This window comes from Nipponia nippon, unplaced genomic scaffold (assembly GCF_047370975.1).
Source record: "Nipponia nippon isolate SJK-2023a ecotype South Korea unplaced genomic scaffold, ASM4737097v1 scaffold_1, whole genome shotgun sequence".
Lineage (NCBI taxonomy): Eukaryota > Metazoa > Chordata > Aves > Pelecaniformes > Threskiornithidae > Nipponia > Nipponia nippon.
Window position 1 is genome coordinate 123928579 of NW_028262290.1, and position 144179 is coordinate 124072757.

The 144179-nt window shown below is 37.7% G+C and overlaps 1 protein-coding gene across 2 annotated transcripts; it reads left to right on the forward strand.

Annotated features, from left to right (window-relative positions):
- The first annotated feature begins 398 nt into the window (after positions 1 to 398).
- Positions 399 to 107013, forward strand: NEK10 (NIMA related kinase 10). Of its 2 annotated transcripts, XM_087745030.1 has the most exons (37): positions 399 to 483; positions 597 to 711; positions 2788 to 2899; positions 3226 to 3286; positions 4290 to 4420; positions 5020 to 5118; positions 7924 to 8008; positions 8780 to 8821; positions 10978 to 11056; positions 11408 to 11475; positions 12563 to 12642; positions 13520 to 13606; positions 15014 to 15238; positions 15993 to 16132; positions 17800 to 17861; positions 20121 to 20198; positions 23070 to 23134; positions 24536 to 24638; positions 24751 to 24879; positions 25431 to 25568; positions 26256 to 26301; positions 26932 to 27053; positions 27252 to 27354; positions 41720 to 41795; positions 61734 to 61863; positions 62482 to 62552; positions 68073 to 68286; positions 78446 to 78629; positions 78718 to 78804; positions 90638 to 90686; positions 93910 to 93947; positions 96764 to 96766; positions 99316 to 99446; positions 102523 to 102633; positions 105323 to 105431; positions 106817 to 106869; positions 106954 to 107013. In XM_087745030.1, exons 3-37 carry the CDS (start codon positions 2826 to 2828, stop codon positions 107011 to 107013), a joined length of 3333 nt encoding a protein of 1110 aa, XP_087601156.1. In that variant the 5' UTR covers positions 399 to 483; positions 597 to 711; positions 2788 to 2825. The 2 variants fall into 2 exon arrangements, 1 of the variants encoding a protein (XP_087601156.1); XR_015701485.1 differs by lacking the exons at positions 93910 to 93947; positions 96764 to 96766; positions 105323 to 105431; positions 106817 to 106869; positions 106954 to 107013 and having other exon boundaries at positions 99346 to 99446; positions 102523 to 102627.
- The last annotated feature ends 37166 nt before the right edge of the window (positions 107014 to 144179 follow it).

The window sequence follows — 144179 nt, forward strand, 5'->3', positions numbered from 1 at the left end:
CTAGCTATACAAAGGGAGGCATGTTGTTTTCTGCTTGATTAGCTCACTAAACTGGCTCAGGTTTGGGTCAGATCAGCTGAAGAAGTGGAAAGGAGTGGCTGAGGTTGGAAGGGAAAGGAAAGGGGAAAGGATCTGCCACTTTTACCAGCAGCTGGCTGTTAATTAATTGGTTTATCTCTGTAGTAAAGCTGAAGGGCACAACACTTTAAGCTGCATGAATAAATGCTCCTTTCTGCATATTGTACCTGTCCTTGTACAGCAGAAGTACTTGGGGACAAGCTATAAGGTAATCAGGGTTAAAGTAGGAGAGATTATTTGTAATCTGAATCAGGTTTCCCATTCCAGTGATCTGTGCACCTATGGTGATGCTGTGCTGGCAGACCAAAGAGGTTGTGCAGGGTCAATCTGTGGCCAGGGCTGGCCTCTTTTTGTTGAAGTGCTTACTGACTCATGCTGGCTTAGTGGCCTCTAGGAAATAGAGAGGTAAGTAACCTCAGGATGAGTCCTCAGAGCTGGGTAGGGGCTGCATCCTTGGGTAAGCTGCATCCCTTCATTCTTAGACAGCAGTGAGGGGAATTTGGCTTGATGTTTGCCAGGTTCAATTTTGTGCAGGGACATTTGGATCTGTAATGGCAATGAGCTGTTACTCTTTCGTCTTCACGAAGGTACCGCAAACAGCAAAAGCATTGGGACTGGCAGCCCTAAAGCAAGGTTGGTCTACAGTTGTAAGATTTTGTAAATAATCACAAAGACCTGACAATTTTGGATGAAATCCTAGCCATACTGGGAATCCTGCTGTTTATGGCTTAGAGGTTTAACCCAAGCATTACTTTTTCAAATGGGATGCTGAAAATTTTAAGATTTAACTGTATTTGCTCATGGACAGGTTGTTTTGTGTGTAGTTTTGTTTGGTGATTCTTTAATTGGTTGAAATCTGTTCTTTGCACACACGTATTCATGAGCAAGTTGCTAATTTGTGAGTTTCACGGTATTTCTTAGTGTGCAAATGTGAGGTGATGGTTGCATCGTGTCATGCCTCAGTAATATGCTAAATGGACTGGGTATTGGGGAGAGGACATAAAATGCAAATATCACTAAAACAATACATGGAAATTCTTACTCATGAGGATTCTTAAACATGCTTAGCAATGTACTTGGCTTCTCTTAACTCTTACTGCTTTTGAAGCAAAGGAAATAAATGAATTGAGATAACTTCATTTGGTTTAATCTGAATTCAGGAATTTTGTCTGCTGACTGGTAGAACAGATCCTTTTTATATTCATTCCCTGGTGATAACTGGTACAACAGAAGTGCTCTGAGGTGTTTTTTAATAATCCTGTTGAGCGGACGCATGGAGGAGAGAGGAGGAATTTCTTGGGGATCCAGATCAATCATTCTCTGTGGGGGGGACTGGTGGTAGAATAAAGACTTGTTCAACAGAACAGAAATGGATGAGCTGGGCTTATAGGCCACTTACTAGGGTGAGTTAATACAGTGCACGAGTTCATACTGTCAACAGTTGCATTTTGGGTAGTTCTGTGTCTGATGCAAGCATATATAATTGGGAAAATAACTCTGATTTTCAGTTGGGAAGCAGCAGCTTCTGGTAGTTTATGATACTTTTATTTCCTGCCAGGTTTTCTTCTTTGCTTTTAGAGGAAGAGGAATAAAAATCATTAGCAGAGGAGTTCTGCACTGCACAAAGTGAAAAGGAGGCTACCATATTTCATATGGAAAATCCTATTAAAGAGACACCAAAGGGACTACCCAAACGGTCCAGGTTTAGTGAACAGTAAAATGGGTAGAAAGGATCAAACAGTGGTATTATATCCTCATTTTTCTAAGTCGGAGGCGCTCTACCAATATACTGCAGCTGTATGCAGTTCTCTGGGATAATCCTTCGGCCCCAGCCTGCCCCATCCTTTTTTCACTCAGGGCAGGATCTGCATCAATATAATTGCTTTTGTGGCAGCAAGAGATTTCTGTTGACTATCCTCTTTCTATGTCTTTCTGTCTCTTTCTAGGGCTTTATAAGATTTTCAGTGAACAAATGTTGCATACTATGCAAGCAACAAACTATGAGCTTTTGTGGGAAGTCAGACCCACAGACTGAACGTTTGTCTGCAGTGGATCTAATATGTGCTAATGGCCCTGATGAGGCCAGGCCATACAGCTCTGCTCATCTATGGAAATAAGCTCTGTGTCCCACTGCAAGAAAAGCTGGGTACTATTGGTACAAGGCATTCAGCTGAAATTCAGAAGACGCAAATTCCAAACTACTGAAAATTTCTGTGGTTCTTTGGTAGACTGCGTGATGTATGCATCTCATTTATTTGTCAGATACTTCCTTTTTCTACCCTTCATCTGTCTTGTCTATTTAGATGATAAAACCATTATGTTCTCTGTTGTCTGGACAACAGCTTGTATGATACAACCTTGATGTCAGCCTGTAAGCACTGCTGTAACATAAATAGATAATCCATGGTGAGAAATGATGGTAATAATATGCAAGAAGAGGAAAAATCCCAATAAGAATGAAGTGTAATAGCAAGACAGCCAATATTATCTACCCATAAGTTGGGAAAATAAGGTTTCTGTATGTGAGGTTAATTACTTTCTTGTTAATATCTGGAATTCTAAAGGAAATCCTCATATAATGCCTAAGGGCTCATGTTGAGAAAATGGTAGAGCTGTTTTTTTTTCCTTAGAGTTTTGTCAATTGGTTCTGTAAGTAAATATTTGTTGCTTTTGCTGCAATGATATAATTCTATCAACTTTATTTTTAAGGAAATGAGTTTTTAGTCATCTGATAACAGTGATACACAATGCCTGATCAGGACAAAAAGTTGAAGAGCACAGAAAAAGCAACAGACAAAAAACCTCATGGGATCTGTATGAGGTATAGTATTTGACGTCTTACTTTGAACTTCAGCAGGACCCATGTGGAATTTGCACTAGCTGCCAAAGCAGAATGCTTTAATTTGAAATGCAGTATAAACATGACAACTGTTACTCTGGTCACAAAGTTTATTTACACCTTTGTTGATTTAAGGCATTCTGGGGAAGCTATAAATTCTTCTCTATGTAAAATGGGGACACTAGGCAACACTAGGAAACTTTATTTTCTGTCTGTAGCATTGCTGCTTGTTGACCTTCTTTACTCTTACAAAAGTACTTTTATGTAACTATTAACACACATATTTATGCTATTGTGTTTTATCCTAGAGATTATTCTGATCTTAAAAGACTTCAGTCTCTCTTAAATGTTCAGTCAAGCAACCAACAGGTATCTTTCAATAACTATTATTTTTCAATAACTGTTAAACATGCTGTAGAATTATATAATTATAAGTAATGGTGATTATGGATTGTGACAGATACTTAGGATATTGTGTTCCATTATGATTAAACATGTTAGCAAAATCTTGTGTAGTGTATATGGTGTCTTTTTTTTTTTTTTTATTTGTTGCATATAGTAAAGTAGCCTAACAGATTTTTCTTCCGTGCTGTTCCACAATGTCATGAGAAGGTAGGCTTAGAGATGTATTGCTTACAACATGATGAAGAGTGGTAAAGAATATAAAATAAAAAAATCAGCATTTTAACCATAAACAATTTGTCTCTGAAGAATAACACTTCAGCTAAAAATCTTCAGGGCATAAATATCAGTGCATGAAACTTATAGGGCACAGTAAAATCTCCTTCACCTCAAGCTACTTGGTGAAGCTTGTGTTTGCCATTTGAAGCAAAGAAAACCAACACATGATGATGGGTGTGAGCCCTTGGAATGCCAGAACAATTTCTCCCTTTCTATTCTGTAAAAAGATGTGACAAAATGACTTAGAGAATCATCCCTGTGAGATAGGAGTTATGCACTCCCTTCCTGGATAGAGCCATGGAATTACTTCTAAGCAGAAAGCTGAGGCATTTGACTTCTACAGCCTAAAAAGAATATGAAGGCTGTGCAATTGTAGAAGTGGGACAGGTAAGGAGCGTAGATAATGAATGTGTGTTGCAGATTCTATTGAGCTTTACTATTATAAATTTTAAAAGAACACTGTTCTTCACATTTTATATAACCCCATGTATTTGTTTTCCAGCCTTGCTTTACATCAGTTTTCTACCACATCCGTTCTGTTTTACATGGGGTGTGTGTATATTTTCTAATGGCAGATGATAGGTCCAAAGTTCAAGTCAGAACTTGAGAAAAGGTACTTTTGCTTGATAACATTCTTATAAAACTTAAAATGCAGCGTTTGACTCATGAGTACTGTCCCTTTACTCCTTAGCTTCCAGGTATACATTTTGAAAGTGGTCAAACCAGTGTGACAAGAGCCTGGCAAAATGTCAAAAGCAATGAACAAAAACCCCATGGTCAATGGCAAGAATCAACGGAAGCTGTTGAGCTTGAAAAATTTAGGTAAAAAAAAAAAACCAAAACAGCTAATATGATGACACTGTGGTGTATCTCTGAACATTTTTATGTATCTTAAGCTTCTTGAGGTGTTGAAGGCATTTATATTTGTATTTTTGTATTATGTATATATTGTATTATGTATTGTATTATATATTGTATTATGTATTATATATTGTATTATGTATATATTTGTATGTCTGTTACTTGTACTTTCATGTTAACCCACTATCCAAGGTATGAATTATATATTTTTAACTTTCTAAACCTAACTGTGAATGTTCCTGCCTTTGTGAGTTTCAGACACATACTCCCGCTCAGTAGAGTGTACTGTTGAGAGTTAATATAGTCAATTTAAATAAAGTAATGGTTTCTTTATTTGGAAAGCTTCTATTACACCAATATAATAGTCCCAAATTATGCATGAGACAGACTGTTCTTCCATGCTGTTAATGTCTGGAAATCTGAAGTTGTGTTATTCCATTGTAACTTGCTGTTATGACGTTTCTTAGTTTTTCTTGCTAATGTTAAGTTTTGGCAATCTAAATTTATGCTGTGGCGAGATAATTGGCAATTCAGCGTTTTTCTTTTCTTTTCCATATTAGTGTGACCTACAAGAATGAGAGAAATTTTAGCAAACATCCCAAACATAAGCTGTTTCAAGAGGTCTTTACAGCTTTAGTTAAGAACAGACTTACCTGCAGGTCAGTATATTGAACACATTGATATCCAAGGAGAGTCACTCTTTCTTGCCTTAAGTGAAGAACCAAGATGCATGGATAATGTTTCATACTGTTTCAACAATATATAGAGCATATATGTTTCAACAATAGACCTCTGGGGGAAACTGCCAGCTTCACATCTCTGCGTAATCTCAGTTTTAAACAATCACTTCTGTAGTGGCTTTGAAGACTGAATGCTTGGGTTAGTGGGACAGAAAAAGGAAGGCCTGGGTATATGACAAAATTTGGATGACCAGAATTCAAACATCTGCTATGTTTCCTTGATCATTTGTCTATCTGGTATCTGTAATCTATGGTTTGCTTTTCTAATTTCATTTTTATTTTACTGATTTTACTTGTGTTTTATGGACTGCTGCCTGTATGTAGAAAGGTCAGTGGCTTTCATAAAAATCAGATGAGTTTATGCTACTGTTCATATTTATTTTTATTCATGTGTATAACAGGATTAGAAAGGGAAAACTCTTTCTTATGCTGCTCTCTTCTGAGTGAAGAAGTGCAAGACCTTAAAAAAATTGGGGGTATAGAAAAAGATGTTTTCTGAAATAAAGTGTGGTTTTCAGGATGTCTATTACTATACACCACTGCAGTGTGTTGTATTTTTCCTTTTTAAAGCCCAAGTACATTTTCTGAAAAATCTTAAGTGGTACAGAAGCTTAAGGGAAGAATCCTAGAGCATTTAAAGATATTAATGTGCAACTGCTAGAATTTACAGAAGTACCTAAAAAAAACCCACCAAAAAAATTGCATAGTTTGCTTAGACCCTTTTTCAGGGCTAACTAGGGATCTCATCTTTGATTATCTAAATAGCAGTGAGTTTAAGACAGATCGTTTAAGTGATTTGTAAATCTGGTACCTCTTTTTTTGCAAGTGAACTTTATTACCCCAGTATGCACGAGTGGGATGTCAGTGGCTCAGCTTCATTTGCCAGAAAATCTAAGAATAACTTGCTTTGTGTCTTCCCAAGTTCTGTTTATACGTTGTGCCATGCCTAGGTCGTATTTTGGTTTTTGTTTTCTTCGGTACTTGTTGATGACATAGTAAAACCAGCCTTGTATCATAAATGGAAGCACACAGGTAAGGTTAATGAAACAAGCATGTATTAGTAGGTATGTAAAACCCATAAGGTAAGCGCAGTTATAAAGGTGATTTAGTTGCCCTTTATAAATATTTTATTATGTCTGAGATGGTGCCCTCTCTTTTGAACTACTGTCATTGCATTGTTTCAGAGCCTTAGAAACTGCCATCCTCATCTGCATTACATACTTTTGCTGGCATAACTGTGTTGGTCGGGGTGCAAGAAAGAATCACATCTACTTACTGGCATCACTGTGTCGGCAGAATTCCTGGTTGGAGGTAGTTCTGTTGACAAGAAAGCTGTGATCAGCTTAGCTTAAGTAGTTTGGATAACGAGTATAACTGAGCAGGCAGAAAAAATCCTGCTGGCATATGTATATGGATATACACTAGGGTATCTAGTAATGTCTATTGTAAAAGTAACTATAGTAGAAGAGGCTCTCAAATGTTAACCAGGCTCAGAGAATTATCTTCCTTGCTTGGAAATGTGACAGATGCGTTGCTCCGTTCAAGAAACTAACTTCTGTCGAGTCAAAGCTTTTTGAAGGAATAACTTTGTAGAACCACCATGGTAATAATCTTCAGGCCACTTTAAAATCTGACCTGCAAATTTTGCCTACAAGCACATAGTTGCTGTTTTCTTTCCATGAAAGTTTCGTGCCATTCTGAAGTGGCCAATTATGGAAGCATAATAAAAATTAGTATTATTTTGGGCAGAATATTGGCATAGAAGGGCTGAGCTTTTCTTAGTATCTATTTGCAAAACATTTATTTTTATCAAAATATTTTTAGCCATTGGCGTCGTTCCCAACTGCAAATGATAAAAAGGGAAGAGAACTGCCATGTCACATAGACTTCTTCCATTCCTTGGAAACTTGCCCAGATACTACAGATTCTGTCCTCTCAGTTAAAACAACAGCAAAAAAACCCCCACCACAAAGATGTCCAATTTTAGGTTTATTTTAAATAGGAAAATGGGGATATATACCTTCAACAGGCAGTGGAAACGGTGATTCCATTACTGGTATTTTATGCAGCATTACTGCCCCTGGCTGCTTTGTGCAAATCTGAGTTGTGTTTGCGGCCAAGTCTTGTGCTGGGGAACTGTATGAAGAAATAAAAAAGAGGAAGTTCTATTTGGAAGTATAATCCTGTATCAAGAACATTTAAACTAAATAACAAATTATTCCAAGGACTAATGGTCTTAGAGTTTTTAAAAACCAGGATAGATTATGATAATTCAAAAAATTATTTCAAATCTAGCTATTTTTACTTCTGTAGCACCCATGTGTTTTTTTAAATTTTTTTATATAAGTGTATTTTGTGCACTGAAGTTTGGTATGTGGTTTCTCAGTGATTTTTGCCCTTTTGGGCCTTGATCCAATTACTTAAAGTAAGTTTATATCAAAGCACGATCAGTTTGTGCTTAGAGATAAGCGTGTACTTTCCTACATCAGTTCAGTGATAATAAGTGAAGGCTGGCAATGTTCATACAATGAAATCAATTTATTTAAAGCTGTTACTATGTTTGAATATAAATGATATAAAAAATTCTATAGTATAGTATGTTGTGCAGCTGTTGTAGGTCACTAATCTTCTAGTCGATTGATTCCTGAATCAAAGTGTTTTATCTAAGTGTTTTAACACTTTTTAAATTGTATTTGGTTTATATTTTGAATATTACTTTTACAGGGAGTGGGTTAATCAAGCTCCGTCCATCCATTTTCTTAGAGTATTAATCTGCCTGAGATTACTAATAAGAGATCCATGCTATCAGGTCAGTATGTGAAAATACTGTTTCTTGCTTGGATAAGAGAATGCATATAAGCATCACGCATATGAGTTGTGTTGGTGCACGTGTATAAAAACGCACATTCCTATGGATGCATACTTATTGTATGTATGTACCTATATTTCTGTATGTGAAGATGCGATTTGCAAAGAGATTCCAAGAGTGAATTTGTACTGTTACTGCATAATTTGCTCAGTTTCTGATATGTAGCATCTGTTGTTGCTAACCCTAACAAAGAACCTGTAAATCTCCATAACAGATGGCTTGGTCATTGCTCTGAGCCCTAGACTCCATACTTGACTTTACCATGTAGATATGTAAAATTCCGATAATGTAGTAACTGAAGAAAACAGAAAGCTGCCTATTCCTCCTAGCAGCTCAATGCTCTGAACTGCGAACAACTAGCTTTTAATTTTATTCTGGCTATTATAGTTGTTATTCATAGGACTAAGCCTCAGACATCTGTTAAAATATTTGTTTGTGTGTATTTCTTTTCCATGCATTCCAAAGCTTATACTGTTTTTCTAGTTTTAGAACCTTTAAAATTTCACTTCTGTGTTTTTATTTATCTACTTATTATAAGTAATGCTGTACTCTGAAGGTTAAGCATCTCCAGAATCCATTGACTTCGACCACTGGAGTTAAGGTTTCTCAACATTCATAACAAACAGAGCATTTATATTGTAGTATTCTCTCATTCTAGTGTTTTCTGTATTTTGACTAATTTTTTTTTTTTAATTTTTTATTTTCTTTTAGGAAATGCTCCACAGCTTGGGTGGGATTGAAAATCTAGCTCAGGTAGAATTCCTCATAGTACCTTTGTCCATTGTGTTGCATGTCAGCCTGTTATGATTAGAATGAAATACACTGTAAAAAGCGGTGTACATATATTCTTGGTTTATGGAAAGAAGCAAGTCGGTTCCTCTGTTTGCACATAAGCAGTTGGTGTGGTTTTTTTTTTTTTCCCACTAGTGCACAGAGCAGCTGTCCTTATAATCTAGCAGCATTTAATCCAGGACTTTTAGTTAGGAGGCTTAACAAATGCCTCCTGAAGTGGGAGAAGAATTAGAAAAGTGAGCACAATTGGTTGAGTCAAAAGAAACTGTAGACTTTTGAAGGAAGAACAACACCTTGAACTGTAGCAAATGACTTTTCAAAGGTAAAAGCATGGTGATAGAATGTTGAACAGGTTTAAATTCGGGGACTACAGTACTTTTGCATTACAAAACATTACTGATAACTCACGGTTGTCATGTTATTGCTCTGTGTTAATACTGCTTTACTCCTGGGTTTTTAATACTTGTTCATCAGTGCCAATTTAGCAGTGAGGTATGAGATAACTTGAATATCTTTGAAGTTGTTGGGAGTTTTCTTTCTAGAAAAAAATCAGAATTTTTATAACAATTGTGTCTTTATAGACTGCAGTTATCATTCATTAGTATTTATGGAGCCACCTGTACTTCAAAGAACCAATAGTGTGCTACGAGCCCTTTGGTCAGACAATCACCTGTTTGAAACATCCCTAAAGTTGCAGGAATTAAAGATTATTAGTTTCTAATGGATATGGTTCCCACAGGAACTCCGTGGCGTTTTCCAGTGTCGCATGTCATTAATGCTTAGCCCATCTTTTTGAGGAGCTTGCACAGTGCAAATTGCAGTGGCTTGCTGAGACTTTGGCAACATCCACAAGTGTAGTCCTCTGCAGCAGGAGTCCAAATCGTATAATTGACAATCATTTTTACTATGCATGTGTTGCTGGGATAGAGAATTTAAAAAATCATGAGATGCAATTTTTATAATTTCTGAACTTCCGGGGAACTTAATTTTTTGTGTCCTTTGTGGCAAGATAAAGTTGTTAAATGGGTTTCCAGTACTCTGAAATGCAGTTTGAAAAAAGTTATAGTTGAGACTTTCAAAAATCCCTCAGAAATTTGGAAGGTGGCAGTAATTTCAAGGTGAATTGTGCATCCAAATCTTCTTGCCAAATCACAAGTCTGAAGTCCTCTATTAGAATATTTTAGACAGTATTAAAAACATTTTTTTTTATTATTTTTTTGGACAGTTTCAGATAAAAAACTGTTCTCATTTTAAAGTGTTCTGGGGTGTTTTAGTAGAAAACACTAATAAAATTATTATTACCAATATTAGTTTGCATAGTAGTGTCCTCTTCATGTGAGTTTTCTTTCTAAATTGTGTGCTACTACTGTAGTTCTAGCCTCTCTGTACCATCTGCTTGAAACTGCTGTAGTTTCCCTATACAGTGTTCTGGAAATTTCAAAATGCCACCATATATAAGACCAATATATAAGTGATGCCATGAATCATATATTGATTTTTTTGTACTAACAAATGTTACATCCTCGTGATAATTCTCATTTCCTGGAAAAATATATTTCACCAGGTAGTTATTAGGGTTGTTAAAAAAGATTGACCACCATTTCCCACCAGTTGGCTATGTCAAAAAAACCAAAAACAAAACCCAAAACCAAAACAAAAGCCCTGCAGCTGTGTAGGTTTTGTAGAGTCTGAGCCTGTCAGCTGTGTGGACTGAAGATCCATCTGGCTTTTCTAAATAGTGGTCAATAGTAGATGCTGAAGGAGAAGTTTGAGAGAAGAAACATCAAGTGACAATTCCCCAGAAAACTCTTATCAACCTCTAGCAGCTTGCAAAGAAGGGAGTTTTGGCCCTAGAAGTAGGGTCGTTGTATTTGGTAGTCTTCAGTGGATATTTGGCTTGTGGAATTATAGACTTGCTTTTTGAATTCTTATACATCCAAGATCTCTTCTGTACCCTGACGAGTTTTATAGCAAAAGTATGCGGGATAGTGCAGACTTACCTTTTTCGTGAAACAGATGCACCACCTACAGGCTATTTCTGTGTATAACACTCTAGGTTTATGAATTCTTGAAACTATTTTTAATGGTGTCCTTTATTTTTCCCTCCCTACTTGTAGTATATGGAAACAGTAGCAAATGGCTATCTTGATTATGGAGAAGAGCAGCATTATGTAGACAAGTTGGTCAACATGACATGTAAGTTAGAGCTGATAACATAAATTATAAGGGCACTTACAACTTTTTGTGTGAGGCCTAAAATGTTTAAAATACTTGAGATGGTCATTAAGTAAGATATTACTAGATTCATTGTAGGCATCATCACACAAGTAAAATCTGAAATTGCTGTGGAGAAGCACAGCTTGTTTTTGTACATAAGTAATATTTCCTCAAGAAATGAATACCTCTTTATGCACTGAAATAACAGAGTAAAATGAGCTAGTCATGGTTCAAAGAACTTATCCAGTGTTCTGCTTTATATTCTGATTAGTAAAATGAAAAATATTAAGTGGTAAAGCTTCAATTTATGTGACTTCCTTTGTTCCATAGACATTTTCCAAAAGCTTGCTGCTGTTAAAGATCAAAGAGAATGGGTTATAGCAAGTGGAGCACATAAAGTAAGTGCTTTATAAAATTGCGAATTTATAACCAATTAGCTACCTAACTGAATGACTTATGCTTTTCCGATTTGACCTAGGTGGGAGTAAATTCCTTACCTTGTTAAGCTTGTAAAGTAAGATAATCTCAGTTCAGTGTTTTACAGATGTGTTAGTAGTATCATAAAAATTACTTCTTGTATGTTAGTTAATGGGCCTGATGCATGGTTATTGGTTGTTTGAGATAAATAGGTCATAAATGTTTGGGCTAAACTCATTTATATAAAAATTAATACTCATGTTTACACTGTCCTGAGCAACATGTTATTATGATAGAAATTGTTTTATATAATTTTTAATATAAATATATTTTAATTTATATTTTTTTATAAATTTCTGCTATGATTTTTCACTTACAAAGTATTCTGTGTCTAAATGGAACAGTGTCAACCTAGACAGTGACAACCTAGACATTCCTTGATGTACATTATTGCCAGTGCAAGGACCTATACTTATCCATTGCTGATTTGTGGCCAAACTGAGAAACAGAAGAGATCAAGATCAGTATAACTAGGGCTTCGTGATTCTATTATGTTGCAGTAAAACATTGGCAATTGTGATCAGATAGTATTGGACAACATATTTTTAGAGAATCTAGACAAATATGAAATTTACTTTGATATAAATCATGAACAGAATATATGCAGGGCCTTAAATTACATACTGCATTGTTTAAATATAAGCTGAAAATTAACTTTTTGCTTCCGGAGGCCTTGATTTAGAGTTCTGAAGTTTTTTACACAGGAATAGATTTTTACAATGGTATATTAAGTTGGACAGATGCTTTAGCAGGCGAGAGAGATGCTAATTGCAGTTTGAGAAGAAACATCCTTTCTTGTCCTAAGACTAGGTGTATTCTAAGACTTTAAGTGTATATTTAAGTGTGCTTAAAGTGTACTTTAAATGCGCCTAAGACTTTTAGTGTATTGTGTAAAGGTTTGGTATCTTAATTTTGACTTTTCAATAAATAACTCTATATGTGTTTGAGTCGTAAAAGAAAATAATATAATTTATATTTATTTATCTTGTTTCATGTTTCATTTTTCAGACCTTAGTAAATTTGTTATCTGCCAGAGACAGCAATGTGCTTTTGGGTACCCTCCTTGCTCTGACTAGCCTAGCAGAAAGGTAGGTTCAACTTAATGTGCTGTAGTTTAACAATAAGCATTTTAATGTTATCTCCTTACACAATATTAAAACTGCTGTTTATGAGGAAGACTTTTTTTCAAAATAAAGCCTTGTTCTGTGCAGGCCTATTAAGTGTGCTTAATTTTATATTGAAGCAGTAGAAACTAAGTAGAAACTGGTCCTTGCAGCAAACTTCTTGCTCATGTGGAGAACTTTGCAAGACTGGAGTCATAGAATCTCTCTTTTCAATCCCTATGCGTGATTCTGTAATTCCAACTGACTTCCTGCATATAAAAATCTTCTGTGTGAAGAGAATAGATACAATTCCTTCAGATCAGTAGAAATTTATTTACTAAGATTTCTCTAGATTTTCTCCTTTCCCAAATTTCTTTCATTCTATTTTAGTTTAATTTTTTTAAATATCAGTATTAACTTAAATGATGTTATGCATACATTTTCAACTTCCATTTAACTTTCTTCACAGAATTAAATGTGTTACGTTTGGACTGGGCAAGAAAGTGTTTGGAGTATATCACAAATATTCATGGAAATTGTATTTGATTCTAAGAATGTACCTAATTTGCTTAATTTCTAGTATGAAACAAATGAAATACATTTGTGTCTTTACTTATATGCATTCACACTTACTTTTTTTGTACTGGGAAAACTGGAAATTGTTGTAGTGTCACTCTTGACCCAGCGTATTTTTGTGGCTTTAAGTATTTGTATGCACAATATGATATTGTCACTTAAGCCTTGAGAAAAAAAAATTGGTCAAATGTATAAGGAGGGAGGCTAAAGAGCAATGTGGTTTGTTTGGGGGTTTTTTTCCATGTAATTTAATTTGATATAAATGCCAGGAATAATCAATTTGTAGTCCAGAATGTAGGGAGAAGATAAGTGAGCTCATCATTGTTGAGAACTTGCTGGTGATATTACATGAATACGATTTGCTTTCTAAAAGGTGAGACTTTGCTTGTAGATTAATTGTGTTAAAATATATTTTGACTTTTAGGGACGTGCTTATTTAGAGGAATTAGATAATGTGCCACTTTAATATACTCAAGGTAAAGTTCTGATACCTATGTATTTTCAGTCAGATATTGATATAGCAAGATCTTTTCTAATAGTTTTACTATAAGCTGTCTCTTCTCTCTCCACTGATGGCCTACAGTGTGGTGCAAATAAATTGCAATGTTACCATAAAGTGATAGCAATCGCTTTTCTTGGTGCATCTCCTCTTTGCTTCTGGCAGACCTGAGTGGTTAGATAGAAAGCACACTGAACTCTGACAGTTCCTGGGATGCCCAATATAAACTAGTTAAAAATTGCAAGAAATGTAGCTGTTGTAGTTTATGCCTGAGGTGGGTCAGACCCCATATCCCTTCAATCAGAAAATCATAAATGTTCCTTCAGTTCTTTGAATGTCATTTCATCTCAGCTAAGCCTTCTAGTTGAGCATAGTATATCTGCATTTCAGTAAGAAACCAAAAGACTTTCAGATTTGATATGTCACTTATCCTATCACATTTAAAATTCTGAAGAGATTTTTTTAAATTTCATGCTTAATTATTTCACACATGTAAATTATTTTACATATGCCTAAAGATAAACAAATTGAATATGCCAAAAGATTTTATTTAGTTTCTGGGTTTGAAATTATTTAGATTATATGTAAACCAAAAGTTTGTTATAAAAAGTGGAATTTGAATGTAGACAGGAAGCTGATGAAGTTCAGTGCTAGTTAAGAATAATTTTAAATTCGGATATGAATCTGAATTCATATGTTTCATCAAAAACACATGCAGCTTTTTTGCTTCAAGTGGAAATGGAAATCCCTAGCCATATTTTCTATGGAAAGTACACCTTAATTGGATTGAAGTTAATGAAAATCTTCTATAAACCTTTTAAATGATATATCCAATCCCTTTTGTAAACATAATATTCAAACCATGCCATAGAAGAATCACAATTATTTGTGGAGTTATTCTAATTTCATAGATGGACTTTACAAGTTCATGCAGTCAGCGCTACTTGTAGTACTAATGTCATTAACAAGAAGGTGGTACCATGCATGACTGCAGTCCACCTGGCCACCTCCATCCTGGCTGTGTATGTTTGGCTGCCTATGCCAACAGTCAAACTCAGCGTAAATATAATTTCATCCCTTGTACTAATTTGGACCTTCTTTTTCTTTTTTAGACAGTGACTTTAACCAGTTTACAGTGACTTGAAGCAGTTTAATTTCTTTTTTTACAGGAGGTCTCTGTTCTTTCTTAAACGTTTGATGTGTTTTTTTTTTCCCTTTGCTAACCGACAATACAAAGTAATGATGGAGTTGTTATTAAAATTTCTTGCTGATTTTTTTTAGGCTCACAGCAGAGTTGCTACGCCTCCTCTGTGCAGAGTCACAAGTCAAAGAGCAAGTAAAAATGTATGAAGGAGTTCCAGTCTTGCTCAGCTTACTCCATTCTGATCATATCAAACTACTATGGAGTATAGTTTGGATTCTGGTACAGGTTTGTGAAGATCCTGAGACTAGTGCGGAAATCCGAATTTGGGGTGGAATCAAGCAGCTCCTTCATATATTACAGGGGTAGGCTTTCAGTCCTCAACATTGTGGCAATTATATGAGACTGCTTCATATTTTAAGATAGATTTGTCCAAGCCCTGTTTTATCAACTAGCATCTCTGGTTTTAAACTAAAGGAGGGTAGATTTAGACTGAACACAAGGAAAAAGTTTTTCATGATGAGGGTGGTGAAACACTGGAACGGGTTGCCCAGAGAGGTGGTAGATGCCCCATCCTTGGAAACATTCAAGGCCAGGCTGGATGGGGCTCTGAGCAACCTGATCTAGTTGAAGATGTCCCTGCCCATTGCAGGGGGCTGGAATAGATGACCTTTAAAGGTCCCTTCCATCCCAAAGCATTCTATGATTCTATGGTCTTTGTTTTGTTGAGCTGTATGTGGTGTCTGCAGAAATTAAAAGGCTATTTAGAACATAATGAATAAACAGTAATACTTTTTTTTTCAGCTATGCATATTTCACTGTTATCTTAAGGTGTTTTTCATATTTTCAGTGTATAAACTAAATAATGAATAGATTATAAATATGTCATTGCTGTCTACTTAGTTTCACTATTAATCAGACACCTATTTAGTGAGCTAGAATTGTGAACATAATTGATGAACATGGTAAAGGAATTTTTTGTTTAAAGGCTTGTTTGCTTTTTCAAAATGTGTTAGCTAATTTAGTGAAAAACAAATTTTCAGAACATCAGAAATGGTTAACAAAGGTATATTAAGCCATTTTTTACACTGCAATTTAATATTTTTTTTTTTTTCCCAGGGAAAGAAATCTTGTTTCTGATCGCTCTTCAGTTGGAACTTTATCTAGTGCGAATGCAGCAGGGAGAATCCAACATATTCATTTGTCAGATGATTTGAGTCCTGATGAGATGCAAGAAAATACTTTCTCACTTCAAGCAGGTGGGTTTATAAGGCCTAATCCTCTGTTAACTTGTTTACTTACATTTGCGCAAAGGGATTCAAAATATTACAAAATTGAAATTGTAAACTTTTATACCTGCTTTAGAGAGTGGGAGCACCAAGTCAGCCGTGTTTATTTCTAAATGTGCAATATCAGCACATATTTTCAAAAAGCACACTTTTTTTAGAAAGAAGCACAGGATAAAGTATTAAGTACATGCAAATCATATATATTTCTTCCACCTGTAAACACATCTCAAACATATTTTAAAATTTTGTTTTTAGACTGAGATTATTTTAATTTGATCATAATTTTCCCTCTATTCAAATTTACTATGGTAGATCAATCATGAATTGATTATGATGGAACTCTTTCAAAGTGGTATTTTAAAAACTACCAGTCAGGTGAGGATTCCTCAGTAGTTATGGAGAGAATCTCTTCTAGAGGAGATTTCTCAATAGCATGTCAACTATCCATTCTGAAATGCCTTCTGGAGCATCATGTCTTTTTCCAGTGACTATAGAAGCACAATGCAAAATATCCTAACTAGGATTACATGAGCCTTTGCAGTATCTTCCTGAAAGCTGTAACATAATACATAGGTGTTTTTGAATACTTTATCATGAATTTTACCTCTGAAGAGCTGATAATGTGAAATAAATTGCAGTACCAAAAGTATTGCCAGCACGGAGCATATTTCTGGGTTACTTCTGCCTTCCTTAAGGACTCCTAAGAAAGAGTAAGCACTGAACTTAGAGGTCTTTTTTTAGTTCTGACTGAGTACTTGTTTATATTTTTAGCCTTCTGTATTGGGTGTGGGTGGCAAGGTTTTGTTAGCAGGGGGCCTGCAGAGGTGGCCTCTGTGGGAAGAGGTAAGGGATTGCCCTGTGCTGGACACAGCTGGTTCCAGCTGGCTTCACAACAGACCCACTGCTTGCCAAAGCTAAGCCCATCAGTGAAGCTGGTGGTGCATTTGTGAAAACATAATTAAGAAAGGGCAAAAACGCTGGGTAAGCAGAGGAGGAGAAGAAAAAATAAAGGGGTGAGAAACAGCAGTGCAAACAAACACCAAGCTCAGAAAAGAAGGAGGGGGAGGAAGTGCTTTAGGCACCAGAGCAGAGATTCCCTTGCAGGCCATGGGAGAGACATAGGTGGAGCAGGTATTCACGCTGCAGCATGTGGAGAGGACCCATGCTGGAGCAGGGGAAAAGTAGAAAGGAGCAGCAGAGTGGAACTGTTATGTACTGACTGTAACCCTCATCCGCCACCCCCCAGCGCTGCTGGGGGAGAGGGTAGAGGAGTCGGGAGTGAAGGGGTGAAGATGAATCTGGGGGAAAAAAAGGATGGTGTGGGGGGGAAGGTAGTGTTTTAATTTTTTGTCTTTGTTTCTTTTGCTATCAAAATCTATTTTAATTGGCAATATATTAAATTATTTTTCCCCAAGTCAAGTCTGTTTTGCCTGTGATGGTAACTGGTAAGTGACCTCCCTGTCTTTATCTTGACCCGTGAGCTTTTCCATCCTCTTTTCTCCCTGTGTCCTGTTAAGGAGGGGGAGTGAATGAGCAGCTGGATGGGCATTTTACCCTTAGCTAAGGTTAACCCACCACGCTATCTGAATATCTTTATGAATCTGGCCCTAAGTGTTACATCTGAATTTTTATTCTAGCTTGTTGTGCTGCAATTACTGAACTGGCGCTCAATGAGACTAACGCTTACCAGGTAGTACAGGTAGGAAGACTTTATTCAGTTAAGTAAGGCTTTATAGTTTATAATTTGACTTAATTGTTCTTATTTGTCATCATCATTTCATTAACAGACAAAATGCATTTGAAAGGGATTGGAAAATGTGCCTTTCTGTAACTTGGTATCTCTGTTTCTTTTATACATTTACACACAGAGACATATACGTAAAGATATCGACATATGCATCTAGTTGTTTGGGAGAATAAACAGCTTTATTCAGACAGGTTTCATTTTGGTTGGCATCTCTTGCAATGCTCTTGCCATATTCAAAATAGGATAGTATATAAGAGTAATCACGGCATTAGCTGAGAAATACAAATTCTGAATTTCATTAATGTTATTAAAACAAACTCTGTGCAGCTTAATATTGGCGCATTGTTGTTTCACAAACAATTGCTCTTTTCCTCAGAGTTTGGTATTTCTGAGATAATTTCGTGGCACTCCACCCCCAGGGTTGTGTTTCTAAATTGCATTTTAAAATGTAATAATTAAATCAGTTAGAATCTATGCTTCTGGAAACCATTCTTAAAATCCATGGTATGTATTCGAGACATAGTCAAAGACACAAATATATAGGACATTAATACTAGCTAGAAGCTGTAGCCGGCTCTTATACTCCAAATGTTAAGTCAGTGATCAAAGCCTTCAAGTTAGCTTAAAACCCAACTAGAGGTATTCCTAGAGGAACTGAGAGAACAGAGCGCCTTAAATATGACTGGGAAAGAAGTTCATATATGTTTCAAAACTATTGGTTAAGAGGAAAGGTATGGAAGTAAGTCTAGGAGAAAAAATTTCTGTTTATCTTAAGCACTAAAATTGTCAATAAACCATACTGATTTAGACAACATTTTATCTGAGCAATATAGGTGCATGTTTTAGGCTGAGTCTGGTTTCATCAAAATCAAATATCACTTATTTAAATTGGATATATTTTGAAAACAGTGTAACTCCTGGGGGACTTGGGAAATAAAAGGCTGATTTTAACATAGAGTTTTTCTGCATTGCTCTAGCAGTGCATGATAACTGTGCTGTCAGTAAAGTGCTTAAATTTTTAATGGATGATGATGATGGGATGATGCGCAGGTTCAAGCTTAACTCCTTCCCCCACTCATCCTGTTAAAAGGCAATGACCTCTCCCTTTGTCAAAACGCCAGCCAATGTCCCCCTTTCAGATCGAGACATAGCTTCAAGCATGTTCATTTCAACTACAGTTCCACCCTACAACAGCCTCTTTCATTTTAAATCCTGCTTCTTTCTCTGTGCTAATATAACTTTGAGAGTTGCATGGTGAACAAGATGAAGGAACTCACTTAGATTAAAAACAGATAGAGGAAGAAGATTTGCAGCTCTTTCAGTTATGTGCTGAGAAAGTCAAGCTAAGTGACCTCTAAAGGTTTATCTCATTCAGTGGCAAAGAACTCTTGATTCAGGCAGTTGAGAACCATTTGCTTCTGCTGTAGCTGCCTTTTACTTGTCCATCCTGTATCCTTGTCTCAACTTACAGCCTCGATAGCAGTCTGCAGCAGTTCTGGTAGCAGGCCAGAATGTGTTTATGACTCAATGGCTCTACTGCACAGCCTAAAACCTTAGCTCAACTCTACCTTCATGAACAGTTTAAGAAAACATGACAGGAACTGCAGCAGAGTCTCTGGAGAGCTGACATGTATTCCCTTCAACTCTGCTCGAGAGGAGAGTAATCTCCAACAGGGAGGTTGTCAAGTAACTGGGAACAGTACTGTAACTAAATCTACCAGTGCCCATCTGTTAAACCAACACAATGGATACATTAATGGATGACACAGATATGGTTACATGAAAATGGAAGCTGAAGTACAGTATGGTTTTCACAAAATCCTACTGAAGGCACAGACATACTCCTCAGGCTCTCTCTTCTGGTGTTTCTCCAGTTTATATTTATTGTGACTAGATTTTTGGTTCCTGACAGTTCAAAATATCCACATGATGATGGGAAATCTGTTGCTGCAATTTCCTTCACCTCTAGAGACAGAAGCATTGCTTCATTATCTGTTCACAAGGTCTCTTTGTAATATCAACTTAAATGTAATGATGATTTCATTCTTATGTACATTTAAGTCATTTGAGCCTATAATTTAGGTGTGCAGTAGGATGTTGAGAACTTGTCAATTGATATTAGCTTCTGATTTATCTGAAGTAACATTTGGCTTTTATTTGTGGTTTCTGTGCAAAGGAGTGCTGTTAATATTGACCTTTTTCTGTTTCCAGGCAAATGGAATATATACAATAGCAAAGCTGATTTTACCAAACAAAGAAAGGAATACTGAAAAAGCTAATTTATTACAGGTAACTCCCTTTATTATCATTACACATTGAAAGCCCAAAAGAGTCCCTGAGAATTTTTTTATGATTTTAAAGTTTATTTTAAAGTGCAGTAAAAAAATATTACTCAAAGGAGAAAAACAAAACCAGGAATAACAAATGGCCCAGGAACTAAAAGTTAAATAGTTACTCAATTTCTGGTGTTCTCTTCTGATCAACTTTGTTTCTGACACCTCATATAGTGTAAAGGAAAGCGAGTATTTTTCTTGTAATAATCTCTCCTCCACTTTCTCAGGCTGCCCAGCATCAGATATTCTTTTTAGTGCCTTGGTCTTCATTGAAACTCACCGTAGATTTGATACTGTACTAATATCTTTTTTTTTCTTCTGGAGCATCTTATTGTGGCTGTTAAATAAAATACAGGAAAACATCACATGAAGTAGAGCAAATTTAAATGTAGGATAAATATAGAGCTGATAAGTGTAGAATGGCTCTTGTTTTTGCATGTCAATACCCCATTAATGTACTGGTTTGAGTCAACTTAAGCTAAAAGTTATCAGTAGTAACTAATTATCTGGTAGTTCTTCTCCAGCCTATGTGAAATGGTGTTGGTGTCTCTCTAAGCTGTAGGAAAGTAGTGGTCTGGGGTTCAGGGATGAACACAACTGCTGCTGCTCCAGTTGCCTTTCCGTGGGCAAGTGTGAGGAGGTCCTTGGCATAGGTGCCTCTCACCTGGTCTTTGTTCTGGCATAGCCCTGCACTAGCATGGCTACATAGCTACTCAACTGTCTCATCAGGTAGACGTGCCTGGATAGCGAGGGAAGGCATTTCCACAAAAAAAATAATTCATTACAGTGTCATCTTTCTCATCACAGCTCTTCTAGATAAGGTTGGAGTGCAGATTCAGTGCAGTAGGTACCTTTCTTCTGCAACAAGGTTTTATAATGTACTTCAGTTAAATCAGCTTAAGGGTGAGATAAATAAAAATCTTCCTAGAGGGTATATGAAACTAACATGGAGTCTAATAAACTGGAGCATATGCTTAGTACAGTTGCCTCACACAACTGTAAGAGCTTAATTTATGCCCACTGAGATTTTTGGATTCTAGCAGAATGTGTTGGAAATATCTCACAAGAGATACAAAGCAACTGTAATTGTGTTAAACGTGAAGCCATGTGAATTAATAATGGACTTGATCACGTATGAAAACCTAAATCTGTTTTAGGCAAACAATAAGAAGGATTTTTTTTATGAAACCTTGTTCAGATTCTCACACTGCTGTCTGTATTGCCTTTATCGTTGTTACTGCTATGTAATACAGCTATTGGAATACCCTTTTTGAATTTCGTAGGCATTTTTCTTAGAATTCTTGCAATACTGGTCTGGTTTCTTTACTGCTCTATTGTCTGTGTCTTCAACGATTAAATTTTCAGCTTCTTTCTACCACACTACCTTAGTCATCATACTCTGTTACTTCAAGGGTGGCAGTGATATCAGTCATTTATTCTGCATACACACCATATATAAAAATCAGCATGCCTTAACTGAAGCATATCACAAATGTTAAATATTAATCTCGCAATACTATGAGAAAGACAAGTATTATTGCCATTTAAAATATCTGTTTATCTCATTATTAATCTGTTATCACGTCCCTTCACTGATGGGCTTTCTACGGTAAGGTCTATGTATAGTCTCTAAAATGAAAAACTTTCAAGGTAGCAGCTATGGCCCAGCTGGTCTTGTTTATTTTAGACAGCTAAGTTGTGACTATGATTCTTAGGGCAATGTTAGACATCATAACACACCATCCTTCTCCTGTGGTGGGGAGTTTACTTTGGACTAAAAAGAAACATTGTCTGTAAAAGAGACAGCTTCTTAGCAGCATTAACATGTGTTCCTTTTCTGTGAAATTTCAAGTATCCTGCTTCCTTCAAAAGCAGCATTTGGCCTTTATTTTTTTCATTTAATGGATTGTCCATATATTGAAAGATTTGTTTTTAACATGGGGATTAATTCTGCATTTATCACTAAGATACAGTTACCATTGTCTAAATAGGGATTATCACACTGGACTGCAGTAGTGTTTTAGTCACTGATGCAATGAAGTAATTCTAAATTATGTTAAAGACATTTACTATTTGCATTGTTTCAGATATCAATACCTTATTTCTCTTTGGCTTACTTTATACAGTCATCTTTGGTGAGCCATATATGTGCCATATTATTGACTCTTGATAAATGGAATTAAAGATGAGTTGCGTAAAAGCATACATATTAACTACCTGCCAGTAGCTGTTTTAAGAATAAACTTTCTTCAGTAGAGATCGTATTGAAGCTAAGGTACATAAAGCTAGAAACTGAGGTACAGAAAAATCTCTATAAATATGATGAACTTAGTATTAAGAAAAAAAAAAAGTTGACCATTCTCTTTCTCACTTTTCTTTTTTGTCCCCTGTTAGAACTTATGGTGTTCTACACTGCATTCTTCAGAAAAAATGCAAAATGCTCTTTCTACTGCATCATTACAAAACCACTGATTACATTTACCTTTTTCAGCATTGGAGAAGAGAGCAGGTCTCAAGTCTTGAGCTACCTGCAAATAAAGAGAGATTATTAAGACTTAGATGTTCCTCAGCGTGTACTATAGCTATAGTCACTCACTTTTTTTTTTACTTTTTTTTTTTTTTTCTCTAAATGGCCCTGCCTACTTTTAAAATACAGGAGGAACTTAATGTATTTTTACTCTCTTCAGTATCAGGTTAATAACGTAATCTATCTAGTCATTTAAGTATGAAGTTTGCTGACGTGTAAAGTCAAGGGGAATCCTTGATGTTTATCAGCGGCTTTTTAATTTGTGTATAAATTTGTCATTAAGTATTTTTCCTACTGCAGTGTTATGCTTTCAGAGCCCTGAGATTTCTCTTCAGTACGGAAAGAAACCGACATATCTTTAAAAGGTATGTTAACAGAATGTTTTTGCTCCTTTAGGATAGCTTTCAATAGTCGTCACTCCAATCAGAAAGACATGGTTTTTAAATGTCATTTATTTTTAACATGGAGAAATAGTAATGGGCAACTTCTGTCCTGTCCGCAGCTACGGATAGCCATTCCTGCATTACATCAGCACCAGCCTACAAGATTCAGATATTCAGTGTGGGGACTTCTGTTGTATGCATGCCAAAGAACCTGGCTTTGTAGGGGCTCCTTCCTCCCCCATGAATCAATGTCTTAAATATGTTGAGGACAGATTTAACACTGTTGGAGATAAACCATACTTTTATCCTGAAGATTAGCAGATGCAAGTTACAGCCCTGGATAGTAGCAAGTAACTGGGAGCAGTAAATTTTTTTTCTCTGAGCCCTCCACTCCTTCACATGGGAATGACTGCATCAAGCTAGTTTACTTAGGAGTGTGGCTGAAAGGTTTGGATCAATAAGGAGAAAATGCCTTTCATCAATTACCCATTTTTACTAGTAAGATGACAGTTTCACCAGGTTGACTACAAAGGCCACGTAAAACCTAACAGTTTGATTTGTGGGATGAGGCTAGTAATCATACTGCCTAGGAGGTTGGCCTGTCAGTAGTGTTTCTGTATGATTTAATTCTGTATCATAAATTACTAGAATTCTAAATACAACTTTTGTGTTATTCTTACTTTTACAAAAGGGAGTTTTGTACTGAAAGGGCCCCAGTTGGTAATGAATGCTCATGGTTGATGTCAAATTTTGAAAGTGATAAATCTGGACTGATTTGCTGTCTTTCATATTTTGTCAAATGCCTTAATTTTCTGTATTTCTACTTCTGCCACCACTTTAAAAAGAAACAGACCTTCAGTTAAGCATGTCACTAATTAAATATTGCCTACTATCTGTTAGCTTTTGCTTTTCTTAGTCTTTTTCATCTTTTAGACTAGACTTCTTGGATGAGAAATTCTAAGATGAGTGTCATGATTCTTTAAATGCGGACAAATGTTAATCCTATCACTTAATGCATTACAAGAAAGAACTTGGATAAAGTGACAGCAGGCATAATATAAAGTACTATAAGAAAAAAATAGGAAAATGACTGGGAACTCAGGAAGTGCATTGACTTTAGAGAGGCTTATACTTGTTTGGAGAACTGGCATTTATATTAATACCCAACCCATGGAGGCTGAAGTCTGACTTTTGAAAGATTCTTTAACTCCTATGTATGCAATGTTAGAAGGTTAATATCTGAATAGGTTAGTAAAAAATAAATGTATTACTTTAGAACCTTCTAAATAAGTGGTAATAATAAACATTGAAAAGTCTCTGCTGTAGATTAATAGCTACTGTGTACACTGTTTCTAAAATATATCAAAATTTAAACCTTTGTAGACTTTTCCCTACTGACTTGTTTGAAATCTTCATTGATATTGGACATTATGTGCGTGATATCAGTGCTTATGAAGAGTTGGTGTCAAAGCTAAATTTATTAAAGGTAAATAAAAAACCTTCATAGCTTTAAGAAGCTGTATGCTTTGTACGTTCTTAGCACAAGAAAGGCATGAAATATTTTATATTTATTTATTTGTCATTTAATTTATAACCAGGAGGATGAATTGAAGCAAATTGCTGAAAGTATTGAGAGCATGAATCAGAGTAAAGCACCTACAAAACATATAGGCAATTATGCAATTTTAGAGCACCTTGGCAGCGGAGCTTTTGGAAGTGTATATAAGGTAAACTTCCTTTTTGGTATTAATTTACAGGTTTGAGGGGAGGCTTCACAAAGAGGATCTAATACCTGTTTTGGGCACTACCGTCCTTTTGAATTTCAGTAGGGAAATGCAGGTCCAAAAAGGCCTTTATAGATCTGGGCTTGCTGTTACTATTTACTGTGATTTTGTTTGTCCCCTCTTGTATTTATGAGATTGACCAGTGTATCTGTTAGGTTTCCTAGTTTTACTTTCTTTTAATTCCTTTCCACAAACAGCATTTCTGTCTATTCCAAAGGCTAACAAATCTGTGTAAAACTACAGAAATTCAAGCATGTTTTATCTGAAAGGCAACGCTGAGCACAGTGTTACTTCAAACACTGTGGCAATTTCAGCAGTGTACTGCTAACCTGTGGCTCCAGTTCTTTTGGCTGACCACATCATACACAGAAAAAGTTATGACTGTAGCTTTTGTGAGACAGGTTTGGACTCTGGTAACTAATCTGATAGCCATAATAATATCCATTCTATCCCCATCCTATATTAATTTTACAAGGGTTTTATCTTTTTCATAGGTTAGAAAACATAACGGACAAAATCTCCTGGCAATGAAAGAAGTCAATTTACACAATCCAGCATTTGGAAAGGACAAGAAAGACAGAGACAGCAGTGTAAAGAATATTGTCTCTGAATTAACTATCATCAAAGAGCAGGTATGCCTTGTGGACTATAGTTTCATGCATTGGCATTCTGCTCTTAGCAGTATTAACTGTGAGTTCTCATATAGCAGGGCTTCCAGTTGCTGTTACTGTTTTTGTCTGATCAGTACAATATTGGCCCCTTTTACCTGAAGGCTGTCAATATTGAAAACCTTCTTACCGTAGTGTTAGCAGCAGTGCAAATGCTTGTTACTAAAGATTCCTACTTTCTGTGTTGGCTGTATTTGAACTTTTTTCAGGGATTCTGTAAATTAAGATTGTGATAGAAAACTCATGAGTCTTTGTTCCATTTATGAATTGTTTGGTTTAAAATACAATGAGAAGATAGTCTTTTTTGTAATTGAAAATTAAAAAACCAGTCTGATCATTAGTGTTCTTAGGCTAAGAAAGCCAATACTTTGATGCAGGCGTAATTGCCTTCATTCAAACTTCATTTACTCTCTTTCAGTTATGAAGGGGAGAGTAGATAGGAATCATGCTGTATTTTCCTCCTGGTTCCTCTAGTAATACGCAACACTTCTCTGTGTTTGGGGTAGCAGTGAAAGTCTGCTGCACTGCAGTTTGTAAGCTAGTTTGTGGAATCCTTGTGGAATCCTTCCTTCCAATGCGTAGCTAAACATTATAAATACTGTGCCATCAGTTTAACTACTCTAAACATCTAAATTTCTTTCCTCATTGTAGCTTTATCATCCAAATGTTGTACGGTATTATAGAACCTTCTTGGAAAGTAAGTATAAATGCAGACAATTGTCACATTGTGTGTAATGAAGAAATAGAAATACGTAATAAAAGCACTTAAAGCTTGGAAGGAGTGTATCAAATTTGAGCAATAAATGGCAATATTTTCTTCGAGAACTGCTACAGTTCAGATAGGCTTATATTCCTTTAAAACATAAATATTATCTCTCACCATTTTAAAAAATTGTTTACCTATCAGTAAAACTAGACGCAATGTGAACATGTAGAAAGCATAATTCTCGTCCTAGATAGTTAAGGATCCAAAATTTAGAACTGGAATGCTAAGTAGGGAGAAAAGCTATAGTGACTAGTAGAATGAATGATATATATTGCTCAGCCACATTGTCTTAATTTGCTTTTTATAAAGAGTTAGCTACATAGACCTGCCCACTGAGTGATTATCAGGCAGTGAATTCCTTATAGTGGCTCTGATATAAATTCAGGAAAGAATGGAATAACAAGGAGTAGAACTATGATTAAAATGTATTTGTCTGTACAAATAAATTTTTAAAAAGTAAAAAATAACAGCTTTTAAAATACATTTTAACCTCAAATGCTCTATTTTCAAATGCCTTCTGTATAAATGTAATGTTCTATTAATTCATTTTCTTTTATGTAGATGACAGATTGTACATAGTCATGGAGCTCATAGAGGGAGTGCCATTGGGAGAACACTTTCACTCTTTGAAGCAAAAGCAACAACAGTTTACAGAAGAAAGAATATGGCATATATTTATCCAAGTAAGGGCCTCCATTTTTTTTGTTACCAGGACTTTCCTGCATGTAATTAGTAGCACCGTTTATGTTTGTTAGGCTAGTAAATGACAAAGTAATGGTTATTGTATCAGGCACTAATATCAGATATGAATTTAATTTTATGTGCTTCTATTTAGGTTGTAGTTAAGAATCTTTGTAAGGCTCTTTCTGTTTGTTTTTAAGCTTTGTCTAGCTCTTCGTTATTTGCACAAGCAGAAAAGGATTGTTCATCGAGATCTCACTCCGAACAACGTCATGCTGGGGGATAAAGACAAAGTTACAATTAGTAAGTAGAACTACTTTACTTGAAGAGAATTTCTTATGATGTACGTGAGTAGAATTTCTTTACTGAAACTCTCAGATGGTTTCAGATTCCCAGGCGTTGGTCACCATACTTGGAAGCTAGTAAATTATTACATTATTATACTGTTGTGCAAAATAATTGCTAATGCAGATTTTGTGATCATTGCCACCAGGTGTCATCAGCCATGACTATATTTTTTGCAGCTATGTATGTCAAATATGATGGAGGAGATGATTTAGCCCTAAAAAAATTAAACTGTAGTTGTGCTTCAAGGCCTGTTTTTACTTATATCGGCAAGAATATTGAGATAACCAGATTAGGTAACAAGTGATAATGAACATACAAAGTAGAACAGCTGTCTGTTCTATTCCAGTTCTCCCATGCAATTGTTTAGTACCTGCCAGTTGTTCCCAGTGATCAGCTGCAGTGAGGTGCTATTTGTCTAAGCCTGTAGTAGTGAATATTTTTGATCTATGCTTCTATAATCTCCACAGTGTGGAGGAAGGAGCCTAGGCAGGTTTCAGGACAGGCTTTCAAAGCAGTATGTGTGTGAACAGTACTCAAAGTATGACAAAGTTTTTTACTCTTTGAGTGAATTAATACAACCTGATACACACAGCAAGCCTTAGAGGCAATTCAGAAACTGTAGCTTTTAAAGCTCTCAAAGAACTACTGCACTGCCAGTTCCTCTGCTTCCGTCGCTGTGACCACCCCCATAGGGCATTTGCCACCATCCATGAGTCAGTATGGAAACAGGGCGCTGGCCGCTTTTCTTTGTCAACAATGTCTGAAGCTAGCTGGATGGCCTTCACTGCTGCAAATTGGCTCGATTCACCTTCTCCTTCAGCAGTTTCTGCGACTTATCGTATAGGACTCCATACAGCAGCTTTCCACCTCCAACGTTTTCCTACAATACGACAGGATCCATCAGTGAACAGGGTATATTTTTTCTCATTTTCTGGTAGTTTGTTATACAGTGGGGCCTCTTCAGCCTGTGTCACCTCCTCCTCTGGTGATATTCTGAAATCTTTGCCTTCTGGCCTGTCTATGATCACTTCCAAGATTCCTGGGCAACTGGGGTTTCCTATTTGAGCCTGTTGTGCGATCAGTGTGACCCACTTACTCCACATAGCACCAGTTGCACGTTGTGTAGAGGGGATCCTCTGAACATCCAGCCCAGCACTGGCAGTTGGGTTGCCAGGAGGAGCTGCGCTTCGGTACCAACCACTTCCAAAGCAGCTCAAACCCCTTCATATGCTGCCCATATCTCTTTTCTTCAGTTGGAGTACAGTGGGCCTTCGGTCCTCTGTATCCTCTGTATCCCTGACTCCAAAACCCTAAGGGTCGACCTCGAGTCTCCCCTGGTGCTTTCTGCCAGAGGCTCCAGGTAGGGCCATTCTCCCCAACTGCGGTGTACAGCACATTTTTTACATCTTGTCCTGCCTGTTCTGGCCCAGGGGCTGCTGCATGAACTATCTCCTGTTTAATTTGTTCAAAGGCTTGTTGTTGCTCAGGGTCCCATTTGAAACTGTTCTTCTTCTGGGTCATTTGATATAGAGGGCTTACAATCAGACTGTAAATGGGAATATGAGTTCTCCAAAAACCCACAATGCCTAAGAAAGCTTGTGCTTCCTTTTTGCTAGTTGGTGGGGACATAGCTGTTATTTTGTTGATCGCATCCATTGGGATCCGATGACATCCACCTTGCCATTTTATTCCTAAAAACTGGATCTCCTATGCAGGTCCCTTGACCTTACTTTGTTGTATGGCAAAACCGGCCTCCAGAAGGATTTGGACTATTTTCTTCCCTTTCTCAAAAACCTCTTCTGCTGTGTTGCCCCACACGATGATGTCATCAATGTATTGCAGATGTTCCGGAGCTTCACCCTGTTCCAGTGCAGCCTGGATCAGTCCATGGCAAATGGTGGGGCTGTGTTTCCACCCCTGGGGCAGTCATTTCCAAGTATACTGGACATCTCTCCAAGTGAAAGCAAATTGTGGCCTGCACGCTGCCGCCAAAGGGATTGAGAAGAACACATTAGTGATATCAGTTGCGGCATACCACTTGGCTGCCTTTGACTCCAGTTGATGTTGAAGTCCTAGCATGTGCGGCACGGCAGCATTCAGCGGCGCCATGACTTCATTCAGGCCGCGATAGTCTGCTCTTAATCTCCACTCTCCATTAGACTTTTGCACTGGCCATATGGGACTGTTAAAGGGCGAGTGAGTCTTGCTGATCACTCCTTGGCTCTCCAGTCAACAAATCGGCTTATGGATGGGAATCAGGGAGTCTCGGTTGGTGTGATATTGCCGCTGGCGCACCATTGTGGTAGCGATCGGCACCCCTTGTTCTTCGACCCTCAGCAACCCCACAACAGAAGGGTCCTCTGAGAGACCAGGCAGGGTAGAGGGCTGTTTAATTTCCTCCGTCTCCAAGGCAGCTATACCAAAAGCCCACCGGTACCTTTTTGGGTCCTTGAAATACCCTCTTCCTGAGGTAGTCTATGCCAAGGATGCATGGGGCCTCTGGGCCAGTCACAATGGGGTGCTTTTGCCCGTCATTCCCAATTAGCATCACTTTGGCCTCCAATACAGTTAGCTGTTGGGGTCTGCCTGTCACTCCAGAAATACAGATGGGTTCTGCCCCTTTGTAGCTTGATGGCATTCGGGTACACTGTGCACTGGTGTCCACTAGAGCCTTATACTCCTGTGGGTCTGATGTGCCAGGCCATTGAATCCACACAGTCCAGTAAACCTGGTTATCCCTTTCCTCCACTTAGCTGTAGGCAGGGCCCCTCTAGTCCTGGTCATAGTACTTGTTACTCACTTCTTGTAAATACAAATCAGAAGTCCCTTTATTAAGATCGGAAGTAGGGTCAGCCCTTCTGCTCCATCTGGGGGACTGCCCACTGAAAACTGGAGCAGCAGTCTTCCTGGAAGAACACCCTTTTGTGATTGTTTTTCCTTGCAACTCACGTACCCGTGCCTCTAGGGTCAAGGTGGATTTTCCATCCCACTTCCTCATGTCATCTCCGTGGTCACACAGGTAAAACCATAGGGTGCCCATGGTGTGTACCCTGTATATCCTCCCTCTTGAGCAGAGGGATACTTACTTCTAATAGTTGAGATACTGGTCTGTATAGATGGGGAGTAGGACCTATCCTCTTTCAGTTGCTGGACCTCCCAGGATGGTTTCTCCAGAGCCGAGATGAGAGAGGAAGAGAGATTTTCTTTATATTCCTGGAGCTGGCTAGCCAATTCATCCAACGTTGGTCCCTCTCCGTCTTTCCAGGTCAGTGCTGCCAATGAGTTTGCATGCGACAATGGTACGCTCCATATGAACTTTTGCCACATGGGTCGTGTGCACTGGACTTCATCTGGATCTTTGGATAACTGCTTGTTGTCCAGGTCACCATAAATCACCCCCGGCACAGCTAACTCCCTCAGGTACTGGTTACCTGTCTCCCTGGTGGTCCATTTGCCTGGGCGATATATAACATCTTCCTTGAAGGGATATCTTTCTTTCCTTCATACTTGACAGGATTTGCCTCTAGAGGCTGAGGGTTTGTGTCCCTTTTCCAATCGCGTTATCACTGCTCCCTTCCCTAGAAAGGGATGCCAGCTGCTTGGCTTCCCTGTCCTCTAATTCCAGGCTACTGGCCCTGTTATCGCAGCATTGGAGCAGCCAGGTGACAAGGTGCTCTCCTGGACAATGGCTGAAACCTTTTTGCATATTTTGCAGCTCACTTGGGGATAGGGATTGGGTGGTTTCCATGTCGTTTATGAGTTCTTCCTCTTCCTTCTCCTCTCCTTGTGATGGCCCTGCTTTTTCAGCTTTTTCAGCATCCCTTACTAAATGAGCTGTTTAGTATTTAGCAACTGTTTTTTTTATAATAAATATTTATACATGATGATGTACATACTTAAATTCATTCATTATTAAATTGTATGTGCTAAAAAACTCTGATTCTTAGTAATGATATAGTTATGAAAGAAGGTGATTTAATGGAGCATTTGTCCCTGAGTGGTGAAAATAAATATTCAGAATATTATTTTAAATTATCATATAATTGTATTTTATATCAACATACTGCCACTGAGGGGCACTCTTGTCTTGATTTAACACCTTTGCCTTACCTCTGGTAAGAAGGTAAATGGTAAATGTAAATGTAAGGTAAATGTACTTTCAAATGGTAAATGTAAATGGAAGGTAAATGTAAATGTAAGGTAAATGTACTTTCAAATGTAAGCTCAAAACTGCCCTTGAAAAACATCTCTATTTCTGTTAAAGATTTACAGGAGTTGAAGAAAATTGGAAGAACTGAAACTTATTTTGACCATTTCTACAGTGATTGGTTCAAAACTATTGTAATATTTAAAGAAATACTTTATTTAGTACTTTAATTAGTACCAGTGTATATTGAATTTTCAGAGGGTGCTGAAGACATTTTATCTGTTACTTCCGAATTTTACTGAGCCTCGTTGTTTTACAACCTTAATGAAATTAAGAATAATTTACTTTCTTTCTAAGTATGTACTGTATTGGTACATGCTGTGGTATTATGCCAAACTCATACAGTCCATGTATGCCAAATCACAGAATGTTTGGGGTTGGAAGGGACCTCTGGAGATCATGTAGTCCAACCCTGCTGCTAAAGCAGGTTCACCTGGAGCAGGTGGCACAGGAACATGTCCAGGTGGGTTTTGAATATCTCCAGAGAAGGAGACTACAACCTCTCTGGGCAGCCTGTCCCAGTGTTCTGTCACCCTCAAAGTAAAGAAGTTTTCCCTCATATTCAGATGGAACTTCTTGTGTTTCAGTTTGTGCCCGTTGCCCCTTATCCTGTCACTGGGCACCACTAGAAAGAGTCTGGCCCCATCCTCCGGATGCCCTTAAGGTATTTGTAAGCGTTGGTAAGATAAGATCTCCTCTCAGTCTCCTCATCTCCAGGCTAAACAGACCCAGGTCTCTCAGCCTTTCCTCATGAGAGATGCCCCAGTCCTCCTAGTCACTGGAGTCCACCAGGACTCCTAGGTCCTTCTCTGCAGAGCTGTTTTCCAGCAGGTCAACCCTTAACCTGTAGTCCTGCATGGGGTTATTCCTCCTTAGGTGCAGGACCCTACACTTGCCTTTGTTGAACTTCATTAGGTTCCTCTCTGCCCAACTCTCTAGCCTGTCCAGGTCTCGCTGCATGGCAGCAGAGCCTTCTGGTGTATCAGCCACTCCTCCCAGTCTTGTATCATCATCAGCAAACTTGCTGAGGGTACACTCTGTCCCTTCATCCAGGTCATTGATGAATAAGTTGAACAAGACTGGACCAAGTACTGACCCCTGGGGAACACCGTTAGCTACAGGCCTCCAACTAGACTCTGCGTCGCTGATCACAATCCTCTGAGCTCTGCCATTCAGCCAGTTCTCAACCCATCTCACTGTCCACTCCTCTAACTCACATTTCCTGAGCTTACCTATGAGGATGTCACGGGGGACAGTGTCAAAAGCCTTGCTGAAGTCAAGGTAGGCAACATCCACGGCGCTCCCCTCATCTACCCAGCCAGTCATGCCATCATAGAAGGTTATCAGATTGGTCAAGCATGATTTCCTCTTGGTGAATCCATGTTGACCACTCCTGATAACCTTCTTTTCCTCCACATGCTTAGAGATGACATCCAGAATGAGCCATTCCATCACCTTTCCACGGATGGAGGTGAGGCTGGCTGGCCTCCTTCTTGCCCTTTTTGAAGATTGGAGTGACATTGGCTTTCCTCCAGTCCTCAGGCACCTCTCCTGTTCTCCATGACCTTTCAAAGATGATGGAGAGTGGCTTAGCAATAACATCTGCCAGCTCCCTCAGCACTTGTGGGCGCATCCCATCGGGGCCCGTGGATTTGTGGGCATCTGGTTTGCCTAAGTGATCTCTAACCTGATCCTCCTCAAGCAAGGGAAAGTCTTCCTTTTTCCAGACTTTCCTCCCTCCAGGGTCTGGGATTCCTGAGTGCCAGCTTTAGCAGTAAAGACTGAAGCAAAGAAGGCATTCAGTAACTCCACCTTTTCTGTATCCTCCATCACCAGGTAACCCATTTCATTTAGCAGTGGGCTCACATTTTCCCTTGTCTTCATTTTGCTACTGATGTACTTGAAGAAGCCCTTCTTGCTGTCCTTGATATTCCTTGCCAGTTTTAATTCCAAGTGGACCTTAGCCTCCCTCACCGCATCCCTGCATACTCTGACAATGTTCCTGTATTCCTCTCAAGTGGCCTGTCCCTTTTTCCACATTCCGTAAGCTTCCTTCTTCCATTTGAGTTTTGCCAGAAGCTCCTTGCTCATCCATGCAGGTCTCTCTCCCTCTTTGCTTGATTTCTTACTCATAGGGATGCCTCGATCTTGAGCTTGGAGGAAGTGATGCTTGAATACTAACCAAAGACTGGAGCATTTGCAATCTTGATGATTATATCTCACAGTATTTGTGGATAAATGTACTATCCATTTGAGAATTTCAAGTGGTTCTAGATGAATGTTAATACAAAATGTCGGATGAAGGTGGTATGCTCAAATATTGAGAAATCTTAAATCTGCCTCTGCAGTGAATTTAACCTGTCAGCTTTTATAAAAGGAGAGAGTCTGCTCTAAGATCTACTCAGAACTGTAGTTCCATGTTTACAAGCTGCACAGTCCTCCTAAAGAGAGAGAGTTCAATTTTCTGGGGTCTTTCAAATCTCAAAACTGTCCAAAGCTTGTCTCGATCTAGAGTAATACTCCCATGGGCTGTCTGTGTGAAGCAGTGTTGTGTGACTACACCATTAAGATATGGCCTCTGATGGTCCAAATTATTTTGCTTCGTAAAAGAAGTTTGTATATCTTATAGTGCTGTTCTTTTTTTCTTTTCCTCAATCAGTCCTTCTGGAAATAGCAACTCTGTTAATCTTTTGCTATGAGAATCTGCAGGCTGACAATGTAACAAAAGCAGCTTATTCCTCTGGAGCTAAAAAAAAAAAAAAAAGAAAAGATTTTGATTAAAAAAAAAAAGAACAGAATGAGCAATACACTGGAGCAAAGTGTTTCTATAGGCTAAGATTTTAATTCTGTACTGTGCATAGCTATGCAGCAGCCCCAGCAATGAACTACTTTAAGAAAGTTCTGGGACACACAGGTAGGCGTTTCTCACCATGTATGTGAGAACTGAGCCACTCACGTTCCAAATCCCATGAAGACCTCATACAGTTTCTGAGTTTACATTGGTTGAAAAGGAAAGGAGTGCATAGTGTGGGAGACATTCCCACCTTCTGTCAGCACAGAAAAAAATAAACCTGCTAAAGAATTATGCTTGCTTGTCCTGAAGTCATGGAGAAGTTGCTACCTACAGGTAGCCCTTGTAGAAGAATTCCAGTAGAACTTGGTAGTCAGGAACCTATGGTGAAAGGTGGCTGAAAACTAGAATTCATGCAGGCAGAGAACTCTGCAACTGGCCTGGCACAATGTAAGATTAAACTATGAGGGGCCTTTTCTAGAAATGGTCTCTGAATATCATCTCTATAGGTTTTACTGAAAAAAGAATACCTGAGGTAATAGCATGAAGAATTTTTTTAATCTGTATGTTCACATTGTATTTTCTTTTTCTTAAATATTGAGTGTGATCAGACACTATCCTTATCCAGATCTTTGTTTATTGTTTTGTTTATAAACTTATGTAAGATACAAATGAAAGTCCTAAGTGCAGGAGGTGCTTCATTCTAATGTGAAGATTATATAACTTCCTTTGCATTTCCTATGACATCTTTTACACATGTCAATTAAATCTGAATTATCCCAATCTTTTTCCGGCTCTTTTAAGTCGTGTGTTGTTGCAAATGGAAACAGACATTTACAATCTGATCCTAGCCAGGGTGGTGGTGATATAAGATCTCTGTTTCTGACTGTAGAGAACTTTAAGCATGCTGTTGTTATGTAGTCTCTGGAACTGCCCACCCTACTTATTTGTTCTGTTTCATCTCTGACATAAATTTGATAGGAAGGGGACCATAACTACCATCTCTTATATGTTGGTACAACATTTAATCATAATGGGTTGAGCTACAAATGCTACAAAAATATAAATATTAAATCATGCTAACCTGCAATTTCATAAAACATCTCATTCTAAATTGGTAGAAAGGTGTTACTGAAATTGGACATCTCTGGTCAGGTTGAATGTCTGATTTATAATTTCTAACACAAAAAAAAGTAGAATTTTCAGCACGGCCTGAATGTAAGTTGTTTTGTATAGGGTTTTAGAGATTCATTGAACCAATATTATCTGTGGCTCTCAGTTTAACCTGCCCAGCCTTTTTATATAAGACAGTGAAAAGTTACAGTTCGCTGAATTTAAAATGTGTATCTGCTCTTATTGCAGTTATCTTTTAGTGCAGCTGTATTTTGTTTCTAGGACAGCATATTTCTTTCTAGAGCTCCATAGCTGCATCTGTTTTGTAGAACAAAACAGAAGACTGTATATCATCACTTTTCCTAAATGTCATCTAGTTGCAGGAAGGTTTAGATCCTGATCGTCAAAGAGGGCTGTGTGGAATCACTGACACCTTTCAGGTCTAATATCGAGGAGAATTGTGAAGGGTTCCATACGCATTTTTGGGTGGCACGCTCTGTTTAATGTTTAGTACACATGATACAATAGCAGCAGAAAGGATCTATATGGAACTGAAACCTAGGATTATATAGCAGCAGAATACGAGTTTTGAGACAACTCACCTGTCTGATACACTTCTAATCATAACAGGCAGCCATGAACTGTCAGAATGGTGAAGCAAATGAGACTAGAAAAGTTCAAATAGTTGCTGGATGCTGGAAGAAAGCTACCTGTTAATTTTGTAATTCAGCATACTTGCTTGTTGAGTGCACTTTTTAAAAGACCTGTTGCCCTCTGATTCTGTGCCATGCTCAGAGAAGCAGTGGCCATGAGGTAAAGTGGTTATAGCTAGCATCTGTTGTGTATTAGTCACTACTTTTTGGAGTCATTTGGATCAGTGCTAGTTTTTTTGCACATTATATGGCTCATTTAACCAGTCTTCATTATCAGAATTGCTACCCTTAATACCAAGATTCAAGGAAATGCTTGTAGTACTTCATTTTCAAAGCTTCCATAATAGGCTGAGTGGAATTTTCCACTTGTTTATGTTCACACTGTAAATCAAATATTCTGGACGCTATTGGTGGATTAATAGCACAATTGCAACTCTCTCCACAAATCTCAGTTCTAGATGTGGATCAATGCTAAAGTTCTTAGTGCAGAAGTTACAAGCTTGACAAAACTGGCAGGTAGTAGGCTGAGTTTACGAAGCATTGATATTAGCACACAGAAAGGAGAATGATAGAATAGCTAGAAAGGTGTATTTGGGAATGATGAAAAATTAATTCTATTCCCATTCTATTGATGGAAAAGAGTAGAATAAGTATGTACTACTGTTGATTAAATTGCAGATTATCTTGATTTTAGGCTATGCTTTTATGGAAAATAAAATTGAAGTTCTATTTTTATCTTCCAGATCACTGTAACTCAGTAAGTTGCTGATAAACTTTCTTCATTACAGTTGCAAACTTGCTGAAGAGAAGCAAAGTGATTTTGTATCATCCTGAGACTTTCAGGGTAGAAGTAGAAACCGTTCAATGGGGACACAGTGAAAATCTGACCTGAGTAGGTCTGAAGTTCACATATATGGTGAATTTGATACTCCATTCATCCTCCTTTTTTGCTTTGCTTTTAGTCTTTGTGTGCATATTCCACTTTAGGAAAAATTAATGGCATTTTCAAATAGGATTCAAATATAAATTAAGGCAACAATGTGCAAATATGAGATCAGTGTTGTTATGATGTAGTATCTGGAAAATTTTCCTCTTTGTTTTTACTGTAGAAGATCAGTCTACTAGGTGAAATTTTTGGGAAATAAAATGGCAAATGAGAAACCAGATTCTGTCAATAAAAAGAGAAAAAAAACATTGCTTGTACCTAAAATGCTCATTTAAAGAGACTGCTAAGATTTAGAAAGTTTTTGTAATTCAGCTATTATGAAACTTGAAGAAATGATTCTGTAGGAGGTTAAAATACTAGTCAAATCCGCCTACTCATTTTTTTCGTAGTTCTCTCTTCCCTTCATGCCCTGTTCCCCAGCATGTTAATGTTTTCTGAAACAACCTTATTTCATTATCACTTACTCTGCTACCCTAAACACAACACAAACAAGTGAAAACAAGTGAAGAAGGGTGTTTCAAAATCTACAGGATTATGACTGCATCATTTTGTGTTAATTTCTCTTCCTATTTGACGACTGTTTTGCATAGTTGTTTGCCTATTTTTTAATGAATTAAAAAAAAAAGTTTCATTTTCTAGATTCCTGATATATAGAGGAAAAAACCCACAAAGCTTAATGTTTACAATCACAGTACAAAATTTAGTCAAATGTAATAATACCATGGAGATATATGACTATTGGTAATGAATTAAATTGCATGTCTAGTCATATTTTATAAAGATACATCTAATGGTGAAAGTTTGTTAGTTTTTTATTGTCTTTGAACAGACTTAAAAATAATCTTCATCTTCAATGAAGGATGCCAAGCTTCCAACCACTGGAGAAATAAGCTGTAAGGAAATGATGTCGGTTGAGGTTGCACAGTAGACAAAACACCAAAAACTATCACCATGGAAATTTTATTTTATAAAACTTGTTTGCTAGATTGGTGTACCTACCATTCCCCTCAGTTTGCAAACTGTCATGTATTAGGATGGTACAATAAGTTGTAGTGGTGATATGCATGTAATTCACATGAACCTGAAAATTTAAAGTAGTGTTTAAACCTGGAAGAAGTGTCGTATTTCAAAATGACACGTGCAGGTGAAAACAACCATTATTTTGTAGCAACAGACAGCTCTCTTTTTGGGCAGGTACACGGATCTTTCCACTGGTGCCATTAAAGCTCCAAGACTGCTTCCTCATGGAAATATGTCATCTACTAACATTTTGGTTTTTCTTCAGCTGTACTACAAAATAACCATTGTTTGTTTTATTTTTGGTCCCAAAGGGGTAATTTTTACTTTTCAAGAAGGAGGGACAATCTAACAGTCAAAATGAGGGAGTTTGCCATTTTTTGAGGATGAGGGAGTTGCCTCTCTAATGCCAATTTTATTCCTGCATTGCAAGACGACAGAGGGCAACAAGAATCCTCCGAAGTGGTAGACAATTCAATGATTTTAGGACTGCAATATCAGGTCTGGGGCTAGATTAAAGCAAAATGAAACTAGCCTAGAAAAAGGGTGAGCTAAACTCATCAAGACACAAGTGCCAAATGAGCTGATTTTCCAGAAACACTGCAAAAGAGGGGCAGGACTGGTCTTTTTTATGGCAGAAGGTTACTAGCTCATCTTTCTTGTAGAATCTTGCTCTGGATCACTAAGATGGGTTTATAATTTTCCCTTTGGATAGACGGATGCAGCATGCATTTCTGCTTCCTGATGGTGGCGGTGGCTGAATGGCCTGCCTGCCCTCCCCCTTCCTCCCCTTTTGTGCTATCTCTTTGCCTTTGCTCTTACCAGCCTTTGTTTTGGTTAATCTAATTTACTGGTTTACAAAGCTTTCACTGGCCTTCTCAGTACGATTCTTTAAGGGCTTTTCTTTTACATTTTTCTCTGGCACCTTTATTCTACTGATATTTATCATGATATTGTCAGCATTGATATAGTTCCTTCCAGCAAGTACTCACAATGCTTCTGTTAATTGGTAGGTTGCTTTTTTGTGTGAGTGAGTGAGAACGGAACCTGTAGGAAAACATTTGGAAGCTGTAAGTTTTGTATTTCATTTGAAATTGGTGAAATTTATGATCAGATGCATCTGCATTCACACAGATATGTGTAAATGGGTTAGGTCTAGCTTCTGAGGAAGGGCCTATTCCTGTACTTAAGAGCGATGTCTTAATGCTTGGTGTACCGTTGGATGAATTAACTGTAGTAAATCGAGTTGGTTCAGGAAGAATACTTTCTTTAATAAGTAGGATTTTGAATTTCAGGAGTGACCAATAAGACCATAACATAAGAATCATTAGATCAGGTCAAAGATTTATGTAGGTCTCTCTCTGTGCTAAAAGCTGACACTTGGGTAAGGTTCATAAGAAGTTGAGCAAGTATTGAGTTATCTTGCTCTCACAATTCTGTTCCAGCTTCTAAAAGATATATTGCTATAGTGTGAAGCTGTTTCAGGGAATTGCCAGATATGAATTGTCGCAATGGGTCCTCATTAATCAAGCCTCAGTTCACAGCTGAAACAATGAATACCTGTTAACAGTGGTCAGCTTTATATTTGGTCATATCTTCATTTAATGGTATGGGAGGCAGGCCTCTCGCAGTTCACAGAAATTGTTTCATTTGTTTGCTAGTTACTGTAGCAACTTTTGGCATCAAATACTAAATAAAGAATCCTGGAGTATTAAAAACTGTAGACCAATTTATAAGCTGCAGACAATGCCTAAATAAATTAAAAGAAGCAATTTCACTAGTTTGATGCAGTTCAACATTTGCCAGTTCCTTTTCATTCATATTATGGGCTTGAAAAAGCTAAGAAAAAGCATTTATGTTTAATATAAAACTGATTGTCCTGTGCTTTACATTCCTTAGCTCTGGCAGCACCAGTTGTATTTAGGAGCTTCTTGCTGGTGTCAAGACAGTTTAGCAGAATTTGAAAAAGTTATTGCCTGTGAAATGTTTTTTTTCCCCTCTGTTTCTGAGGACCTGAGCCTAAAAGGAAGAGAATATATTTACTCCATCTGGCTGATTTTTTCCGTGCTTTCTTTTTTCCAAATAATGACTAATGTTTTATTAAAATAGACTACTTCTTTCAGAACAGAGCTGTCCAGCTCTCCTCTCTCCTTTCCTAGATCTTTCAAGCACCAGGAACTGAATTTATTGATTGATGTAATGTCTTAATACTCATTCTTCGTAGAATATTATGTGAAGGGATTCCAAAGGAGGGAATTTAGAATGATTCACCCCAATTAATTCAGGGAAGTATCAACATTGCAAAAACCTCTGGTCCTTTGGGATTAATATTCCCTGGAGTGAACTGCCCGAGGGCTGTCTTAACTCAAGGGCAAAAGGGAAGCTCCTCAGTGATCCTGTTAATTTAGCATTGTTTCTACTTATATTTTCCAAGCACTGCAGAGCTAGTCCTTCTTTGAACATTTTGTTCAAAGAAAAATGACTGTGGCCTGGGTACCTAGATTTGGCTTTCTTATCAAAGGCCCTTTCTGAATAAGAGATCTACTCCTTTTCGGACCCTTGAGGCTTGCACTGAGCAAGAGCCAACAGAAATTAATTTTTCTTACTTGTGTTTCTTCTGATCTGCAGCTTTTTTTGATGAGTAGAAACATTTTGAACTAAAATGTGTATGAACTCTCTCACTGTAAAAACAATTGGAATAGAAATGCTATGGGCTCTGTCCAAGTAGAACAGGAGCCTTAAAATATTTTAAACAATATTGTTTTACCACACAAGTCTTCCCAATTCTGAAGTGGTATTACAATACAAAATATATGAACAGACCTTAAGTATAATGATTTTCTCTTGTTCTCTGTGCTTGGATTTAATAAAGGGCAATGTATTTTAGCTGCATTGTTGCGTTGAGGACAGTAGTAGATTATTGAATTGAAAAAAATAAACTTGAACTGTCTGCATGGAACTTGGATTAAAAATATCTTCTCTAAAGACTGTGTGTGACAATTTTGTGAAAGACTACCTGAAAATTACACAAAAGGCACTTATATTAACATAATTGCTCGATCATCTAAATCTACAGCCTTTGTCACAAGGTAGGGTTAAGATTCACCATTATTTCTTATCAAATGTAGTCTTTGAACATGAACTATTCAGATATTAGACCCCCCATACTCCTTTGAAATTAAATTTCTGAGAAAGTCCACCCTTCCCAGCTATCATAATTTGAAGGAAAGCAAAATAATTACTAACTTCATTACATTATTTTTTCCATTAATTTGGGCATTAGATCACTGCTTATTAGATACTTACCAGTGTCATGCAATTGATTGGAATATATTAATAGAAACCTGTAACCGGTCATGTACTTTGGATTGAAAGCGTCAGAGGTGCGTTTATAATATTTTTAAAGCTGGTAGGCCTGATTCAAATGTAACTCGTTGATTAATGTAGAGATAGGAAGATAGTAAAGTCCAGTACTGCGAAATGTAAAAGATAAAGAAAAAAACATTTAAAAAAATCCTGTTGCGAACTGGCACTGACTGTCATGCAAAGAGGGTGATTATTGACATGTGAATCTTTTTTTTTCTTTATTGTAGCTGACTTTGGGCTTGCAAAGCAAAAGCAAGAAAACAGCAAACTTGCATCAGTAGTGGGAACCATTCTATACTCATGGTAAGTACTCCTGCATACAACATTCAGTCCAGTGACTTCCATCTTCAGGGTTACTTTTTTGGAGCAGACAGGCAAGTTACAATGGAGTAAGGAACAAGGTGCAAGTTACCCACCCACAGCTACTCTGCAGCAGTTGGTGGCCTGCCTGTTTTGCTCTTGCCTATTCTTGCACATGGCAGTTACTGTGGGTTAAGTTAGTGCAAAAATTGAAGTAACTGGAGTTGTGTAGTAACTTATTCATCTATCTATGTCCTTATTGGTAAAGAAATGTGTTTTCAAGTTATAAAAAGATGTATGTAAACATTAGGAATTAATTTTAATGACTTTTAATGTAATTGTGGCTTCAATGTTCAGTTACATTGTACGTGTGGACAACTTACCTTCTGAAAAATATTTGAAATTGCTGCTAGTGGATTTGTTTTGAATCAGTAGGCATTTGGTTTTAATAATTGAACTGAAAAAATATTTTCTGAAGTTTGAAATTTTCAATGGTGGAAAACCATGACACACATTGTTTGCAATTTAAGCTCAGTAAACGCATAAAGGACTGCTCTAAAATTTTGCCTTAGCCAATACATTATTTAGTCTGCTGAATGAGCTGCAGTTTCCTTTGGCATCCCATTTGTGAGCAAGCCAAAGTGAGGAACCATATTGGTTAAATTGTGGTACCAATATAGCTACCTATGTATGGTCCTAGATTACTACTAGATTACTACTCCTCCTCCATAAACAAACCAAGAATGTTGCACAGCATGCAGTCTATACTTTAATATTGTTTTCTGTTTTCATCAGAAATTTTAATTTACAAAATACCTGCCAATAAGGAGAAAAACCTGTCAGAACATTATATCCTAAGTAAAACTGGAAGTGGTTTCGTCCTAAATTTCTTCCAAGACCACTGCACTGGCTGAGGCACTGACAATATCTTTTGCAGAATTTTACAGGCCTTTTTGGTCTCAGTCTTCTTCAATCTTCTTTTCTGCTGTGGTGACCCCATGTGATGGCCATATACCTGCCAGAATGCTTGGCCTCTGTGCTTGTAATAAGTAATTAAAGGTTCCAAGCTATCGGGGGAGCTACTGGTGGCTCTTCTGAATTAAGAGGGAGAGTCAATAACTCAGGCATTCAGTAGTTGAATATAATTCATGTTGCTGCTTTTGAAATTGTTACTTGTGATTTCCTAGTGCAAGAATGACAATGATTGACAGTTAATCCCTAGAAATCGTTAAATCCTAGAATGGCTTCAAGAGTGAGTCCTTGTAATGTGTTGAACATTCAGGTCCCATACCTTGAAAACTAATGCATATGCTGCTTCTTAGTGAGCAAAAGTAAGGTGATTGCACAGCTGCCTTAATTGGTTCCCCAAATACTCCTGAAGTATAGCACAATCTGTGAGTGATGCTGTATTGGGTTTGTGTGGCAAGGTTGTGTGGTAGCGGGGGCGCTACAGGTGTGGCTTCTGTGAGAAGCTGCTAGAAGCTTCCCCCATGTCCGATAGAGCCAATGCCACCTGGCTCCAAGACGGACCCGCTGCTGGCCAAGGCTGAGCCAACCAGCAATGGTGGTAGCACCTCTGTGATAACATATTTAAGAAGGGAAAAAAAAAACAAACCTGTGCAACACCAGCAGCAGTCAGAAAAGAAGAGAAATATGTGAGAGAAACAACCCTGCAGACACCAAGGTCAGTGAAGAAGGAGGGGAGGAGGTGCTCCAGGCACCGGAGCAGAGAGTCCCCTGCAGCCTGTGGTGAAGACCACGGTGAGGCAGGCTGTCCCCCTGCAGCCCATGGGTGTCCATGGTGGAGCAGATGTCTACCTGCAGCCCGTGGAGCACCCCACGCTGGAGCAGATGGATGTTCCCCAAGGAGGCTGTGACCCCATGGGAAGCCCATGTTGGAGAGGCTCCTGGCAGGACCTGTGGACCCATGGAGACAGAGGAGCCCAGGCTGGAGCAGGTTTGCTGGCAGGACTTGTGACCCCTTGGGGGACCCCTGCTGGAGCAGCCCATTCCTGAAAGACTGCACCCCATGGAAAGAACCCATGCTGGAGCAGTTTGTGAACTGTAGCCCATTCCAGCTCGTGTTGGAGAAGTTTGTGGAGGACTGTCTCCCGTGGGAGGGACTCCACGCTGGAGCGGAGAAGAGTGTGAGGAGTCCTCCCCCTGGGGAGGAAGGAGTGGCAGAGACACAAGGTGTGATGAATTGATCGCAACCCCCATTCCCTGTCCCCCTGCGCTGCTCAGGGAGAGGAGGTAGAGAAATCAGGAGTGAAGTTGAGCCCAGGAAGAAGGGAGGGGTGGGGGGAAGGCGTTTTAAGATTTGATTTTATTTTTTCATTACCCTGCTCTGATTGGATTGGCAATAAATTAACTTAATTTTCCCCAAGTCGAGTTTGTTTTGCCCATGACAGTTACTGCTGAGTGATCTCCCTGTCCTTATCTCAACTCATGAGCCTTTCGTTATATTTTCTCTCCCCTGTCCAGCTGAGGAAGGGGAGTGATAGAGCAGCTTTGGTGGGCACCTGGCATCCAGCCAGGGTTAACCCACCACAGACGCACAGTCTGCGAGTGATAGTTTGGGTAGTTAAGTGTAGTGAGAGTTTGGTGTAACTAGTTATGTGCCATCTTTTCCAGCTCCTCTGAAATAATTTATTTGTTTTGTTCAGTTATAACTGGGCAGAGAAGCTGTTGATGGGAATTTATTGTGCTCTTTTAAACAACAGTTATGGGTCAAGTGTCTCCAAGTTAGATGAGTCTTGAGAAATGTCAGGTTCCAAACCATGCCCCAGTGGCCTTCAGGGTCACCAAGTTACAATTTTCTTATCCTATCTACATTAACTTTTTTTTTTTTCCTGTTAGATTCTGTTGCTGATGTCTTTGGGTCTTTTCACATTTTATAGGAAATTTTTATTTGAGAGTAGTGTTCTGTAGATTTAAATATATTCTTTTTTTTTTTTTTAATGTTTGATTATACTACATTTATTATTAGTCTCATACCCTGTCTTCATATATGGAATTTCAAATCAGAGCTAGGACCTTGGCAGTTCTTTTTCTACCTGTTTGTCCAGTTATTTAGATGTAGGCAGGAGGATAAAATGTGACTTAGATGTTGCAGTCTCTCAGTAAGTGGTCTTTTGGGACATTACTTGTCAGTTCTGCTCCACAGGCAAAATCATGGAAGCAGTGATCCTTGCCTGTCTGCAGTCAGAAAAAAGAACAAGGATACAGTACTGATGTCTTTGTATTTAAAGTGTGTGCTTGAACAATATTTAAAATTACAAGCTAAAGCATTAAAGTCTTTTCAATGTAATTTAAGAATGTTAAAAAGGCTTTGCAAACAGCTGAATGCACTGGATGCCTCCTTCAAGGTACTTGGATAGTACTGTGTGTGACAGTGGGCTTTTTGATACGGAAACCTGTTCACAAGGAATGAGGTGAACTGATCGAGTGTTTTACCACAAGTCATGAAGCAGAAGTCAGAGCCTATAGACTTAATCAGTGCTTGGACTAGATTTTTTTTTTTGTGTGTTTGGGTTTTTTTGTATTATTTAAGTAGATGTGAAGGGCTATAAAATAATCAAAATATTGGGAATGCATACGTACCAAGAGCAGCAGTATTAGTTCTGGTACAAAAAAAAAAAAGGACAGGAAGAAGAGAAAGAGCTGTGAGACAGCATTGTCACTTTAGAGTGGCAGACATTGCTTTCTTCTGAATTGACAGGATAATAGTTCTGGGTAATTTGAGATGCAATCCACTCTTCTTGGAGCAGACAGTATAGTACAGAAACAAAATAATAAATGTCAAAAGTAGTGTCTGATGCTTATTGTTTAAATTTGGCTATGCAGCATTATGCAGAATGGTTAAGATTAAAACATATCACTGTATGTACCAAACGTTTGTTTTTGGGGTTGACTGAATCGATATGCTAATGCAATTTTTAAAAATCTGTGTCATTATAAAATAACAGTAGCCACTGTTTTATGTTTAGAGAGGGACTTATACAAGTATGCTTTGTAATTGTGATGGTTTTTAATTCTACTTCATGCTAGGTTTTATTCTACTATCATACTAATTAAATTCCTTTTAATTTGTTATGTCCTTGAATTAAAAAATTCCAGCAATGTGTGTGTTTAGAATACCAAATGTATTAAATGGATGTGTTTACACTTAATACATTAAAAATTGAGGAAAAGACTGCTTTAGGGAATTGATAATGAATTCAAAAGTCTTTTTCCAGCTCATAAGTCACCAGAAACAATCTGCTCCAAGTTAGTGGTGACAGAGTCTTTATTATCCTGCTGTCTCGAAGGACTTCCCAGAAGAGACACAGCAAAGCGTATATGGTTATAGAGAATGATGTTTCCCTTCATGTATACCTGGCATTTCTTTGTTTCACAAAAAAGATAGTAACTTATGAAGGGGATGTATCAACAACAGATCAAGAGATGTAAGTAAAAGTTAGCTGAGTCATGGTTATGATAGCCGCTTTTGTAATTGCATATGTATACAGAAATTTTAGAAAAACTCTGGGAAATGAAGTAAATTTTGAGATTGGGATGGAATAGCGAATCCCATCATCATTCCTTTAGAACTTGACTGGTCTTGAAAAGCTGTTGGGAAACTGTGAAGAAGAGCAGACCCCTCAGGTATCATTAAGAAATAAGTGAGAATGTTCCATGTTAGTTGTCGAATTAACTTGGTCTTTCTGAAACAAAATTGTTTTAAAATGTTGGAAAACTGATACACAGAACAATGTTATGTAAGATTAGGCTTTTTGTGCTAAAGTTGAGGTGTTTTCTGTTTGTGGTGTTTCAAGGAAACTCATTTTTGTGGTAATTAGAGGTACTATTTTACTTGCGTCCCTTATCTTCTCTGCTGTGGAGGAGAAAATATTCCTTGATCTTCATTTCTGCTTATGGACTACACAGTCAGTCTGCATACTGTGTTATGTCATCCAAATTTCTAGTAGTGGGCACTGGTTCTATTCATAGCCATATCTTGTAAGAGCACTGCATAAATCAATATTGTGATATGATTTCATGCAGGGATCTGCAGTAGCTGGTTTTTCTCATTGCTTATTCTGGTGACATGATAATATTTTCACTTATTTAAAGCATTTTTGTGTTGGGAAGAGTAATTTAAGGTAAGGGAGTGTGTTGTACTTTCATACGTACTTAATTTTTAGCCTGCTTTATGATGCTATATGATCAAACTGATTACCAGTTTTTCCAGCAGTTCGTTCTTCCTCCAAAAATAGCCTCTGAACCATTTCAGCAATTTTAACCAAATTTGAGAGTTTAGGTTCTTTCAGTGTTTGTGAAAATTCGGTGATGGATAGGGAGTAGAGACACAGTTTAATCTTTTCAGCGAGAAAAGTGTTTAAGCTCAGCTGGAATGTTACCTTCCAAATAATCTGCAGTTCATGCTGTCATGTCACAGTAGTTTGGTGTGTTTAGATAACCAAGAGATTAGGAAACTGAAGGTACTGTGGGGTAAGGGAGAGTAGAAAACCAGTGAAAAACTAGTCTTGCTTTAGTTTTGCCATTCATGGAACAGCTGGCTCCTGGAGAGGAGTTGCTGATTTGATTAGAAAGGTAACAGAAGTTAAATAATTCTTTCAGTGTATTAATAAAGCATTTCTATCAGAGGATGTTCTGAAAGTCAGTTAATACAAGTATTCACTCTGAGAATGAAGCATAGCAATGAAATCTGATAGTGTGGTTGTAGTTTAGGCATAGGTTTATAATAACACGTGTCAGCAAAAAGTCCAGTGCAATTGGAGGTGGAATCCACAGGGACAGTATAGCTGAGGACAGGCAGGTAATACTGTCTGTCTGTATGCCACAGCACAACTCCGCAAGAACACTATTTCATTATGGACATACCATTACTAAAAAGATAAGCTGAATGAACTTCAAGGAAGAACATTATAAGTAGTTGACAGAGATTGACTTACAGAAAGAAGACCAAATGATTTAACTTTATATAATTTTTATTAAGTAACAAGTTTGGCTAGATAACAACCATCACCTCACATTTGAAGTGTACTTAATACCATGTCCAGTATTACATAGCATCATACATAGGAGTAAAACTGGAAATGATGTGAAACAAAGCAAGAAAGCATGAAGATATCTGTATTTATCTCTGGAAAAATGTTTCAATGGAAATGATACAAGTCTCCACCATAAGACATAAGTTAATACTAGACAGGAGAGAATGCAAAAACATCTTGGACTAAAAGAAAGAAGGCCACTTTGAAAGTGACATGGACTAGTTCATACAGATGTCTTTTTTTTCTATCCTGAAAAGAGTTGTTTTACTCACAAAGGCTTAGAAGTAACTTAAAGTCATAGCATAGGTTTTCTTGATGAAAGGGAGTGTGAAAACATACAGGTTAGTTTCTATACTTGTTTTCTAACAAGTAAGTGGTGCTGATCTAGCTAAAAAAAGAGTTACTTTAATGCTTGAAAAAAAAATAGAAGTGTAGTATGTAATAATTTTATAGACTCAATGATGAATTTCAACTGAAAAAAAAAAAGTACTGTTCTACCAACATAACAGGTTATAAACCAACGATGTACTTCTTGGAAATAATTCCTTCTGTAGAACTTGTATAACAATTATTTTAATGTATATTAATTATTATGTTTTTTCCCTCAATGGCTTAAGACTTTTAATTTAAAATCCTTTTGGAACAGATAATAATGATGAATGAACACTTTTTATTAGAATAAGATTAGTCATTTCATCAAACTAATTTATGAGCTCGTAAATGTCTTTTAGTCCAATGTTACTGGTATTTGTTTGCTAGAATTATTCTTTTTTAATTTTTCTTATAAGTAATGTCAAATGAGCTACATTTAGATGAACTGTGTTACTTTGACATCTGAACTGCAGGAACTTGGAATAATTTTGGTGTTTTTTTTCTGTTGTTTCCCATTCTCTTCTGTCTTAGATGTCAGCCGTACTGGTATCTTGGCAGATCCTTACTGTTTCTAAATCTTTATTATTTCTTGTTCTGCTTTAATTTGCTGCTCAGTGTATGGTGTGCTGTTTCAATTTCTAGTGCCATTATATGTCATCTTACTGTCTTCGATGCTTCCTTAATCGTGTGTTTGATGTTTTACAATGTCTTTGGTGGTCAGTTAAAGCTAATTCCTGTTTTCACTTGGGTCTTGGGCTTTAGTTTCTGCTGTGGCTTTTGTTTTTTGCTTTTTCATAGTAGCCAGATTTCAAAGCTCTGTCAAGGACTGTTCAAACTGCCTTAGTCTTTCCTTGGTTTCTCCCATCTCTTTTACACTATCTCTTGGGTTGTTTTTCCACAGCTGAGTGTTTGCACAGAACGATGATTTTGCTGTTACGATAACTTTAGTGGTAGAACAAGTGAAAGCACTTGCCACTGTAACAGAATAGAGTTCCCAGACTCTATGTAGACATTATTGGAGTAAGCATCAGAGCGATAAGTGGCCATGTTTCATTAGAGAAATGGTAATACTGGATTTTTAAGGGTCTACTCCTCTCTTTTTACCCTTTCCTATTTTGTGCAGTAGTAGATTCGCTGTCTACTTCAAGGAATGGCAGGCCAGCTGTGGCTTAAAAATTACTGGAGGCAGCATGAGGTATGCTATGCATCTGACTGAAAGAACAGCCACGTCAAGAATTGACTAACAAGTGGGCATCTGAATGTTTGTAATACTCTTCTCGCATAATTGAAATACAGAAAATAATTAGAATCAGAAATAGGATAGGCATCTGGTTAAGAAATGCTATAAAGGGGCATTGATGCCTTCTAAATGAACAAGAGGTTCATGTTTGAGTCATCTACAAGCAGAGCAGCCAGTAGTCTTCCGTTTCCTCTCTTACCATAAGTGACCATATTTTCTGCTTGAGATGCATCCCTAGTTGTATCAGGGTCTTATTTAAAATGGACGTTATAGAAGAGTCTGTTTTGAATGAAAGAGAGGAGAGGTAAAAATAAATGATTTGCTGATACTTGAATAGCTTTCGTGGGTTTAATCATTTGGAGTTAAGCTGCCTTTAATTATTTACTCACATTGGCAATTGACATTTTCCACACTCAGAGTCCTCAAACTTCTTGGTTATGGCTGGTCATTGCTTACAGGAATGTCATAAGGAGGCTGAATTTAAATACCCATGATTTCAAACAGATGTATGTATCTGCATTTGCTATCTATTCTGCTGAAGAAGGCTCTTTTCCGGGGTTACTACTCAATGTCTAGGCTCTTCACAACTTGAGCTGCACAAGCAAGGGCCAATGATTTTATGACGCAAGAGGTAGTACAGTTTTATCCAGGGATGTCGCGGTGAATTAGCTATATGATCCCAACTGCAGACAAGTAATCTGTGGGTTTTTTATAGAGGTCAAGGTGCTTGGTTATTAATTGGGAGATGCAGGGGTGAGTTGTAAATGTAATTTGTTGGTAGGTTTTGTTGATTACTATTTACAAATTAATGTGTACAGTATTTTCTTTCTACTTCCTATCTCAAGAAGAGTTGGTAAAGGCTTTAGTTTATTCCTGGAAAGAATTTTAAAGATAATTAAGAAAAGAAAACTGTGGAATTAAATGTTTTTCTCATCACAGGATCATGTGACAGTTCAGTTTAGGTCACTTGTCCTATTTTGTTTCTGGCCTTGTTTCTCAAGGGTGCCCATTACTGTGCTTAAGGAGTGAGCTGAAAAGAATGAGGTGATATCTCAAACTTCCTCCCTCCTTCTCTTTAGTCTTTGCCCAGTTTCCCATGTAGCCTTACTTTTTCAGCTGATGTTTGTAAGTAAGCGAGCCATCAAGCAATAAATCATTTGTTTAATATTAAAATATGTAACAAGTTATGCCTAGATTATTATGTTATGACCTGGTGCTCATATTTCATCTGCTGACTTTTGTGAGGGTTTTTGCGGGCATCTGGATCAACAGACTTTATTTAGATTTGGGGATTTTAAATTCTACACAAAAGAAGACAATGAAGTAGTTACCATCTTATTCAGGTAAAATCTTCAGCTGTCTGCTTTCTTTTTTTTTTTTTTTTTTTTTTACATTTTATCCATACTGAATGTGATTGCTAGACAGAACAGTAGTTATTAGTTAATTATCTTGTATATTAGGTTCCAGCAAATCCAAATACTTGCAAAGTCATCTAATTCATACCTTACTGTCAGAAAGAAATTACTGTCAGCAACAAGCCTCTATGTGGCAGGAATTCATCTTGCTTATATGTAGTCGTTCAAAAAATAGGCATCTTAGTCAAGTCAAGCAGCTAGATGACTACTGAAAGTAATGGAAAAAAAATAGGCACTTCAATAATGAGTTTCATCCCATCTATCTTAAAGAGCTATTTTAGGATGAGATGAATCAATCGCTTGGTGTGCCTGTCTCTCTCCATTTGCTACAGAGGGAGCTGGAGCACTGGCTTAGCATAAATCTAGCTTATAGGAGTTTAAAGCTAGGTGAAATTAATGCCTTATATGAAATCAGTTATTCAAGATTTAGATTTATTTTAAGAGTTGTTGTAGAATTGGATTTGTTACTGCTTGTGGTCATCTTGCAGATACTTATTTTTCCATGTCTCCCTTTCAATTTTAAATATTCATGCGATTTCATGATGAGCTTGGTTATTTGGACAAAGGCACTGAATGAAGTTCATTCTGAAAGGCATATAGTTCAGTAAGCAAAATCCTTTTCCATTGTTTAAATGTTCAGATTTCTGTTCCATAGATAAAAGGAAAAAAACGTTTTATTTTCTTGAGCTCTTTATACAGTTACAGACTTAAGGCAATTCCTCAAAGCATTTTATAAGAAATTGCAGTTATAATTCACTGGAAAACATCTCGGGTTGGAAGGAATCAATTCTTAGAAGTATCTGTCAGATGCATGTTATAAGTACCTTTTAGAATATGAGTGTTTCTGTTTTTATGTACATGGATAGCACTTTGCCATAACTTACAGATATAATTTATCTACAGCATTTTTGTTAAAACTGACAGCTTGACAATCTGCTAGATATTTTTGTATGAATAAGAACACCAGATGTGTGGACCATGCAGTCATGCTTGCCTTTAATAATATAAGTAAAAAGTCACATTGAATGGAAATTTTATTTTGTAAGTTTCAGAATCTGGCTTATACTTCCTCTTGTTTTAGACTTCTGTTCCATGATGTGTCTGAAGGAATAATAGGTGTAAATTGGAAGTTTAATGTATTTTTCTGTTTTAAGCCTTCCAGAGGCTGTGTAGGTAATACTGGAACACTAAACTACATATTAATGATACTTTGATTTGTCCTTATAATTTATTTAGAGATGCATATGATAATCTTGAAAATTCAGAAGTATAAAACCAGTTGAAACAGCTATGCACATCTTGAGCTTAATTAGGTAATTGTTGTATTTTCATTACAGTGTGAAAGGTGATACTTCACGACATTCTTCAGTAATAAGACTTTTGAAGGAAGAAGCAGTTTGCTATAAACATATCCTTTTCTGATAAAGCCTGCAAGGCTTTTTAAATTGTCCTTGAAACAAGTTTTTAAAAAACTAAAGGCCTAGAAACGTGTAGTAGTTTTACACACTGACTCACAGCAAGTTTTTTTTTTTTTCCCAGATCAACAGTTACAGTGTATAAACAAGAAGGCCAAATTCAAATTAAATTGTATGTTTATGGGACATTTTCCCAATATATCTACACACTATATTTGTGACTGTATCCTGATGAGGAGAAAAAACATTGCAAATAGATGCTTAACTTTTAAAAAAAAAAAAAAAGTTTATAGAAAACCTTCAGTTGGGGATAAATGCACATAAAAGCCCATGAAACTCCAATACTTGTGGTCTGCTTATAAAGGGTACTTAAATATTGATAACCTTGGCTCTTGCATTATGTTGAGAGTTCTCTCAGTTTTTGTTGCCAGTGTAAGTCAATAGTACTGTAAATTTTTATACTGTAAGTGCTCCCCAATTGCTGTATTTCTGAAATGAAATATTCACAGAATACCGTTCTGGCTGGAAAATTCTAGAGGCCCAAAATGTATCTTTGAGTAGTACTGTGTATATATGTATGCACATATATATATGGGCATACATAGACACGCACACGCAAATATATAAAAAACAGTGAGGTGGTTCATACTTTTAGAGCAGTTAGAATAGCATGAGGCAGATACTGTCATGCTTTTTTTTATTTGAATTCTTTGTTCCATATTGTTAAATTAATTAAGCATAGATTGGTTTATCCAGCTAGCAACACTGATTTTGGCATAACTATATTTGAACAAGTTTGTCATGTTGATGTCTTCAACGCTTTCAAGTATATACGACCCTATATGTTATGAGAATTCTTGGCAGCTCTTTTGTTCTACCTGCTGCCACTGATACTTAATCAGAAGACTTTGAAATCACCCAGTGGTGTCCCAGCAAGTATGCAATTGCCACATCTGGGAATTTTTGGAGCACGTTGTTTTCTGTGTATTCAAACATAAAAACATTTAGATATAGAATCATAGAATGTCCTGAGTTGGAAGGGACCCACAAGGATCATTGAGTCCAACTCCTGTCCCTGCATAGGACAACCCCAAAATTCACACCATATGCCTGAGGGCATTGTCCAAATGCTTCTTGAATATTGTTAGGCTTGGCACTGTGACTGATATGGGTGTCTCTTGGGCAGCATACTCAGTGAACATCAGTGAAATGTATCCTTCAGTTCTAAAGATACTTTTTAAAAACGCGCTTATGCAATGAGGTGCTTTTTTGCTATGGCTCCATGAGATTCAGAAAGAACTTGTTTTCACTAGCGCTAAAGGTTCATATGTATAAAAGCAGTGAAAGTATAAAGTTGCCACAAAAAAAAGTTCTGTCGGATAAATACATGAATCTTTTCTAACTGTCAGAGATGTACACTCTTGCAGGAAAAGTACAGAGTTCAAAGATGGGAGAACACATAGTAGTTGAATGTACCTCGCTGGTCTTCTGCTTCTGTGTATGAACACAGAAGGCCTCACCGTAAAACTCTGCTCTTTTCAGCAGCTTTTTATATAGGCTTTATGCTCAGAAAGAGGAACTGAGAAGAGATACTCTGAAGCTTTTTATACATTTTCTTGATTTAGTTATATTTTGGTTGACTAAATTTTTCTTACTTAGCAAAGGTAAAAGGCTTCAGTTGAGCATTATGAACTAAGAGTAAAACTGAAAGTTGTATTTCAGTGGAAGCTGCTTTTATATTTATAAAGCTGGCCTCTTGGCAGTTTTATTTAGTATCTCTCTCCCCTAGAAAAAGCCTCCCAAATTTCTGCCAGTACCGGTTGTTTTTAGGGCTGTGATATAAACTGTGTCCATGAAATGATTCAAGGAAAAAAACCCAACCCTGCAAACCCCCACCGAAACAGCCGTACCACTCCTGGGCCAACACAAGCATTTGCGTAAACATATGATGATGAACTAGATTAGACAACTGACCTGGCTGAAAAATAATTTAGGTTATTTTTCAGGTGCCTCATGTCTTTGGTCTGACACATAATGCAGCTGTAGAGGTACTTGTGCTGGCACAGCAGAGCAGGCAGCGGTGGTAAAGAGTGACTGGGATCAGCAGGAGCAAAACAATATCTTGGCTTACAATATTTGCCTGAACAACTTATCGCATGTGAGGCTGTTTTGGCCTTCACAGTTTCATATGTGCTCTAAGTTTTGCTAAGGAAAAAAGGAGGTATGAGTGATTCTTTGCACTTAGGGATTAGAAAGAGGACCTTATGCTCTGAACATGCTTCTGTCTTGGATATTTAATGATTTATGTATGAAGAAGATTTTTGCTTGTTTTTGTTTAACAAAGCAATAGAAGTAAAGAACAATAGAGTAAACTTTTAAAAAGATGATATTTGATTTGGATTAATACGTGACATGGATGAATTAGAAGTGAATTGCTGGCAGTTCTTCATGTGTTCTACAACACTGTCTTATTACGCTGCTAGAGGCCATAAATTATTTTTCAAAGTTAATATATTTGGCATCTCTAAGCAATAATGTATAATGTTAGCACACATAAAAGCTTAAAGGTTTGTAAATTCAAAGAAATACAAATCAGTTGTTGAATGTTAACTGGATGTCTGTATCTTTATTTTCAAAACTGTAAAATCAAAACCCCAAAAGGTGGAGTATAAAACATCTGCTTCTATTTTAGACAGAGAGACACTGAATATGTGCTGAAAGAAAGCAGCAAGTTAGCGATTTCTCTAAATCGTTGATCAACAGCAATGTAGCTGAGAGCTACACTGGTTTATTACTGGGATCTTGTTTTTACACATTTCTCATTAACATTTCAGATTGAGACAGACTATACAACTTTACTACTATTTGCAGTGAAAAGTGTCCTTCCACATCAAACCAGGCTTTTTTTTTTTTTTTTTAAGGTTTTAGTAAAAACATAAGGGAGGTGTTATCCTACATTCTGCTGTATCCTACAGTTATTAGTGGCCTGTCGCTGACCTCAGACTGGTTTTGCCTCTCTGTAGACTAAATTATATGAATGTAGAGGAACTTTCTGGGCAGAGACAGGCAATACTTGGACTAGAAAATGAAACTGTTGAGATTACACTGATGAGAGAGCAATTATACACATGAAAGTTACCTTTCTTAGCTGACTTCACCCATTTTAAAATTACATTCCTTACCTGGTGGCAAGAGGATTTATTACACTGTAAAACTGCAAACTGAAGGTAGTAAATTTTTTCCCTAGCCCCATACATTTTAAAAAATGGTGGAAATTATGAATTTTTCTATAGGTGTCAGCAGAGGTTTAGGATGCCTGAAAAGGTGTCTTTTGTGAAGAAGAAATTTTATATATATATATATATAATATTTAACAAAAATATTTAATGTAATTTGTAATGAGAAAAATGTATACAAGGTAGAAGACAATGTAATAAATTACAGAATTACATGACAGTACATCTCAAGATAGAAAACTGTAAAGGCAAAATTTTTAAGTAGTGGTTGAAAATCCCGTGCCAGCTTCATCACCCAAGGCATAGACAGAATATCCCCAAAAGGCTTTTGTTGAATTCTTCTTGTAGGTAAGAAATGTAAATAGCTTTCAGCAATGTTCACAGAAGCTCTTTATTCAAACTGTCAGTTTTGTGGCTCCTATTTCTTCTTCCGTTGCTTTTAGTGGTAATTACGAAGCTATAATACTGAATGTGTATCTGTAACTTACAGCAAGCTATCTAGAGAAAAATTGTGATAAGCAGCAACTCCTTTTCTTTTCTTTTATTTCTCCTTTGGGATGATGCTGAGGGTAAGCAGCTTCCCCCCCCCCCCCCCCCCCATCTTTTTTTTCCTCCCTTTCTGTGATTCAGAAAACTGATTATAGAGTAGATCTGTGTTTCTTCACACTGGTGTCCAAACCCTCACAAATTATCCTGCAGTAGTTTAGTGAAATGAAAACGGGCCACCTGGTTCAATGAAACCTAGAAATGGTGCCAAAACACAAGCATACCCTTGATGTTCTTATTCTTTGGACTGAACTTTGTGGTCTTGGCCCTTTTCTGAGAAAACAGACATTCATTGAAACAGGAGAGATTCTAACTGGTGAGGCACTGGTGAGGCTGCACCTCAAATACAGTGTTCAGTTTTGGGCCCCTCACTACAAGAAGGACATTGAGGTGCTGGAGCATGTCCAAAGAAGAGTAACAAAGCTGGTGAAGGGTCTAGAGCACAAGTCCTGTGAGGAGCAGCTGAGGGAGCTGGGGTTGTTTAGCCTGGAGAAAAGGAGGCTGAGGGGAGACCTTATTGCTCTCTGCAACTACCTGAAAGGAGGTTGTCGCGAGGTGGGGGTCAGTCTCTTCTCCAAAGTAATAAGTGACAGGATAAGAGGAAATGGCTTCAAGTTGCACCAGGGGAGGTTTAGGTTGGATATTAGGAAAAACTTCTTCACTGAGAGGGTGGTCAAGCATTGGAACAGGCTGCCCAGGGAAGTGGTTGAGTCTCCATCCCTGGAGGTATTTAAAAGACGTGTAGATGTGGTGCTTAGGGACATGGTTTAGTGGTGGACTTGATGATCTTAAAGGTCTTTTCCAACCTAAAAAATTCTATGATTCTCTAAGTCAAATGTAGAACATGCTGCCCAGAGAGGTTGTGTAGTCTTTACATCTGAAGTTTTTCAAGACACTACTGGATAAATCCCTGCTTAGCCTGGGCCAGAAAATGGCAGTCTCATTTTTATAGTGAATTGTGTCAGTTATAGGTGCAAAGATTGCATAAATACCTTCCTCTACTTTGCTTTGATGAGTTCTGCCAGCAACCAAAAAGGCTATCCATTGCAAGCAAGTATTATTTTACAGGTATCTTAACAAAAATATCGGAATATCTGAAGCTAATAGAAGCTGCAGAGACTCTTTTAGTATTTGGGACCCAAAAAAAAAGGGTTATCATATACGGCAAACTTATCTACCCTCTCTCCTACTGTCCTGTCTCCAGCAGTGGCAATAAGTCAATATCCATAGGGAAGGAAGGATAGGATGAGCATATTTGATACTTTGCTAGCCTCCAACTATTTTCAGCTTGGGTTGCTTCCTCAACTAGATATGATTTCTAGACATGAGTGTTTGTATAACCACTACCAACTGCAGGAATCTCCATCAAACTGTAAATAATAAATTGGAGGAACGATAAAGACTAAAAGCAATAAGTCTGTCATTGTTAAAATCATCTGTAGTGGTGTATGCTTCTTATTTATTTAGTCTTTCATTATAGTCATCACCTCTTCTGGGAGTTAGTCTTGAAGAATCACTCTTAATTAATCCATAAGTGTCTAGTTGAAATTATGTTTTATTTGAAAATACCCTTCATACTGTAGGATGACATACGCCTGTTGGAAGCACTTGGATTAACCAGTGAACAGTGTACCAAGACAAGTCACGAGTGGCTTATTGAAGTTCTGTTCAGCTTGGGAAATCTTCACTGATTGTGTCCTGTGTAAAGTCAGCCTGATAATATTGACAACATTTCTTAGAAGCTTTAGAAGCTCTAGAAAATTAATGCTGCTCTGAAAACATCATTCCCTCAGCTCCCCCTTTCCTCCCCCTCCAAATTCAGGACTTCCTTCATTTTGGAACTTCTGTCCACTAAGAACTAATGTGAGCATGAGCTAATCCGGTGAGGATAGTCATCTTTCACATAGATATGTGATAGTACTAATGTAGCAGATTCAGATTGGGACAGTCTGTTTGTAAGTATCTGTTAAAAGTATTCTTAAATAAAAACCATGACAAAATAACATCAGTGAGCAAAATTATAACTGAAAGCTTGATTGCAAAAATGTCTCCAAGGCCATGCAGAGATGATTTGGTGAAATGGTACTGTTTTACAAATAGCACAAATATTGACAAGATTTTTGTTTTTTTTGTTTTTTTTGTTTTTTTTTTTAAATCCTAATTAAAAATGTGGGGTAGTATGGAAAGCGATCTTCTGTATTTAATATAGCTGTTTAATTTTGCAGAAGTAGTTCAGAAGAAAAAACAGATAACTCTTTGGATTAAACAATGGCTTAATCAAATTCAAGACTCATTTTAAGGCTGTTGGCATAGAAGACTTATTAAATATAAAAGCAATGCTGATATGTTGAGCAAGATTGAACTTTCTGAGAAACAGTTATAAAACCGTCTGTTCAAGGATGCTGAGAATTTGAAGAATTATTCTGTGGATATATTTCTGTGTCTTTCATTTAGAAGAATTTAATCTTGCTTTTGCTATGGACGTTTGTTCAGTGAAGGACTCTCCCATAGTTAGCATAATGCTGCTGAAGTAAGCTTTTTTCAGCTTGAATACATAATTTAGAAATGAGCAGTGATTTGCAAACCTAGAGGAAAACTGTAGTGATTATCTTGAATATGTTAGCTGCAAGAACTAAATGACTAATTATTTAAGTACCTGCTGACTCTTTTAATACCCAAGACTGTCGATATCATAGAGTATAGCATCAGTACTGCTGCTTCATGGCAGTACGATCAGCCCTTGGAGCAATGGAAATGAAATTCTTTATCAGGTCTTAGAGTTTCTCCCTTTATGTATTTTATTTTGACATGGAATGCATTTTATGATGTGGACATTTGCTTGCTAAAAACTTAATTGGTGCCACTGTCCTATTTCAGCCAATCGAGATCTCTTAATCTAAGAATTAAAGGGAGAATCTTGCCATTACAAATTAACCCAAAAGTGGTCATACCAATGCTATGCCCTTAAATTAATTTTCAGTGTTTGTGGCTAAGACTGATTTTATACGGTTTTTATGGAATAAAATTCAGAGTCTGGTTCTACTCATCCTTTCTGGTCTTGACCAGACAGTGACAGTTTATACACAGTTGTCAACTGAATTAGACAAACCGTATGTACTCCCACCGCTCCCACCGCCACTGTGGGTGGCGGTGTACAGGAACAGAACTGGGTACTTTCTCTGCCTGGCATCCCTCAACAGTGCAGATCCAAAACATGCAACTCAACGGCAGAACTGTTTTGCTAGTCAACAAGTACTGTACCCCACCCACATTTCTAACTAGCAGATGGTGAGGCAAGCCTGTAGAACATGGTGAGGGGTTTCACTACATCTCTTCGAAGTAAATAAATAATATTTGAAAAGTCTATTTTAAATTCTAAATTACAGAATTAATTAGCCATGAAAGCATAGCATCATATACGTATAGGATTTTATATCCTCTGTAAAACTTTAATGGTCTCCTTATATAAATATTACTTCAGTAATTTAAAGTACTTTTTAAGCATGAGATGGTATTTATTTAAGGTATTGGTCATCTTAATGCACTAAATATCAGAGACTTCTGACTAGAGACATTTGTTCTGAAAGAAAAGATCAAGTAGTACTCTGCTGCAAGTCCTCCTTTTGATTTAAAAAAAAAAAGGGGTTAGATATGCATTTAGAACAAGAAGTCTTTCAGCATGAATAAGCAGTCCAAATGACATTAACTTCAAGCCATTATGCATTTGTGTGAAACCATGCTAAAACTACAACCCTGTCAGCACTGTATTCTTTCTGTGATTTGTAAATCACAGTAGTAACAAATACATTTTTCCTAGTCACCAGCCCAATGGACTGGTGTTTGCTCTGGACAACAGGCTAGGTTCTTCCCTGCTGTTCATGAATACGTGATTCTGCAGGCCAGGTCATGGTTGCTTCTGTTTCTATCTCAGTTGTATTCAGCTTCTTCTTTCTGTGACTGCTATGCGACTTTTTGCATAGGTACGTAGATTTGGCTTGAATAATCTTACTTTGGGATTTTAATATTATTTAGTAATTTAAAAATAATAATTTATAACTTTATGTCTCTTTATGCATGAAAATTATTACTAGAATGAAAGATTGTAAAACTCAAGTCAGATTAATTTTTATGAATAGGAGCACACTTAGGAATTTACTAAGACAGGGGCTTTGCCTAACTGAGCTCACCATCTATGTGATAAGTTGCAATACTGATGTTTGCTCTAATAGACACATTTAGAACATAAAAATGAAATTTCTACAAAGTCCTCTAATGAATTAGTGTCACAGTGAGGAATAAAGACAGTCTGATTACAGAAATGGTATTACCTTCTAACACCATGGTCAACATCCTGTATTCCTCTCTATGTAATAACAGCAGCAAAATTCAAGGAAAATTGCTAATTAGGTTTCACCCAGGAATCTGTGTCTTGCTTGATCAATTTTATTGGAAATGTCTGACTCGTCCGTCTCTCTCTCTTCCCCACATAGTGATCTCTGTTCTGACTTTCTGCTCTGTTAAGATCACTTGATTTCTCTTCAGCTTAATAGTTTATCTAAGGGACCTCATCCTATTTATTTTAAAAATCTGTTTTCTGCACTTTGTACATATCAGCAGCACATCTTCTAGCAATATACTTTACCCAGACTGCGTCATTAATTGAATTTACACAGTACCTCTCAGCTCCAAAATAAGGCGTTTTACCAAAGGTATCAGTAGTATAATCATGAAGTTGATAGTGGTTTCAAATTCTAAGCTGAAAGAAAAAGGAAAACAAGTAGGTTTTTAAGTTGATTTTATAGATTAAAGGAGTCAAGTATTTTTTTATATCTCTGAATAATTACAGAGAGAAGATGCTAAGTGAAAAAACCCACATTATGTGATAAGACCTTTACTTACTGCTAAGACTTGAACTCCGGCATCAGAATATCCCTACTATTGTAAATTATTATCATCCAGGTTTATGAAGAGTGCTGAGGAAATTAAGAGAAGGAAGTGGAGTCTGCTTTGCACTGAGTCAAATCTGAAATTACTGCCTTCTTCCATTTGCTTTAAATGGATCTTTACAATGGATTTTTTTTTTTTTTAATTGTCATTTGGCTGGTTGTTGAGTGTCCATGTGGCATTCTCACAGGGAATGCATTACAGTAGTTTTAAGAGGATGAAAATGATATAATGAGTAAAGTTTGTTTACTCACATTAATAGCAAAATCATATCCATTAGCATTCTAAATATAGGGATCGTATTAAAATCTTTCCGATATCTGAATTACAAGAGGATGTGATATATTTATCTGTTCTCTAGTCCATTTTATTGAAATGCCATCATTGTAAACAAGTTCCAAATGCTGTAGTTCATTTGTATCCATTAGGTCCAAAGACATTATAACACAAAATGAGCGGAAAGGACAAGCGAACAAAATTTAAACCACTGGTGTTGTGAGAAGAACTGCAGTGGAAGTGGAAAAGCTATTAATTGTATTTCCACTTAAAGAATTTGGTTGGTAAAGGAAATAAATGCAACCTTTTGAATGTAATTGTATGTGCTCTGAAAATATGTTGTAGTGACTAACTAAATACTGGGTGTTTTTTAAAAAAAAAATAAGCCTACTTCTAGGTGAATTAATTAAACACTTGTGGGTTGCATTGCTTTTCACTTAGCCCTGAAGTTGTAAAGAGTGAGCCGTACGGAGAGAAGGCTGATGTCTGGGCTGCAGGATGCATCCTCTACCAGATGGCAACTCTGAACCCACCATTTTATAGCACCAATATGCTCTCCTTGGCAACTAAGGTATTCAGATTTGCCAGATCAACCTACCAATTATTTCAGCATGTGTTCACTAGATCCGTGAGAATTTATGTTTAAGGTTATAGAAGCATAAACTGCTCTCTGGTCTGATGTGTGAATGAGCACAAGTGTTTATTGTTGTATGAATTGCTATCTTGCCATTCTAATTGCAAACACTGCTTGTAAATGTTAGCATGTTATTACCTCTTAGACTAGCATATTTTTGTCATTGCATTTGGTGATAGGAACTTTAGCTATATAAAATTTCTTGATGTACTATAATACTGGATTTTCTATAGCATTGTGTATTACACCTTAGGATGTGATCACAAATAAAAATAAATCATTATTTGTTTGGGTTTTTTTTTAACATTTCCCATATTCAGATATTGTAGCCCTTTGATCTACAGTGATTATGTACATTAATGTGGATACCTCATTAGAAGTGACATTCTGCATTAGAAGATATGTTAGAAGATATGTTCTAAGTTGTTTTGCAAGTTAGAGCTGATGATGTAATGCCCATCAGGTTGTTTCAAGGAGCAATTCTTATCTTATGGGATCTTCAAATAAATCATGGATCATTTTTCTTCATTTAACTGTAGATTATTTATTTTGCAGATAGTAGGGGCTGTGTATGAACCTGTGCCAGAAGGACTGTACTCTGAAAAAGTGTCATTTACCATTAAGAGGTAATTACTCATCTAGTTTTATTTCGACATCCTGCTGAAAAGATGTTTTGTTTTGTATGGTCCCATGTGACAGTTTGCTGACTTTAGTAACTGCCAGTATTGTCTCTGAATAGGAAATATCTTCTGATTTAAAAAAAAATAAAAAAAATGGAGGTATGCCCTTACCCTGATAATAACATATGCAATATAGTTGCATACATGCAACTGTAAAATTCATGCCAGTACAGTCAGCACATTTATCCAGCCAGTATAGACTTTATACTCAGTACTGAAATTTAACAATACCAGTGCTGTAGTTAATTCCCTTCACATCAATTTTTCCCCCCATGAAAATACAGCATTTTGAGTAATTTTCAACTGCAGTTTATGGTCAAGGAAGTAACCCTGTTGCAATATGTTATTTATAGATCATTGTATGATCACATTCATAGTTTTGTGTGTTTATTTGATGATAGAAATATATTTCCCACTACCTTCTAATCCTGTTAGCAGGATAGCAGAGATAACAAAGCAGAGATAACGCAGTAATGGAGGAAAAGATGAGCCTGTATTTGTTCCACTCACTCATCACATATTTCTCTTAGCTATGGTTACATCTTCCTGGTGATAATGTAATGTGTAAGGCAAAGTATAGGAATGAATTGGTGCACTTCTATGAAATTTAGCTCCCTTGATTTTTCCATTTTACAAAAACTCCGCTTAGCACAAAAATGCTTTTTCTTTCTCACTCAGATGTTGAATTCCATCTATAAAAAGCACTTTACTGTACAAAGACTGGAATGTTTTTATACTATGTTTTATTGTACAAAAAGGTTTCTGTTATTTAAACACCTTGAGGATGAAGGACAACAACGGAGAGGATAGGAGGTAATAGAACAAACATTTACCTTTAAGAGGTCCTGAAATTAATTTTAATATTTTAAATATTTACAGATATTTGTAGTTAGAATAACTGACTTTATTAATTCATTGCTCGCTATTTAAGAATAATATAGTAATCCCAAATGCATCCAGAAAATATCTTCCAGTCACATCATATCAGTATTGATATGTATTGCATGCTCTTACAAATTTTAAACACATCTTTACCTGTGACTTAGATCAAGTTATGTGAGTATCTGGCCCTCTGTCTTTTCCTTCTTTTCATTCCTGATAATGTTGAGAAACTCTGTAATAGGAAGTTTTTGAGGGTACTTCCAAGGCCAGTTATGGAGTTAGTTATGATTGCAGATACTGTGGCTGTATTAAATAGGTTCACCGAAAGTCCCATATCATCATGAGACTGGCTGCTATGGAGGCTACCTGGTTTAAACAGAGGATTAAATAGGTATTTGCATGAAAATATTAAAATTAAGTTTTCCTATCACGTAAGATTTTTTTCTGCTTATTTTAATAGCAGTGGGAAGCATAAAACGTTTTTTTTTAAAAAATGTTGATTCTCTTACTATGGGTTAATCCTTAAATGGAATATTATGTTTAGGTTTTGGCTTATGCTTGTGAGATATTCAAAAAGAATGAAGAACATTAAAGAAAAGCAGTAATAATGAGATTTTACTTATAACATAGATGAGGAAATATTAACAGAAATTAAGAAGTTCTTTCCGAATGACTGGAGCACAACACATATTCAAAGATGAATGTCATAAATAGAAAAAATAATTTATTGATAATGATTAGAAAAAACGTTGAAAGCTTCATGTTGCAACTGTAAATTTGCATTTAGTGTTATCATTATTACTATTCAGTATTGTTATTATTAAAATACAGTTTTATTGGATTAAGCTACTAAAGAAGGTTCGGGAATCATAATCATCAAAGTCTTTCAGAATTGAACATCAACCTACTCAGTGTTTAGTCATAAATAAATAATTTTCTAGATGCATGGGAAATGGATTTAGGACTTATCAGAAATCTTTCATAGCTCACATCATTCTTGGAAATTTTGACCAATTTCAGTGGATTAAAATAAAAAATTAAAAAGAAAAAAATCAAACAGAACATTCTTAAGGGTGAAAAACTTGCATCTGTTTAAAGGAAATATAAAATTTTAAGTAAAACAGATTAACAAAGTTATGAAAATTAATGAGACGAATCCACGGATTTGAGCAAATTTAAACAAAAAAGATTAAAATCAAGAAGTTCAAGTACTGTAAAACATTTTCCAAACTGCTACTTTACATGGCAGCTATGTTTATTTAGAAAGTACTGTTTTAGAAATAATAAAATCATTCTGTGACACTTTCTTTAAATAAGGCTCTTGGGTTAAGTGTATCTGTATGCTAGCTGGTCAATAGTACTCTGCAGGGAAATCATAGTAAATTATCAGGTTCACTGGAGTTAACAGATCTAAGACAGTTTATAGTACATGCAGAACTGTCCCTATCAGCTTTTATGTCCTACACTACATAGAAAATATTCTGGGGATTTAAAAACAGACTTAATAATACACTATTACTGTAACTAAACAGCTACCTAGGGTGCCTGAAACAAGAACCATAGAACTGTAAAGTAATTTAGGTTGGAAGGGACCCGCAGAAGTCATCTAGTCCATCTGCTCAAAGCAGATACAATTAGATCTGGTTGCTCACTGCAGAGTCTTGTCCCTTGTCTCACTGAGTTCTGAATATTTTGAAGGATGGAGATCACACAACTTCCCTGGGCCCTCTTCAGTGCTTGTCTGCCTTTGTGATTAGAAGTAGTAGTAGTAGTAATAATAATAATCCTTATATCTAATCAGACTTTCGTGTGTTCTATCTTGTGTCTATTGCCTCTTGCCACTGTGCACCTCTGAGAAGGATCTGGCTCCATCTTTTCTATACCCTCCCATTATGTAGATAGCAATCAGATCTCTGTATAGGTGGCGCAGGTCCCTCTGACAGCAGCCCTGCCCCGTTTATCAACTGATCCCTGCAATTTGGTGTTCACAAACCTTTTGAGAATGCACTCCATCCCACCGTCTAGGTCATTAATAAAGACATTAAACAGTGCTGGCCCAATATCAATGCCTGGAGGATGCTACTTCCAGCCACCAGCTGGACTTTGTACTGCTGATGACATCTCTGTGAGCCAGGAAGTTCAGCCAATTATCTACCTACCTTATAGACCTGTGGATACTCTGGGATATTATGTCAAAGACCTTGCTAAAATAAAGCCACCCACAGCTTATAGTGCTCTCCTTTTGTCCACAGAGCCAGTATTCTCATCATAGAGAGCAATCAGGCTTGTCAAGTATGACAGCTGTTTGGTAAATCCATCCTGGCTGTTCCCAGTTGCCTTGTTGTCCTTTGTGTACTTGGAAATTACTTCCAGGGGAATTTGCTCTATTATTTTCCCAGGGACTGAGGTGAAGCTGGCTGACTGGTAGCTTCCTGGATCCTCCCTCTTGCTCTTCTTGGGTATGGGTGTGATATTCAACTTTTTCCAGTCTGCAGGAACCTCCCTCTGATCCTTTCAGACATGATGAATAGTGGCATCAACCAGTTGCACCAGCACCCTCAGGCTCATCTCATCTGGTCCCATGGGCTTGTGTATGTCCAATTGGCTTAAATGCTTTCTCACTATATTTTCTACTGTGTGGTAATGCTTCATGCTCATGGATTCTACAGGTAGGCTCGGAGATCTAGAATACTTAAGGCCAAAGTTTCCCAATGGAAATGGAAGCAAAAAAAGGGATTGAGTGCCCCAGCTTTTTCCATGTCCTTTGTCACTATGTTGCATAGTAGGTCCACATTTTCCTTAGCCTTTCTTTTGTTGTCAATGTACTTACAGAAGGCCTTTCTTCTGCCTTCCACATCCATTGCTAGTTTCAACTCCAGCTGAGCTTTGTCTTTCCTAATGCCACCCTTCAGGCAATATCTGTATATTCTTCCTGTGTAGCCCACCCCTGCTTCCTACATGCAGGAGTGGGCTGTTCTTGTGCTTTGAGGTGTCCCTGAAGATTAGCTAGCTCTCCCAAGCTTTCCCTTTACCTTCCAGAGCAGTCTTCCATGAGATTCTACCAGGAAGATCCCTGGACAGGCTGAATTCTGCTCTCCTGAAGTCCTGTGTTGTGACCATACAATCTGTCCTTCTCTCACTTCTCTCATGATTTTGAACTCCACAGTTTGATGGTTGCTGTAGCCAAGGCTGCCCTCAGTCTTCACAACCCTGTCTGGTTCTACCTTGTTTATGAATAACAGGTCTCACAGAGTGCCTTTGCTAGTTAGCTTCTGAATCACCTCCACCAAGACATTGTCATCAACAGATTCCAGAAATCTCCTGGATTGCTGCACTCCGCCATGTTACCCCATCAGCACATATCAGGGTGGTTAATAGGCCCCAAAGAATATGAGTGCCTGCAATCATGAAGCTTCCTTCATCTGTCCAACAAAGGCTTCATTGACTTCCTCTTCATTTTTGGGTGGTTTATAGCAGGCATCTACCACAATGTCACCCACGTTGGTCTGTTCCTCTGATCCTTGCCCATAAGCTCTTGACTACACGCACCCAGGTGTTGGACTGCAGGTTGCATCCACCCTGACTTGAGCCTTTCCCCCTCATTGGAAGAATTGAGGAGAGCACCACCTCACCCCCCTGGCCTTCACACTTGACCCCGGTGCTCTGTAGTCACTTTTGGTATGTTCAGGGTCAGCCCCGGTAGTGTCATTAGTGCCCATATGAATGAGCAGCAAGGTGTAATAGCCCAAGGGCTAGATGAGTCTTGGTAGTATCTCCACAATGTCCTGAATCCAAGCACCTCGCAAGCAACAGGCTTCACAATCATCAAATCAGATCAAGTAGATGGGTGCCTCTGTTTCCTCAATCTCAAATGACTCTCAGCTGCTGCTTCTTATTTGTGATGGAGACACTTGATTCAGACTCACCTGGCTCTGGTGTGTCCTCTGGTAGGTCTTGTTCTTCCTCACCTGTTCCCAGGTTGCTATACCTCTTCTGTAATTGTATATCTGTAGACAGAGGAAAAGCCTTCCTTCTGTTGGCAGAAGTCACAAGTCTCCAGCCTATCTCCTCTTGGGACCCTCCATCCACTGCTCCTTTGAGGGTAATCTCTAGGTTTTCCTCCTCTGCATTGTTTGGGGGTCTCGTCTCTGCAAAGTCTCTGTGAAGATCTTGTTCTGTAAATCCTCCTGACAGCACACTCATCTCTTTCACAGCTTTGTCCAGTGGTGCAGCACTTTGACCAGAGCACAGTCACCACAGGGGAGGCCAATGTCTCCCCCTGCCCCAAGAAGAGGCACCAGGCACTCCCTAGTGTGTCTGGGTGTGCACAGCAGCAGCCCCCCGTAACAGTTCTGTCCAGGTCGGTGCCTCTGCAGTGCCAAGGGTAATTGCTCCAGCTGATACAGAGACTGTGCTCTGTGGTGTCTCAACACCAAGGCTGCACAGTGCCAAACTGTCCCACACAGGCTTGAGCAGACTGCTGGCCAGCATGACTTGATAAATACCAGTGGAGGAGTGCTGTGGTACTCAACAGTTTTCTAGAAAAAAGTAATTAGCTTTCATTAGAGAATGTTCTTTCTGTAGATGCTTGACTCCTGATGCAGAGGCACGTCCAGACATAGTGGAGGTCAGCTCACTGCTGTCCGATGTGATGATGAAATACCTGGATGTTTTATCCACCTCCCATCTCATGTTGGAGAAGAAACTGCATCGGGAGAGGAGGCGAACCCAGGAGTACTTCATGGAGGCTAATCGAAATGCAGTAACCTATCACCATCGGCTTTCCATTTTATCACAAGTAAGTACATGTATTGGGCTTTATTTTTTTCTTATCATTGTTTGCTGTATCTGAGAAAATAAGGTACAACAAAGCAGAAAATAAATCAAAATGAAAAGACCCATCCTCTTAGAACATTTTTCCATGCAGGCTAATTTATTTTTAATGAGATATTCATTCATTTTTTGTGGACATGCTTATGCAGGAAAAATAACAGTATCTTAAAACCCAGTATCATTCTATGTTGGAAAATGGCATTGTTATGGAGGTACTTGCAGTTTTGATAGAATCTGATAATGTTTAATTATTACTGCACGCTTGTGAATGGCTTGTGAATAGGAGAATATACACTTGGCTGGGGTGGAACAAATGGATAATCTTGTGTATGATTCACAAACAATGACACCTAGAAAATGGAACCTACACAAATATAATTTTTAATTACAGATTGCTAAACAAAGAACAGTGATGCTGATAAGGTATTTGCTAATGCTTTCTTACTGTCTGATACAGTTCTGCAGAAATACTTAAAATTCTTCCATTTGCTTCAGGCTGTGTTTTAAGCACTCTTCATGAAGGACATCAGTATTTTACATAATGAACCAAACTTGTATATGATCTTAGAGAATTTACTTAAAAAAATACAAGGACAGTGCTTTTGTGTAGTAAAAGCTCACTGTGAAAATTATTGTTATGGTAGTTATGAAGCAAAGCTATAATTTACACAGCTACTCTTGTCTTTCAGCTATTGTATCTCAGATTCCTTTTATCAGGGCTCAGTAGTTTGCACTGAAGAACCTCTGTGCAGGAAAAAGGTTTTCAGGAACACCTGGTCCCAAACTCATGGATTTGGTTCTTTTTGTGTTTTTTTTTTTTTGTTTGGTTTTCTTTTTGTTTGTTTGTTTTGTGGTTTTTTTTGGCTTGTTGGTTTTTTTTGTTTTGTTTTTGTTTTTTTTATACATTCTTTGTCTTCAACTACCTGGCCAAACATAAGACTTGTAGAAATTGTTAACCATTTTTTTTTTTCAGTATTTTTTTGACCTATCAGTCCAAGATCATTATTTGTATTGTACCATTTTTTTTTTCATTAAAAAGGATGCCAACAACTTCTAGAAAAACCTCAACAAACCACTGTCATTTGAAATGTAAGAGGTACTGAGATGAAAGAAAGATAGAGTAGGATTTATAACTTAAAACAGTATGACCAATTTTTTTCCATGTTTTTTGAGTTTTCTTACCCTACACATTTGGAAGCTTGTTGTACACCATTATTTTTTCATATCTTGATATAGTTGTTCTCTTGCATAACTGTGATGAAATTTGCAGAAAATGTACTATGGACGGAAAGCTGCTTGATTTGGGATTTCAATGCAATTATCCTGTCTTTGAGAGAAGAGTGCCCTATCCAGACACTTGTAAGATATGATAGAACTAATAGCTTTATATTGAAGTTAGACTGCCTCTGTTTTGTATAAATACTTGAAAAATACAGCTATCTACAAAACAAGAAGGAAAATGCCTCTGTATTTTGGGGGATAATGGCTAGTCTTCTCAAGGAAGAAATACTGTAATTCTAGTTCCACTCCAATGGATATTTTATTATGTATATTAAAAGAAACAGGTACAACAGGAGGACCTGACAAAGATCGAGAACGCTACAGAAGCTGAGAGGAGTATGGCTCAGTAATGAGAAGTGGGAGACATAATTGTGTGTCGTTGCTGTGAATAAGATAGAATAAATCAGGCTAGGATCTTTCAAATTTCAGAGGAGTGACACAGGGCTTACAAACAGAAGGAGCCATCTTGTTTCCTTGTTCCTTGTATTGTAAGAAAGTTTTATGAAGTTTATGAAGATTTCTAATAAAGAGAATAATTATTCCTGAAAAGTTTGACTTTTGAAAAAAAGACAATATTCTGACTAAAAGTACTAGGAAGAATTTCACGCAGCTGTTCCTGAAATAAAAACTCTGTGAGGTATGGACAACCTAATTCATCTTAGTCAAGGCCCCAGCAATGCCACAGCCAGGTAATTTGTCACTTTTCCATGGTGTCGGAGAATTCAGTGTTTCTGCCATGTAATTCAATGTTTTGTTGAAGCAGGCTATATTATACTTTGTTTTCTCTCTACTAAAATGTACTTATGGCCTCCTTTTCATCCCAGTTGTGTCATATAATGTTTCTGAAATAAAGAGCGTACCCTCTGTCTTGGTTTATGGAACTAAGCAGCAGAGATCTTTTGGAGCCAGAATGGAATCTGTTTTATAAGTAAGTAGTTTAAGACCAGTATGGAAGCTGATAAGTAGGCAATTGAAATGCAGGTCCGTAGATGATGATGGAGAAGTGTAGTTACCTTGCCTGGCAAGTATAGCATAAAATCCATGCTTGAAAATAATCCTAATAAAAAGAATCATTATCAGCTCCCTACATAAACTCTTGTCTTTCCTTGTTTTCCATAGAAATTGTTGTTTATGTAAGAACAGAAGCAGATGTAGGGATGAAGGGTGTTTAATAGAGTTAATGTGTTCAGTTCTGAAAGGTTATGGTTGCTGACATAACACAAGGTACAGAGGACCAAAACAAGTAATAATAATAATAGTAGTAATTCTCTCTCACATAGTACCTTTTATTTCAAGGTGGTCAATATTATATATTCATGCTCTGGGTAGGAAAAGGAGAGGAAAAAAGTAGTTTGTGTAAGGTCACCAAACAGACCACTGGCAAAGTTGAGTTTTCTGTGTTCCAAGCCAAATCTGAGTCTCAAAGCAGCAGTTGATTTAACTGATAATGATAGTATCTTTCTAATATTTTCCTTTAAGGAGATGAGAGGGTAGCCAAATAATAATTTGATTGCTTTTTTGAGGTATATAGATTTGAAAAATTTAGACATTATTTTGGCTGTTTGCAAAAAGCTGCAAATAAGTCACTTTTATTACTTTGGAAATATGTATTTGATTACATAGGCATTACCCATTATTGTTTCATTTACTGCATGTATCCTGAAGTGTTTTTAACTTAGAAATAATGCTTAGAAGCCCTTGATAAGCCTGTGTGTTCACATACTGTTTGACATATAAATAGAATAACTTTTTTCTCATTGCCAGATTTTTAAATGTAAAATATCAATATACCTGAAACAATATAGAATGATGAATATTGAGATCTGTCCTATATTTTGAATGTGGGAGAGAAAACGGTAAGCTTTATAATCTGAGTCTGTCAGCTAAAAATATATAACAAAATATGAGCCATTTGTACCTCCTGCTACTCTGATCAGCCAGGTAGTCTATCATGTCTGCCCATTTTTAATATATTCCCCGAGAGTAAATTGCTTTTCTCAGTTCCTGAAGTTCTGATCTGTGCATATGGCACACGTGTTCCGTCACATTCTTACTCTATACCAGGTTTTTGTAATACTGTATTCTTTGGGAATTTAAGCTTATTGTAATTTTTGTATTAATAATGTCACTAGAACACACATTTTATTTTTAAATCCATATATGCAAATCCCTGTATTCAAATGAAGTTTCCAATTATGCAGAGTAACGGGAGACTGAGGTGCTTAGATAATGGAAAAGTAGGTACAACTTTTGTTTCTGAGTGTAGTGCGATCTATGGAGTGGCTCCACATCCAGTTTTGTCAGGGTGTCAGAAGTCACTAACAGTGCTTGGGCTGAGCTGGTCCATTTAGGTCACCATTAGCTGAGTGCTTTGTCCTAATGTTCAGACACACAAGAATGCTTATTAGCAAGGTTGCTCTCTGCACTTTTTTGTTTTCACACTTCAACTGATAAGTCTTCCTCTAACTTAGCATGCTGAAGAGCATGGCATATGGATCCAAGGTAAGTCATCTTCCATCTAGATAGGATTTTTAGCTGCAGGTCAACACTGGGCCTCTCAGACCTAGATCTTCAGGTATCAAGGTATTGCACTTCTGGTGGACTAGGATGCTACTGCTGGGAGACATATTCTGATTATTCTGCTTGCAGGCAGCTTGGTTACAGCCTATGCTAAGAAGCCTGGCTGGCGCGCTCTGTTGCAGGAGCATTTCAACTATTTATTGGCTGGAAATAGTGAAAGAAGCAGTATAGGAGTTTTCAGACAGGACTACATCTAAACTGAAGAGCCTGGCCAGACCTGAAATGGCTGATGCAGTTTCCTGTGTTCCATCTGTGGCATAAACCTTCATAATCCACCTGTAGATAATTACGAGTAGATTGTGTTATGTCTTTTCTAGATTGGTTTAGAAACATGAATGGTGTATCTAAAGTCTTGAGAAATGTTGGGATTTCTTTGTATGTCCCTTCTATCACAAAGACAATAATGTAAATAACTGTGAAGCGTTTTGTAGGAATACCTGTAAATACAGAGCATGCTACTGCTCCCACTCTTCTTTATCCACAGGAATGGATTTTCTTTATCCCAATCCTTTTCTTCATCCACAGGGATATGTGACCAAAGGGGGGAAGGGTTAAAGCTCATGGTTTAAGAATCCATACTTTTGTAACCACACTGCAGGTTACTGGCAACTCTTGTAATTAAAAGCAGCTATCAATTTCCTCAAGTTTTTAGAAGAAATGAGCACAGGATCACAGCTCTCTGAAAGGCAAAGAAACACAAAACGATTTAACTGCATTTTCACCAAGTCATTTCCCCCCATACCCAAATTCAGTTCTGCACTGTTGGCAATTGTTGTGCTAATAATCACGTTAGTTTCTAAGCATCACCACATGCATTACAAAGTCGGGCTTAATTAGCAATTTGATTTGAATTAATTTTTTTTTCCTGTTAACTCAGAAAAGAACATGAAGATTGGATTAATGTTCATTTTCATTTCCTCTTTGTGTTTAGATATATATTTTGCTTAATTCAGCCAATCAATGCATAAAAGATTTTTTTTTTTTCTTAAAACAACAGTGTATGAATACAGCAACTGTTTTTGTATTGGTTGAAGCAAAGAGTATGTTTGGTTTTAAAACACTTAGAATGCAACAGGTTATTAATATTGCAGCAATATAGTCCAATCTTTACATTAGGTTAGAATATTCAAATCCTATTTTTATTAAAAATTGATTATTAAAAGTTTTATTTAAAAGTTTGGGTGATAGTGCCTGTCTGTGCACTGCTGCATACAATTCCCATTCCTTTGGAAATGAGTGAGGACTCAGGAATGTCATGAAAGCTTAGCATTCCACAAATTGGTTTCTTCTTCTACCTTTCACTCCATTGATTTTGTTCTGACTATTCTGTTTTGGCATTTATGTAGCAGGTACTGGAATTAAAGTTTAAGTCTTAGAAATTACGGTTGGTGTGATAAGAAGAAAGTAACCTTTTTAGATTTATATTATTTATGTTTGGAGAATAAAATAATGATGCAAAAACTGTTTTGCAGGTATAATTTTTTTAACAGTTGCTGAAGGTAGAAAATAGTCATCATAGCCTAGTTACTACCTGTGAAAGTGTATGATCAAATTATTAAGGACAAACCCATAATATGTTTAATTCAGCTTCAGTCTGTTAGTGCATCAACGTACTTTAATAGAATCACAGAATACAAGGCAGGAAGAGTTGTCAGAGATTATCTTGTCCATGTCCAAGCTACCTGTAACTCCTGACAGGTATTTGACCAGTCAATCATAAAAATGTCTTTTTTTTCCATCTGAAGATAATGTCTGGAAAACCATGAGGACGCCTGAAGCACTGTCAGAAGATAATTGGAAATCCTGGGCACACCCACAGCACATATACATTGTGCTATATTCTGTACCTGCAGTTAGTCTGATGCTTTCAGAAAATGTTGGTCTCACTTTGTATGCTTGACAGAGTAAATGTGTTATGTATGTCTTGTTTCCAGGAGATATTAGATGGACATATGCATGTGCACGTATGGGATGTATATGACACTTGAAATTTTTGGACCCACTCTTAAGTGTCATATAATTGCTCTGAGAGCACTAAGTCCAGAATGTCCCCAGAACACCGCATTACTGAGCACATTCAAACCTGTTACATAGTGTATGAACCCTTACTTCTCTCTGCAGGATCACAGATAGATGCAATAGTTGAACACTTAATTACTGTTAAATGGTCTTAAAGTCTAACCTAAATTGTATTTGTTGGAGCTTAAGCTGCTTACTTTTTGTCCTTCCCACATTGGAAATATGTAAGAGTTGTTTTGTTTTATATATCTCCCCTCAGTAATCTTTTTCTTTGGCCTGAATAATCAAATTCCATCAGTCTTACTTTGTAAGTTGTGTTTTGTGGACCTCTGATTATTCTCATTTCTCTCCTTTGCTGTCTCTCCACTTTTTTTAAGTGTAGTATTCAAAATTGGACTCCATTACTCCAACTGAGAACCCTATTGGTGCCAAGTAGAAAGATTACGCAGTTCTTGGAGATGATTCTCTTTATACATCCCAGTATGATGTTTAACTTTTCATAACAGCATGGTATCGTTGAGTCATGCTCTGTTTCTGATCCACCAAAATCCCCATATCTTTTCCTGCAGAGGTGCTGTCTGACCAGTCTTTCCCCAGTCTGTGCATTTGTACAGTAGTTTCTCCCTGCTCATAGAACTTTGCATTCTCCCTATTTAAATTTCATCAGCTCTTTTAGTTTCTCCAGTTTGTCAAAACTTTCTTCGTAACCTTTTGTCACTTGCATTGATGCAATTCTGTGTATGATGTATATGCTGTAGTATGATATATGAGGTGAATGTATCACAGTCTATGCGCATTTAAGAGGCAGTCTATCTATCCCATTATGCAGATTATCATTGTAATTCAGTGACACCATTGAATGGTTTTGGAACAAGGTCAGAAGGGAGACTGAAAAATTGTGCTCACTACCCATTTTTAGTTTAACAAACATTCAAAGTAGTTACCAAGTTGAGTACAATTTTTATGGTCAATTGTACAGCAAACTGATTGTGATTTTGTCTAGGTCACGCTTCCCTAGCTTTTTTGTAAGATGTCATGAGAAATATTGTCAAAAGCCTTACTAAAACCGTTATAAATAACATCGACTTCTTGTTCCCAGTGCACAAGAGCTGCTACCCTGTTAGAGAAAGAAATATGTTCGTTTAGTATGTTTGGTTTTTTTTTTTTTCCCCGACAATTTCATGTTAGCTGTTACTCACTTTATTGCTATGTTCTAGATTTTTACAAATAGCTTAATAGTGGAAGTAGTTCTATTTTTTTTTCCTTAAAGTAGAAATTCAGTTGACTAGTATAATGCTGTAAGTACTTGTCTCTAATAAAAGATTAACTAAACACTGTTTGCAAGTGCCACTAGAGAGCTCTATATTTCTTGAAGACAGAAAAGTTAATTCTTCTGCACAGCAATATGGCAAAACAGAGCTAAACAAATGGTCAATATCTTTATTTTAGTTAAACCTAGTTTGTTTGTTTGTTTTGACAGCATTAATTTCAATTTATGAAAGATTAGATTCCTGTTGGAAGGCAAAAAGACCAATTTAAGTTTCACTTCTCCAAAAATAAAGCATATCTAATTTTACAGTGGTAACAGTGAACAGTGACCGGTGAAGAGAGAGATGGTGCAAGTGTACAGGATATATGGATGAAGAGTCTCAGCTTGTAGACAGAGGCTGGGACACAAATTTCAAGTGTTGAGATGCCTTTGCTCAGTCATAAAGATGAATTCTGGAAAAAAAAAATTAATTGGTTTATCATTTGAACATTTTTGCACAGGGACTGTTTTCCCCTTCGATATTCTTTTGAACTGTGTTTGTTTATAGTAGAAGGCAGAGTTTGTTTCAACTAAGGTGGCGAACAATCGGACCCATGGGGAAACTGAGATACTAGTTTATTATGGAAATGTGAAAATAAACTGGATCAACTGATGAAGCCTCCAGAAAGATTTGTAAAATACTGGACTCTAGAATAAAGTGTAGGTATGAGCACAGTTCAAGTGAATATATATCAATCTAACTCATGTTTCAATGTTTGTGATATTTTGAATATCCCAGTTTGATAGATTTCTTCAAAGCGTAACTATCTGTCTTTTGGCCTATCTGAGAGAAGTCTCTCCAAGGATATAGAAATGGGTGTTTCAAGGTGTTGGAGAATACTTTCCTCCATGCTCTTCTCACAAAATTACGTTCTTTATATCCTTATATTCTTATGTAGGTCTTTTACGGTCCCATTCCAATGCTGAGCAGAAGTAGCACTGAAGTCTCATCCCAGCCTCCTCCAGTCAGTGTACTTTTGTCCTTCTAAATCCCAACTGATTTAGATTTAGTAGCATCCTACTCAAAAGAGAAACAATAGTATATAATCTCACTTTTGAAAATTATTAGCTATTGTCTAGGTACGGCAAAATATATCACAGTAAATTTATATATTACTCTCAGATTAGTAATGAAATACTGTATTTCTCTATGTTCAGATATTATGTAAATGGACCAGATTTTATGTATAGACAGGTTATAGCTTTACAGTTTATATAACTGCTTTAAGGCTTTAGGATACATTTCACTGATCTCTGAACAGTTTCTGTAGCAGGTATGATTATTATTTTTATCATGAGGTCTACAGAGTTCAGTTCAGGCATTTCAAACCGGTTTCCTTTCTTGATGTGGCAGTTGGATCTGACATCAGTTGGTAACAGCAGTCTTTGATCTTTTTTTTTTTTTTTTTTTGTCCTCTTTGCTCTACTTGATTTATCAGTTATTGTTAACAATTAGTCATTTGAGTGTGAAGTTCAGTCTTGGCAATGTTGAAAGGAGTTTTAAGTTTGAAATGTCCATGGAGTTTGACCCTTCTCTCCCTTTACTTTGTTTTCTTTGATGTAGAACAGGTGAATTGGTTCTCTTTAGTAATTGTGCACTTACTGTTCAGGGTACAATAAGCGTGCTCATATGTCATGACTAGACTAATCTCTTCAAGTGAGCTTGCCGAGTCATCCTTAGTGGTTGCCATGCTGTGCTACACTGCAGTCACTGCTATTGTGGCATCTTGGACATAAGCTCAGTCCAGTACTTAAGTATAAAATGATCTTTTTCCGCTCAAATTTAAAAAGAAAAGCTTGACAAGCCATCTCTTACAAGTTAAGTTATAGTTTTGGGAATAGAACAAAAGATGGGGAAATAATTGAAGCAGACCATTATGCAGGCAGAGACAATAGTCAGTGCTCAGGGGTGCGGTTAGGTTTCTGAAGGAGGAAGGGTTTTCAGAATGCACCCATTCTGCTGCGTCACAATAAGGTCAAAATACTTCATGGGAAAGACTGTGGAAGAATACTGTCTTAGATACAGGCCAAATTGTCTTTGACACACTTGGTAAGAATATAAATATTTAGGAACGTATTATCTCCTGAAATTAATATTAAAGATACTCATTTGTTTAATCTGATATGTTTATATAATTTATCTCCTGTTCTCCTTTATCACACTTTGTTCTGACAAGACAGAGTAAAAAGAAACATGAATTTATTTACACACAACAGAAATAATATGAGAAGACTTGGAACAATATATAAAGAGATCATAAAAACAGTCTGTTTTCAAAATATGTTGCATTAAAACAGAAGGAATAATAGGGATCAGGGATCTCTGTTCTTTCCAGAAAAGCTATAAACAATGACAACAGTAGAGGCAGAATTTTGTACTCATTAAAGAACCCCTTGCTACATTTGGTCAGTACAGTCTTGGAGACTCTCTCTGGCATCACATTGTATCAAGTTCACTTCATATTTTACTGCCATCTTGACTATTGTGCAGGTTTGTATTGTCCAGGACTGGTCTGCTGTTTATTATCTAAGCTGAAAGAGAGTAGATCTTCCATTCCTTGTATCTGGGAACCTGCTATCTTTGTCTAGACTTTATTTTTTTGTGTTGTTCAGTAGTTCTTTCTGGTCTGGTATTTGTTTCATTTTTTTCACTTTCAGTGCTTGTTATGAAAAGACCTTCATCAAGAATAGAGATGCCTTTTATGTAAAGGCTAGAAAGAATTTGTTTAGATTAAGAGTTTAAAAGTTTTGCTCTAAATGTAGAATCAGGGGTTGAAACGGGTACCATGTAGTCCTGGACTAACAGCTAAGTGGGAACAAAAAGTCCATTTTTATGTGTGCGTGTATACACAAGTGACACTTCCATTTGCAGGTTTTCTAATGAGTGCTAGATAAGGACAATATGTAACATTTCGTTTTTGTTCTTTGTTGTCAGAAAAATTATGAGAAGTTGAGTCTTCACAGCAGCAGGAGTGGAGCAGCCAACTGCAAAAGTGAATTTTCAGAAAATACTGACCTCTCAGCTGAAAGTTGTCAATCTGCATGTGGAAAAGATGAGGAAAGAACATATGAAGAAATCCTGGTAGAAGATCACAGCACTTTGGAGAACTCTCAGAAAGGTAGTTATTAGCAAAAGAAGCATTAGGAGTACTATTATGCTGGTCAGAGGTGGGTTAAAACCTTCTTTGCATTCATTTTTCTCTGCAGATATGTTCTCTGAATTAGATGATGAGCTGGACGTATTGGACAACTCAAGCAGCTCCAGTTCAAGTAATTTGAAAGAGTCTGCTATTGGTAAGATTACTTAAGAATGAAGTGTACACTATTTTATAACAGCAAAGTAGTTGTTTATTCCAAAGCATTAGGGTATTTCATGATTTGTTGCAAGTTCATTATCTGTTGTTTGTCCTAAGCAAAAGCAAATTAAAATAACTATGCCTCTGTGGCAGCCATTTCCAGTATATTTTGAATCACATTTTCTTTGTCTTGTCCCTATATTTTGAAGTAATGCCTATGAAAACTAGAATATTACTGGGCAACTTGACAAAGAAAGTGGTTTTAGATTTGAAGCATAAGATAACTAGGTTGATAAGAAACAGAAGGTAACAGTGTTGTCTCAGTAACAATAATGCTATGCAAATGAATAAATGGAGTGCCTCGTTAGAGCGTGTAAAAAAGAAAGTCGAAAGATGCAAGCTTTAGCTGTTTAGGTGAATTGACTAAATGGAAGTGAAGGAATACTTAATGATTAGATTCGAATTAGGAAGGGATTATGTGACAAAACACAGCATTAATTCTGCCTGTAGTTATTTATGGTAATCAAATAGGAAAGCACCAGCTGTGTTGGGTGTTATCTTAAGTAACAGTTTTCTGGATTATATTCTAAATATGAAAATAAAAAAAAAAAGGAGATGTGAAACATCTACAACCACTGTGAGCTACCTGCTAAATTCTGAGCTACCATGATCTATCTGCTAAATGGGATGGGATGGGATTCTGCTTAGAGGAAAATCAAAGAACATTTTATACTAGAAGAGAAAGATTGATATTAGAGCTGAGAAAAATTTGAGATTTCCATTCATCCCATGAAGTTCCGACAGAAAATCTGTGGGTGATTTAGACTGTCCTTTTAAAAGGTGAAAGAAATGTAGTTGTCTGAAGATTAACAAATTTTATTGTTTCAGGGTCCCAGGCTTCAAAAAATGTAGAATAACATTACTTTATCTGTTTGTAGTGCTACTTGGGTTTTCTTTACGTTTTGGCCCAGGTACTGAAGAAATGTGACTGCTTTTAAGTGAAATGTCTAGCCATTAGTGCAGGGTAAATACGTGATGTGATAATTCTACTTAAAACCCATTAATATGATTTGCTAATTGTAACTGGATAGCCTGCCATTCTAAAGGCTTGAGGACCTGTGGCTAGCCAGCCCTGAGTTTATTATTAAGGTTTTCTTTAAAAAAAATAAAATAAAAAAAAAAAAAGGCCAACCCCCCCCTTTTTCTTTGTTACTTTTTTGTGCTAAGTGAGTAACAAGAGAAGCTACAGGGTACAGGGAAGCCTAGTCTGACTGTGGGAGGGGGCTGCATAGAAGGAATGTCTTGAGGAAAAGCAGCCTGTGGAGGCAATGTTCTATTTTGGTGTTTATACTGAAGAATAATACATTGTGCATCTCCCAGAAATTGACTTCTTTGTGGGCTAGCTCAGCACTGTACAGAGACATCTGAAATCTTTGTGTAGTTTGTAACTTGCCACACCCAAAGTGTTACTGGTAATGATTTCCTTGTTGTTAGTTTTTCTTTGTTAAGATTTGGACATTAACAAACATCAACTTTTTCTATTATTTAAATATTTTTGTGCCAGATTTCCACTGATTTAATGAAATATTTTAACTGGAAAGATCCACTCATTTCTTATTAGTCCCAGTAACTTTAATCAGCATTTCTAGAAGTCATTGCCCATTTTCCTCCCAGCATAGAGTTTAATTGGTATATAGATACTTTAGGATTGCTTTTTCAGAAAAATAATTCTGCAGTCATACATTTTTAGATCACCTGTAGTTTCTATGTAATGTTGAAGTTAGTGTTGTAGATCAGTTGTAATTAATGCTGGCAAATTTTTCTTCTTTTCAGGGAAAAAGAAAAGATAGCTTTTGAGAAAAGTATTATAAATTCAGGATACTTGGGTATTGCTTGGGTTATGCTCCATTCATTGTTAATAAATGGCTAACAGTGTATGTATTATCAGCCATGGTTTTGTCAGGCATGTCAGCATTACAGGGGAAAATGACCAACTTTCTTCTAGCTAACTTGGAAACTGCTAACATGAAAATGTGTTTCAATTACGGGTGTCTTGATCAGGGTCTTGAAAGGGTTTGTCTAATCATGCTGCCATCACATCGCTTTCAGAGAAAACATGATCTGCAAATTTAGAAAAATATTGCTCTATTTTAAAACTGGGGTGGTATTTTGTAAGAAGTTGTGATATACTGAGTTGTTTAGTGGCACAGAGGCTGGTATGCATGTGAGTGACAGTGTAATAGTGGTTAGCTTTTTTTATAGTCCACTAATTGTCATAATATTTTCAGTAATTTTACATACCCTGTGCTTTTGAATTATGCTTTAAGAAAAGGATTATTGTTCTTAGTCTAGACAATGTAGTTCTACAAGACCAGATCCTTTAACAACTCCTAAGATTGCCAAATGCAGGGTATGTAGATTCTGGAATAGTTGTTCCTGCTACTTGAAATGATTAATCCTACAGGAGCGAGATTCTGCACATTTCAGAAGCATAGAGGCAGTAGTAGGAGATGTGATTTTTTTTTTTTTTTTTCCCTGAAGTCCTTATAATTTGAAATGATAAGGATTGACAGAGGAGAGGGACATATTGAGTCAAAAAGCAACAAAGAGTGATGGGATGATTACAGCCTATTAGTTGCATTATTTTTCTTATTTTAAAATCAAGAAGGTTCCCAACTTTACCTTAGCTTAGTCATATTTAAGGGGTTTTTACTTGGTTTTGATTTACAGTGTAACTGTACCTGTATTTCTGCTGGTATACCAAATAGCAGGAAAATACGTGGTATCTCTTAGTGCCTTGCAGTCCAGTAGAGCTAGTATGTCAGTTGGGTGAGAGAGCGTTTAAAATTTTACTCTCTATCTGGGAACACTTTTTGGAAAATCTTTTTGTTTCCTTGAGTCATGTTCATTTACACTGCAATCAGGACAATGTCCTAAGTACATTGAAAGACTAGTAGATATGCTATTAGAAAACCCTAGTCCCTAAGATTTTATGTACTTGCCCTCTGACCTTCCTCACAATAAAAAGGTAAGCATACAATAGGTCCCTTCCAGAATTGCTTAGCTACTAGCTTTTCATGAGGCTAAGAAGTCTCAATGCACAGTCCTGTTGTTCTGCTGTATCTTGCTTAGGAGTTTTTCTGTTACCTCATAATTTAATATATATTTCCAGTATTTGGAGGAATGTCTGAACTTATCTAACTTTTGACCAATAAGCAAAGACGTTGAAATTCAGGACTCTTTCTTGCCAGAATTTCTGCAATGCAATAGTATTCAAAGTTACCGTGTAATGAAGAGACCACAGATCTGCCAGAAGAATATTGATGTAACTCTGGAAGGGTCTCCTATATTTTTCTTTGAGCTTTTAGAAAAATGACTTGTTTACACAGTGCCAGGACTTGAGTCTTGTGCAGGTAATGCTCAAAGCAGTCGAAAGTATCCAGTTGAATAACTGGGGATTTCTAGAACTAGGATACTCTCAAAATAGGAACTCCGCATGTTGTATGTAGCAAATGATTGGGCTCCAAGTTTAGGTCATCACTTAGCTCCAGATTTAATTTTTTTTGAGGATAACAACAAACACAATAGGAAATAAATACCCGTTCAGTAATGTCACTTGCTGTCTGGAGCTAGTAGTTTCATTCAAAATTTGGGCTTAATTGCAGTCAGCTACCTTATATCTTGCAAATTCCGTGATAGCAGAGCTTTTTTTTTTTTTTTTTTTTTAATTCAGACCAGTTGTATTCTGTGGTGGATTTGATGATTTGAGATGATATTTCTTCCTTACATAAGACATTTAGATAGTTTGGTAAATCTTAGGGGTAAGATCTCACATCTGCCCCATCTCACATCTGTGGTTCTTTAGCTTGTGAGAGGAAAGCTCAGGAAATCTGTTGAAAATTATCATTGCGTCAAGAAACCCATAATTTGCACAATGGGCTGTCTGTGAAGAATTTTGGAGATCTTACAGTGGTTTTAGGCTTGTTTTTCCCAACTTGACTTTGCCTAAGATTCAGATTTCTCTTGAGACTTCAGTGTACTGGGACTTTGTTGAAGACATCAGCTAGAACAAGATCTGCCAAGACCTGGTTTTCCTGTATGATGCTTGAGTTAAGCTTCAAGTATGTTTATGGCAACTTCTGTTGCTGTACATGTAGTCACTGCTAATGAGCAAAAAACTTAATTCTGGTTGCTCTGCAAAACAGCTTAATTAACATGGATGGGACTGTCCATTCTGGTGTACAGTGATTTAAAGGGCAGCTTACTAAGAGTATTTTCTATAAATAAAGGTAATTTGACCTTTCTCCCGAAAAGATCATTAAGCCGTCATTCAAAAAAACACTTCCATTGCTTCCATTTCATTCAAGGAGACGGATTGAAGTTTTCTCCTAATATGAAATCTTGATTCAATTTTCCTATCCGTCCGATCAAACTTGAAAGGGTTTCCAGAGGGTTTTTTTAGATACCAGTGAAGTGAAAATGAAAGCCAAAGCAAAAGTTACTGTCTTCCCAGGTTTTTCTGAACTCATATCATGTTATAAGCTTTTTTCTTGAAATTACATGGTTAGGTGCCTGCAAGAGAAAAACACTAAACTGCACATTAGAATGTATTTGTATGATTTGCACCGATGTCAATGCATGTGATGAAGTTAAAGCCTTAGGAGTTGCTTTAATTAGATCAGCTATTAAAGACCAAAGTAGCAGTCAGAAAAATGCTTGATGCCTCATTTGATATCTACATCTTCAGAACAGGGAGGCTGATGGGAACCTAAAGCTTTGGCTTTTGCGTCTCTTTCACGCTCCAACAAGGGTAGGCACAAAATGGGAGAGAGAGAGAGGGTTTATATTTCATTTTCCTTGAGATCACCTTGAACAAAACACATTGCCTTGCTCTTCCCACCCACGTCAAAGCAGTAACCGTGGTCAAAGGAATACGGCCCAGGTAACACCCGGGGCTGAACTACGCACCCTGTGCTGCGTGGCTTACCTTCGTTAACTTCCCTGCGTTGTTTCTTACTCCCTGTCTGAGGTTGTATGATTAGCTTAACTCCTACAGAAGTGACTACGGATTATAACTGAAGTCATTGGTCTTCATGGGTGTGTGTATACACGCCTGAATGTGTTTGTTACAGCGATTTTTAGATGTCTGAGTCTCCTCGTGCTTAGTTATCGAAGAAATGAGTTCAATGGATTTTCATAAAGAGACTCCTCTCGGTTGTAGTTGCTCAGCGGGTCTCTAACATAATAATAAGCAATAAGAATGGCGCTGAAGGGTGTCGGCTGTTGTTTTCTGACGTCCTGTCAGCCGGCGAGGGGCGCAGCGGCGGCAACGGCGAGACCCGCGGCCGCTGAGGGGGAAGGGGGGGCCCCCGCCGCCCGCGGACCCGCAGGGAGACCTCGCGAGCCACGGAGGCGTTGCCAGCAGCAACCGCGGGAGATTTAAAGGGCGGCGCGGCGGTTCGCACAGGGAGGGCGAGCAGGCAGGGCCCTGCCGCTTCAAACGGAGGCTGCAGCCCACTTACAAGGAGCTAAGAACAGCAGGAGCCATGGTATCCACCCGGCAGAAAGCTGCGCTCTCAGGGTCCCTCGCAGCCCCTCCAGCTGACACGGCCACCCAAACAGGGCCTTCGAGGGAGCACGCAGCCATCCTGGTCCTGGGTTGCAGGGAGTGCCCGAGTTTCAGGTCAGTGTCTGACAGCAGCGGTGAGCTCACCTGCGGGAGATGTGCCCAAGTAAAGGAGCCGCTCACCCTGGTGACGGAGCTTCGAGAGGAGGTGTCCAGGCTGAGGAGTATCAGGGAGTCAGAGAAGGAGATTGACAGGTGGAATTGTACTCTACCATCCCTGAGACAGGTGCAACAGCCTACCGCAGCACAAGAGGCAAGGGACCCCCTACTCTCTCACCACCAGGCAGAAGGAGGAGACCCAGGTGACGGGCAAGAATGGAAGCAGGTTACTGCTCGGGGCAGCAGGCGAATCCGCTCTCAGCCTGCCTCACCTTCCCGGGTGCCCATACACAACAGGTATGAGGCCCTGGAATCAGATGGGCAGACAAGCGATGGTGCGGACACAGGTCCTTCTGGTATGGAGGGGTCGTCTAGGCAGCCTCCCCCCCGCATCACAACCACCCATGTCAAGAAAGAAAGAAAAGTAGTTGTCATAGGTGACTCCCTTCTGAGGGGAACGGAGGGTCCCACATGCTGACCGGACCCAACCCACAGGGAAGTCTGCTGCCTCCCCAGGGCAAGGATAAGAGATGTTACTAGAAAACTCCCCAGTCTGGTAAGGTCCTCAGACTACTACCTGCTATCAGTTCTTCGTGTCGGCAGGAAAGAGATAACAAAGAAAAATCCTAAGTCAATCAAAAGGGACTTCAGAGCCTTGGGGCGGTTAGTTGAAGGATCAGGTGTTCAGGTGGTGTTCTCTTCAATCCTTCAGGTAGCAGGGAATAACATTGAATGAACAGGCAGACCCAGATAATCAATACGTGGCTCTGATGCTGGTGTCATCGGCAGAACTTTGGGTTTTTCAATTATGGGATGGTCTATTCATCCCCAGGTGTACTGACATCTGATGGGATGCACCTTCCTCAGAAGAGGAAAAGGGTTTTTGCCCAGGAGCTAGCAGGGCTGATTGCAAGAGCTTTAAACTAGATTGGAAGGGGGAAAGGGACAATACCTGGCTAGTCAGCGATGAGCAACAGCATGGCACGCCAAAGTTTGAGGAGCTGCGTGCTAGCGCAATTCCTCAGGCTGCTCCATGAGGCAACGAGCACAATGAACTGCATTTGAAGTGTTTTTACGCAAATGCACGCAGCCTGAGGAACAAGCAAGAGGAGCTAGATGCCTTGGCCCAGTCCCAGAGATGTGATGTCATAGGCATAAGCGAAACCTGGTGGGATGAGTCCTGTGACTGGTGTGCCATGATGGATGGTTACAAGCTCTTCAGGAGAGATAGGCAGGGCAGGCGAGGTGGAGGGGGGGGTGGCATTGTATGTAGTGGAGGGGCTGGAATGCATGGAGCTAGCAGTTAGCGATGGCACAGTTGGGAGCCTCTGGGTAAGGATTAAGGGACAGGCAAATAAAGCGGATGTTGTTGTGGGAGTCTACTATAGGCCACCCAGCCAGGATGACAACACAGATGAGTTATCCTTTAAGGAACTAAGGGATGCTTCCAAATCATCTGCCCTTGTCCTTATGGGGGACTTCAACTTGCCATATGTCAACTGGGAATACCACACAGCTGGTACAAGCAGGTCCAGAAGATTCTTAAAGCATCTGGATGATACCTTCTTGATACAAGTACTAAGAGAGCCGACCAGGAAAGGTGCCTTCCTCGACTTCCTGCTTACTAACAGAGAGGGTCTCATGGGTGAAGTGGAGATTGGTGGCTGCCTTGGCCACAGTGACCACAAAGCGGTCAGGTTTAAAATCTATGGATGGTAACAGGAGGAACATTGCCAGCAAGACCTCAACTCTGGATATGAGGAGAGCTGACTTCAGGCTGCTCAGGGAACTACTTAGTAAGGTCCCCTGGGAAAAAGCTTTTGAAGGTGCTGGCGTCCATCAGTGCTGGTCACTTTTTAAGTACCACCTCCTAAGAGCACAGGAGCAGGCAATTCCAAAATGTCAGAAGTCAACCAGGCAAGGTAGAAGCCTGGCTTGGCTGAGTAGGGATCTTATTCTAGAACTAAGATGAAAAAAGAAAATTTATAGCCAGTGGAAGCAAGGTCAGGTGACATGGGAGGACTACAGAGTGGCTGTTCGCCACTGTAGGGAGGAAATACACGTGGCCAAAGCTCAATTAGAGCTGAAGCTGGCCAGTACTGTGAAGGACAATAAAAAGGGCTTTTTAAAATATGTTAATAGCAAAAGGCAGGCAAGAAATAACATTGGCCCATTACTTGACAAGCATGGTCACGTCACAAACAGGGACATAGACAAAGCAGAGATGTTTAATAACTTCTTCGCCTCGGTCTTCAACACTGATGATGGGCTCTGGGCTAGAGAACCATGACTGCGAGAACAACCAACTCCCAACCAACCCCGAACTTGTGTGGGATTTGCTGCTCTAGCTGGATCCCTATAAGTCAATGGGGCCCAATGGGATTCGTCCAAGGGTACTTAAAGAGCTGGTTGAAGTCATAGCGAGACCTCTCTCAATGATTTTTCAATGCTCTTAGGAATCTGGGGAGGTCCCAGTTGACTTGAACCTGGAAAACATTATCCCAATCTTCAAGAAGGGCAACAGGGATGACCCTGGTAACTACAGGCCTGTCAGTCTCACCTCTGTGCCTGGCAAAATTGTGGAGAATATTATTCTGGGAGTTACTGAAAAACACCTGAAAGACAACGCAGTCATTGGTCCCAGACAGCATGGGTTCACGAGGGGAAAGTCCTGCTTGACAAACTTGATTTCTTTCTATGACAAGGTTACCTGCCTAGCTGACCAAGGGAAGCTAGTCAATGTAACCTTTTTGGATTTCAGTAAAGCTTGTGATACTGTCTCTCACAGTATCCTCCTGGACAAAATGTCCAGCACACAGCTGGATAAACACATAATGCAATGGGTGAGCAATTGGCTGACGGATCAGGCTCAAAGGGTTATAGTAAATGGGGTTACATCGGGCTGGCAACCAGTCACTAGCTGGGTTCCGCAGGGACCCATCTTGGGGCCAGTGCTCTTCAATATCTTCATAAATGACTTGGATGCAGGACTTGGAAGGTTTGTTATCAAAGTTTGCTGATGACACAAAACTGGGAGGAGCTGTTGACACTCTCAAGGGCAGAGAAGCCCTGCAGAGAGATGTGGACAAATTAGAGAGCTGGGCAATCACCAACCGTATGAAGTTTAACAAGGGCAAGTGCTGGATTTTGCACCTGGGACATGGCAACCCTGGATGTGCATACAGACTGGGGAACGAGAGGCTGGAGAGCAGCCCCGCGGAGAGGGATCTGGGGGTTCTGGTCAATGACAAGTTGAACATGAGCCAACAGTGTGCCCTGGCAGCCAGGAGAGCCAACAGTGTCCTGGGGTGCATCAAGCACTGTATTGCTAGCTGGTCGAGGGAGGTGATTGTTCTGCTCTACTCTGCACTGGTGCGGCCTCATCTTGAGTGCTGTGTGCAGTTTTGGGTGCCACAGTACAAAAAGGACACGAAGCTACCAGAGAGTGTCCAGAGGAGAGCCATGAAGATGGTGAAGGGTTTAGAGGGGAAGCCGTATGAGGAGCGGCTGAAGTCATTTGGTCTGTTCAGCCTGGAGAAGAGGAGAGTGAGGGGAGACCTCATCGCGGTCTACAGCTTCCTCACAAGGGAAGGAGGAGGGGCAGGCGCTGATCTCTCTGGTGACCAATGATAGGACCTGAGGGAATGGCAGGAATCTATGCCAGGGGAGGTTTAGATTGGACATTAGGAAAAGGTTCTTCACCCAGAGGGTGGTGGAGCACTGGAACAGGCTCCCCCAGGAGGTAGTCATGGTACCAAGCCTGACAATATTCAGGAAGCATTTGGACAACGCCCTCAGACATATGGTGTGAATTTTGGGGTTGTCCTATGCAGGGAGAGGAGTTGGACTCGATGATCCTTGTGGGTCCCTTCCAACTCAAGACATTCTATGATTCTGTATCATGATTTCTGGTTAGTGTTTGTGGGTTTTTTGTTTGGTTTTTTTTTGTTGTTGTTTGTGGTGTTTTTTTTTTTAGCATTAATGAGTATTTTCCTAACTTTAGTACATGAATCAGAAAATATTGTATCTCTGCCATGTACAGTGAGTGGTGAGACAGACGCTTTGGTGTGAAATATCATGCACTTGTAAATACACTCATAAGCTGGCAGATTAGCAAGTCAAATGTAGTGAGTCATCAAACTGATCAAGAAAATTTGGATATAAGCCCTTTACTGATAGAGAGACCATTTATTTGAAACAACCAAAAGGTATAGTATTTCAAATCCAATTTGTATATGAATACTGGGAAAGGGGAGCTGTTTTTAAAATTCTAGCAAACAGCTGTGTTCAAACTTAGCTTTCTAGCTAAGTAGTTTCTGTTACAGCTCTTCTCGCATATATTCCCATAATATGTAATAGTCTTTCTTATAACAGAGTGTCTGAGGTTGTCACTCAAAATCCTTACTCCAAGCAACATGATTCAGGTTCAGTCAGAGCTTCTACTTTTGTATTTGTATTATCGTGTTTGCATCCTAAGCGGGTAAAATATCTGTTCCTCGAATAGGCACAATCATATTTTTTCATTTCCAAAGGCCTTCTTTACTTTCTAGACAGTGGACACTGTATTTTCCTATCTATTTTCCTGTCTCAGTGTTAAAGTTAATTGGAGTATCTTTGCTTCTGTAAGGGCCTAGTTTATTTGCGATTACGTAAATCAACTGTTCTTATCAAACCTTCTTTTGGGCTAACTACTACAGAGTTTTAATATCTGTTTTGCTAAGCAAAGCATTAGAAAGGAATAAAATACTGTTTCTTTCTTCTTTTGTTCTGTCTGTGTCTTCTTTTTAGGGAGACAGATTTGGCCTAAAAATATATAATTTCTTTTTTTTTTTTTTTAAAGTGAATTCTGTGTGACAGATGTCAACCTCCTTCAGGATTTTTTTTTTTTTAAATTCAGAAGATCTCAGAAAAGTAGGAAAAATAGAGGCGCTATATTTCATAGCACAACAGAAAGTATGTTTGAACACAAAGAAAAGATTTAAGACTCTCAGAAATGTTTGCTCTCTGAAAGTCCTCTACTGTTGCTCTAGAACTAGTATAACTGCTGTAACAAGACCAACAATGGGAAAACTAGTGTAAGTTTGGCATAAACTTTTTTTTTCCGTAGCTACTGTTTGAGTGATTAGATGCCTCTGTTCTTGTTTTATGATAATGCTTGTGATGTTACTAGTGTGGAAAAACATCTCATGTAGACAAAGATGCGGGGTATTATATTAAAATGCATTAATTGTACAGGAAAATTCTTGTAGAATTTCCTAATCTTACTACTCAGACCTTCAGTTAGCTGAAATATCTTTTGATGTAAACATACACTTATTCCTTATTCAAAGTGAGATATCATTTGTAGGAGAGAGTGGTCTCATATGTCGAAATTACTATCAAAGGAATGGTTTTACAGGTATGTTTTAAGACAAATGCTTAAGACAAATACTTGGTTTAAGGCAATCCTTTCCAAGCGCATAAATAATAAATGTGTCATCATACATTACCCCTCCTTCTTCACATTTTTTGGCACTATGCAATAAATGACATAAATGTTTGGGTTCAGTTTTATTGCTGCTTATATGTTTGACCAATAACTGGTCATACCCCTGTCTTCAAGGTCTTAAAATCAGTGGGATTATTTAAGAAGTAAGGTATTGCATATGTAGTAGTTTGAATAGTTAGCTAATAGAACGGTGGCAATACAACTCTGGTAGAACAAGGTCTAGACAACCCATCAAAGGTCCTCTGAGAGAGTGGGCAGATGTTCTAGCTTTTTATCCAGACTAGAGACAATGTTGTGGCTACAGTGGTAGCAGTAACTGAGGTAGTTATTTAGTGCAAATCCAGATACATCTTCTGTGGACATCTAGTCAGCATATGTTATTAGTTTCTGTGAAATTCTGAAAGTATTTATTAAAATACTGTGCAGGGCTGAGATTTTAGTTATGATGCAAGCAAATCTTTGATACATCAAACAGCAACTCCATAGTCAAATGAGAGTTTGGAGTTTGTTTAACACTGCTTTTTAAAATTTATTTTGACACCATGTCTGGGAAATAGAAAATGTTAGCATGTATGTATTCTTTTTAATGCAGAGATAATATTTATGCATTTGTTTCAGGTATAATTAAACGAAGTTTTAGTGCTTCTGAAAGACAACCCCAGATTAGGTAGGTATGATTTATGATTTTGATATAGATTATATAATTGGTCATTGTTATGATCAATTCCAGTCTGTCATTTCACAGTGGAACAGCTGTGCAATTGCCTTCATGAAACATTTCCTTGCTTATCATTACAACTTCATTTTATCTCAGCCTATGACACTTAGTCTGCTCGAGGATATTGTTTGAGAGTGTTTGCACACAGAAGCTTTACATGAGTAATTTGAAGACTGGCATTAAACTGATAAATAGTTTTAAAAGTGGACTTTGCTACATCAGCTTAAACTGACATTAGTTGGTTGGCCAAACTCTGATTTTGCATTTTTAAGTGGCTGTTTTTCTATAGAAAAATGTGTTTGTGCATTTGATAGTGTAGAGTAATATCTTGTCCCTTTGAACCCCCCTAAACCTTTGATATAAACGTAGATACTTGGTTTTGGAATTCTGGAGTCCTTCTCATTTCTTTCAAAAAGGAAACAAACCAAAACAGAATATGGCATCGCCATCCCCATTCTCCTTCTAAAGGTCTTTCCTTTTTCTTCTGTTATTTATTCAGAAATGCATCAAACACATCCTTGACCAACCATTATTTTTTGTGATCTCCTTGGCACCACTCTTATTCATAGACTCTGTTCTTTGTTTCTTCATTTCTGCTTTTCTTTCACATCTGAAAAACAAAAAAACCAAAAACCAACCCAAAATCACTCTTGGCTCCATCTGCTTCCTGAACAATTTTTTTCTCTTACCTTTAACTTAACTAGGTAAGTATTTATAAAAACAGCATTGATTCCTCTCCCCTCTTTCTCCAGAGACCCTGTTTGATCCAGCCTTACTTCAGCAATATTACTGTAGCAACTCTTACTAAGCTGTTAAATGACCTCTTCTAAGTCATAGTTCCTTTATTTTCTTGATCTGCTATTTAATATTGGTGCTATCTTTGTCGTCTTAAAATCATGTTTTTCTGACTCTTCTGACTCTATCTTTTTCTAATTCTCCCCCTATCTTTTGAAAGTACTCTTAAGGACCATTCAGAAGGATACTAGTTTATCTGTTCATCTAATTTCCTCTGGATGTTACATGTGGCTTTATCACTGATTCTCTTGTCTTTTCTTCTGCATCTTGTCTTTGCATGTACAAATGTGTCTACTTATTCATCTACCTGCGAAGTCATGCTGCAAATCATGAATTTAGCTGTATACACCAGATGTAGTTCCTTCTGTCTATGCTAAATTTTTGCTCATCTCTGTAAGATCTCTTCATGGCCATGTGGCCATACAGTTGAGTGCTACATAACTAAAAAGAATGTCATAATTGCCTGTACCTGAAGTCCTACCCATTAGCTTGGGTTTTGATCATTCTCAAAAATAACATCTATCCTCACCAATACTTTGACATCTGAGCATCTGCTTCAACTTCCACGTCTCTCGAAGTTCTTGCATTCAGAATATGTCTCACTGTTCTGCCTGGCACCTCTAAGATATAACCTTTCCTATGAATATACACTGCTAAAACTCTTGCTTGGGTTCATAAAGCTATCATGCAAGCAACATCTTTCCTGGTTTTGATATGTGCTTTCTAGTCACTCAAATGCCCATTCAGAACACTGCTGCGAGGAACATTTCTACAGTCCTGCCTTCAATTCTACAGCCCTACCTTCAACCTTGCCATCTTCTGTGTGTATCCTTTTACTGGTTGTGCTTTTCCTATCACTTCAAACACAATACTTGCTTTGCTTTCAGAGTTGTTCTTTGCATATCACCATCCAGTCTGTCACTTATCACTCACTAGCTTTCCAGTTTCAGTCCTGCTGCAGTCAGTAATGGCAGCCTCCTAATGCTTGAGCATTGAAGCAAGCACATTTGTTTTTTCTTTTATCTCTGCCCCTCATATAAACATTAGAAAAACTATCTCCTTATCTTTCTTCATAACTACTTCTTGCAACGGTAATTTTCCCTACAGCCTGAAAACTATATATAAATTCTTGCCATGCTGTTGAGGCTGCCATCCATCAGGACATCATATTGGTTCTTTCAGTTCCCTGTCTGTATCTATTTGTTGTTGCTTATCTCAGCTAGTGCAATCTGCAGGCTGGGACAGTGTTTGTGTTGAGTATAGAGCAGAAGCTAGCACTGAAGCATCTGGACCTGTATTTCAGACATTGAGGTATTGCTGTCCTGGTGATGTAATATTCCCCCCTCTCCCCCTTTACTAGTACTGTATGCATTATTATTCCTGTATTATCCACTAGACAATAATTACTTTATTCTTTATGCTTTCCATCCATAAAATGGGTTAACTGAAATGTCCTTTGTTGTATTTTAACCCTAGCCGGCAACTAAGCACCACACAGCCGCTTGCTCGCTCCCCTCTGGTGGGAGGGGGGAGAGAATCAGAAGAGTAAAAATGGGAAAACTCAGGGGTTGAGATAAAGGCAGTCTAATAAGTAAAGCAAAAGCCATGCATGCAAGCAAAGCAAAACAAGGAATTCATTCAGTACTTCCCATTGGCAGGCAGGTGTTCAGCCATCTCCAGGAAAGCAGGGCTCCATCATGTGTAATGGTTATTTGGGAAGACAAATGCCATCACTCTGAACGTCCCCCCCTTCATTCTTCTTCCCCGAACTTTATATGCTGAGTATGATGTCATATGGTATGGAATACCCCTTTGGTCAGTTGGGGTCAGCTGTCCCAGCTGTGTCCCCTCCCAGCTTCTTGTGCACCCCCAGCCTACTCACTGGTGGGGTGGTGTGAGAAGCAGAAGAGGCCTTGACTCTGTGTAAGCACTACTCAGCAGTAATGAAAACATCTCTGTGTTATCATCAACACTGTTTTCAGCATAAATCCAAAACATAGCCCCATACTAGCTACTATAAAGAAAATTAACTCTATCCCAGCCTAAACCAGCACATGCTGTACAAATGCAAAATAATACGTAATCTAGTGGATTATCCTGTCTACTGTTTTTGTACTTTCCAGGCTAAAAACTGAGGAGGGAAAGGAATGGAGTATAACTTTTATTTAGTAGAAGTCATGCTATTTTGGACACGTGGAGTAAGCCAGCCTTTATGCTTTATGTGACTTACAAATGTACAGTTAAAAACTAGTGAATTTGGACAGATTTCCTTTAGAGGAAACTTGAGAAGGAATCAGGGAATACTGATATTTGCTCTACAGTCACTGATGCCAAACACAATTAAAACAACTTTTTTTTTTGTTTTGTTAAATAATAGAGATTATATTGAAGGTCTGGGATCAAGACTGCGACCAGGTAATTTTGTGCTTGCAACAAAATCAAACTTTAACTTCAGTTAAACCTAATGATTTCCAACTTTTTAAACCTTATTCTCCTGTTGCATATAGAGTGTCTTCTCTTTTATTTCTTCAGCTTTACTGCCTATTGATCTGCTCTTGAGAGTGCTTCCACTCATGTGCAGGGCCCACGCTAAGAAAATAGAGGATTCATTTGTGACAGGGTAACAGTCTCATAGTCTTCTCGTAGTTCTTTGCAGTATGGAAAATCATGGTATTATCTAATAATTATATTTTAAAATGTTAGAAAAGGTGATATTTACATTTCAGATACAAATACGTTATCTGAAATATCCTTAAGGAATTTTTAAAAAATATGAATTCCAATAGTAAATCAGTAAGACTGCATTTTAATGGTCATTATCCTGGCTAAACGTCTGCTGAATGCAGTGGGAATTTCTTCTATGAAAGGACTATTTCTCAGAGCCCTTGTAAATAATCATGTATTAATACATCATCACTGATGAAACAAGTTTTCCATTTGAGATTCTTTTCTTTCTTACTGAGAAGCTTCACATACTGTAAGCTGCTAAGCTGTGATTTCAGAATGCATATTGTCTGAATTAGATAATATTTGAAAGAAAATTATTTTGAGCATTTGAAATATTGATCTTCATATAAAAAGGACTTTTTGTCTATACTAACTTCTATTTCACAGCTTTTTGATATAAAAATTGTATTAGGAGTTTTAATTATGCAGTACAAATCAAAATTTGCTGTCCAGTTTCAGCACTTTTCAATGCTGTTTACTAGAGTGCCATTATAATAACAACATACAGTTTAAACCCACTATCCAGCCATAATGTATCAGAACTATAATGATCTTCAGACAAACACTTTAGCCTTTGTTAATATTTTCAGTCCTGTGGGTAATTTGAGCAAAGCTGGTATCTTTTGTCAGTAATGTTTTCCTTTTGGGTAAAACTCTTAACAGTTTTGATCAAGTCCTCAGCTGTCTTTTCACACACACGTGCCCTCATCCCCCAAATAATGCTATACTTCCATATTTAAAAGAAATATAGTTGTGGAGTGGTCTGGACTATATGGACTTTATAGGAACTCCTAAAGTTCCTAGCTGAACATTGGGTCTCTAGCTGTCTTTGAAGCACATAGACATTACAAGTAGACATTACACCTGGTTCTCCTAGACTGGTAAGTCATATTGTTGCTGTCATACTAGAAAAGAGAAGGCTCTAAACACTGAATAACAGGGAAATCCATATCATGTCCTACTCAGTCCTTTCTGTTTGCTGATATAATTCTAGGCATATTTTTATTCAGAAAAAAAATATCTGAGAAGACCCACAAAAGAAAGGGCATTCATTTATTTGCTTTTGTTTTGTAATACAAGCCATTGACAGCAAAGGAGAAGTCGAGTACCCCAGAACAGCGAGCAGTGAAAAAGGTAACATGTCAAGGAAGTAAAGTTTTTATCAGTGTCCTAACAAAACCTGAAGATTCCTAGGTTGTAACAGCAAGATTACATTATTTATTTTGGGATTGAATATAGCAGTGTTGAAACAGTTGGTAGAGAGGTAAAAATGAGGCAAAAAGAGCTAAATCAAAATTGTTCTTCCCGTGGCATATAATATTTTAGATTATTATAGCATGACTTCCACTGTCACCTTGAGCAGAAAGACCAACCTAAATTCTTCCTTAAGTGGCTCAGGGGAAATGCAGGACTTCTTTTCCTCTTATTGATTATTAAGAGGAGGCTTAGGAAAAAAATGTGGAACTGAATTTCACTTGCCTCTCTCAACCCATCTGCCAAAAGGCATTGCCATAAAAAATCTGACAATAGCAATGATATCATTATCTTCCTGATCCTACTAGAAGTGGTTCTCTCTGTGACAGAGAGTGAGATTTTCTGTCTCTCTTTATTTTCTGTGAGCGCGCAGCTCAGATCTGGTTCGTCCCTAGACGCTTCAGTTTGTGAATGTCTCTCTTCTAGTTCTTGTTAAAGTAGCCAGCACAGCAATTCAACAGGAAAAAAATTATAATAGTTCAGTTGCGGGCTAATTTATTTTGGTATTTGCATTTCATCTCCTTCTTAGTAGAATTTTCATTTTTGATACCAGATCACTTTGAGGGGGGGGAAGTTTAGGTGAATGTAAATCTGTATGTGCATAAGACTTTATGATCCTCAGGGTATTTCTGTATGAGGAAATTTTCGAATATGGATCTAAATTAGCCTCTGAAGTGTAGTTTAGAGATAACTGTATTTAAGAGAGATACAGAGCTGCTGGCTGAAGTTCAATACTTGGACGTAAGCTCTTTGCTTAGCTTCCCGGTCTAATACTTAACTTTGAAAGATAATTTTGTTAACTAATGTTCTTTAGTGATACAGTAAGTGTTTCATAGTGGAAGTCTGCTGATAAGCTTTTATTTCATCTCTGTGTCTGACAGTGTGTATGACTTAAATACATAAGATTAAAAATCATAAATAACGACTGATTTACCACATAAAAATTGAAGAATCTGATTTAGTTTTGGCTCTATACTCTTTCTCAGCAGGCAAAGCATGATAGAGGAGCACTAGGTAAATAAGAATCAAGTTGTTCTGTTTGTTTTAATTGTTATTTTTAAAACCTGAATGATATTTTGTAAATCTGCACAGTTTGTAGAACACATAATATTTACTTCTATGCCCTAATTCTATTAAATTACCTAAAGCTTGATCAGTAGTATTTCTCTATTTGTTCTTATGGCTGGAATTACAATTATTCCATGGAACACAAACAAATTATTATGTCTTTTTTCAGTTCAATAGTTAAGGTCGTAATGCTCTTTAGTTAACAAAATATAGTCAACCTTTTAGGTATAATATCCACAAATCAGTACTGAGTTTACTGTCCTTTTGAATTTTAAGTAATGCTCACTCATTTAGGTAGTAAAGTGAATTTGGTTTTGCTTTTTATCAAGCTACCTTTAGCTAGTATTTTTCAAATATCTCATTGAATATGGCAGGAAACAAATTGCATAGATATTTGGTATTACTTGCAGGTACATTAGGGCAGTTTTCCTTCAGAAAAACAGCACAGTCTTTTAATCACCAAGATACTGGTACTACAAGAAAAAATGTACCTACAGCAGACAAGTGTATCTATCTCAAATTCTGGATGACCAAGACCATATCTGATTTAATGGCTGTTTGTGATAAGTCCCAAACAGTAGTTCAGTGGGGGAAATAAACTTTCACTTTCAGCTTTTGTTTTTAGTTCTTGATCCCAAGAACGAAATGTTTTCACATAGCTGATATTTTTTTAATCTGATTTTAACACAGAGAATTAAATGAACAGGTTAAAATTGTTGTGTTATATTTATTTTGCTGAAAGAAAAACATAGCTTCTAGTCATGCATGACTTCCTTTGCAGTGCTTTTGTCTATGAAAAGTATACATTATGTACATGGATTTGCTTGACAGGGGATGGTAGTCTACCTTTAGAGGAAGAGGAACAAGTTTACACCTACTCACTATTTTCATAAGATAAGAAAAAAATCAGCTTTCTTGCTCCTTGCCGTGATAATTAATTCACACTTATCTAAATAAGGTCAACAATAATCTAATAAAAATCATATGAGGAAGCCTAAATGTTTGAAGTACTGCAATATTCTTAATTCTAAAGTCATGTTTTTCCTTTTAATTCCAATTTAAGTCCAATTGACTCAGTTCTTTACTTCAGAGTTTGTACTACAAAATGAAGTGTCATTGTCATTGGGTATGATGGATGCTTTTTAGCAAAGATCACATTTGGATATCCAATTAAATAGTTAAATATAAACCTGTGTGTGTTCTGTTTGTGAATTTGTGTATGCATAGCTATTGTGCATGTTGTTAGGTAATAGCTAAAGGAAATGTTCAAATACCATGTGTTTAAAAAAAAAGGTTTTTGAATATCTGTTTTAGAAGAAAATATTAGAAATAACTCAACGCAACATTATTTTCTCGAAGTGCCAATACTTTCTTATTGTGAATCTCCAGCTTCGTGATCTCCTCTTAGTAGTTAGTCAATGAATATTTTATCTTCTGATCTGTCTAGTGTACAAGTCCACTTGAAATGCTAATGCTTAGAGAAATGATATGGAGATACATTAAGAGACACAGCACTTTTCAAAACTGATAAAATATTTAATTTCTAAATTTGTTTAGCCTGTTCTTTTTCTTCAAATAGGTCAATGTTATATCCCATATAAAATGGCAGGGGCAGTGGGGGATAAAATTTTCATTATATATCGTGTATATGTAATGTGCATAGCTCATAATTACATGCGTATGTACATGGGAATTGAATCTGTGTTAATATTATCTGGTGCTCGTAACCCCATTTTGTGGTTTGCTTAACCTCATGTATTTTTCTATCAATATCTAACTAGCTTTGCATTTAAAAGTTTTTAAAACCCACTTTTCCCTTATATTCACAGGTCAACACTACTATTTTTATGGAATTTACAAGCAAAAGCTATATATAGTCTGTAACACCAGAGCAATTGTCTGTTTTCTTTCCTTTGTGGGGAGAGGAATTTTTACAGCATTATTCTTTGCTTAGCATTGATGTTCTTTTATTCTAAAGATGAAAAATGCCGTTTACGTGCTTTATGATGGTGCCATTTTCATCATGGAGAATGCTGGTAACAGGTCCCTTCCATAGTTTCCATCAATACGTCCTTTAGATAGAGTGATCTCTGGTGGGGAGAAATTTATGACAAAGAACAGAAACTACTCATTTTCCGAAGCAAAGTAAAGAAGATCCAAGAGGTTCATAGCTTCTTTCACATTTTCTTGAGGTTTCTCTCAAAACATGCTCTTGCTAGATGTTGGAAACAAAAAGTAGCTGTGATAAAGCGGCACACATCACTGTAAGGCAACATGAAGATATATTTTAACAAAATTGTTCTCCAAATGGTCCTCATCAGACATTTTATTGTAATTCTTAGGGTAAAATGAAAATAAATTTCATAACATCGTAATGTATAAAAAAATAAATATCACGTGTGTTAGTCTATGTAAAAAAAATCAGTTAAAATAAGAAAATTCTGTTTATCATATCTTTAAATTTCCTTCTGAATAAATATGGGAAAACTTTTATGATTAGTGAGGTACATTAATACTTCTTTTCTGCTACAGTAACTTAAAAGTGAATCAGAGAAAGGGATTTCCTTTTGAAACACATTATTCATTACATTTTCTAATCTTTTAAAGTTTTTAGATTATCCTTTTTTTTGTTCCCAACACTATTGGAAAAACAAGTCATGCATTAAAGCTTAATATTTACATCTACAGGTTTTAAACAATGTACACTATTAATATATTAAGGCAACAAAATGAGCTGTCCTTATTTTACTGTTGTCATCTACAGCATCGGCAGGAATTGCTGTATCACAACGGAAGGTGCGTCAGATCAGTGACCCTGTTCAGCAGATTCTTATTCAGCTGCACAAAATTATCTTCATCACTCAAGTATGCGTTACTGTTGCTTCTGACATTCTATACTTTTTAGTTATTTGCTGTTGTCAAAATGATGGTACTGCAAAGTGCTGCTAATTTAGTCACTGTTCTTTAAAAACAACAGAACTTGACATTTTTACAGATGGCAGGATGCTTTAAAAATATATCATTTAAATAAAGACTAACCTTGAATATTAGTATGTGGAGGATGGCAATAATTGAGTCATATGAAAAAATTTATTGGCTCACCTCAGAAAAATGGATTGTACAGTAAATAATTTTGACAACATTCTGTCATGCCACCAATATGAATATTTTAAGTGACTTAATATCATATACTGACATGGAGAGTATAGAAAATGCTTTCCTCTATAGCAATAATTTCTAAATAACTTCTAACTAATAATTTTTATGATCAATAAATAGTAATAATTTATTGGGATTTCTAGTGCAATAGTTCAAATCCTGAATATGTTAAATATTTTGAAATGTCAGATCTTTTTCAAACTTAAGACTTATTTTAAAATTAAGTTCAGCTGTTTCATAGTGAAAGAGAGTTAAAGTTATTTCATGCTGATTCCAAAGCAAAAATGGAGCTGATATAAATCTGCATTGAACTCTCAACTAAAAATGTGATGGAAAACTTCTTATTCTCCAGAAAGATGGCTGCCATTCAGTTTCTTGCAAAATTTGCTCTTATTAAATAATCATCTTTTTATTTTCCAAAATGAAGTATTTCTATTTGGAAAGTGATGTTTATCACCTCAGGGGATTTCAGATTGCTGAGCCAAATTTGTATGTTTTTGTTTAGAACAGAATAGAATAACCGAACTTTACATCTCCTTTTTTTTTTTTTTTTTTTTTTTTTTTTAAATTGTCAAGCTTATCAAAACAGGTAGTACAGGAAATAACTTATCAGGGACAACAAAAACAATTGTTATTTAAAATAATTGGAACTGATTGAATTTATTGCAAGAATGATCTCCTTCACCTGCTAACAGAAACGAGGCAGTTCAGTCTTTATATGCTATATTAGGAGTATGTCCAAGATGCTCATTAGTGAACCTACTCTCTCTATTGAAGAAGGTATTCTCAAGTGGCCTACTAATGAATGCAAGTTATCATAACATGGATGCCTGATAATTGAGATCTAACAGCAACTCAAAGACTTGCTCAGAATTGACCACTGAAGCAGTAGTGACAACTTCGATGCTGTTGGTGTCAGTTGGTTTCGGAATGGGAAGGCAGATAAACCAGGATCCATGCCTGTACTTGCTCACTGTGTACTATGTGCTTCTTTTGTACTTGTTTATGTTCTAACAAATCTAAGGTAGAATATTTTTTATAATAGCTGTTTTCTAAAACTCTGTTACATATTTCAGCTGACAATTCTAAGCTGAAGTTTGCAAGGGAGAGTTCTTGCCTGTTAGTTCTTGGCTCCCAGCAGCCTTCCCAATCCAGTTTCCATGGGAACAAGAGTCAGAGTGATCTCTGGAAAACAATGTAAGAGCTTTTAAAAAAGCATTATGTAAATCTTTGGCCTTTTTTTTTTTTTTTTTTAACTGATCTGACATCTGATTTCATTAAAACAAAAGCTAAAATTGAACATTAGTGCCTGAGGCAATTCTGAGTTTCTCATGCAGTGGACTTTTACCACCTTTGCTTCAGAATATCCCATTATGCCCATGGTACATTAACTGCACAGAGCTCATTGCAGTAGCATGTAGTTTATGGAGTATCTTGCAGGCCTTTCCTAAGGCATCTTTTTTTTTTTTTTTACTCACTTATAGGCTAAGGGACATTCAACAGCTGACTTAAAGCATATGTGTAAGGCCTTAGCTGCATGAAAAAGAGAGTAGTATCTATCTGTAACAAAAAGCCTGTATGCAACCAGCTGTCTGATGAAGTCTTTTATGCTTAGGATGTAACCTTGATCCCTGGTTTGCCAGAGCAAATCAGGACTCCTGTGAGGCCAATATAGCTGTTCCAGATTTCTAGCCGTCGAAGAGCAGTAATTTGTTCCAATGGGAAAAAAAGTCTTTATAATGTGTACTGTGACAGTGTTTGAATGTGAATCATAAGTGGTCAAACCTTCCCTGAGTAGTCAAAAAGCTTCCTGAATTCCATGGAGTGGCACTTTGTGAATTTACATAAGTGATGTGATTATAAACTCTATACTAAATGGTAGAAAATCCTGGTTTTATAAACACTGTCTGCAGGTATAAGCAACTATACAGAAACAGCATAAGAGATCCTTCCAAAAGCGTAGTGTGTACCCTAGAATTGCCATCAGACTGGGTTGGTGTCATTGCAGTGACCAACAGCTGAAGCTTTACATTTACTGTTGGAGCATAAAAATAATTTTAAAATCTCAAAGAGCAAAGGAAGAGACTTCCTTTGAACTGTCTATTGAAGGCTTTAAAACACAATAAAGTATGATTTGTGCTTTTCTTTTGCAAATATAGTTGAAAGACGTGTGCTTTTTAAACCAAAAAATACAGGAGAAAAAATATGCAAAGTCAGTTTTGCTTTATAGACAAGCGTAATATAAATTACCTCCCACAGGAAGCTTCTGGCAAAAGAGACATTCTGAATTGTATTAAGAGGTACATAAGGACCTTAAAAGAGCCTGCTGAAGCCATGAGGAAGATACACATTAATTTCTACACCCACTGAATAAAGGTCTAAGCTTCTTGAAGTTCCATTAATTTCACCTGGAGCGACTCATTATAGCTAACATGAAATCTACTCCAATGTTCTATGGGCTTCATCTGTAGAAAAATGTCCCAAATACTAGCACTTTGATCAGGGAGGCAAATCTAGTATTACCTATATTAGGCGTACCTTCAAGGCTAGAGGGACTGAGTTATATGATATCCCAAGCCTAACAGAATGGGCAAACTAAGGAGCATTATTATAATATGCCATTAAATCAAGTCTTGTACTGTTGTTTATCACCATGCTATTAAACATCAATGTTTCTTTTTGCAGTGTAGCTACTTTTTTCAATAATGACACTGATGATTAGATCATCTTTATGGGAGGTGTAACTGAGTGGTGAAAACATCTGTTTCTTTGTTTTCTATAGCTTCCTCCAGCTTTGCAATGCAACTGGAAAAGGAGAATCATTGAGAGATTCAAGAAGTCCCTCTTCAGTCAGCAGAGCAATCCTTGTAATCTGAAATCAGAAATGAAAAAGGTGTAGTACACCATTTACCATCTATGGTTGACTTTGTCTCCTCTTCTGCTTGAATTAAGCTGCTGATAGTAATATCACAAAAATATAAGTGTAAGATTCCATTTTTAAAAGGAAATATTTAGAATGTTCTCTATCTATCTTTTATTTGGAAAATATGGAGGCTTCTTAAGTAAGCAGTTTCTACAGATTGTTTTCAAGTTTGTGTCTGATCATTAGGACATTTTTTGTAAATGGAAAGGACCTGCTAGCTGCTAATATGCAAAACCAGACTTCATCTCATCAGGGCTCAGAAAGAGAAGGGGAAGGAAAATGTAACTTTTTGTGGCAAAGGCTGATAAAGATTATGTAAGCTCTTAATTTATGTAAGCTCCTCTTAATTTATTATTAGTTTCCCAGTATTATTCATGTTTTGGAATGTATTCCTACTAAAACTATGAATTTTAAGAAAGCACTGTCCCAGAGTGTCTTGAATATAGCATACTTTATCCCATTGTTGCGTAGTGTGTCAGAAACAGTTTAGTGTCATCCGTTTAAAAATACCACAGATCTGCAAAAATGGCATGACTAAAGAACCATGCCTGCATGTTTTCCAGTGACATGCTGGGTGCTCTCCAACAGAGAAAGAGCTAATGACCAATATTGGCATTTCTAAATGTTCCTTCAAAATCTCCTGAGAAGGCTGTAGTCACAAGAGGATCTGAAAATGACATCCTTGGCATCTGTGTACTATGGGAGACTGTGAGGCTAAGATATTTCATTCTTTAATTGATGACTAAGCAGTTATTAGGTATGGTACTGTATCTAAAATCTGATGACAAAGATAATTTCTTATCACTCACATAATTCCCCTGTGTAATCTAATTTGATTGTCACCTACTTGCACTGAATTGTGGAATCTTCTAAGTCATTGTTTCATAGAATCATCATAGAATCACAGAATCGTTAAGGTTGGAAAAGACCCTTAAGACCATTGAGTCCAACCGTTAACCTGGCACTGCCAGTCCACCACTAAACCATGTCCTTAAGCACCACGTCTACCCTTCTTTTAAATACCTCCAGGGATGGAGACTCAACCACTTCCCTGGGCAGCCTGTTCCAATGCCTGACTACCCTTTCGGTGAGGAAGTTTTTCCTAATATCCAACCTAAACTTCCCCTGGCGCAGCTTGAGGCTGTTTCCTGTCATCCTATTGCTTGTTACTTGGGAGAAGAGACCGACCCCCTGTTTGTTTGCTATGGAGTGGACTGACCCCAAATGCTAAATCCTTCCTACACTTATGTAATAACTAATCTGAGATGCTTAAGCTCCATGGAAGGTGGCTGCTTAGTGTTTACATTGGTTTACAGTGGTAGTACATTGGAAAGATAGTTAAAGATGCCTCTCTCTGAGCCATCGGTTTCATGCCCATTTACTGTCCTGTAAATCAAGCCGGGATTTACATTAAACAGTTCCTGTGTTTCAGCCATAACATTAAATCTAAGAAAATATTTGCTACTTGTGTATTGAGTTGATGTTTTCAGGAAAGGATGCTCAAAAATATGGTAAGAAAAAGGAAGTGTTTATTATAAAATTAACCTAATTTTTCAAAACTATTGGATTTAAACCTGAAGAAAAGGGAAAAAATACACTATTTAAAAAGTAAATGGTAGTAAATAGAGGACATTTGAAATGCTGAATGCAATTCTGGGTATTTCTACCTTGAAGGAAATAGAAACTATAAATAGAAAGCAACAACAAAAAGCGCAGTTAGAAGGATGGAGAATTGATAAGCATCAGTGAATAAATGGTACATATTTTACCAAAATCACCACCATAAATATGTTGGGTAACATGGATATCATTTGGAGGTAATAGGAAGAACCTAAATAGAGAAAAGAATTAAGTTGAACTCTTCCAGCAAGTGTTGTTATGAGGTTGTACAATTTCTGCAAATAAAATCTAGAAATCATGGGTTTTTAACTATGCTGAATTAGAAAACTTAATTAGAGTAACAGACAAAAAGATTCCTTCACTGATTGGTGGCAGGGTAAAGGTCTTCCAACAACAGATATTATTCTGTTTCTGTAACTGTAAAAGTGTTAACATGCTGCAGAATGCAAAACTGGAATTTCTCTCCTGCCCACAAAGATATATTCATGTCAGAGTTGTTACCAGTGGATATTTTCAAAACTAGATGTTTTTAAGTTTATTGTCAGTATCCTTGTTCACATAATTAAGTAGCTAAACTGACTCAGGTTTCAGAACTGCTGGGATCTCTCTAATGGGAATTATAGCGCTTGAATGTGGACTAACGATTTCACTTGAAGCCCCAGTTTTGAAAACCAGAGCCATCAACCGTTTCTCTCCTAGGTTTGAGGAAATACACTTCCCTGTTTATCTTCACACAAATGTATAGTTCATGACATTTTATTCAGATAGTCTAAAGAACTCTGTGCTTTCTATTAAGTGCAGATTGGCAGCTTGCAATGTTCAGTCAGTGTTTCTGGAGAGAAGAAGGTAAGACATTCATAACTGTGTTCACCACTTTTTCATTAATCTAAAAAGTATTGAAATCTCCTTTGACTCCTGATTGCACTGGGAAACATAGGAAAGGGTAAGCTGCCTCATAGAAGCCTGAAGTTTTGGCAAATGGGAAGGGTGGAGATTTCAAGTGTCCTTTGCTTTTTTTCTCTTTTTTTTTCTTCCCCAGCTGCTGCAAGGTTCTCCTGAATTGATGGAGCCCAACTTCTTCACAGCAGATTGGCATGTGGTACTTCTCTCTTCAGGTGGAAATACGTTGCTTCCAGATGATAGAAAAGGTAAAGAAAGCAACAAAACCTCTCTAATGGTACACGTATTTCTAATAAAGTGTATGGTATCAAAGCAGAAGGAATTGCTGCTCTGTCTTTAAACACAGTACAGTTATGTTGACTATACTGATTTTCATTATTAGAGTTTCGTTTGTTTGGTTTTTGTTTTGTGTAATTCCTGGTAAGTTATGCAGTTTACCACTGATGGAACATTCTACTAATTTAAGAGAATATACTTTGGAATTACAAAGAAATATCAAAGATGCAAATAACACATGGCTCATCCATGAAAATCAATAAAAATGTTTGTAACTGAAAATATCCTACTTAGGATTTACCTGTCCTTGCACGCAATTTTTAAACAAACTCTATTTAAACCCTATGTTGTTCTTCTGTCATGTTTGAAACAATTATACTGGGATGATTTAATTACCTAGCTAGATCAAGCCCTACAAACTTGAGGAGAGAAATGCTACAGGCTATACCACATCTATATAGTATGAAGTGTATACATATACTTCAGAAAACGAATAGTGTCAAATATACTTTGGACTACTGATCCTCAGAGTGACAAATCATGAACTCCATCTTTAATCAAACCTACCATCACTGGCATCATCCAGGGTGAGGAACCACAATTCCTAGTTCAGAGACTTGTTTCATCATATGCCTCTGTGCAATGGACATAAGGGAAATGTGCAGCCTGTATTTTGGTATTTGTGCCATTTGCATTCTTCTAAATACACGAAAAGCTATGTCACAATCCATGGACTAGTGGACATAGTAATATTAAAAACTGTGGTGCCAGAAAGAAGGGTGAGAAGCTTTGGGTTTGCTGGCCTTTATGTTGAAACTAGCATATCAGTCCCACAGCTTACTGCAAAAAGCGAAAATAATACTAGGTGTCAAGGGTGATACTTGAGTAGGAAATGAGTCCCTAACAATCACTTTAAATGTGAGCTTTATTTTGTTCCTGGAGACAACAATGCAATTTGATCAGATGCTCAGTATCTTTAATTTTTGAGTCTCTTTCTTAACCTGCAAAGAATACTTTTGTCCTCACAAATTGCTGCTGGCTGTGTGCCCTTTCCACTATAAATTGTGGGGAAGAATAAGAAAGTTCCATTGCTGTGTTCTGTACCATTAAGTATTTAAAATATTTTCCATCAGTTAGAACTCTTTCATAATGTGATAACATTGTGTGCCTCAAATGTTCACATCATGCCATAAGATGCCTCTCAACTTTGGAGGGGGTCATTGTGGTCAGTGGAATAAGCTGCTGATAGTCAAGCATCTCTCTTGTCATTATATTTGTACTGGAATTGCTAAGAAACTGATGAGGGAGCACAAACCCCAAATTCAGTAGTGTAACATTACTTGCCTTTTACTTGAAGGTACTGTTGGCACTTCCGACATAGCAGAAGGGATGACATATGAACAGTTGCAGGTAAGCTCTAAATATACCTATATGTATTAATTTATTACTTTTAATAAAGATAATTTACTGAAATAAATTTCTGTTGTCTTGTAGACTCTAATTGAAGAGGTTCTAGAGGAAAGTGGTTATTACAATTTCTCTTGTAACAGGTGAGTCTGTTCAATTTAAAAAGAAAAAGTTAATTATGATGTGCTAAACCCAAATGTATCATCTGACTGTTTACGTGATTGCAATTTCACTTTAAACTTAGTGCAATACATGATTTATTATAATACATGGATGCATGGACTGGAAGAAATATATATGGGACATATTTGCTAATCTAAGCAGGTTTTTTTGGCCGCATCTGTTTTCTTCACTCAGATGATAGAGTGGTACAAGTTTGGCAGCAATTTCCTCACATTTTTCCCATATAAAATCGCAGCTGAACAAAAGTTTCATTTAAATAGAAGTATGTTTTATTATAATACTCTACCATTACAGGGTTGAAAGGATGAAGCTGACATATTTAGTAAACTGTTTGAGTACAGCACAACAAGCAGAATAAGTAGTTGCAAGCGCAAAAATGCAGGGGATGAAAAAAAAAATTAATGGTCTTTGAAACTGGACAAATGCCTTGTCCTAGATATGGTATATCTTTTCTGCAGGAAACCTTTGAGGAAAACAAGAAAGAAAATACATTTAAAATGTCCTTATAGTCCACAACATAAGCTTAGCATTTCTCATTCTTTTTACCTGTTATTTATCATCTTAGATATTCTTTAGTGCAAAAAAAGTTCACTACTTCCATCAAGTAAGTCCGTTCCTTGTCTTTGCTGTAATCAACGTTTTAAAGCCTGGGAGACTGCAGTTAGGTTTTCTAAAACAAACGTATACCCTCTCCCCACCTAATACGGATATTAAGAGATTTTAAGAATTTATAGTTTCTGGTGTTTCAGTGATATTTTTCAGTTACCTATTATCTCTGAAAACTTTTCTATGTGGATTGACTCCAGCTTGAAAAGTTTCAAATGTTAGTCTGAATATTTTTGTAGGCTACTCATTAAAATGGAATTCCAGCTTATAAGTGTCTTGCAGCTGCCAGCTGTAAATATTGAAAAATCATGATTCAGCACTCCCAAAATAAAATAATAATTCACTCTTTAAACCTTCAGGGTATACTTGAATCATGTTTACAAATCACTTTTGCAGCCATGAGGTCTAATAAATTTGTTTATAAGTGTTTTCAAGTATTTTAAATTTTTATCCTAATCACAAGCTCCCAAGATGTAGGGAAAAAAAAAGAAAGCTGTAGAAAAAATATAGCACAACTTATGAAAAAAAAGAAAAGAAAGAAAGAAAAAGGCTCTCATTTTTAACATCAAGATCTAGCAAGTCTTATTATAAATGTATAAATGTGTTGTAGTTGTATAGGCATTTATCTCACAAACGGACTGGCAAAAAGCATCTTATTGCAATTAACTGTAATGAAGCAGGTGTGTGCTGAATATGGACTTGAGTATTTTACGCAAACTACTATAAAAATAAGATATCTATTAAGGGAAATCATAGAATCATAGAATATCTCAAGTTGAAGGGACCCATAAGGATCATAGGGTCCAACTCCCCGCTCCTCACAGGGCTACCTAAAACTAAACCATATGACTAAAAGCGTCATCCAGATGCTCCTTGAACGATGACAGGCTTGGTGCTGTGACCACTTCCTTGGGGAGGCTGTTCCAGTGACCAACCACCCTTTCCGTGAAGAACTTTTTTCCTAATCTCCAATCTGAACTTCCCTGGTACAGCTTCATACCATTTCCTCATGCCCTATTGCTGTAAATGTAATCACTGAAATATAAAGAATGCTTAAAGATTGCAGGCAAATATGGTAGTACTTTCAACATATAACATAGGAATGCCACAGAAATGCACATGAGACTAACAGCAGTAAAATAATTAACATTCTGTTTTTCCTGATTTATTCAGGACTCTTATTTTTCTGCTGTGCTGGAATTCCCTAGAGAGTAGATGTTCTGTAGAATCTGAAGTTATTTTTCTACATTTTAGGAAATGTTACTTTAGAGGACATACAAGAGAATATTCTTCATAGCCACATGGGATGATAGTGTAGTATAAGATCTTCTCTATGCTATGCTTATCCTGCAGAAGGAAACAGGAGAAAAAGAGCAAGCAGTACATTTCCACACATACATAAGGTCTGGAGAAGGCCAGTGAATGCTCAGCATCCTTCTTCACATTGGTGGATGTGCTATGTGTTTGATTTTTCCAGGAGCACACGAAAATTGGAAGTCACATTGTGTTTCCCCTGAGTCATGCAACTTCTTCAGCAGCGCTGATAATAGGTTATCCACAGTCAGTGCTGATTTGTGCTTTGTTCATGGGACTTATGGCAAAGACAAAATTGATTTTGGAGTGGGTGAAAGGAATAGAGTGAAATCTCCTTATAGGTATGAATCTCCTTAGAAGTATGTTGTCTAGATTTTTTTTTTTTTTTCTTACTTAGAATTGTTAATGTGTGCATGTAACAGCTATTGTATTTCTTGGTGAAGTAGTAGCTTGCATTTCTGTCTGGAAATTTGAATTAGAGAAAGAAACAGAAAAACATAAACAATTTCCCTTATTCAAGAGCAGCAAAACAAGCAGAAATTAAAATGCAGAAGCTAAAAAGGAATTGTTTTTCAGTGTTTTATCATAGAATCATTTAGGTTGGAAAAGACCCTTAAGATCATTAAGTCCAGCCGTTAACCTATCACTGCCAAGTCTACCACTAAACCATGTCCTCAAGCACCACGTCTACCCGTCTTTTAAATACCTCCAGGGACGGAGACTCAACCACTTCCCTGGGCAGCCTGTTCCACTGCCTGACTACCCTTGGTGAAGAAATTTTTCCTAATATCTAATCTAAACCTCCCCTGACACAACTTGAGGCCATTTCATCTTGTCCTATCACTTGTTACTTGGGAGAAGAGACTGACACCCACCTCACTACAACCTCCTTTCAGGTAGCTATAGAGAGCAATAAGGTCTCCCCTGAGCCTCCTCTTCTCCAAACTAAACAACCCCAGCTCCCTCAGCTGCTCCTTATAAGACTTGTGCTCTAGACCCTTCACCAGCTTCATTGCCCTTCTTTGGACACGCTCCAGCACCTCAATGTCTTTCTGGTAGTGAGGGGCCCAAAACTGAACACTGTATTCAAGTTGCAGCCTCACCAGTGCCGAGTACAGGGGCACTACCACCTCCCTGGTCCTGCTGGCCACACTATTCCTGATACAAGCCAGGATGCCATTGGCCCTCTTGGCCACCTGAGCACACTGCTGGCTCATGTTCAGGTGGCTGTCAACCAACACCCCCAGGCCCTTTTCCACCAGGCAGCTCTCCAGCCGCTCTTCCCCAAGCCTGTAGCATTGCCTGGGGTGGTTGTGACTGAAGTGCAGGACCCGGCACTGAGCCTTGTTGCATCTCATACAGTTGGCCCTGGCCCAACGATCCAGCTTGTCCAGATCCCTCTGTAGGGCCTTCCTACCGTCCAGCAGATCAACACTTCCACCCAACTTGTTGTTGTCTGCAAACTGACTGAGGGTGCACTCAATCCCCTCATCCAGATCATCAATGAAGATATTGAACAGGACCGGCCCCAACACTGAGCCCCTGGGAACATCACTTGTGACCAGCTGCCAACTGGATTTGACTCCATTCACTATAACTTTTTGGGCCTGGCCATCCAGCCAGTTTTTTACCCAGTGAAGAATGCACCCATCCAAGCCATGAGCATCCAGTTTCTCCAGGAGAATGCTGTGGGAAATGGTGTCAAAATCTTTACTAAAGTTGTTGTAGACTTTGACCCACTCCACTGCATGTGTGTCACTCTAGCATGTCCTGGCTTTAGCTGGCACATACAAAATAGCCATACTGCAACACAGTTGTTGATCTGTCATCAGCAATGATAGGCGCCCTTGATTTTTCACTATGCTTTTGAATCCTATTATGTGCTGTCATGCATAATTACATTTGGTTCCCCTCTGACTATTACATTGCTTCTTTTCCAGACAAGGTTCTACTCCCAAATAACTTCCTACTTTTCCTTCTCTTCCAGAAAATTGACAGACCATGCTTTGGCCTTGGCTGTCAAAACCATGCCTCTATTTCCAGAGGACTTGCCATTTTTTCTAAAGTATGCTCTGCTCAGTGCCATTCAGAGCTTTCAGAACTTAAGCAATTTATTTGTTTTCTTCTCACACTTTACGAATAGCCAAACAGTTCGGTTTCGATAGCTGTCTAGTATTGAATGATTCATTTGGCTAGCAGACATGCATCATTAGGCTTCGCCTCAAACTCTCCAAACAGCTTAAGCAAGCTAGAAGGATAAATCACTCTTCCAAGCTGCACTGCAATTCACTTATCAGTGTCCACCATGATCTGGTTTTATTCTACCACACAGAATTTGGTTTGCAGCCGTCAGAGCAGCATCCTATCAGCCATTCTTGCCTAAAACTGTTTTGAGCCTTGCTCTACTTCCTCTCTTTTATACAGAGTGAAACGTTTCAGAAGCAATTGCAAATTTTCCAGCAGAAACTCAATACATCCTGTAGCTTTCCTGGGATCACCTTCTTAGAGAAGCGTTCATGGAAAAGCTTTAGAAAAAAGTACTAGGAGTAATGAATATCTGTATCTTGTTTGCTTTAGTAATATATAGGGCAATACACCTATTTTTTAACTTTCTTAGCTTATTTTAAAAGCTTTTAGTTTAGATTGACTTTTTCAGTTTCTAAGATGGGAAGTTCTAATGATGTAGCATGTGTGGGGCTTTCACTATAGAAAGAGAATGGTAGTGTTTCTAGCAGGAAACAAATTGCCTTCCCTCCTGCCCTTAATAAGTTTCCAGGTCTTCTAACAGAAATGTGAATAAAAGAACTCCAAAGGGTCAGAAGGCCTCAGAAGGCACATCAAAACACCACAGACTTGATTTGTGAAGTTGCAAATTTTTAAAGATTTTTTTCATTTTAGGGCCAAATTTCTTCATGATGTCTGACCAAGTTAACTTCACGGTATCAGTTCCGTATGTTGTAAGGCTACCAGGTGAATTCTTTTTTGGAACAAAGAATTCCACAGCTGCTATGCAACAACATCAGACGTGTGCTATTGCTAAAAGCACTATTAAATGCATAATAATAATAATAATAATACAATCTCCTACCTCATCATGGAGCATACTTTATAGAGAAAACATTCTGAAAACATTTTTTCTTTAGTTTCTGTTTTTGAAGGATTTGTGTGCATTGTCTTTCTTTCCCATCACTGTTGCCCCTTGCTGTGCCCCTCAAATTCCAGGAATATGTGTTGGGAAACCAGACCTTAAGTGAGGTGACAACATGAAAATTGTAGTAGGATGAATAAACTGTATAAAGGGTTAAAAATTATTCGGGCAACTTGATTGGGTGACAAGAGAAACATGAATTCTTTAGAGACAGCTTCCTAAGAAAAATGTCATGCTTTTTTTCCCCCCATTTTCATTATAATAGTAATTACTATCTCAATACCAGTCATTTCATGGGGATTAATGACCAGCTGAGGATAATGACTCTCAGCTTTATCTTGAATAATCAACTTGTGCCCATTTATCACTAATCTCCTGAAATTACTCAGCACTCCAATTGTATTACTTATTTATACAGAAATTTGGTAAACATGCATAAAAAACCTCTGTAATGTTTCAGAATTATTCTATTCACATCCATTGTGCTACTTTCTTTTCTTCTCTTTCTGATTTAATATTATACTGCACAAGAGGCAAGCTCCTTGTTGTTTTTAAGCCTATTTATGAATAGGACAATGAATACTGGTTTCAAACTTTCATCATGTTTTATATTGAAGTAGACGTGCAATACCCAAATTGATGCAGAAATCTATTTTTAATAAATTGCATTAAGAGACTTAATCCAAGCAGAAACTCAGTTATATGAAAAAAGATTTGTTGTAAATAAACAAAAATAGTAATGGTCAGAGACAGGAGTTGTATTCAGCTGAGTGCTGTAGCTCTGTCATGGTTTAACCCCAGTAGTCAGCTCAGCACCACACAGCCACTCGCTCACTGCCCCACAGTGGGATGGGGGAGAGAATCGGAAGGGTAAAGTGAGAAAGCTCATGGCTTAAGCTAAAGACAGTTTAATCGGTAAAACAAAAGCTGAGCGTGCAAGCAAAGCAAAATAAGGAATTCATTCACTACTTCCCATCAGCAGGCAGATGCTTAGCCATTTCCAGGAAAGCAGAGCTTCGTCACGCCTAGCAGTTGTTTGAGAAGATAAGTGCCATAAGTCTGAACATCCTGCCCCTTCTTTCTTCTTCCCCTAGCTTTTATTGCTGAGCATGATGTTGTATGGTATGGAATATTCCTTTGGTCAGTTGGAGTCAGCTGTCCTGGCTGTGTCCCCTCCCAATTTCTTGTGCACCTCCAGCTTACTCGCTGGTGAGGTGGTGTGAGAAGCAGAAAAGTCCTTGATGCTGTATGAGCATTGTTCACCAGTAACTAAAACACTGGTGTGTTATCAACACAGTTTTCATCACAAATCCAAAACATAGCCCCATACAAACTACTATGAAGAAATTTAACTCTATCCCAGCCAAAAGCAGTACAAGCTCATATGATCAGATGTCTTTTTGAGATAAATGTTGTTTCAACATTAGTTTTGTAGGAAAAAAAATGGTTGCAATGTAAGTAAGAATAGAAGGAAACAGTCTTCATAATCAAGTGCATATATTGATATGTTGTCACTTATAATTTACATAAATTTGTTTAATTCCATCTTTTCCATTCTTATTGAAGTTTTAGAATTAGAGAAGCAACCATTCGTGTAGTTAGAAAGATGTATTTAATGAAGAAGAAAACTGTCAAGTCTGGCTCTAATGATAGCTATACATTTTCAACTACTCAAAGACTAGCTCAAGGTATTATTCACCAAAGGATAATATAGCTCAAGAATGAGAGCAAATTCTGAATTTTGCCTGTTTGAGGCAGCCCTCATTTGTATTGGGTCAATGATACATGGGTACATTGTTCGAAAATAGAAATGCATTAATGGAGCTTTTTCTAGCTGCACATTCTTACCATGTTATCTATTTATTCTTCAACATTAATGCACCTCTTTAACTGTGTTGCATGACTAACGGATTCAAATTTGTATTTAGTTTAGTTAATGTTTTTTAATGTCCTAGAACATACCAAACTAGACAATAGATGAAAATGCTCAGTGCTCCTAGAATCTAAAGTAGATTTTTTGACTTAGTGATGTCTAGGTGATTTTAGACAGTCTGCTACTTTTTATTCCATTCTGGCACCATTTCCTGCTAATGTTGCCTGGCATTTTCTGTTAATTGTTTTCTTCTTCCAAATGGTTGTCCATGTTGATTCTTACTTCTTATGTCTCATACATACAAGAGAAGATTGTTTTGACCAGCAATGTTTATTAGAGTCATACCAGCAATCTGTTCATTTGTACTTGTCTCCAAGGAGGTAAAAAAGTCTGCCAAAGCTCAGCAGTACTTTCTTTTTTTTCTTCTAAACATCTGTGGCTGTAAGAGTCTTTGAACTAGGCACCTGCAGTTCTGATGGCTATCAGCTGAGGGTCTGTGTGGCACTGTTAAGTATGCCACCCTATTCCCACAGACCAGCATTCTCTACATCTTTTGAGTTAGCTGTCCTCCCACTAAGAGGCAGTATTGGCCTACCTTTCCCAAGTGACAGATTCCACAGAAATTAGAAAAAGGAGAAGCAACATGAAAACATGGGGTAACAATTGATCCTAGCTTCAATTTCAACCAACTCCTAGGGTAAGGAAGTGACTAATCCTTGTCACATTAATGAATATAGAGTGTTCCAATGACAATGAAATGTGTGGCCAAGAGATGGATTAAAAGACATTTGCTGGACAGAGATCACCACTGCATATGGTAATAGCCACACTGCACCTTTTCATGCTTGCTAGAGACATAATTTTTACCGAGTTGTTATAGCCACACCAATATTGACTGTACTCAGAAGATACATGTGCCAAGACTTCCTGTTAATGATACAGTGGAGCTCTAGTGAAATAATGACTTATAAACTAGGGAAAATGTATGCCTTAGATCCTAGGGTATTAGCAGCTGTGCATGTCAAAATCAGATGGCCAGGTGTGAAAAACTTATTGCTAACTGGATTTTTAGAGAATTGCAGGAATGTTCTGGTCATTTCAGGGATGGCCAGTAGTCTAATGACCCAGAAAAAGGATTTGCATTTTTCTGATATTACAATACCATTACAAAACACTTTTCCCACTTTGGTTAGTAAGTCAGTCTTTTTTTATTTTAGGCTTTTTTGCCTGTGAATCAGGATGATAGGAACTGTAGCAGAAACTGTTTATTGCTCTAGCAGTTAGTCAGCATCAAGACTACTAGATTAGGCTAGTATCAGGACTGCTAGGTATAAAAGGCTTAGATGTAGAAGCTGGCTGTAATTCATGAGATTGCATTGTACGGAACAGAGAAGTGATCCAGGGATCCATCTGGTGCAAGTACCAAAATAATCTGATCATGTGGTAGGACTGTCATTGACGCAGAACCTCTCCCCTCACTCAGCTGAAGTTTCTCTTTAGCAATGAGATATGTGGAAAGGTGCATTTCACCTCTCGTTGGAAAAAATGACGGAGCATCTGGCCTGAATTTTGGTTGACTGGTAGGTACCAAGTCATTGGTACAGTTCAATGATGAATACACAAAATTAAGGGATCTCCTGACAGTAGAAATGCCTGAAGTCCACGCTGTCTGTAGAAAAAGTGCATGTTTATGAAGCTGTCTGTCAGCATTTGGACCGTGGGAATGACTGTTTTCAACCCTAGGCAGATGGCTCTGATCCCTTGCAGAGATCACATGCCCTGAGCTCTCAGACGTTTTTATATGAGCTTCCCATCTTTGGGTAGAAGCATCTGTCATCACAGACTTGTTTGGCTGAGATAAGATGGGTTTGCTCTTGCAGTTCTGAAGCAGGTCTTTCTACCAATTTGAGGAAAAGATTTACTTTGAGACTGACTTCTGTGTGTCTGAGATGTCTGCTTGGCACAGTTCTTGTATAGAGCACAAAGTCTGTCAAATAACATCAAAGAAGAAGGCACCTTCCTACTCAAGGTGGTTCAGAAAGCTCACTGTAGTCTGGAATCATTCTTGTGCTAGCAGACCTGTATCTTATACAGCTGCTGTGAACTAAACACTTTGAGTTGAAGTAAAGAGGAATTTTTCTTTTTATGTTTGAGACTTTAATGGTTGGGTCCAGCTAGGGCAGTTTAGCTGAGAAAAATGTAATACCTTTCGATGTCACAGCAAGATGCAAGAGTTTTGAGAATTCTTAGGCTAAGTGAAAGACAATCTGAAAGTTTTCAAAGAAATGGAAGACAAGATTGGTCTCAGTGTTTAGAAATCAGGGCCATACAAAAACAAATTCTTTTTAACTGTCTCAAGATATCCCTCATGACTGCGGCTAGGGGAGGAATTGCACATTGTTACATAGGTAGGTGTTTTGATATAGTGGTATAAGATACAACAAAATCTATTCTAGGATGTCAGTATAGTACTAACAGGCACAGTATTCCTCTAAATACTGTAGTTGTGTCCCTTGTCCTTGAAGACTGCCTTTTTGCTAGCAGAATTTCCATTTACTGATAAGGGAAAGTCAGATCTTCATGTTTCTGTCATGGTATTCTATAACAATAACTCTTAGGCCTCATCAAAGTATCAGCCCCAGTTTTGAAACTTAATTTGAAACCTTTTACTCAAGACCAATCATCTGAAAATTATGTAAAAAGAAGGAATATTTGTTTGTCTTACTGGGATTTTGTATCTGTAAAACACCTCGATCTCCTTGATCTCCTGAGTGTTCCATGTTTCCATGGAGTCCTGTAGCCCTAGAAATCTGTGCCATGGAAGGAGCTGAAAGATTTTAGCCTTTGCAGCACTGGATGAAGGCAATGAAAATATGAAGCTTTGCCCTACATTGCTTGCCCATATTAAAAGAATTCTAGTGACATTTTCTTTATTAACTTGTGTGTTAGAGCAAGGATTTAAAATCTGGCCAAAGTACCACCTCTCTTGTCACAGATATGACTTTTACCCTTCTCTTAGAAATTCATGCCAACGTAACCAAGTTATAATTTTGAAAAATCACAGTAAGTATATGCTTAACAGTAGCCTTAATAGAACACTGAAGGATTGTCAGATCAAGTCTAGACATCAGAACAGAAAGTGAGTCTGTCTGATCATCTTAAGGTAATGCCTGGGCAAAGAAATGATAAGTAGCAACCAATGAGAGAGAGGCTAGGAAGTGAGCAGTAGATACATACCTCTAATACAGAGCCAAGAACAGCAAGAGACAGAATGTAGGAATCCTGGAATGGAGACTGGTCTGGGGAGAAGGAAGAACCACCTGTAGTGGGGACTGACCAGGTGAAGAGAATGGTTTGCATTAAGGGCAGATGGTGGAAAGGGTAGGCATACAGAACAGAAATCAAGCTCAAAAGCTCAGACAGAAGGGGATCCTCTGAGAGCTGGAGCTGCACCTGAGTGCACGCTATTCTTTTTTACATTGTGAGAAAAGTGCATATATCATTATCATCTGGTGCTGATCCTCACAGAAGGATAGCTACCTATATCTGCTACAAGCTATTTATTAACTTAAAGAGCAGAGTCTGTGCAGTGTCGTTAACGGTTTCAATGAACTGAGTTGGTGATATCATATAATGAAATTCCTGGGGAGGGGTTAGCTTACCATGTAAAAATTAGGAAATAACATGCGCAAAGCTTTACGTTAAATATTCTTAACTATATTGCAGAGGTTCTGAATCAAGAAAGACATAGGAAGTACTCTTAATATGAATCATGGTAAATATTTTAGTTGTGTGACTACAGCCAACATGGCTTCACCAAGAGCAAATCATGCCTGACTAATCTAGTGGCCTTTTATGATTGAGTGACTGCATCCGCGGACGAAGGAAGTACTGTGGATGTCATCTACCGAGACTTCTGTGAAGGCTTTGATACAGTCCTGACAACATTCTTACCTCTAAATTGGAGAGATATGGGTCTGATGGATGGACTGTTAGATGGATAAGAAATTGGGTGGGTGGCCACATCCAAAGAATTATAGTCAATGGCTCAATGTCCAAGTGGAAACCAGTAAAGACTGGCGTCCCTCATGGGTCTATACTGGGACCAACACTAATATCTTCATCAATGACATAGCCAATGGGATTGAGCACACCCTCAGATAGTCTACGGATGACACAAAGCTGAGTGGTGCAGTTGATTTGCTTGAGGGACAGGATGTCATCCAGAGGGACCTTGACTGGCTTCAGGACTGGACCCATGTGAATGTCATGAAGTTCAACAAGGCCAAGTCCTGCACCCAGGTCAGGGCAATCCCCAGTATCAATACAGACTGGGGGATGAATGGATTGAGAGCAGCCCTGTGGAGAAGGACTTGGTGATACTGGTGGATAAAAACTGGACATGAGCTGGGAATGTCCAGTGTCCAAGCCAGCGCTTGCAACCCAGAAAGCCAACCATGTCCTGGGCTGCATAAAAAGAAGTGTGGCCAGTAGGTCAAGGGAGATGATTCTCCCCCTCTACTCCATTCATGAGATCTCACCTGGAGTACTGCATCCAGCTCTGGGGTCCCAGAAACTACAAGACAGACATGGACCTGTTAGAGTGGGTCCAGAGGAGGGCCACGAAAAATAATCAGAGGGCTGGAACATCTCTGTTATGAAGAAAGGCTAAGACAGTTGAGGTTGTTCAGCCTGGAGAAGAGAAGGCTCCAGGGAGACCTTACTGCAGCCTTTCACTACTGAAAGGGGGCTTGTAAGAGAGATGGAGAGAGACTTTTTACCAGGGCCTGTAGTGACAGCAGAAGAGGCAATGGCTTTAAACTTGAAAAGGGTAGATGTAGCTTGAACATAAGGAAGAAGTTTTTTTACAATGAGGGTGGTGAGACACTGGAACAGGTTGCCCAGTGGAGTTGTGGATGTCCCATCCCTGGAAGTGTTCAAGGTCAGATTGGATGAAGTTTTGAGCAACCTGGTCTAGTGAAAGATGTTCCTGCCCATGGCAGGGAGGTTGGACTAGGTGATCTTTAAAGGTCCCTTCCAACCGGAACCATTCTATGATTCTATTTTTTGGACAGGTACAGTGCCCCATTAAGGATTATGTTATCCACATAGGGGCTTAATGAAAGTTAGCTGTCAGCCTTCGGTCTATGTGTTTTTATTTGTTTTGTTTTCTTATGTGTACTTGGCTTTACAACTTTAATAACAATCTTTCAGCTTAGGGATTTCTATCTATATGTGTTGAAGTGTGCGTGCAAAACTATAAATTATTTTTCATGTTTTTCCTTTCCTTGTTACTGGAATACTTCCATATCTTTCAGTACTTCAGTAATCAACAGAACACTCTGCTTCCTGAGGGACCATGTGTATAGAGGATTGTTTGAAAGGGCTTTGGGTATCTGGGTTATACTTATTGTAAACAAGTAGTCAGGGAAAATTGCAGAAGAGGTCTTACTCTTGGAATAGAGAGTGGTGGAGTTTTGAGACAAAAAAGAAACACCTGTTTTACTTTCTCACAGCACTGATTAGAAGTCTACATCATATTTTCACAGAATAGTTATAACAATATAATACAACTTGATTATGAAGCGATTTTCACCTATATAGAATCAGTTAGGTTGGAAAAGACCTTTGAGATCATCAAGTCCAACCATTAACCTAGTGATGCCAAGTTCACCACTAAACCATGACCCTAATAAAGCCGACAGAAGCAGCTCCATCACTTTCTGTGCTAATTTTCTATGTAGCAGGCTAAACAGGAGTTAGAAAAGGAGAAAGAAGTGATGTTAAAGACTTTCTTTCAACTACTTCTCTACAGTGCTGAAGTCTCTGGAGATGTTACATCAGCAACATAAGTTAAAGCTGGCCCACAAATATATTATGTTGCATTCAGGCCTCATTGATTAGCTGTGGGAGACCTTTGCACCACGCTGCTCTAATTCTATTTGTGTGCAGTGCAGACTAGTCCATAAATTTTGAGTCAGAGGATCATTAGGTGAACCGATTCCCTGTGTGTAGCATAAATGGTAGAATTTCACGCAGAGATTTCTGCATCAAACTCTGTTGTAAACTCTGAATTAAAACATTTCTTTTGATAGACTTCTGAGGTTCCCTGTCTTTGACATCACGCTTGTACATCAGCTTTCTGCTGATAGCGCAAAGATTGATCCCATACCTGGTGACTGTAAATAGTGGGGAATTCTTAGTTCCAACACATACTAACTACCGATTGTTTTCCCCCCAGGTATCTCTACTATCCGAGGGGGGAACAAAGAACTGTCCAGCAAGAGAAGAGAACTTGTAATTCTGAACAAAGGGTTCAGAATTGTTCCTAATGAAGTCAACCTGCCTGTACTTCAGCTGAGGCTGTCTGATTACCAAAGGGGCAAGCTTTGCTCATTAAATAGCATCCAGATGGAATTCCAGTGTGGGACAGCATCAAGAGACCTCACGTGATATTTCAGGATGATACTGTTAAGTTTAGCTTTGTTTACAGCATAAGCACTTTACAAGGGACATTGGGAAAGATGCTTCCAGGTTTATACATTAGGAGGAAAACACAATTCCCAACAGTACATATCTTCTATTTTTATAACTTTTTTGAAAGAATTGCTGCATAGTCAGGTTTTCTGGAACGATAGTTCAAAGCCTGTAACCTTATTTATATCCATGTATGTCTTCTATGGGAAGAAAAAGAGCTTTGTAATATGACCAGACAGAAAATATATGTAGGTTCATGTACCAGAATTAGAAACAGATTAAACACCATCAGTATGATTTTAATATTTAGAAGGAATTTCTTTACTTACATTTGGATGGGAGCAAATTCTAGTGCTGGTATGACATGTTAATAGTCATTATTTGCAACTGGCATAGCTTCTGAAAGGATTGTTATTTTAAAAACAGCTGTTTTTACTGCTATTTCAAAATGCCTGAATATTATATGTCTATCTTTAGGCACACATTGTATAGATCTGTGTATATGAAATGTGTCACGTACATTTATATATATTTTATATATACATTCATTTACTGTGTAACAGACTAAGTAAATTAAATACATGCTTTGCTGCTGATCAAAACTGTAGTACTTAAAAGCACTTTCAGAATTTCAACTCTGTATTAAATGGAGATGAAAATGTCTCACTGCAGTAGCAGAGAAGCTGTTTTTTGTCTACAGTTTAGTAAGGAATACTTATTAGGTACAAAGGCTTTTCTCTACAGTTTATACTGTGGCAATCATAACTTGAGAATAACCAGAATGCACTTGGTGATATAGCTTTACTAACTCTGTTGAAAATTATTAACATTATGATCATCACATAATTACTCATAAGCAATTTGATACAGATGTATGTTGTGTATTCTTCATAAGCTGGCGAAAGTTGGTCTGAGTTTTTTTTCCCCAGTAGTTTGTTTGTAACTATAAATAGCTAACTGGCATTCATTTCCTAATAATTTAAGTGTATTATTTCACCTATGATGTGTGACTTCAACATCCTGAATTGTGAAGCAGTGAAAAAGGGCCCAATGGGCAGTGTGAAAAAAAAAAAAAAAAAAAAAAAAAAAAGGAAATCTATCCTCTTTTCATATATGTGTAATGTAGAAAGTCATCAGGCACTATCTTTGCATCTATACGATGATACGGTAGCGATAGCAAAGGTCTGTTAAGGGTCAAGGCATATGATTCTTAAGGTACCACCAGCAGGTAGTTACAGTTTTCACCATGAATCACCATAGATGATGCATTTCCTGCAATGTTACCACTAAAAATCAATTCCTATTCTAGTTCAGAGTGTTAGATTTGCTTTGCTAGAATGGAGAAAGGGAAAGCAGTATGGTTAAATCTGATGGATTATAAAGTAAATCCACACTATATATGGCTGCCAATGGAACTGATTACACTAATGTTTTATCCAAAAAGACTTAATTTAAATTAAACCTTGATATGCTGGTCCTATTCAAGTTGCATATGAATTCTCATAATAATTTTCCATTAAAATAGTGCAAAACCAATCTACGCTTAAAGTAACATATTTTAATATATTTTTGCAGAAATGTCTTATAATTTTAAATTGTCAGAGTGCATTGAATGCCTTAGAAATAATTTGGACCTTATTTCAAGCGTTTTTTGGAGTACCATTGTTTATGTTTTGTCTGGATTTGTGTGATAGTGTAGTGTTCATTCATAGTTGATGACATTATTTTTGTTGAGAAATAGAGTATAATTAATTACTCTTATTATGTTTCTCTTGATGTATTTTTAGTGCTGTTAACTTTGCAGCAAATTTTGTGCTCGTTTTTGTGACCGTGAAAAGTGGAACACTAGCTGGTGGCCAGCAGAGGAGGGCAGACTTCTCTCCAGTAACCACAAGATGAGAGGTTGATTGGTGGTATGTACATCTGCAGCCACCAAGGCAAATCAAAGCAGGGAATCGGCGGTCTTTTCTGTTTCTTTCCAAGTGTTCACTGGGATTTTTTTTTTCTCCGCGGCTGCAAGTTGAACTGACATGCTGGCTGTTGTAGGAAAGAGCTGATGCATTTTACATGTAGGGCAATTAACTGCCACAGAAGATTCGTTAACTTAGCTGTTAAGTAATTTATGGCATTAGTATATAGATGTTCTCCACTGAGATCAGGGCCTGTTGTGTTTCCCATTGTATGAAAAGTAACAAGAACCAGTTGTGCCATGAATAATTTCTGTATGGCTAAATTCTGTATGGACAATATAGATAAAGCATATTTAGGGAAATACAGGAACCAAAAATAAGTTGCCCAATATCATTCATCAAATCATCAGCAAACTTGAGAATGGGACCTACATCTCCTGAGTTCCAGTCCAGTGCATAACTGGTAATCTTCGAGGTGTGTATCTTTTTTTTCTTGCATGCTTGTAATCTTTAATATAATCTGTGCAAAAATCAGAGAAACAGGCATAAATGTACTTATTAGTAAGCTAATTGAAAGAGATTCTGCAAAGTTTGGTACTAACAATGTTGAAACACTGTACTAAACTACAACTAACTTTTGATTATTTATGAGTTAATCTAAACAGTGACTTATGTACGCCTTCAGTTTGCTTGGCTGCAGTGAAATACCTGAGATTATGTAGTATTCTGCCTTCTATTATTCATATTTGCACCTACTTTCTACAGTCATCTGGTTACAAGTACTTTCTCAGGAGAATGCACTGTGTGTGTATTCTGTAGCCTGATTTACATATGTTTTGCTCTATCTGAATCATTTCCCAGTCCCCTGTCATATCTCTGAATAATCAAATGTTGACATTGGATCAAATCATTACTTTTATTCCATAAGGGAATTCCTGTTTACAGTCACAGAATAATGTATTTAAAGACTATTTCTTACAGTCATTATAACTTGTAGAATTAGTGCCTGAATATTGATATTTCATATCAAGAAATTTGACAGCTAGTTCATGAACTTATGGAATTATGTTAATTAAAGAAGAAAGGCCAACAACATTCTTTGCTAAAAACAAGAAAGCTTCTAGCATTGACTTCCCCAAACTGAATAATACACACAATTTTAGCACGTATGAATTCTCTTCCTGTTTTTAGGAAGAACTGGCAATTCTGAATGACTGCATTTCAGGAGATGTGAAAAGAGGAAACCACTTGAGAATGTTTGGGTTTGACTGTATGAATTCGCCATGCATTTGAATTTAAAAACTTCTCAACTGAAAGTTTAATTGTTCAATTTGTCTAGATAGACAACAGCAACAATTGGAAAGAAAGGTCTTCTGATTAATTTTCTTTCTTGACTTGCAGGAAGGTAAATCATATGAATCCTCTCTGTTCAACTGTTCTCAACAGGAGATGGTGAGAATCATAATAAGAGAACTAGTTATTTTAAAATATTTGACATATTGGTCCTCAAATTTCCTACCAAACTAAAAACTTCTATCTATTAAGATTTTGCTTCCATTATTGAACTAATTGTCCACTGTCATATTTTGACTTAATGTCTGTCTTTCCCAGCACCACTGTGCTTGTAATTTCAGCAATCAGGACATGTTCCCTGACTTAAGCTGTAACTGGACTTACTCAGTTTTGCTCAAAATTTGGACTTACGATAGCTTCAGTACTGTCTTTCGTCTGCCTCCGTCTCCATTGGTTCAATGTAAGCAAGTATAGATAGTGTTGGAAGTTAGCCTCAGCAGTGGAATCAGTAGACTGCTACACTCAAACTCTTGTTTACAGAGAAAGAGGAAGCACAGATTTTTATTTATTTATATGTGTGTGTGTATATAATATATATCTCTCCATGATTTTTTTAAATTAGTATAGTTGAAATCTTAGCAGTCTAATTAAAGAATCATTATTAGTCTAGATCTGTTGCAGAAAAAGAATAATAATGCGGTTAAAACTGCTTTACAAACACTTCTTACCGTCTCCCCATTTTGGGGGATTATACTCACCCTTTCACTGCTCCTCTGTTTCCCAAGGTTAGTGGTTTTGTTCTGGTGGGGATGTTACCATGAGTTGACAGCATCTAGAGTCCTATGCCAGGAGGAGTATGATGTTCATATCGATGGTTCCGTCTTCCTCACTCTAGGATCCACCACTTGGGGTCATTTTCATACATTTGCTAACACGGTTTTACACCTTTGCCGTTTCTTCACTAGTCTGCAGCTCCATGATGCATCTGGGTTTATAATGTATGGTGCATTTTACATGTACTAGATACTGCTTCTTTGTTCTCTTAGCTACCCCTAAACCCAGTTTCCTCCAGGTCTGCATTTTGTTACTGATCATGGTTGAGTTGTTTATAGTCACCAGTGCCAAGTCTGTGCCTCATCTCTTATCACCCCATACTTGCACTCCTCTATACCGCATCCTGTGTCTCCACTTCTCAAGGCCTCTGCTATCGGATCAGGCCTATATCTCTTCATACTACATCATTATGTTAGAGTCATAAGTATCTCATTCTGCATAGAGTAACTGCTTTTTACTGCTATAAAGCTATGGTTGTACTATACAAAGATAAACAAAAGTACAACAAATTAGAGGTACACAACTGGTCAGTTAGAGGAATTGCAAACACAGCTACAGCAAGTAAAGCAAAGCTGCAGGCAGGTCAAGACACAGACAGACAGACCAAGGCAGACAAGCCTCAGGCCTGAAGCCTTGCAAATTCAGTACGAAGCTTATGGCTTCTTGTTAGCAATTGTACTGCTATATCGCAGAGCTACATGATTACAGCTTTCAGAACTTTTCAAAATGCACTGACTCTTGCTCCTGTAGCCTGTGTGCTGCTCTTAATGCACTCAAAAGGCATAAGTCATTAACACAGTGTCAATATTCCCATGTGTCTGAAAAGAAGGTCTTGTGGCTAACGTATGATCTAGCTGATGTGTGATCAGCAATATTAATTTAAAAGGGTGTTTCAGAGCTTGTCAAAATGGTGAATTATAGTTGCTGAGCGTGTGACCACATGGCTGAACAAGTAGTCAGATAGATGTCTTTTAGAGCAGCAAACAGTGCCATGGTAGGATAAAAAGGAAAAGACAGAACCAGCAGATTCACCGTTCAAGACAGAAAATGAGTCTCTCTGCCACAGATGTGCTCTGAATGCTTAGAACTCACTGCCTGTGCAGCTGGTGCAGCCTACACTGCAGTGCTGATGGGTGGGAAGAGACCACTGGCTTTGTGAACTGAGCAGAACATGCCCATAAACTGTGGTGTTCCAGCAGCCCGTGGGTATCTTGGATCCTTGACAGCAGGGCTCCATGAGGAATAGTTTGACTGTTATTGCTTCTAGCTACTGAAAAGATCATGTTGACTATGAGGACATGTTATTGGACATTGGTAGGTCAGATAATGTGCTCATCTTTTCTACCTGGTTGTGAGGCACCATAGGGATGGAGTTGTCCCATAGACTACCTTCCTGAGTTTCTTCCACAGTGCAATATGTATATGTTCTACAAATGCATAAATACAATAATTGAAACAATAAATACAGTCATTGAAACAATGTTTATTGACTTCATTTACAAGGGTTTTTAAAATTTTGTTTTAATTAACAGTATCTGGAATCAAAGGTTTACATTTCTTTAGCTTGATCATGACGATTAATTCTTTACCTTTTCTCAGGCAGGTCATGATACAATGGAATTATACCAGATGATGAAAGTTGGCAGAACATGTCAGTTTGACGTAGTGGGTCTGGAGCTCTGGCCCACAGCCGATGACACAGTCTGTGCCTGAAGGGTTATGTATCTAGTATCTGTTGTGATTCATTTGTAGTCCAAATGCAGCCAATGAAAATAAACTGGAGACAGCAGTGTGCCAAGACTGACCAATTTTTCACCTGTTAGCGGTGTTGGTATGAACAGTCCTCTTCTGAACACCTGTAGGAGCCAGCAGCAGCACAATAAACCCCAGAGACTTTTGTAAAGCTCTACAGTGCAGTCTGTTAGTCTTAAATTATGTTGTGCTGAATGGATCATTTCTGCAATTAGGTTTATATTGCAGAGAGTAGACATTAAATAAATGAAGGAGGTGTAGCACTCTGTAGATGCAGACAGCTATTTTTAAAGATATCTTCAGTGAGGCTTAAATTAATGTTGACCTATTTGTCATCTTCCCTTCTTTGAGACAGACATTTCCCATGCTCCTTTACATATAGTTTGAATACCCTTTCTGAATAAGGAAACCTGGCAGTCGATTAGAGTTTGCCTTGAGTGACCTCCCAGCTGTCTTTCAGAAAGAGTTTTTCCTGAGAGTTCATTATTAAATGATGATGCAGTAATAGTGATTTTTTTAATATTTTTTATTTTTATTTTATTTTATATTTTTTTTTATATTGAGAAACAATTATAGAATGAATGGAAATAGCTGCTTCTGACATGAAGGCGTAATGGACAATGAAAACTACTGTGTTCCCGAACAGGTTAGTCAACAATAAACTTAGTTCTCTTAGCACTGTTCTCAGTAAGAAGTGACTGCTGAGAGACATGCTGGTGGAAGTTGGTGGGTACAAACCTTTTTTTCCAATAGGAAACTCACTTTGTTATCAGATTTCAGTAGGTGAAACTGAGTCTACTTGACAGAGCAGAATTGTTGGACAACTATTGAAAAGGTCCACTAAATGCAAAGTACATCAGTAATAATTCAGCACTGTTCTGCTGAAATCACTATACATTGTGGAGCATTTTGAGTATCTGATCAGGCTACCTCTCTACAATTGCATTTGTTGAGACATGAGCCTTCCCATACTCACTAAATACTTATTATAATGAGGGCAACCGTATTCTTTCCAAGAATGAGACTCCATTAGTCGTCTTCATGCATTTTCTGAACACTGTGACCTTTGCATTGGTGCATGTAGCACTGAGGTCACACACAGAAGATCAGGATACATTGCTCTAGAATCTGCGGATCAAGGAATTCCTGCAGAGGAGGAATTCTTGCAGCTTTTTCTTACCAATGTAACATAGAAAAACACGTAATATGGCTGCAATATAGAGCTAGAGCAGTGAGCAAACACCCAGCACACCGAGACGATCCTGGTGAGTACTTAGGGGAGACTTACTTTGTTGAAGCTGCCACTACAAAGGCATTTTGGAAGTTGGCTGTGCCCTTTTGCAAGATGCCTGGAAAGTATGTATAGCTTCCAATCAAAAGGAGTTTTCTTAGAGTTAGTAGTAGTGGAAAAAGATAATCTCCATATAAACCCAAGCTATGCCCAACCATTTTGGTATCGAAGTTTTAATTCTAATTTTAAATCAGTTCTTAACCTAACCTTTTATGACCTTCCATTTCAATTGCTTCATGTGTTCCTGCCTTGTTTTTGTCAGCCTACAAAGAGAAGATAGCATACTTACATGTAGGGGAGAGATTAATTTCCTCAGGCTATTTCCCAAGATTTGTTCTTTGACTTTGTGTGTTTCTCCATAGCTGCATTGTTCTTTTGTGCACCTCAAAAAGATCTAGAGGATATTCTTAGTTCTTCAGCCAAACATCCTGGCAACAAGCTGCATCTTTTGTTTAATGAAGAGGGGTTACCCATCTTTTTTGAATGTGTGCTTGTTTCCCCTATCTGGTCTCATTCCTGTTTCTCAAGACTGCACATTGCAAACATTCACTGCTTCCTGCTTCAAAGAGAGAAGCCCAATGCATTGCATTCAAATAAACTTCAAAAAAATATTGAAGGGTATCCTAAAACATGTTTCACCATAATCTGTAAAAGAAAACAGTGAATTTTGGACTGAATGTCTGTAATCATCACTGTAGCACATACTGCTTTTTTATCCTAAAGCAAATGATGTATTTCCTCTTCACTAAAATGTGTTAATTGCTTGACAGTAATTATTCTACATGTTTGCTTCATTACCAAGTACAATATTAAGGCTTAAACATCCTTTTTGGTAGGGACTAACATCCTGTAGCTTTGACTCATTTGTATTTTTATAAAAAGCCTTCAGATTTCTTGGGTGTTTTAATATTATTCTTTCATATTTGAAAAAGTTTTTTGCAATTTTTTTTCATTCAGTTTTAGAGGGAGGTGAAGATTATTACTGTGTGTCACTGGGATAAAGTAGATGGAGGAGGAGGGAAGAAGACTAGGAATCATGGTTAATGTTTTGAAATTTCATTATTATGTTTGAGAGTTCTGTTTAGATGAGACAAGACAACTGTATTTTTGTACCATATGGGAGAACATAATAGTAATTTGCATTCCTGTACAGCTTTCTATCTAAGGTTCTGAAGTGCTTTATAAACATTAATGAACCAAATCACTTAGTGCCCAAACAAGGTAAAAATTAAGAACCTTATCTTACAGATGCAAAAGCTATATGAAGAGACAGAGAAGCTAGCAATAACTTAGCTCTTTTACCCATGCACCAGAACTATGGTGGAAGCTTTTGTTGAGCGAAACATCTGCTATCATGGATGAGAACAGCAAGTTCTTGAGAATTTGTTGTGGACCTATTTCACTCCAAGCTGTAGAATCAAAGTCTCTTGATTCTTTGACTTGTATTTTAGCAATTACATCATCTTTAGCAATTACATCATCTTTCTTCTTTCAAAATGGAGATCTTACATGTAAGAATATTCTTATAACTATTTCCTTGTTTGAAAAAAGAAGCTTTTCTATGTGTTCCCGAAGAGGAGATAAAATTTAGTTTCTATGACCTTGACTCACTTTCCGGTCCTGTTACTCACACCACAGTTAGTCATTTATTTAAAAAATAAATTCCAGAAGCAGAAATGTAGTGATATAAAGCTGTGTTTTGCCATCATTCCTAGCTGTTCTTATTGGAGCTGATTGCACAGATGTCCTAGTACTGCAACTAGCAAACAAACAAACAAACAAAAGGTCAAAAACTGGAGTGGTGGATGGGGCTATGCAGATGTAGCTTTGCAGAAAAGGACCTGGGGCTCCTGGTGGACACTATGTTGAACATGAGCCAGCAATGTGCCCTTGCCACAAAGAAGGTGAATGGAATCCTGGGCTGCATTATGAGTTTTGCCAGCAGGTCGAGGAAGGGATCCTTCCCCTCTGCTGAGTACTGGTGAGGCCAGACCTGGAGTACTGTGTCGAGTTCTGGGCTCCTCAGTACAAGAGAGACATGGACATTCTAGAGAGAGTCCAACAAAGGGCCATGAAGATGATGAAAGGACAGGAGCAGCTCACGTATGAGGAAAGGCTGAGAGAGCTGGGACTGTTCAGCCTAAAGTAGAGAAGGCTGAAAGGTGGATCTCATCAATGTTTATAAATACCTGAAGGGAGCGTGCAAAGCAGATGGAGCCAAGTTTTTTTCAGTGTTGCCCAGTGACAGGACAAGAGGCAATGGGCAGAAACTGAAACACGGGAGGTTCCCTCTGAACATCAGGAAACACTTTTTTTTACTGTGCGGGTGATGGGGCACTGGCATAGGTTGCCCAGGGAGGTTGTGGAATCTCCATCCTTGGAGATATTCAAAAGCTGTCTGGACATGGTCCTGGTCAACCAGGTCTAGGTGGTCCTGCTTGAGCAGGGCAGTTGGACCAGATGACCTCCAGAGGTCCCTTCCAACCTCAACCGTTCTGTGGTTCTGTGAGTTTCTGTTATGAGCTTATAGCTGATCTGCAAAACCCAGAAGTTTAGAACTGGTCTGCAAAACTCAGTTTTTAATCACTGCTGTGGATGTCAGCATTTCCACTTATAATCACAAAGTGTTCTCTATGAAAGTATATGAAAGTATACGAGCCAACCCTGCAGGCTGACATTACGACAATTTTTTTGATTGTGAAAATTCTAACTGCATAATTGCTCCTGTGTGATAGTCCTTCTAGATGGTACTGACTAGACACGGAATGACTTTTTCTTTTTTAGTAATTCAGTGGTAAAGGGGAAATGGTACAATGCTCCATTGAAACAAACAGATAAAATTCATATGAATCATGAAATGTGCTATTTAAATAGGACTTTCTTGCAATAGTCATTACATCTGTCCTTTTTCCTTAGCCTGTTATATCCTAAAAAACTTTCTGCAAAGGATATTAGGATTGTAAGAAAAAAAAAAAATCTACAAAAGGTAAAATCAAGAATTCTGGCAGAATTTAGTCTTTCATTGCTGATAATGTATCTTTATGAAACTGAAAATAACCCACAAATAAAGGGATGTGGAATTGGTAGCATTTCAGAGGGCTGAGAGAGAAAGATTGCCCATAACCTGCTAAAGCAATGACCACAATGTGAATGCTTTTCTCCTAGTCAACTTTATTTATTAGATAGGGGAAGTATGGCAAAGTAAGCTTTATCTCTGTATTGAAGACAGTATTTTCAATATATTAATAACAGCTTTTGTATTTATACTGCTTGCTTTTGTATTGATTTCATGACTTCATTGTTTTTCTTCTTTTTTTGTGTATTTGTTAGAATCTAAGAGATGGCATTAGGGGCATTTGGAAACATTTGGCTCTAGTGATCCTGTAGAAATGTGCTCTCTGCAGTCAGTGTTGTAATGTACACAGAGTGCAGGCTACCTGTCTTCCAGCTGTGCTGCTTGGGAAGTGTCATCCATTGGTACACACCACTCCGACTCTTTTTCTTGATGAATTGTATGTTATTTGATCAGTCTCTATGTATACTTGGGATCAGAAGTTAGAAAATTCATGTCAGATATTCTTTCATTCTTATTATTCATTGAAACCGTATATTTTACATGATGCATGAAACAGGCAAGTAAAATCTGATCTCCATGTAGTTTCAATCTCTTATCTTGGAAATTCACAACTACTGCAGTATACTGCCTTCCTCACACACACACTTCTCCCTGCTCTTTTGGCTGTACCTTGTCCGATCGAGCTCTTTATACCATCATTAATTTCAGATCTGTGTAGTAAAAATCAGTATAATTCTTCTTTCTAAACATTTGGGATGTTGTTTATTTGTTCACTTCTTACTTATAGTAGATACGTTGCGATTCAGAAGATGCTTATTTTGTTCTCTGTTAGTTGGAAAGCTGCAGGTGTTCCAAAGTTGCATCAGATGGACTCAAAACCCTGCTGACAGTCATACTGACTAAAATGTCAGGGGTTTTATTTACAGAATTTAGGGACATAACTAAGTTTTCTTAGCACTCAATGAGGTATGAAATTTTATTTATGCCTTCTAGAAATGTAAGTTAGGTATACAAATGCTAAACCGCCAATTGTTTTGGATTTTATTTTACTTGCTAATACTGACTGCAATGTCTTTTTAAGTTTTGGCTTTCTACAAATTGCTGTTAGCTTATGAGCCTGTCCCTCAGGTGCAAATCTATTAATGTCTTTTAAATACATTCAGATTTTTGTTTTTCTTTTTTGATTCCAGACAGTGTCATTTGCTTCCTGACTGTTAGACTTTTTATTTAATATGCATTACCCTGAAACATTTCATGAAAAATGTGTTGAATGTGAATTTTAATATATTTCAGAGACCTAATAGGTATTAAGAGAGCAATAATACCTACAGTAGCAGGCACAAACTGGATTTGTAGCTTTACAGCTTGTAAATTACAGCCAATGTACTGAGGGCAAACACCATTAAGAGAACATAATTTGAACATTAAAGAGATTGTGTTTGCAATCAGGACATCTGCCAAAACCATATCCAAAGATGCAGAGGTCCTCTACCACACTTCTTTTGCAGCATGCATTTATACAACCCCTGATGTCTTCATCTGTCTAATTGAATTAAGTACAGCCAGAAGGATAATTGCTACAGGAGTACCAGATACAAATACAACTTAAGTAGAGGTAATGTTTGTAAAATGTGGTCTGCCGACAGCCTTGGGTACAGAACTCTCTGTCTACGTGAGCGGATGGAGGGATTCCTGTCCTATGTGGGGCCTCACAGAGAATCGAGAGAATTAGCTAGTTGCTTTGCTACTCTGTTTTCAACCTCTGACCTGGAACTACATTCGCTTGAGTCGATCACCTATATAAGAACATCAGTGTTGCTTCAAGAAGAAAGTGATCTTCCTAGCTGGAGCTTGAGTGTGGCTGAAAATCAGAAGGGAGAATCATTTGTAGTTTATAATTTCCCAGGGTTTCTGATAGTTTGTCTGTTTTGAGATTTCTGTTAAGCAAAGGAATCTAATCTTCTCAAGTCTTTCTCTGACCCCTGTATGAAATGCTGTCATGTTCCCAACCCTGGTAAACATCCCCAAACACTTAGAAAAATCCCAAACCCAGGACCTAATTCCATGTTGATAAAGAATTTTGAAAAATGATTCTGGTAAGGAGCGAAACTTGAAATGCAAGGTTGTCTGTCTGCATTGGACAATATGCCTAAAGTGATCAAGAACAGACAGATGCAGTGAACTTTTAGTCTTTTGCACAAGTAGAATTTTATACACGTTCAGTCCTTGGTTTTTCTGATGCAACTACCGAGAAGGGGCTGCTTTGCATCGGTTCTGATAGTAGATTTTGATACATGGTATCATCAGTGGGGCACAATTTCTTTGAACTCAAAAGAAACTGCATCATGGAAGCTGGACATATCAGATCATTGACAGATCAATGGTAGATGACAGCCACTACTTAAAAAATCTATTCTCAAAGCAGTGACTGAGAAAAAAAAGGCTGATTAAAAAGCTATGGACTAGTCATCTAGCTAGATGATCATCACAAGCTCAACAGCTGTTTCATGTCTAGCTCTGCAAGTCATGAGTGATTTTAAACTTTGGTTTTCTTGGTATACAGCTGAAATTCTTAAGTTTGCTCTCTACGTGATTCAAACACTAATAATTTACTGTCTATATTTTTGAATCCTGCCTGTGATTGTGTAACATCTTTTCTTCCTTTCTGCAGTGACTCTTAGGCGAATCCTACTCTGTTCACCCGTCTATTTTATGTTTTGTTTCTGTTGCTCTCTAACACTATCTGTTGTAGTGAGCTGGTAATAATTGTCACCAAAAGTGGGCTGGCTGCTCAGATCTCTTACAAGGGCTCCAGAACAGAGTGAAAGCCATGGGCTCTGTAGAGCCTTCTCAGAAACCAGCTCTTTCCCACCTTGAGGAGTAAAGGGCAGGGCTGTTTCCAAGTTGTGTGATCTTGATGGACTTCAGCATTTCTGAGGAACTTTCCCCTTGTCTGACAAAGACACTTTTAAAACCAGTTTTATACATTTACATCACATGAAAGAAACAGCCAGGGCCTTTTGGCCCCAAGTGTGCATACCTCCACATTTTACCTTATTGACAATATGAGGTACTTAGATCACCAGTTGCCAATTATATTACCACTTGCCTGACAGTAGTCTTGAACACTAACAGAAGAGGACAGGAGAGGAAGTGTCATAGTGTTATTATTTCAGTGTCAGGGTGTTTTCTCTAGATGCCCTGCTATGTTTTACCTTTGGGCTTTGTTTCAGGCTCCCACCCTAGTTTCATGCTATTCACTCTATTCATCAACGCTGTTTTTAAAGCTTATATAGAAATCATGGCAACTTATCAGAGTGTGAACCTGTCACTCCAGCTACAACTACAGCTCTGTCTGATTTGCAGAGAAAGCATCATTATGCTGTACACATGCTGTGGCCAGAGCAGAAATGCCACTGGTGCCTTGAAGCTGAATGTTTGTTTTGGAAATGACAAAAGAAGGATTTTCTGTTGTTCAGACACCAAGAAAAAAGAAAGAATTTCTGTCCTAGGGGGTGGTGGACAAAGAGCACCGTATTTGCTTTTACCTATGACAGAAGGAGCTACCTGGGAGAATCAGAGGCCAGAACAGCAGATCTGAATAAGGTCTTTTTCTGAGGCCTCTTCTGCCTCCAGTCACAGTCAGATGCCACTCCTGGGCTTCAGTTATCACCTACTAGTCCTTCCTTGTATGCTGGAAGGACAAGCATCCCTACAGAAAAAAATGTGCCTTGAATCACTTTAAGGCTTTGTAGACCTTTTAGATTCCCCTATGTTAATATTTGGATGTGAAGCTAATTCATGTGGTAAATTAGGTGGCTGTTGATTAAATCTGAGTGATCTGAGAGAAAAAAAAAATCAGACGCTAAGGAAACATTCTTGCAGGAACTGTTTTAAAAGGTTCAAAGTCTTCAAACTGCTGCTGAGCACAGCTGGAAAACTAATTTGGAGTTTCATGTGTTTCCTTTCTCAGAAATGACACAGATTTGGCAGTAGTGCTCTAACGTTAATGATTTAAGGGACTTACACCTTGCTTTATGAATGGAAGTCAATCCAGCCTTAAGGCCAATAGGCAATTACTGGAATAGACATTTGCATGACCACATACTTTTAAACTCTATATACATCATAAAAATGCTAGGAGGGGCTACACAGAGGCAGCAAACTCAAGGGGCAATCCTAATGGAGGAACTGCATGATAATCTTTATCTAATCACATAGGTCATAAAGTGCAGGAGGAGTTGTTAGTAATGTTTGTCTCACATTAAGAAGGCGTCAGGTCAGGGGATGCAGGAGATCTGAATGTTATTGAAGCAATCAGACTGAGAGTGTTGGAGTCCAGCAAAGAGGTGCCTAAAATTAAGGAATTTTCTGAGTGCAGCGATGGCTAATGGCCACGACTATTATTCAGGTAAGTTTTTGAATGTGGTAGCAAAAAAGCAAACTCTTGGAAACCTGGAACAAAATAAAGGAGTTCAAACATAAAGTTCTGAAGGATCCATTCTTGATCTCAGCAGTTGGTGTTCTCCCAAAATTTTAGAAAAGTGATGTTCTTGGTTAATATAAAATGGTATGAAAGGTTCATAGCCTAGTTTTGGTAATGTTGTTTGTATGTGCAAAGAACTGAAGAAGCCTCAAGAAGACTACTATTGATAATGACAATTTTTTTTAACTTACTATGCCAACATTTTGTTCTCACTGCCATCTAACAGGTTTCACAGTAGTTTTTCCTGTCTCTCAGTGCAGATCTGCTCTGGATCCTTCTATTTTCCTTCCTGTTTATTCCTATAGGAAGTGTTAGACACCCTCTTCATAATAAAAGTGTTGGATTGAGATGGAGCTCTCTCTCTAACATGCCTCTAGATTGTTTTTCTTTAGTTATTGAGTGTCTGTATTGTAGCTTGATGTCTTCACACTTGATTAGTGAATGCTCATCGCTTAAAAAAGCGGAGTAAGATGGAGAGGAGAAAAAAGCTTCAACAGGAATGGTAAAATAGAAGCATCTGTAGTCTGTTTTCTGTTCTTTAACCCATGAAGCCATTTCTCAAGCCATTTCATGTAATGTTTAATCAGTGTTCAAGTTATTTTCGGACATTCATACTGGTCTTTTTAAGTAAGGGCTTCTATGTGCATATAGTTATTTTGGAAGAACACTGCTGGATTACTTCCATGTGTGGACGCTCCTTAATGCGGAATAGGAGTCCCTGATCTCTTTTAGTTTAAAGTATCTGGAAAGGAATAGCTTTAACAATATCCATGTACATAAAAACAATGAAATATAATTATATCCTGTAGCATGTTTGCTAGTGCAACTAGTGCAAGACATATTTTCCCTTCTTTCTTTCTCTAGACCAATAGGATAATTAGAAAATAAGTCTGGAAAGGATTTCAGGATTGATTCTTTTGCCTCAAAGTAGAATCAGTTAGACCTGTTTAACTTCTCACAGATGATTGTGTATAACCAATTACTTTTTGATTTTTTTTCAGGTTTCAAAGGTGAGCCTTTTATCAGTCTCTGAATGAGCAAAATCTCAGTTGTTCTGGGATGGAGAAATGATAACAAGACAGACCTGCTACCTGTAATAATTTGTGTTCACTCTCTTGCTCTAGTTGAACTGATGTTGGTAATTCACCGACTAGTGCAGAAGCTTGACAGCCAGAAGTTATGCTCTGTTCTCACTCAGAAGTTAGGAAGACTCAGGCTGCTGCCTTCTGGGGTTACTGAGCTGCTGCTGACTGTTGCTGTGCAATATTTGCAATTATTCTGGACTCTGTCAAAAGCCCTGAGGAGGTCATGGGACTGAGAAACACTCATATTTTAAGACTTGAAAATGTCTCCAGGTGCCCTAAGCCCACTATTTCACAATTGTTCACATTAGGAAGATTTTCTTGTTGTCTAAGCTGAGCTTTCTCACTTCAAAGTCCAATTTAAATTCCTTATTTATTATCCTTTTCTTGATGAATATTGTTATTCTTCTCTTTGCAAAACCTTTTTATACTCTTGAAATCTATTTCTGTGTTCTCAGTCATCTTCAGGCTGAGAAGTTTGACTCAATTTTTTATTAGAACCCATTGTCTGAGAATATTTATGCATTTAAAGTCTTACTTTCAATGGGATTTTTGCCATTGGTTTCTCTGGAAAAAAGTACGGAACGTCACTGCCAGATTGTTATGTTTTGGATATTAATGAGCCCTTGAAATTGATTTTAACATTAAACAGTTGTTTGAAAAAAAGCCCTCTCTTCTTACCTGTCCATACAAAGATTGTCATGTGTGAGACAGAGACCTAAGTATCTGATATGTAATTAAAAATCAAGAGAAAGTTAGTGGCCATAATCTTCAACTTCTGAAATAATCTTAGCGTGTCTGTTTCACTTACCTTACAGGCTAAATCTTGCTTTCAGATTTGTCATCTGCTGCAATGACATGATGAGTCAACCGTACATACTATGTTGTACCTAATGGGTGCACTCGTCTCTTGTCCTTTGCAGATTGTCTCTTTCTAGATAGTCTGACACATAGTTATTGTTCAGTTTCACAAGCATCATTTCAACACGTTTACAGTTAAGTATGGATTCATGACTTTAGATAATGCTGCTGTGTTCTAATTTCAGTAGCTACAGCAATGAAGTAGTTGGCCTTGCACTTCTTGTTCTGGTATGGTTGGATCGCTCACAAACTACAAGAATGATTCTAGAAACTTATAAACAAGGTTCAACCTTTCATTAGGGTAAAATTTGCTGAACAATTTTGTACATGAATTCTGACACAGAATAGTGTTTAACATCAAAAAATGTGTTCAATGCTGTTTTCTTTTTGTTTTGTAGTTAATTGGCGTATAGTTCTTGGGCAGCTCATGCAGCAATAGAACCTATTTAACTGATGGACTGTTGGGTACAAATCATCTTTCAGTTGACTAGGTCATGGTCACTTCAGAGAAAAAGAGCTTTAACAAATGATCAGTGCTCTCTGCAACCCAGGAATTTAAATGAAGATCGAAGCTCAGGAAACTAAAGGCATATGAAAAGCAAGATGAAATGCAATGTGCCATGTTAAATATTTGAGAGCTCTTATGCCAAATGATTATTGATGAAATAATAAGATCAGAGTTAGAATTCAGCAGACAAAATCAGCTTTGAGTAGTCATGGGAAAATATCTTACTGTCACAAGGTTAAACTAGAGCTATAGTTAATACGGGGAGTGCTCTCCAGGTTTAAACACTGATGAAGCAAGAAGTTGAACAAAGGTATACCAAAAATATATGAAGACCTTTATATTAGTTGAGAAAACATACTGAAAACTAGCTGAGCAGCAAGAATGGGAAAATCATTAGCTATTACAGGGAATGGCATAGGCCAGAGAACAGGTTGTCAGCACAACAGCTTGAGATAAATGATAGGTGAGAAATGTAAAAATCAATCAGAGGAAGGAGAAGAACAAGCTAAAGCAGAGTAAATGGGAATGCAGCAAAAAGTGACAACACGGAACATGGCATGGAATTGTGAAGCATGGAAGATGATCATATATGATCAATGTATGTTCCTTGGTACTACATAATCAATTTAAGTACATAGATTATCAGTTATTTTTACTATTTACTGTACTTCATCAAGAAGGTTGGGGTTTTTTGTGGTGTTTGGTTTTTTTTGTTTGTTTGTTTGTTTTTAGTGATCTAGACCACACTGACTAAGCAATTAAATTTTAAAGTTTTATTTTGGATCAGAAAATTTTTCACTTACATTAGAATATGCTATGTATATGCTAGAATATGAAGTAGTGTGGGTCCTGTCCCTGTAGATCCTCAAAGGTGTCACAGCCCAAGCCTCAGAGGACTAGATTACATGTGGTTTAAAGGGAGTTCTGTTTCTATTATAGTTTTTGCTGATTCCTTGGAAGGAAGTTAGATTTATTGGTCTTACTCCTGGAAATCTTTCAAGAAATTGTCATCAGGTCTCCTATCCTCCATTCTTCAGATAACACGTCTGATTTAAGTGACGGTTTACATCTCCCAGTTAATGGCTCAGCAACTCTGTGTTTGAATTCCTTTAGAACTCTTCAGGCATATCTATTTTTTGAGTGTTCTTTTACTACTACTTTTACTGATTTGTTCTAAAACCTTTACTACCGGCTCTTCAGTTTGAGACAACTCCTTCTAATTGTCCCAGCAAAGCACTGTGTGGGTGAAGAAACCTAACTAAGCTCCTCCATAGCGAACACCAGTGCAAAGAGTTCATTCTCTAGAAGTGTGCTCTGTTACACCCCCATCATCCATCAGCCCCACAGAGCCCATGACCCAGAGGTCTCCTGCTTCTCATACATTTGAGAAAGGTGTTGTTATTAACCATTAGCAAGTTGCTGCTGTTCTATCATGTTCTGTACTTCTAACATGCCAAGACTAAATGATGGGTTTTGGCATGGGTGGGACTGGATCTTTTAGAGATTATATTTTTTTTTTTTTACTTCTAACCTTTGTAATTTAGTGTTTAATGGTGTCAGGTTTAATTTGTTGTAAATTTTTTTTTGTATAGTGGTTTATATTTAGTCTGAACTTGTAATTCTGCTCTGTTTGTACTCTCTGAAAATGTCTTTATCTTTTAATCTTCTAATAAGTTTCCTTATTATTATATAGTTGTCCCTTTTTTGGGTTATGTATTCTTTCAGTGACTGTTTTTGACTTGTCTCCTAAAAATATGTTGACTTTAAATAATCATGGGCACTATGTCAGTATCATTTTGATCCAAATCCAAGAGGGTACTCAGGAAACAATCAAGCACTTCTCCTCTTCTGGATGTTAGTTGTTCCAAGAAAATGTAGTTTAAATGGTGTAAAATTGTTTCTTATGCTCCATTGTGACCTTTCCCCAGTATGTATGGAGATAAAACTCCTCCATTATTAGTCTTCTGCACTTGCAGTCTTTTTCTCAGCTACTCCTCTGGATGGTTAAGAATGTAATAATAATATTCCTTTTCAATTTGGGCATGGAAAATTCAGTCTGTATGGATTCAGTGCTCCTTGATGATGTTGTTAATATTTGTGCCCTGTTTGACTCTCAGCTTTCTTTAACATGTAAATACTCCTTCACAGATGTCACTGCTATGTCATTCCTATATAATTAGCTCACCTTCAGTATTATCGTGCACCACAGATTATACTTTTCACGGAATTTTTGAGATATCATTATTTTCACATACAGTGAAGCATTTCAGTGCACCACCTTATTTTTAGGTTCTTGCAAAGTATTTGAAAGGGTGATCTTGAGCTGGTCACCTGTATTTATAGACCTATCATAACAGAAGTTTTATTTGCTGACACTGTAATTCACTATTTCCTGTTAAAATTTTATAAAATTTTAGTTAAACTTTATTTGAAAATATAATCTCTAGTTTAATGACTTAATCCCTCAAATATCTGTTCCATCATGTTGTTCTCCTTCATGCCTGTTGGTTCTGAGCTATGCCTTGAACTAACTCAACAGGATCTCTCCTCTTTGTCTGGTCCTAGTTACAGTACAAGAAGCACTTCAGAAAAATGCTATCACAGGGATCTAAGCCTTGAGCAGCAGCTCTTAGTAGCTCTGTTTTTGTCTTGAGCAACTCTTTCCCATCCCCTTCCTTCTCACTGCACTATGGTTCCTTCCCATGGCCCAAGGAGTTAGAATTGTATTGTCCTCTCCCCTGACCGGAGTTCCTGTTGCATCCAAGTTTCCTATACTTGCTTGCTTTTAGCCTGTATACTATTAGCATAATATACCTGAGCAGAAAAGCTTGTAGTGGGGTGTTTTCCACCTGTAAGTTTCATGTAGCAGGGATGTTTTGCTGGCTGCTCAACTTGGAATGGGAGCCAACAATGGAGGTATCATCCCTTGACTTGATTGTATTCATTACTCCCATAATAATTCCTTGATTACATGTTTGTTTTCTTCTAGGTCACTTGCCAACTAGAAGAATGCAGTTCACCAGGAAGATAGAAAGTGAATAGATCGAAAGATCAGAAAATCCTTGGGTGAGTGTGGGAAAGCACTAGAAGATGGTAACAACTGAGGTCTGACACCCGAGAGCCAGCTGGCAGTAGAGAGTCAAGCCAGGCAGGCGTGCTCAGGTTCAGGGTGCATCTTAGCACAAAAGAAATTATTTTTTTATGGCTGCTTTAGTGAAGCTTCCATTAAAGCCTTGGCAACAGCCCAAAGTAAGTCTGCGTTGAAGAGATTTAACTGCAATTGGTACAAATAATCCTTATGCAACAACTGAGTCAGTGCTTGAGGGAGGAGTGCGTGTTTTTCACTTGTGTGTACAAGAAAGAATGGAAAAGTCTCTCATCTTTTGCACACCCAGGAAAAACGTTCAGGATGTCAATGCCTGGTTGCTTGTATTGTATTTTATTTGCAGTGCTGCCTCAGAAGGCCTTTGTACAGTAAAAACTCTCATAATCAGTTTAGGATTGCTTCCCTGAAAACATAACCTCTGAACCTGCAAGTTTTGTTTGCCAGGAGGCAATCAATGCATGGTCAGTTGAAACCTCTCTGACACATGGTTTGTGGTTTTTCCAGTGTGCTTCAGCCAAGCATTTTCATGCATTGTGAGGCCTGTGCGACAGAGATAAGCCCAGCCCCACACTCCTGAACAAGCCTGAAAAGGCATTTTTTCAGCAGGAAAAAAAGGATGATGCTAAATTGTAATCCAGATTTGCATCTCAATCTGGAAGCTTGAATCTATCTCTATTTTACATGCACTGACCTCCACAATAGCTGAAAAGATCTATGTTTCTTTGGGACAAATAAGGGTCGATGGTTCATTTGCCTGACTTTTCTTTTGAGAGCCCCTGACCACAGCAGGCTTTTGCAGTTTGCTCAACAACAAAGCTTCACTTGCATGTGTGACCTTGTTGACCACTGTCGGAACATCGCTGCCATTTGTCAATGCCTCTGATGCTTTGCTTCTGAATGTTTTGTTGTGAACTAGTTATTGAACTTCTCCTGCTGCTGCCAAGAGATCTGTGCTTGTGAAACTGGTGACATCATAGACAGATGTCTGTCACCTGTGCGCTGGGGAAACATCGAGCCTAGCAGGCCATGAGTGATCAGAGTGCTTAAATGAGCTGTGGCGACCATGTAGTGTAATGGCTGTGGCGCTCTGCTCTGGCTGGCAGGGTTGAGGACCTCTGCAATATGTAAGGGATTTTTCCTCCTGCATAAGCAAAACCCTGAAAGTGAGAAGCACTCTTTGTACTACCTTGGGAATGAAGGCGCTTGAGTTTCGTTTCTTTTCTGCTCGTTCATTATTACTATTAACATAAAGCAATATCATTAATATGGTTAAGATTTCATGTGTGCACATGGCATCAACTTGCCAAGACCCACAAGTAAGCTTTTATAGCAACTGCTAATTGTTTTTCATTTTAGAAATCTGAAGAACTACTAGTGAAATTAATCACGGCATAGCCTTTTAAATTTGATATAATTCAATATTAATTAGATTTAATAAGCACGAGGATGGATTGAGGCATTGTTAACAGGATACAGAATCTTTAAGCCCCCATCTGAAAGTCAGTATTGCTTACAGATTAGTAAGGTGATTTCTGTGAATTGAATCTGGCAATATCATTGCAGTGTCTCTAGCAATATCTGGAGCGGATACATTTTGCAGTTCACTCTGCAAAGTCTTCATTATTCATATTCAGAGACTGGCATGAAAACCTTGCATGGAAATCTGTACTTAAGTTGGGATGGTGCACCCAGATGTGTAGTGGAAAAACTGGAATGCTGAACCTCAGAGCTTGGAAGCACTTGCAGGATCCATAGGTTGGCCTGTGATTGTAGACATGCCACCTCCAAATTAGCTGCCCAGAGTGTAGGCTCAAGAGGACTAGAATGGTTGCAAAGACATGTCATCTTCACCGCTGATCAGAGTTTGTAGAGCCCTGGGGAGATGGGAACTTCTCAGAAATTTTTGCAGTTCTTCCATGGGTGAAAGGAGGTTCCCTTGGGTATCAGCTTAACAACTCCTGTAGACATTCCAACAGTTTGAGAAATAACCAAAAATAGTATGTACAAAGATAGCAAAGGAGTGAAAAATAAGGTTCTTGTCAGCGAAGATATTCTTTTTACTATTTTGAATTCTATAGGTATTGTTACTTCAGCTGTCACCATAGTATCTAAATAACTACCAGCAATATGTTAACATGTGTGAATAGTCTCAGTCAGGAGTGGCTTTTTTCTTCTTTCATGCTCTTTTCATCCTGAGACCTGAGTATATATTTCTGCATGGAAAAAATGGAAATGCAGTTTGTGTAAAAAGTTTACCAAATTTTTTTTTTTGTTTTGCTTTTATATCATTATATATACATATATGTATAGATATAAAATACAATATCTCTCTATATATTATATATAATATATATTATATGTTGATATTTTAAAATATATTTATATATATATGTATATTTATATCTTGCCTTTTTGGAGACCATGATGAAGACATTCCTCAGGGTTTGAGAAGGAGATGTCATTTAAGGCAGTGATCGAATGCAATGGAAAATTCAATACATGGACCAAGACAGCTCAGGAGCAAATGTCTAGTTATCTGCATGACCAGTATCCCGACTGAGGCTACAGGCTGGATATTTGTTGAAGGAAAGCAGAAAAATCATGCTTTGCTTCCGAGATGTGAATGATTCAAGACTTTTGAAGAATATGGAAGGATTACAGCTTTGCATTAATCTTGCACCTAAGCCAGTGAAAAAGAGGTGCTCTCTAAGTATGGTAGTGTAGCTTGTTAAGTTAGCACAGCTTCCAAGAGAGGAAAACACTAGCCCGGTACCCATGCTTTGACATTCTTAAAGCTAATTGTTCTTATCAAATGAATTTTTTGTTAAGGATAATTTAATACTTTCTTCCCAAAGACGTGGAAGTATGTTATGTGCATAGGTACATAACTTCCTTTGTGGGTGTCTGTTTAGGATATGAATGGAAAAACAAAGAATGATTCATTCTGTGGGTTTTCAGTATGTGCATGTTTGTGTGTCTGTGCACAACAGAGGCAAAACTAGGGAAAAAAAATATCTGCAAGGGTTGGAAAATGGCCAGGCTGGTCAGGGGAATGTGTCAACTGCTTGTCTTGTGGTGGGGAGAACCTCTGAAATCCTGCAGTTCCCTAGAAGACCTTCCAGTCTTCTGTATCTGTGTGTAGTCTTCTGTATGCTGTATTTCATACAGCAAAACAGAAGGAGTGCCCAGTGTAACAGGAATCCAAACCCAGCTATCTCCAATTCTCCTGCTACAAACTTCAGTTCTAGAAGACTGCCAGACATGGATCAGAAGGGTACGGACCAAACTCTCCTTTTATTTCTTCTTTCCTAAAATCTTCTTTCCAAGAAATCAGAATTTTATTTAAGACAGGAAAGAACATTTCTTTTCTTTACTAATGCCCTCCTCTGCCAGCAAAAACATACTGTAAGTACAGGCGTGTGGGTGAATTTGCACAGCTAGCACCTTTGAAAAGATGTTGGGTAGTTTCCCAATGTTTGTTCTCTTCTACACTTAAACTCTAAAGCTAAGAAA

Bases quoted from the DNA above. Each gene is read 5' to 3' on its own strand.
- NEK10 (XM_087745030.1), top strand. From the start codon at position 2,826: ATGCCTGATCAGGACAAAAAGTTGAAGAGCACAGAAAAAGCAACAGAC. The intron at 61,864-62,481 runs GTATTCAGATTT...TTTATTTTGCAG, and splicing joins TGCTCTCCTTGGCAACTAAG to ATAGTAGGGGCTGTGTATGA. The intron at 99,447-102,522 runs GTATGCGTTACT...TGTTTTCTATAG, and splicing joins AAATTATCTTCATCACTCAA to CTTCCTCCAGCTTTGCAATG.